The 144,179-nt window shown below is 35.2% G+C and overlaps 6 protein-coding genes across 12 annotated transcripts; 3 read left to right on the top strand and 3 right to left on the bottom strand.

Moving 5' to 3' along the window:
• Positions 1 to 4,391: 4,391 nt before the first annotated feature.
• LOC128245682 (uncharacterized) lies at positions 4,392 to 7,494 on the top strand. The gene is made up of 2 exons (XM_052963908.1): positions 4,392 to 4,804; positions 6,449 to 7,494. The coding sequence occupies exons 1-2, from the start codon at positions 4,504 to 4,506 to the stop codon at positions 6,526 to 6,528; spliced, it is 381 nt and encodes a 126-aa protein (XP_052819868.1). The 5' UTR covers positions 4,392 to 4,503; the 3' UTR covers positions 6,529 to 7,494.
• Positions 7,495 to 19,609: 12,115 nt separating this feature from the next.
• LOC128203088 (uncharacterized) lies at positions 19,610 to 21,845 on the top strand. The gene is made up of 2 exons (XM_052904357.1): positions 19,610 to 20,109; positions 21,630 to 21,845. Exons 1-2 carry the CDS (start codon positions 19,734 to 19,736, stop codon positions 21,719 to 21,721), a joined length of 468 nt encoding a protein of 155 aa, XP_052760317.1. The 5' UTR covers positions 19,610 to 19,733; the 3' UTR covers positions 21,722 to 21,845.
• A 5,342-nt stretch (positions 21,846 to 27,187) lies between these two features.
• Positions 27,188 to 30,522, bottom strand: LOC128203065 (uncharacterized PE-PGRS family protein PE_PGRS10-like). The gene is made up of 2 exons (XM_052904320.1): positions 30,153 to 30,522; positions 27,188 to 27,654 (listed from the first exon to the last, which is right to left on the bottom strand). The coding sequence occupies exons 1-2, from the start codon at positions 30,391 to 30,393 to the stop codon at positions 27,569 to 27,571; spliced, it is 327 nt and encodes a 108-aa protein (XP_052760280.1). The 5' UTR covers positions 30,394 to 30,522; the 3' UTR covers positions 27,188 to 27,568.
• Positions 30,523 to 47,877: 17,355 nt separating this feature from the next.
• Positions 47,878 to 50,969, bottom strand: LOC128203223 (PE-PGRS family protein PE_PGRS33-like). Its single transcript, XM_052904532.1, has 2 exons — positions 50,580 to 50,969; positions 47,878 to 48,325 (listed from the first exon to the last, which is right to left on the bottom strand). Exons 1-2 carry the CDS (start codon positions 50,824 to 50,826, stop codon positions 48,243 to 48,245), a joined length of 330 nt encoding a protein of 109 aa, XP_052760492.1. The 5' UTR covers positions 50,827 to 50,969; the 3' UTR covers positions 47,878 to 48,242.
• Positions 50,970 to 53,493: 2,524 nt separating this feature from the next.
• On the bottom strand, positions 53,494 to 104,749 carry LOC128202655 (segment polarity protein dishevelled homolog DVL-2-like). 5 transcript variants are annotated; one of them, XM_052903685.1, is made up of 19 exons: positions 104,354 to 104,749; positions 103,629 to 103,698; positions 102,707 to 102,837; positions 102,149 to 102,228; positions 100,187 to 100,273; positions 94,977 to 95,127; positions 90,077 to 90,173; positions 89,612 to 89,681; positions 88,161 to 88,248; positions 87,178 to 87,306; positions 86,229 to 86,449; positions 85,513 to 85,644; positions 84,231 to 84,398; positions 81,934 to 81,951; positions 75,094 to 75,256; positions 72,339 to 72,460; positions 70,266 to 70,553; positions 64,208 to 64,393; positions 53,494 to 55,357 (listed from the first exon to the last, which is right to left on the bottom strand). In XM_052903685.1, exons 1-19 carry the CDS (start codon positions 104,521 to 104,523, stop codon positions 55,332 to 55,334), a joined length of 2,397 nt encoding a protein of 798 aa, XP_052759645.1. In that variant the 5' UTR covers positions 104,524 to 104,749; the 3' UTR covers positions 53,494 to 55,331. The 5 variants fall into 5 exon arrangements, with proteins under 5 accessions (XP_052759645.1, XP_052759646.1, XP_052759648.1 ...); XM_052903686.1 differs by lacking the exon at positions 53,494 to 55,357 and adding an exon at positions 60,540 to 62,451 and having other exon boundaries at positions 104,354 to 104,748; XM_052903688.1 differs by lacking the exons at positions 53,494 to 55,357; positions 100,187 to 100,273 and having other exon boundaries at positions 60,540 to 64,393; positions 104,354 to 104,748.
• A 476-nt stretch (positions 104,750 to 105,225) lies between these two features.
• Positions 105,226 to 143,360, top strand: LOC128202654 (E3 ubiquitin-protein ligase MIB2-like). Of its 3 annotated transcripts, none has more exons than XM_052903682.1 (19): positions 105,226 to 105,306; positions 116,301 to 116,448; positions 117,064 to 117,183; positions 120,547 to 120,718; positions 121,528 to 121,634; positions 121,915 to 122,109; positions 123,447 to 123,586; positions 123,925 to 124,041; positions 124,730 to 124,834; positions 126,858 to 127,029; positions 128,882 to 129,015; positions 129,767 to 129,915; positions 130,904 to 131,060; positions 132,437 to 132,591; positions 134,321 to 134,447; positions 134,851 to 135,060; positions 136,334 to 136,506; positions 136,878 to 137,047; positions 137,995 to 143,360. In XM_052903682.1, exons 2-19 carry the CDS (start codon positions 116,322 to 116,324, stop codon positions 138,240 to 138,242), a joined length of 2,778 nt encoding a protein of 925 aa, XP_052759642.1. In that variant the 5' UTR covers positions 105,226 to 105,306; positions 116,301 to 116,321; the 3' UTR covers positions 138,243 to 143,360. The 3 variants fall into 3 exon arrangements, with proteins under 3 accessions (XP_052759642.1, XP_052759643.1, XP_052759641.1); XM_052903683.1 differs by lacking the exon at positions 105,226 to 105,306 and adding an exon at positions 105,505 to 105,647 and having other exon boundaries at positions 123,925 to 124,035; XM_052903681.1 differs by lacking the exon at positions 105,226 to 105,306 and adding an exon at positions 105,505 to 105,647.
• The last annotated feature ends 819 nt before the right edge of the window (positions 143,361 to 144,179 follow it).

Here is a 144,179-nt window from a genome sequence, read left to right as displayed (position 1 = left end):
TGATTTTTTCTTCTTCTTTAGTCGAACAATATTATCCTTAAATGGAAAATAAGCCCCGCCACTAGTTTTGATTCAACTGTTCGAATAAAAATCAAAATAATTCTATTATTTTGATATACTCAAATGCCAGAATGCTTTTTGTTCATTAATGTTACGCAAATCAACGTAAATCATGTTATAAATTTATTTGGCAATTTTGTACTTGTATTTCTGTAAATTAATGTTGGCAGCGTCATGGTAAAGCGACCGCTTTCGAAAGCACTGCGGATGGTCCTGGATGAGCTGTGGTTGTTCGTTAAATTTGTCGCTGGAAAAGCTGTACGGTATGGACTAAGAGCTGTTAAAGCTGAATGCACGTATCTTTTGAAGAGCTGTTGAAGTTGGATGCGTGTGTCCCATGAAAAGCTGATGTGCATGGGTGCTGCCTTGTAGATGAGTTAAGCCGACTTCCTCTACGAAATGCTGCGTTCCAGATTAGTAAAGCCAATTTCCTCCGGGGAATGCTGCGTTGCAGATAAGTTAAACCGACTCCCTCTAGGAATTGCTGCGTTGCAGATGAGTTAAGCCGATTTTCTTTGGGAAATGGTATGTTGCAGATGAATAAAGCCAACCTCCTCTAGTGAATATTGCGTCGCAGATGAGTTACGTCGACTTCCTCTAGGGAATGCTGCGTTGCAGATGAGTAAAGCCGACTTGCTCCAACAAATGCTGGGTCGCAGGCAAGTGAAGCCAACGAGTGAAGCCAACCTCTTTGTGAGTATGCGTTCCAGCCAAGTGAAGCCGACTTTCTTTATGGAACGCCGTGTTACAGACGAGTTAAACTAACCTCATCTAGGGTACGCTGCGATTCTGCCTAGTAATACCTTCCTCTATGGAATGTGGCAATGCAGGCGAGTGAAGCCAGCCAGTTTAGCCACTCTCGTCTACGGAATACCATGTTCCAGCCGAGTGAAGCCGACTTCCTCAAGGGAATAGTGCTGCGTGGCAAGGCAAGTGAAACAAACCTCTTCTAGTGCATCTGTGTAGCGTCGACGGAAACCGACCACTTCGAGGTAATACGTAGCGGCGAGCACTACCGACCACGTCTTGAAGATGCTGTGTAGATGCCGCGTAGCAGCAATTTATTCCGACTACTTCTTGCTTACATTTTGACCGACAGGTGAAGTTCACACTGAACACAACATTCCTGTTCCTCAGATACAAAGGAAAAAGATATTCAGTGAAACACCTTATAATTCTCATTTTTTAAGTTATAAAGGATTATTTGCATATTGAGCATTTACAAAAGGGACCTGTCCAGGTGCGGATTAGCCTTCTTAACTCAAGGTAGTTTTGAGAGCACCTTATTTCCTTACGGGTGGCTGTTCCATACCTGACTGGCCTCAAAGTGAAAAGAGTTATTAATACACAGTTTTCATATTAAAATTACATGTCTTAAAAGCTACAGGGTTTTGAACAAAATATGTTGAGATATCGTACAGACATTTTTAAGTTTCAGTAGCGATGCATCTTACCCTGATCATATGTTATAATGGCAATTCAACTCTATGAAGAAGTTTTTTGTGTTGGTTTTGGTAAAAAAAAATGCCAACAGGACAGTAGTTGAAATAGGATCTTATAAAACATTTCAAGAAAATGAGCTTAATATTGATTGTCAAAAAGTTGCTTAATCTTTGAACATTTTGGAAATCTGGGCATCAAAATTGAATAAACAATCTACCGCAGCGCCTAAAAGTTTAACTTGCTCGTCATAAACAATAGAGTGATAATGTATATTGAATTGTGTGAACAGACCTTAAGCTAACAAAAAATGCTTGAAACCTGTCAGGGTAAGCCTGCGATTGATTGAAAGTAAACCAGTTTATCAAAATGTAACTGTCTTCTTCAAGCGAGATCTGAATAACATCAGGATTTTTATCACATACAGAAAGAGTATTGGAAACTGGATATATACAAGGCTGCTACTTTATTGATAAAGTAGAAGATATCAATGAGAAAGCTGTTGAAGACTAGATGCCCTAATATTGGTCCTTGCGGCACGCCTTTCAGAATGAAGTCCAACTCACAGGTAATTTGACAAATTTTGACCTGTCTTTTTCTGTTTTTAAGATAGTTGTGCATAAGTTCACATACTGGGGCTGTGATACCAAATGCATTAAGTTTGCCTTAGATGAGATCATGGTGCGTGGTCTTCCACCAGCCTTTACAGGGAAGTTTGAAATCTAAACGTTTACCTGAAAGCTGCCAGGAAACGATTAAAAATTTAATCAAAATAAATAATCAATTGCTCACTGATGACCTGGTCATATGATTTGGACATTGGTGAAATGTTGATCGGTCCTAATGTTACTTTCTATAAAAGGGTAATCGTTCTTGAAAATTAGGATAGCTTGTGCTACTTTAAGACTATTTGTAAACGATCCTTGGACTAAGATTTAATTGATCATGTTTCAGATTGGAACTGTTAAAGTATCTTTGCCAGCAATGATGATTGGGGAAAAATCAGATATATTCCAATTGCTTTTTGTATTTGACCTATATAGTTTCCAATTTGTATCGGTTACTGGGTTGAAATGGCATTTGGCAATTCTCCTGTATTTTGTCAAGACTAGGGTGTTTATCTCTAAGCTGAGTTTCAGATATTCCTATATTTTGGGCTATATTGATATATCATTTCATTTTTAACGTCACCAGCTTTTGATCACAAACCAAATTTCCTATGTTGTCTTTGAGTAAACAGCTATAGAATCTCTTTTGACTTTGGTATTAAGATTCTTTGTGTAGCTTATCCAGTTTGCCATGTTCTGATCCCTGTTATAGGTGTTTCATGCTTGATGAACATTGTACATAAGTTTAAGGTACCTTGAGTCTATTTAAGGAGGTGAATTCCTTTTGAGGTTTCCTGTTTTACTGGGACATGTTCGTAAAAGATTTGCTTTAATAGATGTTCGTGGCCCAATATATACCATACATGTCCTCAACGATATGGGCGAGATAGAACGGTACCTGGGAAAGATGTTTATTTAAAGACTTATTGTCGAAGTTCTTGTAAGACCTAAAGGAAACGTTCTTTTTCAAAAATGGCTCACATTGTTTTCTTATACTAGTGCTTTGAGTTTGTGACATTCAAGATAACTTCCTTCAATCAGAACTATTATAAATTGCCGTTCTATAAGGAATTTTCTGAAGCTTTGGCCTTATAATCAATACTTTTACTATAAGTTATGCATACCATAATTATATCGTTTACGGAATATTGCATACGGCTTGCAGTTTACAAATTTTACATACCACTTACGTTTCCGGAATATTGCATACGGCTTACGGTTTACGGATAATCGCATACCATTTAGGCTATACGGAATATTGCATACGACTAACTGTTTAAGGAATATCTTATACGCCTTACTGTTTATGGGGTTTTGCATACAACTTACGGTTTATATTTCGGAATATTGCATACGGCTTACGGTTTACGGAATATTGAATGCGGCTAACTGTTTACCGTTAGTAAATACATCCTTTTATTGCTTGTTTCTCTTTCTTTGTTGCGTTTGGTGGTCGTAACAATACATTCAGCAAAATCAATTTCAACATAAGCATAAGTTTTCAATGAAAGAAAACTTGATGAGGTGTATAAGAACATTTAATAACTTAACGGTTTAACCATTGAGAAGATGAAACGTTATTTTAATCCAAAACGTAACTTATTTTGAGTCCTGTTTTCTTCCTTTGAAGTTTTAAGATGTTTATTTTCAGCAGCAATATTTTCGTGGTTAATATTTCAGTGGTAACCACTAGCGGATCCAACTAAATGCGTCCAAGTTTACCTCTTTTTTAAATTTAGGAGAACGAATTATAAATTACGCTCAAAATGCATCATTCCGGATTACAAATTATTTACAGTTTCATGATGGGGAACCCCCAAACCCCCATGCCAACAATTCAGGCTTGAAAAATTCGAGTCTGAGGGAAGGGCGCAGTCAAAAGCTAACGCACCAAAGTTACGCTCTCTCTTCCATCAAATCCTGAATTCGCCCCTGGTTACGAAAAAGAATTCCTTCATGAGTAAGTGTATTTCCGTGAATGCGGTTATTCACGTGTATTGTTTATTTTAACACAATACCTAGACTGAGGTCATGTTATATGAATGAGCTAATTGGCATTTGAATATTAAAGTGATGCATGACTAGTTTTGTGATGGACTTACTTTATTAGTTTACCCTAATGTTGTAAAAATGTCAATGAAACGTTTGCATGAACCGCAAATGATATTTTTTCTTAAAGATAAAGGTCCGGACAGGCCTCACGCCGCACTTTAAATTATTGATGTGCTAATTTAAATAACCACGTGACATTTGAATTCAATTTAAAGCAAAGCGTTAACCTGTCCTCAGTTGTTAGTTAGGTAGAGTTTGTCAAGGAAGCCAGGCCTGCGCTGTAGATTTCAAACAAAGGACTTTTTCTTTGTCATCTTTGGCAAAACGATTAAGTGTCGTCGTGATGAAGCTACAAGTGGTCAGTGCTCTGTTGGTTGTTTTGATGGCGGTGCAGACGAACGCCCAAGGCGACACAATGTTAAATATGCTTTTGATGCGAGCTCTTTCAGGCGGCGGCGGCGGCATGAATCAGGCTACTAGTTACGGAGGTGGAGGTGCAACTGAAACAGGCACCGGAAGTGGCGGTAGAGGCAGTGGGGCTTCAAGTGGTGGCTACGGTAGTAGCGGTAGCGGAGGTGGTGGAAGTTCGAGCATGTTTGGTGGAGGATTCGGGTCGATGATGGCTATGTCAGGCGGAATGGGAGGTTTGTTCCGTTTGTTTTTAACGGTTTAAATATACCGTATACATTTTACGAACAATTCGTTTAATGAAAGTAATGAACAAAACTAAATTTTCAACACATGTCTGACTTCTTAAATATTACTAATTACTAAGAAATGCCAAAAATATTTCACACTGGTTAAAGCAGAAATTAGTATAGTATGTTATAGGCTAAAATATATTTTTAATACCTTTCCCTCAAAAATGTTGTTTATGAATTAACGTCACTTTCTTGTTTGTTTACATCGATTATGACCAGTGTTGACTCATGTGAGAACCCCGTTGAAGTAACGTGCTTCCTCATCCTGATTTTATCAAATTTGTTTCAACTGACTTAGATTATATGGTTAACCAAACTATGACGTCATGTATGTTTAAGATGTAAAGCTGGAACTCTTAACGATAAAGCAAAGTTGAAGTCCATAGGCGATTTTATTTGATGGAAATATAGGTTATAATTGAAGTACGATTATACATTATAGTACCATAAGGCTTAATTCACCTTCGACGAAGTCATATTGTTGTACATTGTAATATCAGCAACATAAATGCTCTCCAAACTGCACCGTCTCCGGAGGTCGCAAGGTGAATGCATTTGAAATATAGCATTTATAAAGGCGCACGATAAAGGTTGGCGCAAAACAAAATGATCGAAACAAAACAAATGCATATGTTTAAGGTAGAGAAGACATTTAAGCGATGTTGTGCGCTTTTTGAACTCAGGACTTTGTGGCCACATAGTTTTTTATGAAAAAAAAACATTTATAAAATTTAACATTTTTTATCTGTACCTAATGCATACTCTTGTTCTTATTTTACCATTAAATTTAATAAAAAAAAGTTTTGTATCAATCGGTATTGTGCGCCTTTATGAGTCCAATTTATAAAAGATACCATCTTATTCAGAATTAAAGGTAACTCTAAATGAGTTCAAACAAAATGATTGTAATAAACCTGTGAATACAAGTAGACACTGGCCTTATGTAGTCAATTCGGAATTATACCGATTAAATGAACAATAAACAAAGCATCTCAGTTTCTTTAATATGTTGTACTTGTAGATGTATTTGTATTTAAAAAAAACAAAAAAAACATAATGGACCAATCAAACGCAATCAAAACGTTGACAGTTTGGAGCAACTCAAAATATTTTAATTCGACTTTTATTTCCTGTAAACAGATTTAAAAAAAAAAGTTAAATCACTCTTGTCGCGTCTGCAGCCTTTCAGCGCTTTCATTATTTAATAATTTGATTCCAATTGCCGAATATATACCTTCTGTGTGTTAATTATCATAGTACAAAATTTAAAAACATCAAAGGAAATATTTGATTATCGTCAACATTTAGTTGTATGAAGTTAGAGGGCTTCTTGTCTCTATGGGGACATAATTGTTCTATCAAAAAAAGGTGCAACATCCTTCTATAACTAATTCACTAAAGTTATATAACCTGCATGGATGTCTGATTTGTATGACGTTGCTCGACCATTTAATGTTTGCAAATAAGATGATCTTGTATAAATATATATACGAAAAAAACTACAGAAACAAGCTCAGTAGCCGAAAGCCTTTGTTAGTTTGTTCTACTGCGTACAAAGAGTTATATTGTTTTATTAATTATTTTCAGATTTCATGAGGGATACCTATTTGTGTAGAATGATGGGCGGGCAAGCAAGAATGATGTGTATGATGAGGGCCATGAATTGAGGTTCTGTTTCAACGCCATGCTTCGTTTCCATCACATAATGAAAGTGTGTGCCAATCTATGACAATACTTGTTACGTATGGTCTTGTTTTTACGAACAATCTCAACTCCAATACAAGAAACCTGTGGAATTTGATTTGTTAAATGATTAAGCGTAGTTCTTCATGTTTTGAAACATCATAAAAACTATTGTTTTACATTCTAGAGTGTCTCAAGACCGCTAGTGAAAATTAATTGATCATGTGTCTGCTTTTTATACCTCAATAGTAAATAATGAATAATTTGTGTTGCAATTATAGAACTATTTTTTGCCCAAGTATATTGTTGATGAGAAACTATATTTAATATATATATAGGTCATGTTTGACACACCCTACACGGCCTCGGGGACGTCCATGTTGTTTTTTTCTTGCCGTACTTATTTCTTGATTATGTCTCGTGATTGGTGGTTGATTCTGGTATTTTAGTTTTTATTTAATTTATTGCATATGTCTGAATCAGGTTTATATATTTATTTATTAAGTTGTGTTTGATCAAGAAACATCCATATTTAGTCTACGTTGCTGTATTATCTGTACAGGGTAGCAATTACTAATAGTAAGGTTTCAAATATGTTATATCTACAGTTAAAGTTGACCTTTTGTTTATATATATATATATATATAAGCGCAATTACCGTCTGAATAGCTATTTATTTTTACAATCAGATTTGTCTTGTGGTTGTTAGTTTTAGATCACATTTTACCACTCTTACTTTTGCGCATCTTCTAAATATGTCAATTAATATACATACATCTGAACATGACAAATTATGATATCGGCATGCAAGTTTTTAGAACGTGTTGTTAAATAATAAATAATATTACATTTGAATAGGATACCTGTTATATTTTTCAAACATTATTTTTTTTTTAATTCAGATGTGTTCCTTTAAGGTCTTCAGTTTTAAATAAAGACTCAAAACTTCATTTTTATGTCCATTTTTATCAATTTGGACAGTTATTTCCTGTCGGCATTCAACATTTCAAGTTGAAGCGACCTTTAAGTGAAATTACTGTTTTAATGTTAATGAAATACGTATTACGTTGTTGTTTTTTGTTTTGATATGATTCAAGACAAGGTTATGATTTGATACGCATGCTATTATGCGTATCTGTCAAGTAGTGTTACAAACATCATAATTGATCACAATGGCTCTATTATTCTAGAACGTCAAAAACATTTCAAATTCCATATATGTATAATGATAGATGAACGATGTTGGACTTGCATGATAATTAGCGTCTGTTTTTTGTGATCACATGCCACTTTGGTAAGGTATTATTAGCTTGAAGGGACAATAGTATTTAAAAGCAATGCATATACATGTATAACAAACATAAAACTTCAGTGATAAACCTTTAACTACTTTATAAATAATGCATTTATGAACAAAATTAATTACTGATAACAAGATTGTAACCTTGCATTTAATATTTGAAAACGCATCAATATAGAACGACTGGTGGGTCCTAAAAAATACAGTGATAAACTATCGTCTCGAAAGGTGGAAATATCTGTTTTCTGCACCTTTCTTACAAATTAAACCCGCTATCCTTCTTCATATGAACCATTGTTTTCGATATTTATTCAACCGTTTCGGTACAGTAAAACAATTGTAGTACATCTTATTTCTGAGTAAGAGTGCGTCTTTCAGGTATCTTATAACGATTTTAGCTTGTCTGGTCTACGAAGAAAACGGTCAGGGTATTGTGGCAGCCTGGTTGTTGTCGCTTGTTTTATTTTTGGCGTCGGAGTGCAAACACAATAACGTAAAGTTGGATAACTCTGGCTTTAATCGCTATTGAATAGATCCGCTTGTAAATGCAGGCAAGATAAAGTGTTATTGCTATACAGTCCAAAGTTCAACCAGGCTGAAGCTAAACGTTTGCCTCTGAGAGCCTTACATTGTATTTATGTTCATAATGGCAACCCCACATAATGCCGTTTAGTGTAGGTTAAAGGTCAAAGAAATACATTTATCTTTTTTTAGCAGTATTTAAATGTTTGGTTTTGATTTTAAATGTGTTCTACGATATAAACATTAGCAAAGAAACATATCATGTAGGTCACAGTGTAACGTGTATTCAATGGGAAAGGTTTGGAAATATACTGTTACTTTGTTACGGCTGTATCCTATTTTTGCCTTGATCATACGGAGTTTTCAGACACTTTAAATATATTTTGTTAGATGACCAAATGCAACTTTCTATATCAATCCAAGGGCCATAATTTGTATTTAGGATCATAAAGAGTTGTGTAATATAATAGTACTGTCTTAAGTATCGAGTTGATTGAACGAACGGTATCAGAAATATGAGTAAAATTACAACTTTCCGAAAAACATCAACCAAACTCCCTTATTCAATGAAGGACCATACTTGAATGCATGATCACATGGAGTTGTATTTCTCAACTGTCAAGGGCCCTGGACAAAGTGTGCGGTATCAGGTAGTTCGAATGAACGGTATTCGGGTAGGAGTAAAAAACAACAACTTGCCTTTAAAATTAGGCTGGCCTTGAAAATAAACCAGAGTCAATCAAGGACCATAATCTCAATTTATGATTATATCAATTTGCGTAATTTAACTGTCTGATGGCCATGAAAACTGTATGAATTATCAAATCAATTGTGTGAATGGTGTATGCGATATGACTAAAACTTTAACTTGTTTGAAAGGAAACGTTTTAATGTTGTCATGTTTGTGATGGTGTTTTGGCTCTTGGCTAAAATGTGCTCATAGTTTGTCATGTTTGTAGTTTTTGTATCATTAACCGCATGCCCATGTGATCATAACATATTTACTAACTTCATACAATATAAGGAACATGGCCAGGCGTGCCTTTTATCTCGTTTAATTGCGCATAAATCAAAAGTCAAACGCCAAAAGAACAGTCAACACGATTGGCACAAGACAACAAACACAATCATTAAGCAATAAGTATTGAATCTTACTTAAACAAAAACAGTTTAATGATTCCAAACAACATTTCCGTTATGATTGTTGTTACATTTTGATAGTTATTGGGCTCGAAATAACAAATATTGCTTGTTTTGAATTGCCCAAGGCCACACATTTTTTTTCACGTTAATCGTGAACTCTTTTTTTCGAAACCAAGCTACCAATCAAAAATAAAAAGCGCTTAGAAAGCTTAAAAAAAGTACACATACATATAGGAAATGTATTAAAAAAATATACACATAACATCTTCATGGCCTAATATATGTATTAACTTCCATCAAAGGGAACATATTAAAAACTTAAATATCATTTAATTTTAAAATCTTGCTGTTGGCAACTTTTTTCAATGCCGTCGGTCGAAACGAACATAGATTTTGATATTTTATTTATTTTTATTTTTTTCTTCCCACCTCGAAATCAAGACGCAGGCGAACGACAAACATGGGAACAAAATATGGCCCATATTCATTTGTAAAGGTGTGAATATAATTTTGAGTTATATGCATGTACACTTATGAACTTAAGAAAAAATATAGATTTCCGTCTGTGTACCGTCCGTCCGCAGCCATTACTATGAAACTACGAGACAAAAAATAATCTTACTGACCATGTGTTTATAACCATGGCGCCTTTGTGAACGAGCAAGATTATTCTGGATTGGACTAGTTTCACAAGAGGAATGGTCCTCTAAACAATACGCAGAAGTTACTGAAAATTATGTGACGTGTTTATAACCATAGTGCAATGGTACAAGCAGAAGATTCCTCCAGATCGAGTCAGTAACACAAAGGTTACTTCCCTTTCATTAATGGGGAAAAACTTCATTTTATAAGGCCGTTAATGAAACGTCCGTCTCTCCGTCCGTACATCCGTCCGTCTGCATAAATATCTATGTTACTACTCGACATAAATTAACGAATAGAAGGATCAAATGTATTTGTCCAGAGCCATGGTGCACGCGCATAACTCGTATAAATCGGAGACACAACAAGATAACACAAGAGTTGTTGCCTTTTGATAAATTACTGGGAGAGAGGGCTATCATGTGTACATTAGGAGCCAAAACACACCTCGACAGAAATTGATGACACTGATTTTGTGTAAAGTGTGTAAAACTATAGTGTGGAGGTGCACGCATAAGATTCGTCTAAATCGGGCCAAAATAAGAGAGTTATCGACCTACAATTCATAAGAACAGCTATATTTGTATGGACAGAGGCTTTACTACGTAACTAGTCCGGTAACATATGTGAAGTAGACATACATGGTATCTTTCATGGCCGAGGGTGTTAGCAAGTTTCATCCCAACCCCAGCGTAGGGTGTTTTGCGAAAACGAAGTTTACCGGTATGTAATTGTACCTACATGACATAATAACAACTGTCGTAATATAAGTACAAAACCACAACAAATAACGATATACTGACATAACTTACATTTGTTTGCACTTTGTACATAATGTTAAAAGGCAAAAACATAATAATAGTTTTTAGACATCGAATGACAGTACCGGCGTTTCCTAAATTACACCTGTCAAGACAAACATTATGCATCAGCTTACCTACTTAATTATATTAAATACGCATTATGGAAAAAACACTTTTTTCTTCTAATTTCGTATTTATGTTTTGCGCAACGACCCCATATTGTTTTGCAGAGTTTACGGAAAGGTTGTAACAATAGCGTCTGCCGCATTGTTCTTGAAGAACCTGCATCTGCAATGCGACAGACACTACTTTATGACACCCTACAGCAAACAAAGCAATTTGATAAACTGCAAAGGTGAAATTGTAAATGATAAATTAATTTCAACTGTGCAGCCTTAGCGTGTTAAATTCATAAGTAATGGATAAAGCGACGAACGATAGAAAACCTTCCGAGGTCATCCAGATGTGTTATTCGGAAAACAAGATGGCGAAGCAATGGGCAAAAATATCCAAATATAAAAGAAAAATAAGTGGTATTTTTTAAAGAAACCTTAATATGCATAAAAAGTTACCATTTCATGTCGGCATTACTTATTCATTTTCAAGGCCAGCCTATAAATAGGTGTTGTGTTTCATAAGCTTTGTTTCTGTATATTGAAATCTAATAAAAGTTCACATTGCCCAAAAAAATTCCTGTTTACTGTCCTTACAGCTCAGATTTGTACAACTGCATTTGTCATGACTAAATCATTGCACTGTTACATCACAATTAGTAAGACATTTGTATCTGACATCATAGTATCATCTTTCCCCAGTCTGTACAAAACTGTGTATAAGTCCGTAAAATCAATAGATCCATATGCACCGCCGTTCACCAGTGAAACATTTTCGCAAAACGTTCACTGTAATCGTAGTGAAAGGTCCACTGAAGGCGTTGGAAAACGTAAAACGTCCACTTTGGGCGCCGGAAAACCGTCGGGAAACGTAAAACGTCAACTTTGGGCGCTTGGAAATGTCAAAACGTCCACTTTGGGTGCCGGGAAACGTAAAATGTCCACTTTGGGTCCCGGGAAACGTAAAACGTCCGCTTTGGGCGCCGGGAAACGTAACTCGTCCACTTTGGGCGCCGGGAAAAGTAAAATATCACGTGGACGTGGGAAAACATTCACTGTTTTCATTGCAAAACGGACACCTAACTGTAACTTCTATTGGCCTCAATATGGTTTCTATATATATATATATATATATATATATATATATATATATATATATATATACGTATGTATGATGGAGTGAAACACAAAAGAGAATACAAAAGACAGAACAGAAATCATACCACGTACATGTGGTGACCTCAAAGATAGGGCTCGAAAACAAGCATTGCTAGTTCCCCTTACATATTCATTCAATATTTGAAACAATGAGAGGTGGTTTTCATTATAAGTCTAAACACTTTGAGGGATTTTATGACAGATATCTTTATCGTTATTTGTATCTATAATAAATTGTATAAAAAGCATAAAGTGGCACACATGGAAAACGTACATGTAATAAACACTTAATTTTAGAGTTTTGTTCTTGCATAAAGATTTATTAAAATTGTTTAAATTGTCATTCATGAGGTGTTTATTAATAATTGTTTTGCCTTCTAGTTTTGCATAAGTTTTCTTACTAAATACAAGGAATTAGGGATAAAATATCATGCTGACAAAACCCAAGCAACTTTGACAGAGTATCACACATGGAAATTAACAGCACTCAAAGCTGAAGAATCTTGTTGATATACCAACACTGTGAATGATAAATAAAACAATTACATATAAAACAAGCATTGCAAATGCAAAACGGAAATCATTGGTAGAAAGCTCTGCTTTAACAAAGTCTCCAGTGCTTTGGTGCTGTTCAGAGATAAAAGGCTCTCAATACGGTGTAATTTATTACCATTATGTACTAATTTTCTTACCAGCACTTCATATGTAAAATGGAAATCATTGAGGGTAATGAAGGTCAACAGAAGCTCTGCTGCAACAAACTCTACAGGGCACTGGTACTGTCCAGATAAAAAAGGTTCGTTATACAGAGTGATATAGTCCCATTATATACTGTGCATAACATTGAAGATAGACATAATCAACATAATCTTAGACAATTAGCATCAAATCAGCATCCGCAGCAAAGTTAACAGGGGACTGGTACTGTCCAGATAAAAAAGGTTCCTTATACAGAGTGATATAGTCCCATTATATACTGATTTGCATAACATTGAAGATAGACATAATCAACATAATCTTAGACAATTAGCATCAAATCAGCAAAAAGATAACGAAATCTCCTGAGAGGTTTGTGAATTATATAGCTATTCCTCCATAATAAAAAAATCGGGTGAAGAATGGGGCAATTTAAAAAAGGGAAAATATGTTGTCGTCCAAGTTAAAAATGACAAAGGGGTGAATTTTTTTTAGGAAGGCGAATATAAGTGGGACATTTTGTCCGCGCTGCTTGATTTGGAATATTTTGTTTACCCTGTCAAAAATTGCAAGCGGTATTTTGTGTGTGTGTGTGACAATTGATTCGACTCCCCGACTTACTATATTACATAATAAATTATAAACATTTTGTACATTTATATAGTATAACAATAGCAATGCTTTACTGTAGCGTGTTTGGTCATTTCAATGGATGGTGCGTTCTAGTTTACATCAATGAAAGAATTACTAATAATATCAATATTTAAAGCAATGGGAAGATCAATAAACATGTGTTGCAGTTCAGCATGTTTTTTGGTGTTGGGTCGTTGTCTCAACTTGTATTCATTTGTTTAAATAATGGACTCTTCTGTCTCGATTTCTTGAGAAATTCTTATCATCTCTTGATGGTCTGCATAAGGGCTGTTATTCCATTGTCAGCGAGCTGCTATGGTTTAAAGACATGCTATTTATGTGGCCATGTATTTGTGCAAATTTTAATTGACTTTGTCATCAAGCATGTCATGCATGCTCTCCATCCCGAATGGTTGGTATGAATTGCCGAACATCCCACCTTCTCACTCATCCTCTTCCCTATCTCTCCAAGAGGAATCTTTCCCATCTCACCGTTGATATACCAACACCTTCCTCTTTTTTCTAGTTGACCTAGTTTAAAGCGAACACATTGCTCTCCCTTTGATGGCTTGTTTACTTCCACCACAGCAACGTTGAATACACTTTGCCTAAGGCAAGTTTTTCAATAATAAATACGGTATTTTGAGAATATACTCGTACATTATATTGCAGTGGAATATCAACGGGATATAAACTGGATTCAGAAAACATTAGTTTTAAGAACTTACAATCGTCAAGTATGTTTGAAATACGAGTTTATACCTTTGCCAAGGCTGGTTTTCTCCCCTTGAAATGATTTGCCATTCTACAGTGAATGGGTCTTAGCGGAGTTCATGCTTCGGTTATTCCTGATCACTTATTCCATCTTGGTCAAAAATATATGGCAGACCTCCAAAACTTGCTCCCATCCACTTCTCGCCGCCTTCAGATGCTCTGGTGTCTGATGGCATTCCACGCATCTCAGGTGCAGTAATTCGTGCTCGCGGTTATAGATTTGTGGCCCGAGGTAACAGGTATGCGACCTGCCGTACCAGATTTGGGGCCCATGGAAGTAGGTTCGCGGTCTCCGGTACCAGGCACAGATTTGCGGCCCGCGGTATCAGGATGCCCCAGGGAATCAGGTTTGTTGCCCTCGGTACCTGGTTTTCGGCTCGCAGTAACACATTTACAGTCAATGGTACCAGGTTTGTCTACAGGTTTGTAGCCCAAAGTGACCCACGTTAGCAGGCTTGCTTTCCACCCTGTATCATGTAAGGTACCTGGCTATTTTGACCTACATAATGTTACTAGTTATAGTAAAACATATATTACAAACAGATATTTGTAAACCACGAATAGGATACAAGCGGATATTTGTAATCCACTCGTGTTCAGTTTAATATTTTAATATTTTAAATGACATTCATGACGGTCATTTATTCGAAATCTGACAGGAATACCCAAAGGCAGAGTGGGGAGGAGACAAATGTGTTTAGTTTATAGTTTATACTTACTACTTTTCGCTCGATTGGGACGAAAGCTGACACTTTTTTAATCAAGTTGGAGACCATTTCCTGGGTAGAAACCAGTACTGGTGTCCATTTTGAGAGGCCACGAAAAGGTACCCTTGGTATGGATCAAACAAACAGCCTCTTGAGTGAAAGGCGGACACCTATAAAAGTAGACCATTTTCACCCTTTATAAATTGAGTTTGCATTTAGGATTTTATTTCTGTACCTGTTGATCTGGATCAATGGATGCATTGATGGAAGCATGGATGGTGGATAGATTGAGGGATGTCATTGAACTACAGTGAAACTTCTAGACATTTTGAAAATAAATTTCACAGATTCATTCAATGGAAAGGCCATTTGCATTACTGTGTAGAGGAAGATTAGTCCTTTGAATTGTTGCACAGTGGGATGTTGCCAAGACTGATTGGCATAATGTTGAACTTCTCCTTTGACGCTATTGGTTTAATCGAAATGTATATTCACAATGTGTTCATTTATTATAAATCCATTATATCATGCTAACTATATACACTTTGACCCGAAAGCATCATTTTACATTGAACAATTGGTCCGGAAATCCCCCTTATACATACGTATGTGCATTAACTTTGAACTTTCGAGGACCTCATTATTATATTCGTTTAATGTGTTTTAAACATATTGCACAATATAGGTTAGGGGCGCAATATAGGTTGATAAGGGGCACAATATAGGTTGATAAGGGATACCGTTTAGGTTGATTAAGGGGACACAATAAAGATTGATAAGGGCACAAAATAGTTCATGGGGGCACAATATAGGTTGATAAGGGGCACAGTTTAGGTTGATTAAGGGGACACAATAAAGATTGATAAGGGCACAAAATAGTTCATGGGGGCACAATAAAGGTTGATAAGGGGCACAGTTTAGGTAGATTAAGGGGACACAATAAAGATTGATAAGGGCACAAAATAGTTCATGGGGGCACAATATAGGTTGATAAGGGGTACAGTTTAGGCTGATTAAGGGGACACAATAAAGATTGATAAGGGCACAAAATAGTTCATGGGGGCACAATATAGGTTGATAAGGGGCACAGTTTAGGCTGATTAAGGGGACACAATAAAGATTGATAAGGGCACAAAATAGTTCATGGGGGCACAATATAGGTTGATAAGGGGCACAGTTTAGGCTGATTAAGGGGACACAATAAAGATTGATAAGGGCACAAAATAGTTCATGGGGGCACAATATAGGTTGATAAGGGGCACAGTTTAGGTTGATTAAGGGGACACAATAAAGATTGATAAGGGCACAAAATAGTTCATGGGGGCACAATATAGGTTGATAAGGGGCACAGTTTAGGTTGATTAAGGGGACACAATAAAGATTGATAAGGGCACAAAATAGTTCATGGGGGCACAATATAGGTTGATAAGGGGTACAGTTTAGGCTGATTAAGGGGACACAATAAAGATTGATAAGGGCACAAAATAGTTCATGGGGGCACAATATAGGTTGATAAGGGGCACAGTTTAGGTTGATTAAGGGGACACAATAAAGATTGATAAGGGCACAAAATAGTTCATGGGGGCACAATAAAGGTTGATAAGGGGCACAGTTTAGGTTGATTAAGGGGACACAATAAAGATTGATAAGGGCACAAAATAGTTCATGGGGGCACAATATAGGTTGATAAGGGGTACAGTTTAGGTTGATTAAGGGGACACAATAAAGATTGATAAGGGCACAAAATAGTTCATGGGGGCACAATATAGGTTGATAAGGGGCACAGTTTAGGCTGATTAAGGGGACACAATAAAGATTGATAAGGGCACAAAATAGTTCATGGGGGCACAATATAGGTTGATAAGGGGCACAGTTTAGGCTGATTAAGGGGACACAATAAAGATTGATAAGGGCACAAAATAGTTCATGGGGGCACAATATAGGTTGATAAGGGGCACAGTTTAGGTTGATTAAGGAGACACAATAAAGATTGATAAGGGCACAAAATAGTTCATGGGGGCACAATATAGGTTGATAAGGGGCACAGTTTAGGTTGATTAAGGGGACACAATAAAGATTGATAAGGGCACAAAATAGTTCATGGGGGCACAATATAGGTTGATAAGGGGTACAGTTTAGGTTGATAGGGGCACAGTTTAGATTGATAAGGGATAGAGTCTATGCTGATAAAGGGGCACAATATAGGTTGATAAATGACTTTAATGATAGCGATATTTTGGCGTTTTTATAACTGGGGGTATTTGTGACAACGTAGCTTTAAATTAACAATTTTTTATCGTTACTTGAATAATACTTTTTTGTTATGAGAAAATAAAGGTCAAATGAGTTCAACGTGATAATGCATTAAAAAAGTTTGCATCTATGCATACTGTGCGCATTTAACTAGAAACCCTTGTTAGGGCATCATTAAGTATGACACCATGGTCCACCGAATCTCCTATTGTACGTGGTACTTACTACTAGGCTGATGAGGCCAATATGAATTAATTACTAGATTTTCATCCAAATGTTATTTTATAAAATTGGGCGGAGGGTGACATTTTTTTTTCAAGTTCACCGTTCAATATGTGTTCACGCTCTTTCTTATTGCACATGTACCATATACTTGTGTTTCTAGACGACCCACGAACACGAGAACACGATAGTAACAATTCTCCTTTTTTACATGTGAATGTTATACATTAAGGGTATGAATAAACGCCGTTCCCGGACAGTAACGGACCGATTCGCAAATACAGAACCTAGCTTGACATTTTTATTTGAGTCAATAAAATTTAATGGCGGCAGAAAAAAAGAAGGTGCGGGTGAGGATGAAAATTTAGCAATTAATTCATAGTCGCCTAAATGGGAAAAAAATGGATAAATTATATGTTTGAATGATTGGTTACATACACGCAATTAACTTTAATTTAAATATAACTGTCAATAAGGCTGCATTGAAGTATTTGTGCTCTTGATGGATCGCTCTTCCAGTCTGGGAATGCTTTTTGATCTATAATAAATCAAAAATAATTCTACCATTTTTACAATATGGCACAATTAATGGGTCTTTAATGCGAGAATTATAAACTAAACCTCCATTTTTATTCTACATGTATTCAAATATAATCTAAAAAGTACTGTTTAATTTACATAGACGTCAAGATTATCACGAAGAGGAATTGCGCCCACTGTTACATTAACCTAATTTTGACAACTAAGATAACAAATGGTGTAAAAAATGTTATTTTAAACCACATTTATGCCGGCTTAGGGCGTAATTGTCATGTGTAAAAACCTCTGCTTCATCTTATGAATGTGATGTTTGTTCCCAAAATGATAGAAGGGCACATTGCGGGAACATCTTGTCATTAACATTGGACATTCGACTAAAACGGAATAAAAATACAGTTTTTGATTTATGTCATCGTGTGATATTTTGGACAATTTGGACTTGTTTGTTTGCATATAATTTGACAAGTTATTGTCCTTGTGTATGTCAGGCGCACACCGTGAGGCCCGCCTCTCACTTTATTTAAAATTATTTAACTTGCAAATACAATGTTGCTTTGAATTGACAATAACGGGATCTAATGTTCCATTAATTAAAAATCGATAGCAACCAAAACACGTACAATGTAAAAAAATGTGTGGATTTTATAACACTAAGAACTTGTTTACCAAAATACAGAAATAAAAAGAAAAATGGCTTAGTGTTTGCCCTACATTGTCAGCCAATCAGAGGCGCTAGATTTTTAAAATGTTTCGTTTCTTATTTGTGAAGAATCGTTACTAATTTCTTCAGGATTAAGTAAAATCTATAACTGCGCATGCGCATATAGCCATGCTTACTATATGCATATGCAAAGGCACAATTTCAGTGTCAACGCTGATTTAATTGACGTCACAATATATTGAATTGATCGACAAGTCTTTTTGACAGGCGCATACCATTATTTATTGGTATTTGAAATTCAGTAACCTAATTGTAGAATAGTCTACTGTCCAAATATTTCAAGAAAAAAATGTTTAAATCAAAGAAAAATACTCATCAATCATAGAATTGCTGATTTATCTTTGCATAATGTATATGTGTTATGATTGATGATTATCTTGATATAATTGTTAGATGCTGGTATTTGTATGTTCTCTTTTTTGTCACAGTAAAAGATCACAATGTAAACAAGCTACTGCTGTGCTTTAATGCGTTATCTTCATAAAATAAAATTAGTATTATTATTATAACTATTCTTTAATTATTATTATTATTATTATTATTATTATTATTATTATTATTATTATTATTATTATTATTATTATTGTTGTTATTATTATTATTATTATTATTATTATTATTATTATTATTATTATTATTATTATTATTATTATTATTATTTTTATAATAATTATTATTATTATTATTATTATTATTATTATTATTATTATTATTATTATTATTATTATTATTATTTTATGTAAACCCACGACCGGGCCTCTGAAATGAACTAATTTACTCTTAACAAAGAAATACACTGACAAGACTGTCATTTTCAGTCGATGACGTCACTTTGGGTAAAAAAAGAGTTAACAGCGTGTTTATTTCGTTTTCAGTAGAGAGTGTTTCATTTGTAAACGAAAGATTTAAACAAGCATCCACGAGTTTGTTTATTTGTTCGTTTGTTTACAATTAAACCAAAAATGTACAAATTCGCAGTTTTCGCAATTTTTGCCGCGCTAGCATGCGGTATTCAGGCTCAAAGCAATATTATGGACTATATGGTCATGCAATCTATATTGGGTAACAAGAATCAGGCGTCTAGTGCTCCCGGACGTGGAAACCCCGCAGCTGCCGACCCCAATCCTTTTGACGCTCTTTTTGGAGGAACCTCTTCGGGCAATACTGGAGGTAGCGACCCGCTGTCTTCCTTATTCGGGGGCAATTCAATGTCGTCGGTTGGCGGCGGCAGTCCGTTGGCGGCTATTGGTGGTAGTCGTAGAGGGGCCGGAAATGCGGGAAACAACGACATGTTCTCCAGTTTGATGAGCAGCCCTATGGGACTAATGGCTGCCAGCAGTGAGTGACATAATTAACTATTACTAAATTAGTATTAATTCAAATACATGTGCTTTCCGGAGAATTATCAGTGCAATAAAATGATAGTTCACTGTTTGAAAACAATTACAGTAACAATTAGATAGTTTTCACTGTTTTGGAACTTTAGCTCGCTCTCATTTCTAAATCAAATGTCAGCGCGTACATGGCTGGGAAACAATTTCAACGACGTCATTTTTAAATGACGTTCCTTTCGTATACATTTTGGCGCGCTGTTCTGAAAAAAGCAAGATATTTCAGCTCGTAAACACCAAAAGTAAATTGTACGACGAAACACACAATTATCCTCTATTTATTAAATTGTTGTACACTGTTTTAATTTGATTTTGAATGCAGTGGTTATGAATCACGTTCAAGTCCGTTGTTCGCTAGGCCTGCAAACTTTTAAGACCGTAAATCGGAATCTACCATAGGTAGAACGACATGAAAAAAAATAACATTTCACGAATTAATGCGCGCACGGGCGTATCAACCCCAGCACTGTTGAAATTGCGGTGGTCAACCACCTAATTTACATTACCAATCTGCTCTAATAGCTACGGAGCTGCATGAGTAGCTCGCTAATGTAGCGCTGAAATGAGTATTCATAATATGTTGTTCGTTTAGAATAGTGCGAATAAGCTGCATTTTTTGCGTAATAACGCAATGTTAATCATAGAAACCGTCATTATTTTCAAATCGACGAGTAAATGCAGAACACGCAAATAGTTTCAATATAAACGCGTTCTGAATCAAAATAAATACATGTATGTATCTGTGTTTACATTTTGGAATTCTCGCGGCCGGGGATCTAGAACTTTCGGTTAAAATATAATCTTGGTCATCAGTTCGGACAGGTTTCTTCGAGAAAAACGGAATTAGTATAAATCCTATGATTAAAAAAGCCTTAAATAGTTTTTGATTAAGGTTGTTAGTATGTACTTACACAAAATAAGAGACATGCAACTGTGTTGCATCAAATCATTATTTGTGTAAGCACATACTAACAAACTTTAACCATTACTAAATACATATTATACACTTTAATAATTAAAATCAAAGCACTTAAAGCGTTAACAGGCTGTCGGCATTATGCACTTATATTGTTAAAAAGAAGAATAAGAAAAGTTTATTAAAGGATAAATTAAATTTAGAACAGCTGGAAAATATCCGTTTTGTTTATTCATTTCATGAAAAAAGTCTTTCAGTATAAGTATATACCGCTCGTTCTTTTACCAGTGTATTTATATTCCGGTCATTTGGTATCATTCGAATATTCGGATATGAAGGCATATGTATAAGGGCGTTGAAACTGTTTCCCAGCATGCTGTACGTTATCCCATCACACTGTACTTGTTTCTACCTGAAACGGGCTTTAGCGAGATTCATATCCGCTTCCGGGTGCAGCTGTTTAGCGATACCAAAGAGCTAAAACAAAAACAAAAACAGACAAATAAACTATCCTTACTCTATATTAACTGCAATTTTGTTCCGTTTTGTAGGTGGGGCCGTGGAAAACATGTTTGAGATGTACGCCTGTGGACAAATGAACATGCCTCTTAATGCGTGCCTTAGTGCTAGTTTACTTTTGTAAGCTAAGCCAGTCACCAGTTCCGGCCTTTAACGCCTCCGACGGAAAGCGGCAACCAGCACATTGACGGGATATCACGTTTTCGTGATATGTAATTCAAAACGATGAAATATACAATATAATTGTTCATGAATTTGTTTTCCGTGTTTCAAAGATGTTTTATCTCCTTGTACGAACAAAACGAAGTATTAGTTTGATATTTAAAATTCGTGTGTTCAGCAAAATGTTTATTGTTTACTAAACAGATAGGCAAGCTTTAACGGATTTGACAACATGTACTTTTAAGCACAAATCTGAAAGATTTTCAGATATAGTTCACTTCATACCTAATTTCATTTATTTGTGTCTAAACTGACAAATTAAAAATATTAAAAAAAACGCATATATTGTTATGGATTCATTATGTGTCACAGCCGCGCATGCTCCAGCCTCGCGCCAATATAATTATTGACAGACGTATTTTACAGGCCTAGTTTAAGGAATTCTGGCATGATAATCCCTGTTAATTGCACTGGTGTCACAGTAGGGACCAATTTCCTGTGTATTCGTTTATTGGCTCAGGGCCATTTAGGGTCCATTTTTATAATACAATATCGAAAACAGCACAGCAGGATACTCAGATTGGAGATCCGATAAGACAATTAGGCAATAGGATTAAGATCAATTAACAGCGGTTGTGTACAAATACACAAGTTTTTGAGGGAAAGGGTGAGGGGGTCACTTATAGAAGGCTAAAACTAGGCATTTAAGTTAATTGGTGTCAAGATCAACGTCGCCAGTTTCCATTCATTAACTTTATTTAGAATACAAACTACATTTTCAGCCAATGAAATTGCCGATAGACAATCATTAAGTTCTAGGCTTAATCATTAGGAACGTGAACTTTCGTGGGTGTTTTCCCAGGGCTTCCGTTAAAGGAAGTTTGGAAGTATATTACTCCCTAGAAATGGGTTAAAACTTCCAAAATAGATTCCTTGGAAGTACAAAAACTTCCATAATTTTGAAGAAAACTTCCAAAGTTGAAAGCTTGGAAGTACAAAAAATCAAAACCTTTTGTCAATATTACTTTTATAGTCATGCTTTCAATCAGTTTAAGTGTTTTTAAGTAAAAGGAATTATAATAATATAAGTTAAAGTGAAAATTATTTGATTTTTAATATATTTGTTGAAAATAGTTGAAAAAGATATTGTATTATGGAAACTTCCATATTTCAGTGTAAAACTTCCAAAAGTGATTCACAGGAAGTTCATACTTCCAGTTTCAAATTCTTATTTTCCTACTTCCACTCGTCCAGTAGACATTCCCTGTGTCGGATTTTGCGTTCACAATGAGGTTGTATTCAAAGTCAGTAAGATGACCTGAAATAAATTTTAATGATTAAGAAGAGCTTCATATCCATCATATTGAACTGAAACTTGAAGTATAGCTAGAGATATGAAGACGTTCCTCGGGATCGCATCTATGGTTATTGGTGATGTTAAGGTCCTACCGGTACAGGTTGTTTTTTCTACTGGTAAACATAGGCAAAAGGAGGTTTTCGCTAAATTTCTTTAGTTCGAAATTAGTTATAGCAACACAACTTTGTTTATTACAATTGCATGAAGAGCCAAAACTTGCGATTACAATTGAGGTAGGTAGGATCACGGTCGAGGGCACTGATTCTATAAATAGTAATAAAAGCGTTGAAAAGCTGTAGGCGCGTCAAGCGTGTTTTAACTATTTTTCACAATTCTGTTCACTGGCAATAATGATCGAATCCAAAAAATCGTTTGAGTTGCCACAAATTGTAACCAATAAGATCCTGTCAAGACCTAAGCATAGGCAATGTTAGTTGATGGATTGATAATACAATTTGCTAGTTTCATAACAGTAACTGATGAACCCATATGTACTTCCTCACCAAAATTTGTTTCAGATTCTTCGGCTTGCTTTCAAATTTACATTAACGTTGCTATCTTATGAACGTATTTATATAAAGTGGTATTTCAATCCGCACTATCTAAAACCGCATAACGTCCCAGTTTCGAAACAATGGTGCATTATTTTTTCAACATGTCATGTCAAAAAGTGTATCTGACGATACCTGATTTCAGAAAGCGGTACTTAAGTCTGTATGCCTGTGGCTTGTAGGTCTGACACCACTAAATAAGTTTCCTATATATTCTATAGTCAACTGACCTTGTTGCATGCAAGAAAACACTTATTTCTAGTGATTCATACCTCCAACACCATTTTAAGGGAGAAAGCTCCACTTGTGTCATAAACAAAGCTACGTTAGTAAAAATAAAATTGGTTGAATGTAACCAGTTTGTATTCGGTAAAATGACAATATCCGGTGTACGAGGACAAACAATGCGGTGAAAATGTAAACAATAAAAAGTACATCAAGTAGATCCAGCATGTTGAGCCTTTTTTAAAAAATCACAAACCATTCTGCTTCAAAACCTATATGAATGGAAGGTAACCAATGGTCTGGGATGGTATAACCATGCTTTTATTCAAGGTCATGTGTAATTTAAAACAAATACGGCATGTAACAATGAGTAGGCACTTCCGAGTTGATGTAAATTGGTCTTTTAGCCTAAACTTCAATAATATCAGTCATAATTGAAGTATAATAATGAAACCTAGTGTATAGATAGCTCATACGAGAAGCACATTGAGATTGCATTTGTGATTTGTAGTTTTGATCGCTGATGACGATTTTTACATAATATATCCTTATTGTTTATTATTAACTGGTATTTCAAAGCAATTATTTTATGAACATTCATTAATGAACTTTTTATTAAATGCAACTTTATTCCACACATATCAGTAAATTGTTGTGTAAATGTTCCGGGAAGTTTGTATTACAAAGTCATACAGTTAAAAACGATTTTTTATAGATGTGTATTTGTTATAAAATTCAATTGATGTCCTAGCAATTGTTTAAGTCTTTAATTCGTTTTGTATGAAAGCAAATGTTCGAACATTCTTCTTCAAGATTTCGTTTGAAAACAGGTTAACCATTTTTCTAATAAACGATTAACTATGCTTATTTACAAAAAAAATCTTATTCAAACATGAACCGCTACCTTTTTTTATTTTCAAATCATTATTTTGGGCAGAATTTACTGATTCAAACGTGAGGTGTTTCGTTGTGATCAAGGGAAGGTAACTATAGTTGAATTTAAAAGTTCTTAATTTGTTCACTCCTTGCATGAAACTTCATATTCCATTGAAAACATGAACGATTTATGACGATAGTACGCTTTTCTGACGTCATGGATCAAGTCGAGTTCCATGATTGTGTAAACGCGTATCCGATGAGACCGCGTAAATAGTGTTTAAAAACTTTAAATGCGACATGAGATTACCAGACAATTCAAGATATAACAAGACTTCATGAAACGTTTCTAAAAATAAATATGTTACTGAATAATTAGTAAATATTGTAAAAAAACACACACACACTTAAATAACATCAGTATGTAAAAGGTAGCACTCAACACGTGCCACTATGCTGATACTGAATTAACATCAGTATGTTAAAGGTAACACTCAACACGTGCTACTATGCTGATACTGAATTAACATCAGTATGTTAAAAGTAGCACTCAACACGTGCAACTATGCTGGTACTGAATTAACATCAGTATGTTAAAGGTAGCACTCAACACGTGCTACGATGCTGATACTGAATTAACATCAGTATGTTAAAGGTAGCACTCAACACGTGCTACTATGCTGATACTGAATTAACATCAGTATGTTAAAGGTAGCACTCAACACGTGCTACTATGCTGATACTGAATTAACATCAGTATGTTAAAGGTGGCACTCAACACGTGCTACTATGCTGATACTGAATAAACATCAGTATGTAAAAGGTGGCACTCAACACGTGCCACTATGCTGATACTAAATTAGCATCAGTATGTGAAAGGTAGCACTCAACACGTGCAGATACGAGTTTGGAAAGCAACAGTAGCGTGGATTTTCAATTCGGCGTGCTATATTTTCACTGTAAGATGTAGAAAAGCATATGATAATACATTTTATTTGACTTGAATTTGATCATGTAAATATAAAACTGAAGCGTCATATATAAAATACGCCATTTGCCTGACTAACGTTGTGTCGTATGATTTATGCGATTGTTTGTTCAGTGGAAATGTGTTGTATACAACACAATGAAACACAATGAAAACACTCAATCCGACCCCTAATCTCTCTTTGTAAATACAAAGTAAGGTTGAAAACTTTGTTGAAAATAGGCTATTGTATGGTTCAAGATCCACCTCCATCCAAAAACTTGAATAAGACAAGTTGGTGTTAGTATGTGTCGCTAAAAATACCATTCCGGCCTGACATTACGTGCAAGGATCAACCATTGTCCGGCGGGACACAGTATCGTACTGTCTCTTAAAATCTGCTGACTGGATATTAAAGTTGTATGTTTCCATCATATTGACATAAAAAGTTCGCTTGGACACTTTTAATGGGAAGGAGCGCACCCGCATGGCGATAGGGGTGCCTAGTGTCCGCCAGGAGCACACCTTCGATCCGCTATAAGATCACTTGTCTCACAATTACTTGGTATTTGGACTGCATTTTTTTGACCATTCGAGCGACTTTTGGTCGTTTATTTTTATACATTAATATTTTGAAATTTATGTCATACATTCTTTATCATTCATTGAATGATTAAGATTGTATGAAATTGTAAAATATTTAATATGTAAAAATAAACGACCAAAAGTTGATTATTTGTTAATTAATGTTATCATAGAGAACTAAAACACATTTTTTTATGATTCTCAGTCCAAGAGATCACCCTAGGGACCAATCGCTCGACTGGCGAAAGAATGCAGTCCAAATACCAAGTAACTGTGACTTGTCTCACTAAAGATATACCAAAAATCGTCTTTGATAAATCTAGTAAAAGAACTAGCATTGTGAAAACGAAAGTAAAGACTTTAAAATAAATAACCATAAACAGTTGATTTGAACTTTCCTGGTCCGTAACGTGAAAATAATTTCACCTTAAAAAACCAGGAATCTGTCATGCATGTCAATTTTGACCGTGATCGTCGGATCAGATATATAACGTCACTTCCGGCAAGAATTAGGTAGAAAACTGCGAGAACTTTAAATACAATAGAACGTTCACCCGTGAAGTGTATACAAACTCTATACTGCAACTTCACATACTCTGTGTCTAACGATATTTAATCTTTGTGATCAACTGTAGCGAATTGTTTAAACCTTTGACTCGTTGTCCACAAGTTATCTTTTGGCTAATCTGCACTTTCAAATTATTTCAATGGTTAATAGTGAATATTAGATAACTATTGACCAACCAATGAATATTTTGGCTATTTTTGCCAAAACCAATAAAAAAAACAACAGTTTTGAAGAATTGGTTGTAAAAGTATAACAAAGGGAATTCACTTATCGTATTCGATATTTGAAAAAACAACAACTAAATCTTTAGTTATTTATTTATGTTTCAATTGAGCAAAATATGTAATGTGATACTCTGGTCTACATTTTCGGGTAATGCGACTTAAATATCATCATTTTACTAAGCTTTTATTCAAAATGAAATATTCTAGGCAAAATGATTGAAGTAGGCACAGCATGATCAGGTTGTAATGTCAATGCCGACACAACCCACCCAAGTTTCATAGATCTACATGGTAGACATAAGTGTCATCAAACAAGGTATTACATCATGATCACAGGCGCATTCACAAAAACCGTACGGAAATACGAACATTCCTGCACGTGTTTTCAAGTCATTTGCGCAGTGTCCCACTTATGACGTCATCAGTGACGTCACCTTCGGTCCAAGTGTTGAATGTCTACATCATATATCTACTCATGCAGAAATACGAAATTCTAACGGTACGCATACACATAAGGTACTCCATGATGTTTCCCATGTCAACTGAAAAGAGATCATTAATTTATTATTAATCAAGTGATAATTTATGTGAATGTGAAATATACACAGTGTGTGTATACCACGTGATAAATAACGTCATAAATACTACGTCGGTATGCAACATTTTGCTTAAATAAAGACTTAAATAAAAGATAACTTTTTACAACACCATTTTAAATAAAACAAAGGGCAGTCTTTGCCGCTTAAAGAGTCCCGCCTTCGTTTTATTACCGAAGTTTGATAAGGTCATTAGTTTCATCAAACACTTCGACAAACCTGTTTACAAAATAATGTTTTGACAGTGCTTCCTCAGACGGACATATTTTGAAATGGTTTGTCGAAGTGTTTTAGAAAACTAAACTCTCAATCAAACGCTGGTAAAGAACGAAGGCGGGGCTCCGTAAGCGGCGTAGACTGCAAAAATATTGCCTTCCGATGTAGCATTTATGACGCAATTTATCACGTTGTATACACACACTGTATACAGTCATAAGACAATACATATAAAATCTATGCTATATTGGAGCAATAATAAAACATGTCACGTGTTTCCGATCCGGATATTTCCGACACGAGGGACTGAGTGTAAGCTGGTACGGTCAATATAAATCATTTGCTTGATTTACATAAAAAAAAATAATGGGGGGCGTGGGTTGGGGGTGGGGGGTGATGGGGGTAACATTTTACCTTTTTATTTTTCTAAGATGACTGTGTCACCGTTGAAAATGCGTTCATGCTATTTCTTATAGCATAAGGGACCATAAACACGTGTTTCTAGACTAACCACGAACACCATCGTAACAATTCTCTTTGTTTACATGTGAATGTTTACATCGACACCGGCTTGTATGAATAAACGCCGTTCCCGGACAGTACCGGACCGAAACGCAAATACAAACTCAATTCAACATTATTATTTGAATCAATAGAATTTAACGGGCGGTGGAAAAAGAGACGGAAATCTAGCAATTAATTTAAAGTCGTCCAACAGAGTTGGCCGTGGGCTCAGCAACGCAGCGTGCCCGAGGGTCGGAAATATGGATCTGGACCGGAAAAACGTGATTAATAATCTATGTATTGCTCTTGAAAATGGAGAGGCTAGTCATGACAAGCTCTAACTAGGATGAAGACAAGAATTAAAAACCACTTTTAAGAGAAAGGGGCGTTTAATAAATGTTAAAACTGTATACTTATAACTAGTTTGACATATATGTCATACGATAGTTTTGGGTTAATCCCAATATTTTAGCATCATTAAGCGGTTATGTCACTTTAAAACTTTGTCTGTAACATTAATTGATGAGAGAGGTTTGACCATTTATCCTCAAATTTTAACATCCTATATTTGTTTGAAGACGTTTTATATTTGATTTCTATTTCAAACGAATAATTCCAAATTTTGGGCGATCTATTTTTAGTACGATGGTATAGATGTGACAAACGTGTTACTTTTTATCTCGTTAAAACGACTTTCGTATCTCGTTTAAACGACTTAGTATCTCGTTTATCGATTTGGGATCTCGTTTAAACTACTTAGTTTCTCCCACCTCAGATAAGTAGATCCAATAATTTAACCATGCTAGAAATTCTTTTCTCCCACCTTAGGTAAGTAGCTCCAATAATTAAACCATACTAGAAATTCTTATCTTGCCCATGGGCGAAGATAAAATGCCCGTATGGAACTCCTTTTTAATGATCGCCACATTGTAATTACCTCCCTTGTTGAAGACTGTCGTCTGTAGCGCATCATGGAAACCCAGTCTTGTGGCAATATTTAGAACGCAAATTGATTATTTCTCGCTTCAATTGTCACCGTAAAACAGTTTTCACGCAACTTTCAAGAAATAATGATTCTGAATCACTGCACGCACATCCATAACAACCACGAATTATCACATATCTAAACGCAATTGTTTTCAGTAAGCACAAAAGAGTTCGAGCAAAAAAAATGCATTTTTACTTAATTTTGTTTAACTGAGGCGGGAGAAAAAAATCGTTTACCCAAAACACCCTACGCTCGGGTCGGAATGAACCTATCTTGCACTTTCGGCCATGGGAGATACTTATAATCTCGTTCAAACAACTAACATATCTCGTTCAAACGACTAACATATCTCGTTTTAACGACTAACATATCTCGTTTTAACGACTTAGTATCTCGTTTATACGACTTAATACCTCGTTAAAACGACTTAGTATCTCGTTTAATCGATGTAATTGGCCTATCAAAATCGTCTAGTAATTGCAAATAAACATTGATAAAGAACGGCTGACGGTACGTTCAATTTTTAATATTCGAGATATTAACGAGATAGTTAATCGATTGAATGAGATGTTTAGGCGTTTTAACGAGATAGTTGGCCGTTTTAAAGTTACGGTTAGTAAGCCGTTTTAATAAGGTAAAAATAACACTGTATGTCTCCCCTAGGCAACTGTATTGAAACGCTAATTAAACACTTTAACACCAAAGGAATAAAGATATAATAAAAGCAAACACTTACCTCCTCCAAAGAGTGAAGCTCCGAAAAGTCCACCCATTCCACCACCCGTGCCCCTTCCGCCGCTGCCACCTGCGCCACCGGAACCCCTGCTGCTCATCATCGAGGCCAGCAGGGCGGCGTTAGCGGAATTGCCGCCGGCTCCGCCACGGGCGCCTTGGCTGGCCGCATATGCTGTAGGGCTTTGTGCAGCCGCAGACGCCACCAGCAACGATATCAAAGCGAGGACGATGTAAGCGCGCATTTTGTACTTTCTCTGAGATAATATTCTTCTTTTTCTTAAGAACTACAAATGCGCAAATCGGATCCTAATGATGTGAGCTGTTCAAGTGACGTTCGGCCTCTAACGATAAAGTTTCGCGACTGCTTCTGTCTCATTTTTTAAAGCGATTTTAACTATGCAAACGTCATCTGCTGTCAGATAGCTGGTTGGAACAATGCTCGTCTTTATGTTATTAAATGTTGCACATTAAACTAAATTAGAATGGTTACTTGGCGTGTTAAAATTAAGGCTTCAGTCGTGTTCACTTTTTTTAAAGAGACTCTTTCATAGGTTCCATGTACATTACATAGTATGCAAACTTGGTTTAAATTGAGTCCGTTTATTATCATATTTGAATCTAGCAGTGGCATATAAAATTCGAACGTGGGAACTGAAATATCACCTTTATAAAAATATAAATCCACATAAACGGAATTGGTTTATATGAAATAAGGAACAAAATCGATACATAAGAAGAAGAAGAAGAAGAAGAAGAAGAAGAAGAAGAAGAAGAAGAAGAAGAAGAAGAAGAAGAAGAAGAAGAAAGAGTAAACCTAACTATTATAATGATGATGATGATGATGATGATGATGATGATGATGATGATGATGATGATGATGATGATGATGATGATGATGATGATGATAAACATGTGCGAGAGACCTTTTAAGCTAATATAAATACCGCTTATCTTGGCACAAGTCTAACGAAACGTAATGTAATTAATGATTGGCTGTCCGACCGAAAAACGTTATAATTACCAAGTATCACGATAAGATAAAAGGAAACGGTTTATAAGAGGTTTTAGTTTTTTATATTGAAATTTATACTTATACACTCATGACATTTTTCGTATAAAATATGTTGTTTTTTTTCTCATGGCTAGATCGTAACAGGTGTGTCACCGAGATTCAGGGATGTAGCAACTAGTGTGTGATGTTTTTACACTCGTTTTTGCATAAACGACTTGACACACTCAACTTCTATACCCCAAATCATCCCTCCTTGCATAAAAAAAATGTTGCAACGTCTGACAAGATTTGTTTTTATTTTTGCTACACCGCTGCGTATGTCCGCATCGCCTTATTGTAGATTCACATTTGGGCTATGTTTTCCAACTCGTCATGACTTAACACAGAAAAGCACGCAAAACGCCGAAAAGCACGGACACCACCGAAAAGCACAGAAAGCGCCGAACTTTAAGCACGGAAAAGCACGGACACAACCGAAAAACACAAAAACGCCGAAAAGCACGGACACCGCCGAAAAGCAAAGCGAAAGCACGGGAAAAAGCGAAAAGCACTCAAGTAATCGGAACAACTAAGTTTCTGTGCATTCTGCATTGCTTCTCGGTGTTTTGTCTGCTTTTTGGTGTTTTCCGTGATAATTTCCGTGTTTTTCCCTTATTTGCCTTTCCCTGGTGTCCGTGCCTTTTGCCTGTTCGCTTTTGTAAATAAACTTTTGCTTACGCATGATTTTGTGCTTTTTGCCTTGCTTCTCGGTGTCCTGCTTGCATTATTCGTGCTGTTCGTGCTGTTTTTAGTCGTACTTTTAGGTCCATAGCTTTATTAAGTCGTACTTTAAGGTCCACAGTTTCATTTAGGCGTACGTTTACGTCCATAGTTTCATTTAGGCGTACGTTTACGTCCATAGTTTCAATTAGGCGAACGTAAAGGTCCATAGTTTCATTTAGGCGAACGTTTACGTCCATAGTTTCATTTAAGCGTACGTTGAGCCTCGAGGTCCATAGTTTCATTTAGGCGTACGTTTACGTCCATAGTTTCATTTAGGCGTACGTTTACGTCCATAGTTTCATTTAGGCGAACGTAAAGGTCCATAGTTTCATTTAGGCGAACGTTTACGTCCATAGTTTCATTTAGGCGAACGTAAAGGTCCATAGTTTCATTTAGGCGAACGTTTACGTCCATAGTTTCATTTAAGCGTACGTTGAGCCTCGAGGTCCATAGTTTCATTTAGGCGTACGTTTACGTCCATCGTTTCATTTAGGCGTACGTTTACGTCCATAGTTTCATTTAGGCGAACGTAAAGGTCCATAGTTTCATTTAGGCGAACGTTTACGTCCATAGTTTCATTTAGGCGAACGTAAAGGTCCATAGTTTCATTTAGGCGAACGTTTACGTCCATAGTTTCATTTAAGCGTACGTTGAGCCTCGAGGTCCATAGTTTCATTTAGGCGTACGTTTACGTCCATAGTTTCATTTAGGCGAACGTTTACGTCCATAGTTTCATTTAAGCGTACGTAAAGGTCCATAGTTTCATTGAGGCGAACGTTTACGTCCATAGTTTCATTTAGGCGTACGTTTACGTCCATAGTTTCATTTAGGCGAACGTTTACGTCCATCGTTTCATTTAAGCGTACGTTGAGCCTCGAGGTCCATAGTTTCATTGAGGCGAACGTTTACGTCCATCGTTTCATTTAGGCGTACGTTTACGTCCATCGTTTCATTTAGGCGAACGTTTACGTCCATAGTTTCATTTAGGCGAACGTTTACGTCCATAGTTTCATTTAGGCGAACGTAAAGGTCCATAGTTTCATTTAGGCGAACGTTTACGTCCATAGTTTCATTTAAGCGTACGTTGAGCCTCGAGGTCCATAGTTTCATTTAGGCGTACGTTTACGTCCATCGTTTCATTTAGGCGAACGTTTACGTCCATAGTTTCATTTAAGCGTACGTAAAGGTCCATAGTTTCATTGAGGCGAACGTTTACGTCCATAGTTTCATTGAGGCGTACGTTTACGTCCATAGTTTCATTTAGGCGAACGTTTACGTCCATCGTTTCATTTAAGCGTACGTTGAGCCTCGAGGTCCATAGTTTCATTGAGGCGAACGTTTACGTCCATCGTTTCATTAAGGCGTACGTTTACGTCCATAGTTTCATTGAGGCGAACGTTTACGTCCATCGTTTCATTTAAGCGTACGTTGAGCCTCGAGGTCCATAGTTTCATTGAGGCGAACGTTTACGTCCATCGTTTCATTTAGGCGTACGTTTACGTCCATCGTTTCATTTAGGCGTACGTTTACGTCCATAGTTTCATTTAGGCGAACGTTTACGTCCATCGTTTCATTTAAGCGTACGTTGAGCCTCGAGGTCCATAGTTTCATTGAGGCGAACGTTTACGTCCATCGTTTCATTTAGGCGAACGTAAAGGTCCATAGTTTCATTTAGGCGAACGTTTACGTCCATAGTTTCATTTAAGCGTACGTTGAGCCTCGAGGTCCATAGTTTCATTGAGGCGAACGTTTACGTCCATCGTTTCATTTAGGCGTACGTTTACGTCCATAGTTTCATTGAGGCGAACGTTTACGTCCATCGTTTCATTTAAGCGTACGTTGAGCCTCGAGGTCCATAGTTTCATTGAGGCGAACGTTTACGTCCATCGTTTCATTTAGGCGTACGTTTACGTCCATAGTTTCATTGAGGCGAACGTTTACGTCCATCGTTTCATTTAAGCGTACGTTGAGCCTCCAGGTCCATAGTTTCATTGAGGCGAACGTTTACGTCCATCGTTTCATTTAGGCGTACGTTTACGTCCATAGTTTCATTTAGGCGAACGTTTACGTCCATCGTTTCATTTAAGCGTACGTTTACGTCCATAGTTTCATTGAGGCGAACGTTTACGTCCATCGTTTCATTTAAGCGTACGTTTACGTCCATCGTTTCATTTAAGCGTACGTTGAGGTCCAAAGTTTCATTTAGGCGTACTTTTTGGCCTTGTGTTCTCACAGTTTCCATATCATTTTGGTTGCGTAGTTTTCTGTAGGGATATTTATCGTGGCCATAAGTTCCTAAGCCGTGATTACTAAGTAGTGGCCACATATTGCTAAGTAGTGGCCATAAGTTGCTAAGTCGTGGCTACAAGTTACTAAGTTGGGATTACTAAGTAGTGGCCTCAGGTTGCTAAGTCGTGGCCACAAGTTACTAAGCCGTGATTACTGAGTAGTGGCCACAAGTTGCTAAGTCGTGGCCACAAGTTACTAAGCCGTGATTACTAAGTAGTGGCCTCAAGTTGCTAAGTAGTGGCTACAAGTTACTAAGCCGTGATAACTAAGTAGTGGCCACAAGTTGCTTAGTCGTGGCTTCAAATTACTAAGCCGTGATTAACTTAGTAACTTGTGGACAAGACTTAGTAACTTGTAGCAGCAACTAAGTAACATTAGACAATATTAGAATAAGAAAGGTCTTCCTGAAAGTAAACTGATATAAAACTTTTGCTAAGTCGTGGCCACAAGTTACTTAGCCGTGATTACTAAGTACTGGCCACAAGTTGATAAGTCGTGGCCACAGGTTACTAAGCCGTGATTACTAAGTTAGGGCTACAAGTTGCTAAGTCGTGGCCACAAGTTACTAAGCCGTGATTACCTAGTAGTGACTACAAGATGATAAGTCGTGGCCACACGTTACTAAGCCGTGATTACTAAGTAGTGGCCACAATTTGATAAGTAGTGGCCACATGTTGTTAAGTAGTGGCCACAAGTTGCTAAGTCGTGGCTATAAGTTACTAAGCCGTGACTACTAAGTAGTGGCCACATGTTGCTAAGTCGTGGCCACAAGTTGCTAAGTCGTGGCTTCAAGTTACTAAGTTGTGATAACTAAGTTGTGACAACAAGTTGCTAAGTCGTGGCCACAAGTTACTAAGCCGTGATTACTAAGTAGTGGCCACAAGTTGCTAAGTCGTAGCCACAAGTTACTAAGCTGTGATTACTAAGTTGTGGCCACAAGTTGCTAAGTCGTGGCCACAAGTTGCTAAGTAGTGGCCACAAGTTGCTAAGTCGTGGCTACAAGTTTCTTAGCCGTGGCTACATGCTGCTAAGAAGTGGCCACAAGTTGCTAAGAAGTGGCCACAAGTTGCTAAGTCGTGGCTACAAGTTACTAAGCCGTGATTACTAAGTAGTGGCCACAAGTTGTTAAGTCGTGGCTACAAGTTGCTAAGTCGTGGCCACAAGTTGCTAAGTAATGGCCACAAGTTGCTAAGTCGGGGCTACAAGTTTCTTAGCCGTGGCTACATGCTGCTAAGTAGTGGCCACAAGTTGCTAAGAAGTGGCCACAAGTTGCTAAGTCGTGGCTACAAGTTACTAAGCCGTGATTACTAAGTAGTGGCCACAAGTTGTTAAGTCGTGGCTACAAGTTGCTAAGTCGTGGCTACAAGTTACTAAGCCGTGATAACTAAGTAGTGGCTACAAGTTGCTAAGTCGTGGCTACAGGTTACTAAGCCGTGGCTTCAAGTTGCTAGGTAGTGGCCATAAGTTGCTAAGTCGTGGCTACAAGTTACTAAGCCGTGATAACTAAGTAGTGGCCACAAGTTGGTTGTAAAGTCGTGGCTACAAGTTGCTAAGTCGTGGCTACAAGTTACTAAGCCGTGGCTACAAGTTGCTAACCCGTGACGACAAGTTGCTAAGCCGTGGCAACAAGTTACTAAGCCGTGGCTACATGTTGCTAGGTAGTGGCCACAAGTTGCTAAGTAGTGGCCACAAGTTGCTAAGCCGTGGCTACAAGTTGCTAAGTCGTGGCTACAAATTACTAAACCGTGGCTACAAGTTGCTAAGTAGTGGCCACAAGTTGCTAAGTAGTGGCCACAAGTTGCTAAGTCGTGGCTACAAGTAACTAAGCCGTGATTACTAAGTAGTGGCCACAAGTTGTGAAGTCGTGGCTACAAGTTGCTAAGTCGTGGCTACAATTTACTAAGCCGTGATAACTAAGTAGTACCCACAAGTTGCTAAGTCGTGGCTACAAGTAACTAAGCCGTGGCAATAAGTTGTTAGGTAGTGGCCACAAGATGCTTAGTAGTGGCCACAAGTTGCTAAGTCGTGGCTACAAGTTACTAAGCCGTGATAACTAAGTAGTGGCCACAAGTTGCTAAGTCGTGGCTACAAGTAACTAAGCCGTGGCAATAAGTTGCTAGGTAGTGGCCACAAGTTGCTAAGTAGTGGCCACAAGTTGCTAAGTCGTGGCTACAAGTTACTTAGCCGTGATTACTAAGTAGTGGCCACAAGTTGGTTGTAAAGTCGTGGCTACAAGTTGCTAAGTCGTGGCTACAAGTTACTAAGCCGTGACTACAAGTTGCTAAGTCGTGACTACAAGTTACTAAGCCGTGGCTACAAGTTACTAAGCCGTGGTTACAAGTTACTTAGCCGTGGCTACAAGTTGCTAAGTAGTGGCCACAAGTTGCTAAGTAGTGGCTACAAATTACTAAGCAGTGGCTACAAGTTGCTAAGTCGTGGCTACAAGTTACTAAACCGTGGCTACAAGTTACTTAGCCGTGACTACAAGTTATTTAGCCGTGACTACAAGTTGCTATGCCGTGACTACAAGTTGCTAAGCCGTGGCTGCATGTTGCTAAGCCGTGGCTACAAGTTGCTAAGCCGTGGCTGCATCTTGCTAAGCCGTGGCTACAAGTTGCTAAGCCGTGGCTGCATGTTGCTAAGCCGTGGCTACAAGTTACTTAGCCGTGGCTACAAGTTGCTAAGTAGTGGCCACAAGTTGCTAAGTAGTGGCTACAAATTACTAAGCCGTGGCCACAAGTTGCTAAGCCGTGGCTACAAGTTACTTAGCCGTGACTACAAGTTACTAAGCCGTGGCTACAAGTTACTAAGCCGTGGCTACAAGTTACTAAGCCGTGGCTACAAGTTACTTAGCCGTGGCAACAAGTTGCTAAGTAGTGGCCACAAGTTGCTAAGTAGTGGCTACAAATTACTAAGCCGTGGCTACAAGTTGCTAAGCCGTGGCTACAAGTTACTAAGCCGTGGCTACAAGTTACTTAGCCGTGACTACAAGTTACTAAGCCGTGGCTACAAGTGACTAAGCCGTGGCTACAAGTTACTTAGCCGTGGCTACATGTTGCTATGTAGTGGCCACAAGTTGCTAAGTAGTGGCTACAAATTACTAAGCCGTGGCTACAAGTTGCTAAGTAGTGGCCACAAATTGCTAAGTCGTGGCTACAAGTTACACAGCCTTGGCTACAAGTTGCTAGGTCGTGGCTACAAGTTGCTAAGCCGGGGCTACAAGTTGCTAAGTCGTGGCTTCAAGTTGCTAAGTCGTAGCTACAAGTTGCTAAGCCGTGGCTTCAAGTTACTAAGCCGTGATAACTAAGTAGTGGCTACAAGTTGCTAAGTCGTGGCTACAGGTTACTAAGCCGTGGCTACAAGTTGCTAGGTAGTGGCCATAAGTTGCTAAGTCGTGGCTACAAGTTACTAGGCCGTGATAACTAAGTAGTGGCCACAAGTTGGTTGTAAAGTCGTGGCTACAAGTTGCTAAGTCGTGGCTACAAGTTACTAAGCCGTGGCTACAAGTTGCTAAGCCGTGACGACAAGTTGCTAAGCCGTGACTACAAGTTGCTAGGTCGTGGCTACAAGTTGCTAAGCCGGGGCTACAAGGTGCTAAGTCGTGGCTTCAAGTTGCTAAGTCGTAGCTACAAGTTGCTAAGCCGTGGCTTCAAGTTGCTAATTCGTGGTTTCAAGTTGCTAAGTAGTGGCCACAAGTTGCTAAGTTGTGGCTACAAATTGCTAAGTCGTGACAACAAGTTACTAAGCATTGGCTACAAGTTGCTAAGCCGTGGCTACAAGTTACTAAACCGTGGCTACATGTTGCTAAGTAGTGGCCACAAGTTACTAAGTCGTGACTACAAGTTGCTAAGCCGTGACTACAAGTTACTAAGCCGTGGCTACAAGTTACTAAGCCGTGGCAACAAGTTGCTAAGTCGTGGCTACAAATTACTAAGCCGTGGCTACAAGTTGCTAAGTAGTGGCCACAAATTCCTAAGTCGTGGCTACAAGTTACACAGCCTTGGCTACAAGTTGCTAGGTCGTGGCTACAAGTTGCTAAGCCGGGGCTACAAGTTGCTAAGTCGTGGCTTCAAGTTGCTAAGTCGTAGCTACAAGTTGCTAAGCCGTGGCTTCAAGTTGCTAATTCGTGGTTTCAAGTTGCTAAGTAGTGCCACAAATTGCTTAGTAGTGGCTACAAATTGCTAAGTCGTGGCTACAAGTTACTAAACCGTGGCTACATGTTGCTAAGTCGTGGCTTCAAGTTGCAAAGTCGTGGCTACAAGTTGCTAAGCCGTGGCTTCTAGTTGCTAAGTCGTGGCTTCAAGTTGCTAAGTCGTGGTTACAAGTTGCTAAGCCGTGGCATCTAGTAGCTAAGTCTTGGCTTCAAGTTGCTAAGCCGTTGCTACAAGTTACTAAGTTGTGGCCACGATATAATAAGGTGTCGCCACAAGTTGCTAAGTCCTTTCTACAAGGTTCTAAATCCTTCCTACAAGTTTCTAAGTCCTTGATTCAAGTTGTTAAGTCATTGCTATAAGTTACTAAGTCATTGCTACGAGTTACTTAGTCATTGCTACATGATGCTAAGTCCTTCCTACAAGTTTCTAAGTCCTTGCTTCAAGTTACTAAGTCATTGCTACAAGTTTCTAAGTCCTTGCTATATGTTGTTAAGTCCTTGCTACGAGTTACTAAGTCATTGCTACATGTTTTTAAGTCATTGCTACGAGTTACTAAGTCATTGCTACAAGTTACTAAGTCATTGCTACAAGTTGCTTAGTCCCTGCTACAAGTTACTAAGTTGTGGTCACGATTTAATAAGGTGTCGTGGATGTCACCTCTGTGCCACCGAAATGTTCTGAACAATTAGCCTATCATTTATAAACAAAAGACGAAAAAAGTGAGGTCATTTTGTTTGTTTGTTTTTTCTTACAAACACACTGAAAACCACTCAAAATATTTTTTTATAGAAATAAAATAAATTCGGCGATTTTTTTTGTCCGTATTGTACGTTGCTATGTAATATGTCTCGATTAGTGGTTTAATATAATCCGAGCTTGTCAAATATTTATTTGTGTTTTTTTATTATTTTTTTCACTTACGGGTACTTTTTATCTGTGAAAAAGGAAAAGGATTTCCAGCATGGCCAAATATTTGGATCTTGTAATCTGGGGTTCGAGTTGTGAAAAACTCTTTACTACAGTTGAGAAGGTGTTTCATTATAATATTTTATCTGACGTGCGAGAAAACGGATCTACCATACACAGTGTGTGTATACCACGTGATAAATTGCGTCCTAAATGCTACGTCGGAAGGCAATATTTTGCTTTGAATAAAGACTTAAATCAAAGATAACTTCACTATTTTCTTTACCATTTTCAATAAAACGTAGCGCAGTCTATGCCGCTAACCGAGCCCCGCCTTCGGTCTTTTACCAAATTTTGATTGAGAGTTAAGTTTCTTATAACACTTCGACAAACCTGTTAACAATACGGCTGTCTGACGGAGCACTGTCAAAACATTGTTTTAGAAACAGGTGTGTCGAAATGTTTGATGAAACTAACCTCCTTATCAAACTCCGGTTATAAAACAAAGGAGGGGCTCTTTAAGCGGCAAAGACTGGCCTTTTTTCATTTAAAATGGTGTAGTAAGCGAAACGTGATCTTTGATTAAAGTCTTTATTTTAAGCAAAATATTGCCTTCCGACGTAGCACATGTGACGTAATTTATCACGTGGTATACACACCACTGATACATGTAGACGCTCACACACACTGATACATGTATACGCTCGTGTAAGATAGGTTCAATCCAACCCTCGCGCAAAACTACCTACTTAACTTACACTCTCGGCCATGGAAGAGACTAGGGCTGCCACGATATACCGGTATACCGGTATATCGCGGTACGAAGCAAAAAACAAAATCGTACCGCGGTACAACATTAGCGTACCGGTTTTTTCCATTAAAATTCAATTTTCAAAACTTGTCGGTCTTTTCATTATTTGGATTATGAGAAAATTGACGTGTGCAGATTCAATAATCGATTACTTCCTGTTCCAGTCATGTAGGCGCTTGCAATATCCCTAAAGCCCGGGTCTCCGGATCGCCGTTCACCGTACCGATCAATTTGTTACCGATCAATTTTGTGTGTTCTTACAGTTTATAGTATTGTTATTAAACGTAACAGTTAATAATTTTGTTTCATTATAGTTACGTAATAATAAACAATAAGCCGAATATGTATAATAACAGATGTTTCATTTCTTTCACATTAAATTTACCACATATTTTAATATGCTATAGGTCTATCGGGCACGACGTGTTTGAGTACATAAATGAAATGACACTGTTTCACTATTTAAACCGCAGTACAGTAAATATGCAGTTTACAAAATAAAACTTAATATTTTCTGTTGGATATGGCGTTCCGCTTTTTTGCAAAAAACTGTACAGTAGCCCGGGTTTTGGACTTTTATCAAGGGAGATCAGTGCGTTGGAGATTGAATTTTAAAGCATTGCCTAGCTTCAGATATTGTAGACATGTTACTCTTTTGTAAGAAAAACTGTCAGAGATGTGACTTAGTAACGAAGGACTTTAGACAGTCTAATTACTATGTGTGGTCTTAGTGTTAATTGTTTACATATTTCTAATCCAAAGTTAAAGACTGAAATTATATAGAAGTTTTGAACTCCTTGATGGTTTTATTGTTGTGTTTGGTTCATTTGTTTTTAGTTAGATATGTTTAAGTCAACATATGATATCATCATATCTATGAATTGTTTAAGCAGTTTGCTGTTTTGAATAAAAATGTTCCAATTCGAAACAATATTATTAATACACAAAAATATCGCGGTACGTATCGCGATACGCTGCTCTTGTATCGCGATATACCAGGATACGGTGTTGGCGTATCGTGGCAGCCCTAGAAGAGACTAATAGCCCTTCTCTTGAATCAAAATAGGTCAGTCAGTGCTATTGGTTGTATAATAAATTAAAGTTAAACACATGCGATCAACGCAATGAATTGGTTGATATGGAGCGTTTACCGAGATATCGGTCATGAATCTTGTGGTTTGAGGCATAGGTTTCAATATCAGTCAGGTTGGGTGGAAAATAGTATACATAATACTTATATCATATCACCATTTTGACAAGGGGGCTGTCGACTGATTGTGAATCAATTATGCTAATTAGAATATAATGTGTGCACATTTCAATGCGTCAATGCGGGTACGACATTTTGTGTATTGTATTACGCATACAAGTGTTGTCAATTTAGGCTTTAAGTCATGCAGATTTTAGAATACTAGTATACCATCTCTGACTGAACAGCCTTTGCTTCCATCTTGTTCAACGGAATGAAGCCACTTATGTTTCAAAACTCTTTATAAAGAGAAATTAACTCAATTAATACTTAAACAAAAATAGCGACCTTGGGTTAATCCTATTATAAGAAACTTTAGATATTTCGAGAATTTAGGGCCTAAGCCCCATATCCGAAAAATACTTCAAATAACAATCTCAACTCTAACGATTTTTAATCATACTACATGTATGCTCTTATGTGGTAAAAATGATTATTGATTCTATGTATGAATTTGGTTTCCTCCATGATGTCGCCGTTTTCCCAATCATTCGAGAAAATACGACAGTTTATAAAGAAAAGTATGATCAATGCGCTTTACTCCCCCCAAAACAGCGAATAGCACGACAATAAGATGACAAGACAGCTTCTGTCCGCAGAAAAGCCTTTTTCTTCCACCTCAGATAAGTAGATCCAAAATTGTGTCCATGCTGGAAATCCTTATCTTGCCAACGAGCAAAGATAAAAACGTACCCGTATGGAACTACTTTTTTATTGTCATGACGCAATTACCTCCCTTGTTTAAGGCCGTTTTCTTTTCCGCAATGAAAACCATGTCTTGTGGCAATATTTAAATCCAAATGAATCATTTCTCACTTCAAATGGCACCATAACAAGATTCTAGAAATAATGCTGCACTCTCCTCAGAACTATTTAACTGTTCACATATTTTGAATCACTGCGTTCATGTTAATGACAACCACAAATAGTACGTACTTATACGCGAATTATTTTCACTACGCACAAAAGAGTTCCAGCGAAAAAAAATCATTTTAGCTTTATTCTGTTTAACTGAGGTGGGATAAAAAGCACCTACCATGGCCGCTCGTGTAAGATAGATCAAACTCCTCGGTAAACCTCGTTTCCGCAAAACACCGTACGCTCGAATTTGGATGAACCTATCTTACTCTCTCGGTCATGGAAGATACCTATAATCCGTAGTGTATTTGAATATTGTAAAATTTCTTGTTACACGGACCTATAATCGGTTTATAGGTCCGTACTTTATAGAAAAATACATACGCATAGTGTGTATTTGTTTGCAGGTTGGTCGAAAATATTTTAATTGAATGATGGAAATTCACAAACCCGGAAATAGACAATATTAGAATAAGAAAGGTCTTCCTGAAAGTAATCTTATACAAAAAAAAGATCGCTGTCTTCGTCAATATTATTCACTTTTGTTGAGTATAAATGGCGTTTTAGTATCAGGGGTGCTAACTGTGTTATTACAATAAAGCGGCAAAGATGAAACGGCTGTTTTGATTGACTGAACTTGTGGCCACGAGTTAATAAGTTGTGGCTTCAAGATGCTAAGTCTTGGCCACGATTTAAAAAGTTGTGGCCACAAGTTACTAAGATATGGCCTCAGGTTACTAAGTTGTGGCATTATGTAACTAAGTCGTGGCCACAAGTTGCTAAGTCGTGGCCACAAGTTACCAAGTTGTGGACACGATTAAATAAGTTGTGGCCACATGTTGCCAAGTCGTAGTCACAATTTACTAAGATGTGGCCACGGTTTAATAAGTTGTTGCCACAAGTTGCTAAGTCGTGGCCATAAGTGACTAAGTTGTGGACACGATTATAGAAGTTGTGGCCACATGTTGCTAAGTCATAGTCACAATTTACTAAGTTGTGGCCATGATATATTTAAACAGTTGTGGATGTCACCTCTGTGCCACCGCAATGTTCTAAACAATCAGCCCATTATTTATTAACAAAAGACGAAAAAGTGAGAGTGAAGTGTTTTTACAAACACACGGAAAACCACTCATAATAGTTAAATAAAGAAATAAAACACTTTTGGCGATATTGTCGTCCCTATTTTACGTTGCTATGTAAAGTTTCTCGGTTAGTGGTGTAATTAAACTAAACATATTTGAGACAAAATTTCCTAATTCACACATAATAGAGTAGTAATATGTAAATACAATCCGAGCTTGTCACATATCTACCATTTGTACTCCATTTGTTTCAGATGCTGTATACGATATTCTGAGACAACTCTCGTATAATGGAAATATCAAAACTTACACTACTCTCTCCGTGGTCACACCTTAATGTGGACAGGATTTGTATCACGCTGTTTGACGACCACACCGTCAATCCACGTCGGATGACACTGTAGGTCGCGGTATCTTCCATGACCGAGCATCCATGGTAGATGCCTTTTCTCTCACTTAGTTAAACAAATGGTGAAAATATATTTTATATTTTTTACATACGGATACTTTTATTTTTGCCCGTGGGGAAGATTATAAGTATCTTCCATGGCCGAGAGTGGACAATAGTTTCATCCCAACCCGACCGTGGGTTCTGCTGAGCCTATCTTACACTCTTGGCTATGGAAGATGCTTTTTTCTTGAATACTGCGTGAACACCTTTTTGGGTGTCATTTGAAGAGGTTATAATTCATTTAGATTTTAAATATTGCCGCAAGATAAAGGTTTCTAAGGTTTCTAAGTTTTTAAAGATGCTACAGACGACGGTCTTCAACATGGGAGGTATTTATGTGATGACAATAAACAAGTATTCCCATATGGGTTCTTGTTTTATCTTTGTCTTTGGGCAAGATAATGTTTTCCAACATGGCCCATTTTTTTTAATCTACTTAGGTGGGAGAAAGGCTCATCAAACCTCGTACAGGGTGTTCTGCGGAAATTCTATAAACCTCGTTTCCGGAAAACACTCAACCAATCTTAGACTATCGGTCGTTGAATATACTAAATGTCCTTTTATGGAATCATATTTAGGTCAGAGTGTCCATTGGTTGTAAAATAAATTAACGTTAAGCACATGTGCTCAGCGCAGTGGATTGTTTGATACGGAGTGTTTAGCAAAATATCGGTCACAAATCTTGTGGTTTGAACCATAGGTGTCAATATCCGTCAGGTAGGGTGAAAATAGTTTACATTATACTAATATCATATCACCATTTTGACAAGGGGGCTGCCGACTTATTGTGAATTAATTATGCGAATTAGAATATAATGTGTGCACATGTCAATATGTCAAAGCGGGTACGACATTTTGTGTATTGCATTACGCATACACGTGTTGTCAATTTAGGCTTCAAAAATGCAGATTTTAGAATACTAGTATACCATCTCTGACTGAAACAGCCTTAGCTTCCATCTTGCCCAACGAAATGAAACCTATTTCAAACCCCTTCGGTACGGTCAGTCGACATATGCTTTATTTTGACCCTCTATTAACTATTAACTGAGACACAAATATTATTCAAAGCTTCAAACTTGATTGACCCGAATTGCAGGAAAAAACTTAAGCGTTACTTGCTTACCAAATTAGTTACTTAAAAGTAGATGATTCTACATACAAATAACTAATCATGATTATTTTCAAAACTTGAAAAGTTTCAAAACCCTTTATAAGGAGAAATTAACACAATTTAAACCGAAACAAAAATAATGACGTTAGATTAATCCCGTCATAAGGGACTTAAGATGTTTTAAGAATTTAGGGTCTGGCCCCCCAATCCGAAAAATACTTCAAATATCAATCTGAACACAATTTAACAACCACATAACATCAGAAGTCTTATGTGTTGTATTTATTTTTTTAAACTATCCTCTTCAAATAATCGTTCTTAAAAAGAGTCAAAACATATTTTGAATCATTCTGGTTTGCTCTAATGTGATAAAAAGAAACTTATTTTCGTATTTTATTATTTAGCTTATTTTGCGGCACGGAAACATGTGTATGCTATGCAAGAAACCTCACAGGATGTACACCTCTCGTGATTTTCAACTATTTACAATTAAGTTTCACGATGTATGTTTTATCATTTATGTCATAGGGCAATAGCTTTTACCATGAATTTATTACGGAGCACTTGAAACATGAAGCAATTGTTAAATAATTGAGTCAGCTGACTGTTCATCATTTGCATCACAAAAACGGTGTTATTTTAAATACAACGGAACTGCTTTATATGTAGACGCCCAGTTCAGTTAAGGAAGAAAAAAGAGCTCGGATGTTTGACAACCTTAGATAAATGTCATATAATTATGCATTTAAAACTTACCACATTCTCTGATACAGGCATACCTTACTTTAAGCATCGGAAAACGCTCACCTGATATGAAGGAAACAACGTCGGTGTGGGAGGTGTGCGTCTAGCATGGGTGTTTGCCTTCTTTACACCGACATGATCAGTGTTGTGTCATTATTGCACTTGTTATATTTAAACTTAATTAATAATGAGGCTCCGATACACGACATGTATTTCAAACACGTACGTGTAGCTCCATGTACATGTAAATAATATGATTCTACAGCAAGGAAAGTAATTGGGGACAACTCTATTTTCATGAGCAATAACTTAAGTGTAGTTTTTGCTCCTGAATAAAGTTTCTTTGGAATGTTGACAAAGGGTCTTCATCAACACATTCTTAAAGAAAATAGCCCTTAAACATGATAGGAAACATATTTGAGTTTAAATACCTTTTGATGTTAAATGCTAAAATGAGTTGAAATTGCGATTAAGATTTTACTTGAGTTCTTTTGTGATATTGGGGCCAGGTTTACCTGGTGCCAGGAGTAGGCTGAACCTATCAGCCATGATGGATGTTTTTTTTTTCACCCAACACAGCTTAAGCTGCACTCTTACAGATTGACTGTTTTCTCAACTCTTTTATGTTTTTCTTCTTGGAATAATCCTTATTTTACGTGAATGTCTGGAAACTTTTGACTTAAGACTGCCGACAAAAGATCAGATAGCAGTCTTTAATATTTATGTTCGAAAACTGATGTTTTTTGCTGAAAGCGTTAAGTTACTAACTCTTTAAGAGAAAAAATGGCAGTATTTTCAAACAATTTAGGTTTGTCCAATTGTTAGTTATCTAACGTGGCTGTATAGAAGGTATTGATGCAAAACTTAAAGCTGATTCTGAGACAAAAAAAATGTCAAAACTTTTGATCTGTAAAAGTGCTGCTTTAAACAATATATAGTAAAAATGTATTTTAATTTATTTTATATACAAATAACTGACCAATAGACTGAATGGAATTACTAAGGCATATCTAAGGATAAGGATAATATTTATATTGAATACTGTCTCTGATCTTTTGGCGAAACGTCCTGTTCTCAGAACACTTTCTTGGCAATGAAATGACTGCGAGCCATGCTCATCCTTTAAAATATACCATTCTTACATTAGGTAAGACACAGGTTTTATCCATTATTTTAATTACAACAAGTTTAAGGACTAAAGAAATAAAACAATATTTAATAGTCAGAGCGGTGGGACCACTCTAGATGCCATTCATCGTAGGGTTCGCGGCGTTTGGGGTACAAAACTACTCGTTTGGCGAAAATCCCACAAAACAGTGGGAGCAAAACTCCCCCTTTGACTTCAAAATTATGTTAAAGTCACACTTGGGGGTGTGACGGGGTCAAGCCATAATACCGCCACTATAAGGCGCGGGCAGGCCTTTACAATCCTTTATAAACTCAACAACAATTGATCTTTTGGCGCTCTGTGCCTCGTTGAGTGGCAGTTGGTCTATGATCCATGTGCCTTTAACAAACTCATCGAACAATAAAGGGACACGTTCACATTTTAAAGTGTCAGACATAAAAAAAATCGTGTAAAACGTGAATAAATGCTTGTCTAAATTTTAAACATCCTCAAAAGTTCAAATTAAAGTGGATAAATATTTTAAAATGTGACAAAAAATGTTCTTCTTTTTACCAAGAGGGCTAGTAACGTTATAAAAAGATGTGATCTTCGGAATGAAAATGTTCAAATGAGAATATGTCGGTTGGTGTAAGGCGTTTATTTATTTGATTAAGAACTAAACCTTAATTTCAACAATCTTGTAAAAACACTGGACCGATTGTTCAGAATTTTGTTTACAACGCAATTAACAACATCGTTGTTAACTTTAAAAGGTGAAATATTTGTGATGCCAAATATATTTAAATAAAAAGAAACACAGCTCAATATGTGTCACCAAATGCAATCTGGTTAGAAATACAGCTGTATCCATCAAATTTCCATAACCGTAAAGATCTGAAATATCACAACGATGACTTTCACAACATTGTTTACTTAAACGAAGTTCAGATAACCGGCCTCTTACTGCCGACATTTAATCTGAAAATGAGTTCCTTCAAAAGCGCAGGATCAGAAGCGAACTATTTTTTTCATGTTTTCTTAGCCAATGTACACATTATGTCTCCTTTGTCCAAAGGACTGCCTGCCGGGCTTGGTGCCCCTTGTAGTTTGCAATTTGGTATCATACCATTGTGAGGAGACGCCTTAGTCACCCATACTGTAGGCCACAAAAATAACGATAACAAACTCTTTAAACTTTTTATTGAAAATCATTTTTTATTCATTTTTAGTAATTTCTTGTAAAGTTTCTTCAAATAACGAAATAAAACAATATTTTTAAATGTAATTTGATTTGTTAATCTTTTTTTTAATGTCAACACATTTCTTATTTATTTCTTGTAAAATTTCTTAAATGATTGAAATTTAACAATATTCGTTGCTGATCCGTAGTAAATATCATTTTTAATACACTGCAAAATCAATAATGAAAACAATGAGCAATTATGAGAACCACATCGGACAAGTGCCCCTTAGTCACCGCCTACGTCATCAATGATATCACAATGAGTCACGTGCTTTTTCCAAACGTCACAGGTATAATGTCATTTTTCAGTGTAAATATCGCATACAGAAAAAAGGCGACCTGTATATTTGTTGGCACATGTTGAATTCCATAAGGTTCGACATCTCCACTGAAAAAAGATTTTAATACATTCATTAATCATAATTAATTTATGAAAATATTTTTTTAACAGATTATTTAATTGAAAAAAAACAAAACATCTAGACATATAATATAAAATAAGGTTACCGGCCGCGACAAGCAATATTCATGTTTTAAAGGGACTGTACGCCAGATTGGCACCAAAAAAAGTTTTTTTCTGTAACGAATCTCAGAACAAATATTTAATAGAATGTGTTACGCTTTGATATCATAATTGTAAAAAAGTACCAAAATGTAAAAAAAAAATGTGTTGGAGACCGGATTCGAACCCGTGTCACCAAAATTGCAGTCCAGTGTTGTATCCACTGTGCTACGAAGGTTTACTCCAAAGAATGGTTTATTCAAGCTATATATCTAACTTGGTAATATCACGTGATAACATCGACTAGCCAATCACGCCTAAAGAATGAATCCTAGTAGGTAGACATACCCAGTAATCTTTTTTAATGGAAAAAATACGAAGTAACTGTTAAACTTTAATAAATTGTAAACTATGTGGTACTTCAGGTAGTAAGTTTCAATGCAGTGTACACATTAATACCAAGTTTATGTCAGTTTTCGACAATTTTCTTTTTTTCTTGCAAATTGATCAAAGTTGCTTTAATTAAGAATAAAGCCTATATTTTCAGCCAATGAGATTGCAGAAACGCCATCGTTAAGTGCCAAGCTTAATAATTAAGAATTTCAACTTTAAAGTTCCGTCCACTGCCACTCATCCGATACACACTCCCTGTGTCAGATTTTGCGTTGACAATGTTTCAGCCAATGAGGTTGTATTCTAAGTCAGTTAGATGAACTGAAGTAAAATATCTTGATGATTAAGAATGGCTTGTTTGCTACGCTCACTCCGATTAATTTTAACAAATGAGCATAAAACACGGTATTTCTACCTAATGAGACTATAGTAAACCACAGTTAATCTTTAACAATTCACAAATCATTTAATATTTTTGCGCTTTCTGTTATGAGAACCATTGTTTTTGACAAGTATTCATTATATCTGGTATATTAAAACAATGGTATAAATTGTGGTTAATCTTATTTGGGAATATTCATGAGTGCATATTTAAGCGAAAAATAATAGTATTAAATAATTATTTGGACACAAGTCACTTATAATAGATGCACTCTTAGTCCAAAATAAGATGTTCCAAAAGTAATATAGTTGTTTTAATATACCGAAAAGGATGAATAAATATCGAAAACAATACATCTTATGAAGGATACCGTGTTTAATTTGAAAGAAAGGTACCTTATCAGATGATAGTTGATCACTGTAAATATTTTAGGATCCACCAGTCATTAAACATTTGTGCGTTTTCAGCTATTTAAACACGGGTACAATCTTGTTATCAGTTACTTATATTTTCCATAAAGGCATTATTTAGTAAAAAGTTAAAGGTTTCACACTTTATGTTTGTAAGTCATGTGTATGCATTGATTTGAAATAATAATGTCACTTTAATCCAATGTATGTACTTGTCTAACACAAACTATTGTTTTTTTTATTGCCAACACAAAAAAACCTATTTGCCCTATTAACACCTCCAAAATGTACCTAGGGGCACATATGCACATATGCCCCCCTCCCTCGGGCAAATTAACCTAGGGGCAAATGTTTTTCATATAAACGGGTTATAAGTTAAAGTAAGTTAATTTGGGTTGTAAATTTTAACTCGAAAAAACTGAACCGCCCTGAAAATGAGGCGCAAATTCCTCGGAATATCTTCAGCGTAACAAGTTAAAATAAGTTCTTTTATGTGGGCAAATCGCTATTTGTTATAAAAATATGTATGGTAATTATCTGTGAAAATCTTTCCTTTAAAGTCTCATAAATCTTAAAAAAACATTAAACGATTTATATCAAATTAAAATAGTGTGCTAAGCTTGACCCTGTTATATATGAGTTTTGGGAAGTTGGGGGCAAGTAATGGTTAGAACATAATGTGTAAAAAAAACAATGAATCCGAAAGGCACAATGAAAGCGTTAGTCATTAAGATTTTACACTATATGTTCTAACTGACTTATACAATAGTTGTGTTGTCTGCAGGCAGGGAATGAACTTATAAGTTATTAAATATCACGTCTTAAAGACAGAGCGGGTTACTTACTGAGGGCCGATAGGCAATTTAATAAGAATGATCTAAACTTTTTTAAACAATATTTATTTTTGAAAATGAAAGGTTTGTTTAACTTTTACGAATTACATAAAAGTTCCTACCTCCGCCGAAGAGCGCCATCTGTCCAAGACCACCGCCCATGCCGCCGCCGCCGCCGCTTCCTCCTCCTCCGAAAAGGCTCATACCGGAATTTCCCGCTCCGCCGCGTCCCATATATTGTGCTAAGTTGGATTCAGCGCCTCCACTTCCGCTCTGACTTCCCATACCCTGCCCGAACATGGACGCACCCTGGCTGTTGACAAGAGCGACCGTCAGAACGAATACACAAACGCAGATAAAAGCACGCATCTTCTTCCGTTGACTGTTGATAACTTTGAAGGAAACAAAAATATTTGTTTCTCCTTGCGATCCTGTGGCCGGCAACTAAGGCTCACTTGTCCTCGACTAGTTATGATTGAAAAATATTTTTCAGAGCGTTTGGTTTTAAACTACAGCTAATGACTGGACATATCACCGTTGCGTAAATGTGACAGCCGTAGGTATAAAGCCTCCAGAAAGTTATTGTTTCGAGACGGTGACTGTCAAATATATTATTCAAATTACATCTGGAACTGGACAATGTTTTGCCCTCACTAAATGTTTGTTTCTTTTAATCGGTGTTAGAGTTAACGTAATTTAATTTATAAATGTCCGCAGAAAGGCACTAGTAAAACAAATTCAAGAACAAAATGCTAGGCGTTCATATGATGTTATTTGAATTTCTTTCAAAAGAATAATATTCAATCATTTTTCCTGACATAATAAAACAAACTGTTACACAAATTTTCTTTAAGCAGACCAAAATGTACTAAAAAGCATTGACTAGTTTGCATGTAACAGTATATAAGAGTAAAAACTATAGCAAAAATGATGTGAAAATAAGACTGAAATGGTTTGTCCTTTTTCCCAATTATCATCAAATCTTGCTTATGTTTTAGTACTTACCTCATGAATAATGCAAAAACTAGTGATTTAACGAGTGCACTGTACGCGTTAGTCGTGACTTATATGTAATAAATAATAATAACAAAAGATCGCATCCTTATGTTCAAAATAGGACAAATGTGTAGACAGTACTGAACAAAAGATGACGAATGTAAGAGAAGGATTTTTATTGATTTCTTTATGAAGTTTTAACCAGAACACGCTTTCTAGAAACCTAGTAATTGTATGGAAAAGATACTGAACAGCATGGAAACCCCGTCTAGCCGCTAACACAAAGAAATTACATACAAAGGTCACTTTTTCAAGCATGATGCAAGTGGAAACACATGCTGGTATAAGGCATAAGGTTTTCATAGTAATATGCTATTTGTTTTCATAGATTTTACAAAAGCTTTTGATTGTATTACACAAAGCGTTGTTCTGTATAAGTTTGCTAAGATAGATTTGAAAAGGTACAAATATCATATTATTTGAAAAACATGCTCGTATTGTACATAATTTGAAAATATTAAAAACTAGCCTTTTATAGTGATTAATTATTAGTGTCTGACAAGGAACAGCAATGGTGACGATAGTACACATAGTTATTTTATACAATTTCGATTTTGACGTAAAATCGAGTCTGCGACCGGGAGACAACCGATATGCACTCCCTGAAAAGGTCCTAGGGATCTTTGTGCTGTCAAAATGGTAAACAATATGCGGATAATTCACCAGAATGCATCACTTTAAACTGTTCATTCTTTCAAGTGGGAGGACTCTCTCGACCTAGAGCCTTTTTTGTGATCCATGATAATGGGAGGCACGTTCCAAAATGCGCCAAATTTAATTTTAGATGATGCCTGTCATTGTATGTTTCTTAACCATACTCGCTTCTTTTCCTCATGTTATTAACTGAGCTTAATCCCAAATAAGTAGAAAAGAACAGTATGCAAGAAAAACTTACTAGCTTATGTCTATAAAGAGACAACAGCACATATAATTTTAAAAAAACTTTCTCACGTTTCGAGGCAAGCATTCAAGATGTGTAAACTGAAAGAACTACTTGCAACCATCAGATCGGAAGATCGGCATTTCTGAGAAGTATGTGAACAGTTGACTAAAAATTCTTCATTTTACCGCAAAGCGTAATTTATGTTTTTGATAATTAAAATCTAAGAAAAGGTCTGAACACACGATTATCTGCATGTTTGTTGTTTATTGAAAAAGGTAAATAAAATTACTCATTTAACATTACTACTTCAGATCATCTAGCAGACAAAGAATACAACCTCATTGGCTGACACATCGCCAACGCAAAATCTGACGCACGTAGTGTGTATCGGATTCATGAGAGGCAGTAGGCGGACCTTTAAACACCCGCGAAAGTTGAAAATCTTGATGATTAAGCCAAAGAAAAGTAGATTATGATAACCTATCCGCAATTCCATTGGCTAATGATGTAGGTTGAATTCTAACACACATTCTTACCATATACACCATACAATTGAAATTAAGCAAGAGAACCTCGGAGCTAACGCCATCACTCGCCTTGGTTTTTCATTCGGACAAGGGGCATTACTCGAATTTCATTGAAGTCAGAAATATGGACGCTCCTACACGTTTGTATTTGTCTCAGTCAACATGTATACTCACAGCAGTTTGATTGAAATGAACTCTTTTTTTGGTGTCATATGACCTGTAATATTTAGTCACATTTAACCTAAAATCTTTATTTCTACAAATTTTTCAAACGGGTTACTCGTACCATGTATCTAGCATAAAATAATTATGAATAACTGCAGGCTTAAAATGTCTTAAAAATCACGATATTTTACCTAAAAGTCTGATATCGGTTTTTTACCAAAGCAGGAGTTCATTCCAATCAAACTATTGTGTGTACTAAGTCTCATTTAAATATCTTGAACGGTTTTTGAGATATGGCTAAGTTTAATATGTATGCATAACAAAACCGACGCCGACAATACCTAGGCTGAATCAGATCCCCGACCATATGCACAGAAAACAGACGAGCTAAAAATAAACACAACCAACTACTAAACCTTTATTTATATCACAAAGTGAGATACATATGGGTCAAAAGAACCGAACAACGCTGCTAAAAGAAATATCTAATTACAATAATACTTGGTGTACACAAATGTGGTAAACAATGTTAATGGGGTGAAACAATTTAAGTTCACGCTATATTTGAAGATTAAAAAATCATTGTTTGTGTTCCATATAGCAGTTCATTAAAAAATCATTGTTTGGGTTCCGTTCATAGTTTTATCATTTTGGTCATTCATTTAATATCCGGCTAGGCAAAAAAGTTTCTTTGTTTCCACTAACATCCCCAATAAAAACAGGGTAGGTAAGAGGGTATTTTTCTTCTTCTTTTCGGACCGGTATTCTGAACCAAACAGAAAATCTAAAATGAACATTTTTTTTCGGAAATAACAAAAATATCCACACTATGGCAAATAAGTGTAGGGTGGGGAAGAAAAGAAAGGGTTGTTCAGGTTAGTGGAAACAAATTGTTTTTACACCTTAGCTTCAACGAGCTGAGTCATTTATGTAGTGTTTTTTCACTATCATGTTTTCATTGACAGTGGTAAAGCACCCGTTATTAATGTTCGCCCAACCCTGCGCCACCAGAGGCGAGCATATAGGGGACTGTAAAAAGAAGGTGATTCTCGACGGGGGAGATTTAGACAAGCCCGGTGAGACCTGAGGCCATCCTGCCTGAAACACACCCAAGCCCTGAGGGAACTTGACACATTGTGTTTTCGTCAACAAGGCGCATACTAATTAAAGCCAGTGTTATGGCAGTGACAATATACTAGTATGTATCAAGTTTTGTTTGCATGATATCACTATGATGTGCTTTTATTCACTACGGCCTCACCAACGACAACAAGGCTACATCAAAGCATCATCTCCTCCCCCGCCACCCCCACCCCGACCCCCAAAGAAAAACGAGCTGATAAAGGTTCGAGCCCAGTAAGACGCATAGTTCACATTAAAACAAAAATATCAATAAATGTTCGATGTCTATGCCAGTGTTTATTTACAATAAAGTGCATTGTTGTTGCATGTGTTGTTTTTTTTCAAGCTTTTTTTTATTATTCCCTGGTAAAGATTGTACACAAAATGGTAGTCTTCAAAATCGTACAAAACGTTATAAAACCAGAAAAGGGATGTTATTTACATAGAAACTGATGGTGGAAAATAATTATGGAAATATGTCAGACTTATGAGAGAAAAAATAGTATCATTCCGTTATCATCAACTTCTTTTCTGAATGTTGTTGAACATAGATTAATGACCCATTCCAGTAAACGGAAGATTTGTTCCTCATAAATGTCCATATTCAAAGGGAATAAGTGAGTTATTCGATCTAACATCAAATGCAAATAATGCCCAACGCTACAAAAATAGTTCATTTTAATAAACATACATCAAATGTTGACGGCGTAATATAATATATACCACACTTTTAATATAAATGGTCGACTTCAAAATTAATAAAATTAAGCAATTGAAAAAATAACAAAATGGAGATTCACAAAAATGATAGAAAGTAATGACATGAGCAAGCATGAAAAAAAGGAATTATGTTGTCATATATATATATATATATATATAAACAAGAAAAGTACTTTACATGATGAACATACATATCAGATCAAATACACTGAACATATTTTATTACAATTAAATTTGTCATAGGAAACATACATTAATAATCAAAACGTCTCAATGCAACCCACGTAAACATGTAGTTCAATCCTCTCCACCTCTTGATTTCTACTTATGAGTTGAATAAATAATTGGTTCAGGCATACAGACAAACATGGCCACATATATTCCAATATCGATTTATTCCGTCATATATCTGCTATCAAATAGTTACCTGAAAAAGTAAAAACAGTTGGTTAGTTTAATTACAAGCTGTAATTGTTTAATTTATTTCATCAATATCTTTATTTCAAATATTTGGATAACTGAGATATATATTATAACATGTAAGTTAATTTTCTGAAACAAATAATTCATGTTTTGCAGAAGAAGAAACAAAATCGTAAATGGTTCCTGTTTCAAAAGCAGGTAGGGTATGTATACTTTTTATAAGGTTTAATGTCAGAACGTGATTGTCATCATTGGTGAATGGTGTTTATGTAATGTTCCGTATAAAGCTTGATTTAAAAAAAAACATATTAAAGCTGCACTCTCACAGATTTACCATTTTTACAACTTTTTTTTATTTTTTGTCTTGGAAAGAGCAATTTTTTGCGTAAATATCTGCAACCCAATGATGTAAGATTGTTTACAAAAATCGTAGACTTTCATATTTCCTTTCGAAAATTAATGTTTTATAGCTTAAACCGTTACTAACGGTTTAAGAACAAGAGGCCCAAAAGGGCCTATGCTCTACTGACATGGCTTTTGTTGTCATATCAATTCAATCCAGAGCATGTATGTATGGGTAAAAGATAACAGACATATAGTTTATGTTTTGTGTTTGGGTTACCTAAAAACGTAGCACGTTCAACATCTGAGCCCAGAAAGTATTGTAAGCAGATTAGTTGCATGAGCTATTTTAATATGTGCCAAGTAAAAGTCATCTGACAAAAAAATGCTTTCAAAACTGTACTCATAGTAAAAAATTCTGTAGTTTTAAAAGTTAAAAAAAAGTTGGTCAAAGTCAAGGGCATCCTAGGACAACATTGATCAATTTGAACAAACATTCACAATCAATTGTGCTGAGATGGAAGCACGAACACACAAAAAGATTTTCAAACCTTTCCAGATTTATGTTTACCAAACCTGTGAACCCTGGGTGTGGCCAGTAATGACACCAGGTGCATAACTTAAACATTCACAACCAATTTTGTTAAGATGAATGCGCAAACTACAGAACTTAAAGCTAAAAAATGGCCTTTGGGCTTTCAACAAGAACAAGGCAGAGTAATTCACAAAATCAGCTGCAGAAGCAAAAAGCAAATTGTCTCTCAAAATCCTTGACTTGCAAATTGTCTCCCTTAACTCTAGACTTGAATTTACATGTACATGTAAACTTGGCTAAAAATAGAATTCGCTCATGCAGACCTGGCTAAAAATAGAAAGCATTTCTCTTAAACTTTCATGGCCCATAATCTAGGTATTCATGGGCGGATCTGGCTGGTTTTCGAAAGGATCCGAGCTCTAATCTATATCTAGATACTGTACAAGTTTCATCGAGATACAATCAAAACTGAAGACTGTATCGTGTTCACAACCAATTGTTAACACAATAGCATTTTTTTATACTATCAAGGGCCATAATCTAGGCATGCATGGGCGGATCTGGCTGGTTTTCGAAAGGAACCAAGCTCTAATGGATATCTAGATACTGTACAAGTTTCATCAAGATACAATCAAAACTGAAGACTGTATCGTGTTCACAAGCAATTGTTTACAGACGCACGAACGCACGACCGCACGGACGCACGGATGCACATACTACGTACACATTACCATCGCATAAGCTCTTCTGGCCTTTGGCCAGTAGAGCTTAAAATGCATAAAACATCAATTTTTTAACTTAAATATAAAATCTGCGATCTAATTTTTGTCAGCAGTCTTATATAACTGGTTTCCATGGATTGTCTCAAAAATTGGCTCGTTCCAAGACAAAAAATAAAAAAGTTGTCAAAACGTTTAATCTGTGAGAGTGCAGCTTTAATGCACACACCTATTTTTTAGGCTTTATTTTAGAACGGTATTGTCATCATTGGGAATTGGTGTTTATAAGAAATCTTCTGTAAACAGCTTGAAATGTTTAAAAAAGTTCAATAAACATTATCTGTTAAAAGATATCTATATTAAGGAGACATGCATAAAAACAACATAATGTTCTTGCGCTTAAAAAAATACGTACCTTACAACCCATATGCATTCGATTAGAATCTTGAGTGTACGATCATTTCTTCATGACTTCAAACATACCAAGCGCATGCTTGTTATTTTGTTAAAAATGCAAACATTCAAATTCAGATGCAAAGCAAACAATCTTTGATGTTAAATATGTTAACTAAATACATGTAACTAACAGTAAACTCGCGTGTCGGAACATCGAATGCATTGCAAACTTCATTGAGTGTTAAACATTCGTTTGAAGAACAATTTCAGCATTGCCATCAATCGGAATGGTAATTTCTTGAAAACCGTAAGCACCAGTCTGATATACATGGTAACATTTGTAGCGAGTGCAAGCACACGTTGAGCAAAAGCGTAGAGCTGAACGGATATTGATTAAATGGATATTGAGTATAACAAGTTATACCATCGATCGACTGCATAAAACATAGATGTCGAATTATATAAACTGTAAATTACTAATTTATTTATTCAACTGATTCGTTATCAAAATAATGAAGATTTCGATGTGTTTCATAATCAGAAACAAATAACAATTTTTGGTTGTTGTTTTTTCACTAAATTTTGAACACTATCTTGAAAAGTATATTACTATTGAGTAGAAATTTGGCATTTTACCTGCTATATTGTATGTAGGTATGATAGAGCTCATTGACCCCATAGTTAATCAAATGCTGAGCTGAGGTCCAAGAATACTGCTACTAGGTATTTGTTGTCATGGCGTGCCCTTTTAAAATCATATCCCAGTCTTACTAGATTGTCCTCAAATTAATGATTGGCTCTGCAACATGATTGGAATTTTGATATCAGTTTGTTGGTTTCAGGAAAGTAACATAACTTTAGTTGTATCATTTTTTGCATTGCTTGTGAAATTTTGTGTTAGCGATATTGGCCTGTACGATGCGGATTCATATTAAGGTTTATTTGGATTCAGGGGAGAGATGACTGTAGCCTGACTCCATGAGTCTTGTGTTAAACCTGATATCCAGGACCGGTTAAAGAGGCCTAGCAGTGTTTGTTTTGCAGAGGTTGGTGAAGTTCATAGTGTATGACATCTCACCAGATGCGTCATTTTGGTAATTAACTAGTGCCCTGCTGAGTTCAACCCTACTGAAATCTGCATTATACTCCATATCATCAGTGGAGTTTCTGCGCGACTTACATCACTTTACTTTTATTGGTCCTGTTGTGTTTTTCATCTAAATGAAGTATTGTGTACATTCTCTATCGCTACTGATCTTTTCATAACGTTTACTAATGTCTGCATTATGTTTGGAAGTGTGTATTACCTTGTCGCCAATTTTAATTGATGGTTAATCGGACAGTAGAGTTACTTATACTTTTAAGTGCCTTAGAGTTTGTTTTGGGAGTTATTTTCGAGAATAAAGTTTGCCATCCTTGCTTTTTTGCGTTTGTACTGCTTCCTTAGCTTTAAACCTGGCGATTAGCCATTTTTATGTTTGATATTCTTTTTTTTAATTTTGCCTTCAGTTTTCTCTTCATGTTATAGCATTGTCACATTTGGTGATCAATACTTCACTTTTTTGGTTTAGATTTTGGAATGGTTTTATCGAGATTTTTTTCATAACAAGTCTTTCGACTGAACTCCTATCTTAATGGCAGAGCGGGTTAAACCTCACTAGAGAACAAGATTGCAAGGACACCTCTCAAACAGTCAAATGGTTAATGGAAGGATGCAAAAACGCGTGGTTCACCACATACCTAGAGGAGCAAGAAGTCGTCTGATGTTATTGCCAATGCGCTTTTCTCTGTACGTTCTGTTTATCATACTTTTCAGATTCGAATAAATGATAAACACTCATTTTGGTTACATGTAAAGGGAACTAAATGGCATTTTGATACAATTTATATTTAAAAAAAATACATTGCAGAGAAAAGAAATTAATCGAAATGTGTTATGCTTTCCTTTTATGAATAAACCTGAATTTTAAGAGGTAACAAAACAATCTTTCACTATCATTTTATTGCATTGTTATTCATTTGTTTCCTAAATAACATGCATATGTGAAAAAAGCTCTTTGTGAAAACTAAGATTTTTAACTTAAAAATGGTAATTTACCCGTAGTATTTCTTGTATTAATGATGGATGGCTTTAACCTTAAACAGGAACATTGTACAATATTTGCTGGGCTAGTCTATGTAGTTTCTTTTATAATAGTCACTATATTTTCGATAACATATACGGTATGTTTTGTGACTAATTATTTAAAAGATTACTCACAAAATACTGTTGCTTTATAAAAGTTTATTCTTTGTTAATTACATTTTACGTATATATTCGAAACACTTTTCCAAAACAAACACACACCATCTCACCCATTTGTGTGTTGATGTAGAAAATAAGTCCCAGATTTAATCAGGTTTGATAAACACAACGAGTTAGATGAAGTATGAACTTCTTGACATTGATGTTTTGGTAAAAGGATTTGTATTGCACGATATGCATATGTATGCCATTTATAATTGTATGAATGTACATTTTGGCAATAAAACAGTGACAACACATTTCTGTAGATATCTTCTTGTAAGGTAATATAGTAAAGCCGGAGTCTTGTTGACATGACACTTGATCACACCAGGATTTTCTGCTTTCTTGCAACGTAAGAGACTCCACAACACCCCTTGTATGCACCAAATTGATAATGTCTAGATTCTTGTTTCTTCAGTAGTATTGTTGGTTTGACCAAACTATTTTTTTATTAGTTTTTTTTTAAAAAATTGGACTGATTGGCCAAGATCGTTTTTTTTTCAGCTAAAGCTGTGTGTGAATACGATTTTCATACTAAACACCAAAGCCTTTTTGTCTGCGTCAACATTATCTACAGAGACCTATGAACACAATTTGTCCGGTTAGGGGTTAGCACACTCGTTTGGAGCAGAGCTATGGGTTTTATCTTGGATTTTAATCTTCTGATCAAAATATATAGATTGTATAAAAATACATGTATCTATAAAACTTATCAAAACATAGATGCAAATCTAAGTCAATGTGCTTAAACAATTACTGTCCAGAGGTGCTATTTCAAATGTTCCTTCTACCAACACCAAACAGCTGCATCTCTAGCACAAATAACATTCAAATGTAGCAGCATGAAGCATCGTTGAAAGGGGGGAGTGTTTAGCTGGCAGAAAGTTAATAACATGCAACACAGGTGTGAATGTTTTTTTTTAAATTTATTTTCTCTAGAATTTCCTAACACGTTAGGATTGAAGGAGCGACAAACATTGTATTACAAAATCATGCTTTTTTGGTTTTTAAAACAAATGGAGATACAGCAATTATAAATGGAAAACACTAAGTCACATACATTTTTTTCAAGTATAGTTATGATTTTCACATTTTACTGCTTAACAACTTTTTAAATCAGCTTCTTAGCATAGCCACCCTTTGTTTCAGACCTAAGGTACAGCCTAAATATTTTAAACTAAATTACTATACAAGGACATTGCACAACTAACCAGTTCCCAAAGCCATTACTGTAACTTGTCCAAATAGTTCATTTGGCAGAGATTTACCAGTTAATCCATTCATTTTATTTTTAATTCAATACAATTCAATTATCTTTAAATTGGAAAGGTATAATAAAATCCACTCAAATTACTGTGGTACATCTGACAACTGACTTAGTGTACTTTGTAAATGAATATAAAATGTTTTGTATGGTTCCGATGATACTTTTTTCCATTGTTAAAGTAGCATCAAAGTAAAATACAGTAAACAAACAAAATTACAGTCAACAAACTCAAATTCATGTTTTATATGACAAAGATTCACAGTTTTGAAAATCATAACTAGACTTGGAATTCTAACATTTTGCATCTGATAAAATCACAGGCAAGTGGTTTTCAATGATTACTAAAAACCAGTATTTCAACAAAACCTAATATTTAAGCCTTAAACATAGACATTCAGACCGTCAAAACTGCACATTACATTCAATTAGCACCATATTAAAACATTCTAACATTGACACTAAAATGTAACATTGTTTGTACCTCAAAAATAATATTGGTCCTGCTATATGGTTTTCAATAAATTGTCTATGTTAATTGTTTACTGTAAACACATACTTTATAGTAAGGAAAAAATGGTGATATTTATTAAATACCATTTTTCATAGTGAAAGTTTATGCCTAGGTTTTTTTCAATATCTTTAAAGTAGCTAAAAATAAGCTTTCTATGTTGCGAAAAAGTTTATATAAATGAAATTTTAAGTCAGAAAGCAGTGTTCTGATATATGTGTAAATTTTTAGACTGCGAAAAAATGCCAATTTCATTCAAAATGCTGTAATGCATATATCATACATGTTATACTCTCTGTAAAATGTTAGACAGCGAAAAATGTCAAATACATTCAAAAATGCTGCGGTGCATACATTTATACATGCTAAAACACATTTCGGTTTTCCATTTCATTCAAACTTTATGCTAAACAAATGAGCAACCATGAACAACATTATAATATCTGAAAATGGAACAATGGCACTCATTGGTTAATGCAATACTACTTGTTTGAATATCATTACAATCTCAGCCAATCACAAATGGTTTTACATATGGAAGCTGAATCTGTACAAAAAACTACAATACATATTAAAGTGGAGAATTAAAATCATCAGCATTTACAGAAATATGTCATACAATAATTTATAGAGCTCTAAAAGTCCATAATAATAAATAATTTATCAATACTTTTGATCTACACAACTTCGCTTAGTTTTATTCTGGTAAAAGTGACAAAAATTGAAAAAGATTCTAAAATAAACCATACAAAAAGATATGTAAAATGATATAGAATTAAAAATCAATTTTAATATGGTTTAATTTAACCACAACAAGAATGATAGACAAGAATTGCACATATGTTGACCACATATTTCACAAATATGCATGTTTTATACACGTCTATGTAAGTGTTATTCCCAAAAGGACTGGTTTCTATAATTTGGTACAAAAAAGGTCAAGGTCACATCAGCAGCCCCCAAGATCAACTAGTTGGTTGCTAAGGTACACAAGATGGTTGCTAGGGACAGGAAATTATGGTCACAAGTCCATTACGGATTCACCTGTTAAATAGAGAGAAGAACTTAGAAACTGAAGGAAGAAAAGTAGACATTTAGATTGCGTACGAAATATAGGGCTTACATTAAGTTGCCAATTAATACAAAAAATTATGAAACAAGTCCATAAAATGTTGTGTTAAACGGCAATTAATGTTAAGATTTTTCTTTTATCACATAAAACAGTTGTTGCCAACAATTTTTTCAATCAGTTTTTGGCATAAGGTTTGACAGTTAATCAGGGAGATGAAATGACATCAATGTCAAGTTATACTAAGTTACACTAGTGTTATATATGAACTTATGCAATGGTTGCATTACACAGAACAGGCAAGGTCATGTGATAAATGTATTAATGAAGACTGGGTACTACATGGCACAATATCAATTAGGATACCAAAACATCAGAAGAGCTTTTTTCCATTTTTTTTTTATATCATGATTTTAAATGTTGTTAGAAGAGTTTACTTAATAGCCAAAAATCAAACAGTCAGGATTCTTATGCTTTTTGCTTCTGGCTAAGTGTTCTAATTGGAGTAATAGTTAGTGTCCAAACCATATGTTCGTAGTCAACATAGTTTCATAAGTACCAGAAAAATTTACAGTATTATGGCGCCAAAAACAAAATGTAATTCATTGTGCTTCTTAACTTATTAAATCGAAAAATATACCCCTCCCCAACCCCAACTTTTCCTTTTTTGAAATCTTATCATGAGCATAGGTCATTTGTTTCATCCTGATAAAATAATAATCTTATAAAATATGTTCATAAACAAATCTTATAAAAGATTTACATTAATGATTGGCAAAACTCTTGAAAAAAATAATGTGTAAATACATTGATTCTGCCATATTAATTTAAGCACAGGAATTGCTCTCATTTTTTGTTAGCATGCTGATGACAGAAAAATACAAACTATATGCATGTATTAAATTTATCTAAAGTGTGGGGGGTTTAGACACAATTCATGCAATGTAAGTATTTAATTGTATTTAATACTACAATGTACATTAAGTATGATAAGAAATTACTAATTTTGTCCTTTGAGAGTGTATCAGCATAACCATGCAATCATTGGTTTGATTTTTTTTTTAAATATCGGGTTAGAGTTTAAGGTCTTCAAACCAATTGTAAGGCCAGAGAAAGCAGGTTTTCGATTCTCAACAAGATTTTCTGAAAAATTGTGGCAGATCAGCTGATTCCATTTGAGATTAAAAGAAAACAGCAAGTGGAACGTTACACTTTTTGCACCATTACCAGCATTTTATCCCATTTGACAAAAAAGCTGGAATTTTGTCAAATAAAAAATAAGTTTGAATAAAGTTGGGCTTGGATGAGAATTTTAGGATTATTTTCTCTGGTCTTACAGTGACAAAAATACAACATAAACCATGCTAGCAATTTCAACCAATGACAATCTTCTGTTTTTTCATTAATTTACGGTTTATTGTAAGACGCAGTTTTTTTTATTTTTATATATTTATTGACAAACAAAATTGGAAATTCTTTTTCTTCAAGCATGGATTCTCATTGGTTAAAACTTTACAATGATTCTGCGACAGTTACAATTACAAATTGTAATAAATTCAACCAATCAGCTACAGTTTTGTAACAACACATTTTATTGGTTGCTCAAAAACTCACAATGCTCAAATTTCATCAGTTGTTCAATAAGGTTTCAAGATGCAAGGAAGGTTCTCATTGGCTGTAAAGGGGCCACAATACAGAGATGAAATCACATGACATCGACGAAAAACTCACATGGGTTGCCCATCGCCATTCTGAACGACTGTCTACTCCCGCTCACGTCTGGCGGAACCCCAAGACCCGGGCGTGGGGGTTCGTCTAGACGGGAGCTCGCAACTGTTTCCGTGTCGCTCCCACTTCCCATTGGACTAGATTTCTTATCTTTCTTCTCCTTCCTACTGCCACCAGAAGCACTGCTACCTGAAATGTTGGAAACAAAGCTTGGTAATTACAAGTGTAATGACTGACATGCCATATTAAACCACCCTGACAGTTAAACCAAATGAAAACAATGACAACAATGAAGGAAATCAGGGACCTAATTGATGAAAACTCTTGATGAGAATTTTCTTATTTTTGACAACATTTATTTTAATTACCTTGTACTTAACCCTTTACTTCATAGATACGCAATATTACTTATCTATCCATAGCTTTACAGATACGGATCTTAACGTTTTATCCATAGCTTCATAGATACGTAATCCTACGTATTCGTAATGTAGTGGCATTTATTTTCATACCTGATGCTTGTTTATTCGCTATAAATTTGATAAGTATAAACATCGATAAATACAATGCACTAAAAAAAAACACTATGTTACTATTTAAAGAATTTCGAATAATCGTGAAATAAGGTCACTGGCATCAGTTTTTCATATGAATGTATCATTAAGACCATTTTTTTGCATATTTTTTTTGTTTTGATGTTCAAACTTACATAATTTCTTTAAATTCAGGTTAGATCAAAAAGGTGATTTTTTTATTAAGGTGAAAATTCAATCTTAATTACTTTTATAATACATCCCCTAAACGAAAAAACTCGAGTTTTCTTGGATTCGAAGGATTTATTTTGTAAAACAAATATTCTGTTACCCAATGGAGGATATAATACTTTCTTATAAGCTGCACTCTCACAGATTGATCGATTTTTTTTCATTTTTTGCCTCAGAATCAGCTGATTTTGGCATCAATGTTTTCAAATCAGTCATTTAGGATAACACACAATAGAACAGATCTCAATTGTTTGGAAAACTGCTGAATCTTCATTTTTCTTAAAGCATTAGTAAAGCTTTAAGGCCTAAAAAAAAAAATACATTTGGTTCGGGTTACCCGACCCTACCTACGGAATAGGCGCCGACCCTAACGTTTTTATAGTCAGTTTTAAAAAAAAAATAATGAAAAACTAAAAAAAACTAAAAAAAAAAAAATATTTTTTTTTTCTTTTTTTTTTTGCTTTTCAATATGTAGTTTAAAACCTTAATTGCTTATATAGAAGATAACTTTAACACCATTCTCCAATGATGAAAATGACATTCTTATATAAAGCCTAATAAAAAATAAAAATAAAAAAAAATAAAAAGCCTACCTACCCTACCTATTTTTGAAAAGGATGTAACCCTAACCAAACAATTTTTTTTTTAGGCCTAAGCCATAAAACAATTTTTGAGCCGAAATAAATGCGTTCTAATCTTTTATCAACAGTCTTATATAACCGGTTATAAAACGCATAATTAGGCTCATTCCAAGTTAAAAAAAAAAAAAAAAAATAGTTGTCATATAGGTCAATCTGTGAGAGTGCAACTTGAAGCATAATTTCTAATGATGTCTTGGCTACATTTTATTTTATTTTATTCCAGGTGGTTGATATATGTTGGGCGCAACTCAGTTCAGACAGAGAGACAGAAACGGTTCAAACAAAAATAGTTCTGATGTTGATATACACTAAAATAAATCCATATCATAATATGAGCCTTTCTTCCACATAGTAAACTTTAATACATACTCATTAATCATACTCTGTCGGGCACGAAATTTATAACAAATTTGTTTTCAAGAATATTAATAGTTATGCATATATTGTTTATATAGCAATTAATTCAAATCAAAAATATTACAGGCAACGTTAACACTGGATATTTATAGTGACTTGAATCTCATTTTATTTTTATTATGCTGACTTAATATAACATGCATTCTTCATTTGGCATAATTAGGTCATAAAAGCCGGTTTAATCCGCTTTTTGTGTTAATTAGAAATTCACAATGACAGTGTCACAATTCTTTTCTTGTTTTGTTTTCTATGCTTACATGAGCATACAACCAGCTTTTTACATAAATTATAGTAAATCTCAAATTCAATTAGTCCTGATAACCCCCCCAAGACACCTCCTAGACATAGGAATGGTTATATGTCGAGTTGTGGTATTATTGGGGAGGAAATAAGGAGTGAAATGTTAAAGGATTGGTAGGCTCACCACAGCCAATTCTGACCAATATTCCTATGAAGTTTCATGTGTGTAGTTGCGATACTTTTGGAGCTACAAGCTTTTTCATACCATTTTTCACCAATTCAAGGGCCATAACTCTTGTTAAACAAAGTGAATGCATAACAAATTTCATGAGTGTAACAACCAATACTGACCAACATTCCCATCAAGTTTCATGGTTGTGTGTATACTTCTGGAGCTACATGCCACACAAGATTTTTCAGTCAACTTATGACCATTTCAAGAGACATAACGCTTGTGCGACAAAATGAAATGCCACAAAAATTGTTGGTGCACAATTTCCTATGCTGATCATCAAGCTTGTAAAGTTTTGTGAGTGTAGATACAATACTTTTGGAGCTACAAGCGACACAATATATATTTAGTGCTGACCATTCTTTATTTAATAAAGGGCTTTTACTTTTGTAAATAAAAGTAAAATGACACAACAATTATGCGTTCACATTTCCAATGATGAATAACATTCATAAGTTTCATAAATGTAGGTGAAATACTTATTGAGCTACATGCAATGCAAGAGTTTTCAAACAAATTTGTACCAAGTCAAGGGAAGCCAAAGTGAAATGTGACAGAAATGGCAGGTACACAAAATTCCTGATGAACATACCTATGAAGTTTCATGTGTGAAAGTGCAATACTTTTCAAGCAACATAGAACACAACAGGGGAAGCAACATGCCATCAAGCATCGGAAAGCCACATAACTCCTATACATGTCCCAAATATATCTATCTGGTGGTATAATAAATAACCAGAATATTTCCCTGTACCAAGCCATCTAGCACAAGCATGTAAGCCACCAGCTAAACATAAACATAAGCTTCACTAATGAAAGAATTTCCATGCATGTGAAACAATAATTAAAGGGGCATTGTCAGCTTTGTCGAGTTAATTTGTGTATTTGATTTGTTTATGTTTAGAAGTGAACATGAGATGTCACAGTATGTGACGAATGCCCCCGAATGTGACATTGACCTATGAACAAGGTCAGTACATGAAAACGAGTCAAATACATATGGCAAGTTATTTTAAATTGCCTCTGAACATAAAAAAACACCCATATTTGAAAACCTACACTCTTATGTCCTTATATTCAGCATTCCATTGTGAATAAACACTAAGTGTATCTTTCACCTTAGAGGTAGGGACATGGGTCTTGCATGCGACACGTCGTCTTGGTATGTCGAAAACATGTGGCAAGTTATTTCAAAATCTGTCCTTACAAGAAAAAGTTACAGCCCGGACACGACAACCTATACGCTATGTCCTTATATGCAGCACTCCATTGTGAATAAACACTAAGTATGACCTTGACCTTAGGGATAGGGAAACAAGTCTTGCACGCAACACGTGGTCTTGGTATGTCGAACACATGTGGCAAGTAATTTTAAAATCTGTCCATACAAGAGAAAGTAACAGCCCGGACACAACAACCTATTCTCTAAGTCTTTATATATACAGCATTCCATTGTGAATAAACACCTAAGTGTGACCTTGACCTTAGAGGTAGTGAAACGGGTCCGGGTCTTGCACACGACACGTCATCTTGGTATGTGGAACACACGTGTCAAGTTATTTTAAAATCTGTCGATACAAGGGAAAGTTACAGCCCTGACACGACAACCTATACTCTATGTCCTTATAAGCAGCAATCCATTGTGAATAAACACTAAGTGTGACCTTGACCTTAAAGGTAGGCACACGGGTCTTGCATGCGACACGTCGTCTTGGTATGTGGAACACATGTGGCAAGTTAATTTAAAATCAGTCGATACAAGGGAAAGTTACAGCCTGGACACGACAACCTATACTCTATGGCCTTATATGCAGCAATCCATTGTGAATAAACACGCAAGTGTGACCTTGACCTTAGAGGTAGGGACACGGGTCTTGGTTGCGACACGTCGTCTTGGTATGTGGAACACATGTGGCAAGTTAATTTAAAATCAGTCGATACAAGGGAAAGTTACAGCCTGGGCACGACAACCTATACTCTATGGCCTTATATGCAGCAATCCATTGTGAATAAACACGTAAGTGTGACCTTGACCTTAGAGGTAGGGACACGGGTCTTGGTTGCGACACGTTGTCTTGGTATGTGGAACACATGTGGCAAGTTATTTTAAAATCTGTCCTTACAAGGGAAAGTTACATCCCGGACACGACAACCTATACTCTATGTCCTTATAGGCAGCACTCCATTGTGAATAAACACATATGCAGCACTCCATTGTGAATAAACACTAAGTGTGACCTTGACCTTAGAGGTAGGGACACGGGTCTTGCACTCGACACGTCATCTTGGTATGTGGAACACATGTAGCTAGTTATTTTAGAATCTGTCCATACAAGGGAAAGTTACAGCCTGGACACGACAACCTATACTTTATGTCCTTATATGCAGCACTCCATTGTGAATAAACACCTAAGTGTGACCTTGACCTTAGAGGTAGGGACACGGGTCTTGCACGCGACACGTCATTATTTTAAAATCTGTCCTGACAAGGGAAAGTTACAGCCCGGACACGAGTTATTGAGCCGGACACACGGACGGACAGAAGGACGTGCGATTTTAATATGCCCACCTTCTGGGGCATAAAAATGAACAACAGGTTGAATTTGGCCTCTTGGAGGCCTCTCATTACCCTATGACCTGACAGTAAAAAACTTCACAAAAATAATAGTTTTATTCTAAAGTCTGTTGATTATGACCAAAGCCACCCAAAGAAACATTCAAATGTTGACAACTTGCATTTCAGTGTTGAAAAATGCTGCTGTAATTGGAAGTTTTGCTAATGTTTCATGAAACTCATCAAGTGCATGGTCTACCATGGTGCAATGGACAAGGTGCATGACTGACTACATAAAGGCCATGTGTTTGATCACTTACTCAGACAAATTGTTTCTTTTTATTCTTTAATTTTCTAGTTTTGATAATTATATTTATAAACCGAACTTAGTTTTTGACTTACAATTTAGATATATTTTAAATTACAACATTTTCAGAAAAGTTTGTTTTTTGCTTACCAAGCACTTATCATTTTCCAAGATTTATAATGACATTAAATGAGGATGTGCTATAATCCACTGGGCCCAAACTCTTTTAAAACAGGATAAAAGTAAGCTCACTATTATTTTTTTTTGGTATACATTGTTTTACTTTTTCCCTTTTAAGAGTTTTGAATCATTTATATTATTAAAATGACAATTGTAAATGAAATAGAATACCTAAATTATTAAATTCATGAAAGTGGTGCCTGTAAATCATTATTTTAAGTTGAAAGTAAACAAAAACACTGCAAACAGACACCATGCTCGTCTGTTTCTCAGTTGTCAAACAGTCATAACCCAACAAATATTTTATCACTAGTTAGGCCTTATGGTACTTGGCTTCCATTTGCACTTTCTCATTTTCCCCACTGTGACAGTAAGCATGTGTTCTTAGTTTCAAGCTAGTATCTTGGGTGAGCATTTTGGCTATGAGGTCTATGTAATAGTAAGATGACATGAATTAAAATGATTTAGAATCAGCGAAGTGAGCGTAGCCAAATTTTACGCAAAGATTGTGTATCAGATGTGTGGCAGTGGGCGAACGTGTAAAAATCTGTGAAATTCATAATGATTAAGCCTAGATCTTAATGATTGCCTATCTGCAATTTTATTGGCCATAAATGTAGGTTGTATTATAAGAACATGACAACACCAAGGCTAAGACAATACCTAAACTTTTTCTTTAAAAATCAGACGGTTTAAAAAAAAAAAAAAAATGTGAGTGGTCCGTACCAGAGCAGCTTGACGATTCTCGGCCATCAGTTACTGGGATGTGGGTGGGGTAAGCCACCATGCCAAGTTGGCTGTATGTCGTACCAGCAAAGTTATTCATTGCAAACTGGTTATAATTCGGTGAAATGTTAGTACTAGAGTTTTTTGTGCTTTGATTCTGCTGCTGTTGCTGCTGCTGCTGTTGGAGTTTTTGTTTTTCGTGATATTCTTGTTTTTCCTTGTTATCCCAGAGGCGACTTATTTTACTAACAGTGCTAACAATGCATGCACAGTCATTTTTGGGAGTTACTGAAACAGGGAGAAAATAAAAATACAAAATAAAACATAAAGCACAAAATAAGACAAAAACTTTAAACTTAGAGTAAGCATTTATTCCATACGTAGGGGTTCTAACAGCACATTATTGTCATTCCTGAAAAATATCTGGGTGTCAGTTTTAGGAATTTATGCCCAAATAAGAGTAAAAGGGTTTTACCGCTTTTGAAATTGTTTTGAATTGAAGTTATTTACATAACTTCAAAGTACTCCTTTGCAATGTTTTTGGTGCAAATGACCGGGCAAAAACAATCTTTATAACTGTACAATACTTCCCATCCCGATTTTCAGGTTTAATCGGCCTCAGCCCTGTAGTCCTAATCTTTACGCTGCTTAAAAGCACACCAGTAAAGTGAAGGGCAGAATCTATACAATGTTTTTACTACATTTTTCCAGAAACACAATTTTCAACAAAAACGGGTTACCCCTTGAAATAACGATTCTTCAGCTGTACAACTCTAATTGAAATTGGACACTGAATATACATCGTCGGCACCCAAGCTTTTTCTTAACAAACATGATACCCTTTGCAAATCAGTTGTAAAAATCTCGTACTCATGAATAATTAATGCAATGTCATTGGTTGCATGAGACATACCTCATGCAGTGCAAAAATGGCCGAGAAGTTATGGATAAATTTCAGTTCTGAATAATCCCATGATATCGCAGCTTTCAAATCATTTTAACATTTTAAGCAGGACATCAATACATTTTGTTAAATTTGCTGATAGCTTTTCAAAATGGAGATTCTTTACTTTTGTTATCAGTCATTTCATTGGTCGAAAATGCTCTATATGAATATTCAAGCTTTACAAAGTTTTGCTAGCCAATTTGCCCAGGGTATCAAATATAGATGTTATGAATATGCTTGTGTGCCAAGAATGTGAATGTTAGAACCCCTGCAAACACATTGAAGCTCTCAAAAAATACTAGTAGCAAATTTTACATAAAAAAAAAAAGAAAAAAAGTTGTATTCCTTAGTCTTAATCAAAATGATATTGTCTTATTGTGAGCTAAATAAACTAAATGTAAAACAAATACTTTGGGAAACAGATGTTAATATTAGACAAATATGTATAATAGGGTGTTTCAGAAACTAGACAGGTTACAAGTTGCCAACAATTAATTATGTCTGTTATAAGAATATAGTTTGTCGTTTAAAATAATAAAACTATAAAGAAAATATGTAAGCAAGTCTCTTTATCAAATCTGACATTGTCTCTTCAAAATGTAGTTTTATGCATAATAACTCCTTTTTTAAAGCGTAAATGCATTAATTATGTTGATATGTCGCTGAAATCTTAAAATATGGCCTTGTTCTTAAATGGCTTTGAAAACCACCAGAGTGGGGATAAACTTAACTGTCACATGCATGTAAATCTTACACGGATAACAACATTCATTGCATTCTAGCATACACAACATATCAGAGAATGAAGCACATGATAAGGAGTAAATATTTACATTTTTATTTCATATTTTGAAAAATTTATTAATTTGTTTTCCGAACTAGATGGGCTGAAATAAAACTTTGCTATCTGCTCTATTCTGCAAAAAGTAGCAGCAATACAACATCATTATTCCAGGCTATTGTTAAAATCTAGACATAACAATTATTCTATTCTACCAAAACCCAAACCCTACTAAATGTCTTTCATACATAAATATCTTAAACTCAACATTCTACATTCCTAATCCACAAAGCCCATACCCTACATTACTATTCACAAAATCCACGCTCTATAGTATAACACTAACCTCCAGAGCCGCTGTGTACAGATCCCGCACTATTATTCCCTCCCGGTCCCACTCCTGCAAACCCACCAACTCGACTGTCCGCACCATCTACGAAGCTACCGACAAAACTCTGTGAGTCAGTGCTGAAAATAAAATAACGCTTATAAAATGTGACAAAACAAATATTGATATCACGCTTATTAAACCTGACATAACAAATGAACAATACTTGGTATCACGCTTATAAAATGTGACAAAACCTTTATATCACGCTTATAAAATGTGACAAAACAAATATTGATATCACGCTTATTAAACCTGACATAACAAATGAACAATACTTGGTATCACGCTTATAAAATGTGACAAAACAAATCTTGATGTCGCGATTGTATAATGTGACAAAACAAATCTGGATATAACTCTTAGAACATGTGACAAAACAAATCTTGATATCATTCAAGATTATAACATGTGACAAAACCAATCTTGATATCACTCTTATAACATGTGACAAAACAAATCTTGATATCACACTTATAACATGTCACAAAACAAATCTTGATATCTCATTTATAACATGTGCAGGGTTTCCGCCAGGAATTTCCTAAGGCCTGTCGGAAGGGGAGGGTTTGGGAGGGGTGTCCCCTCCAGACGTCGATTTTTTTATATTTTCGTATCCAAAATGGTGCAATTCCTGCATTTTAAACAAGTTTACAGTTATGTTCCTATGATTTAGAATTACCAACTAAAGTCCGATTAACATTAAAATTATTTGTGAAAAGGTTTAATGGTTTCTCTTCCTTAATTATTGGTATTTCTCAAGTTTTCCGACAATACAATATCGACGATATTCATCGAATCATGTTTCGTTTAGTGCGGGTATTATTTATATTGACACCGTTGACGTCACATCAAAACGTGTAAAGCACGCTGCATGCTGGAACACAAAAGAGCCTGGAGCAAAGCGACTGCTCGTGTATTCGTATTTAAAGCTGCAACAGCTAATATTTTTAAGGCCGGGTTGGCTAAATAATAACTAAATGTGTAATGTGTATTTTCAGATTTATTTATCTTTTTTCTAAATAAATTAAAAGAACGATGAAATAATCAAAGTTTAATAATAAGCAACACAAAATATAACTTTACACATTTAAACTAAAGACGGGAACGCGACTCAATTAATTACGACGACATAGCATAACCCTTGTTTATATTAACACAGATATCTTAACACGGTTCTTAATTATAATTTAATAATTGGTTAACAAACGGACTCGGAATTAAGAAACAAAATAAAACGACACATGATTTATGTTACCGAAATCAATTAACACTTATTGTTTACTTTGCGGTCATAGATGATTATAGGGATGAAGGTCGCAATTACGACGGTGGTGTTTTTCACACATTCCCATTCTGATAAAGAATAGGAGGAGTTTGGTTAATTGGCATTGTTGAACCTCACCGACACGCCTTCATGCTGTCGTCGATCCTGAATGGCTGATATAAATGTCCCGACACGCCTTCTGGCTCTCAGTCAACCGTTGCAACCGTTGTAATCGCAACAAAATCGTGTATTGTCAAAACTGATGATTGTTTTGATAAGGATTGCGCTGCGCGGATTAAAGCATGTCGGCATAATTAACGCGTGTCGGTAATAGGCCTTGCCAGCGGAAGGCACGTCGGGCCCGACAAGCCATAAAGGGCTGGCAGAAACCCTGATGTGACAAAACAAATCTTGATATCACACTTATAACATGTCACAAAACAAATCTTGATATCACATTTATAACATGTGACCAAGCATATCTTGATATCACATTTATAACATTTGACAAAACATATCTTGATATCACATACAACATCACTATGAGACCATTTTTCCCCAACATGAAATCCTACATGCAATTTTGATTGGAGTATGGAACAATCAATGAATTTGACATTCTGCCTAAATCTAGTTTTTCCAATGATAGAACTCCCAAATGTTACATTTCTACATTTCCCTTTAGAAAAAAAAGAACTCTGATCAATTCACCATTGAACAACAAGCATTACAATTTAAAAAAAAATAATGAGAGAATTAAACTTTCAATTTAGCATTTTCAACTTTAGAATTAGAGCTAATTTTTTCTATTTCAATTAAAATTTCTTGTTTCAATTGAAAGAATAACCCGATATAATTTGGTGAAAATAATGATCACATTTTGCATTTCCATTGTTTGTGCAATTTCAATTTCCAAAACTAGAATTCAATGAATCAGATGTATAGCCTGGTGGAAGCGTCCATCAATTTTCCTAGTAAAGCTCACCATGACCTACTGACCCAAAAATTAATATGAGTCATGTTCAGACCATTACGAGTTTGAAGATCTTAAACAAGACATTTAAAAGTTATTGATCTGAAAGGAAAATGTGACGCCAATGATGACAAAAACGTGGACGAATACACCACACAAAGTTATCCCTGTGTGTTTTGCAATGCTTCCCTGGCGAACCAATCAATATGCATCAGCGGGTTGTCTGGTAAGCGCAGTGGTTAGCGCACTCTCTTATCACCAAGGCAGTCCGGGTTTGATTCCCAGCCTGGGCGCATGTGGGTTTGGTTAGTGATCCCCAAGCGGGACAAGTGGGTACACCGGTCCAAAACACAAGAGCACACTCTCGCACAACATCAAGCTGACAAGAGTGACTTAGTTTGAGTAATAACTTTCTTCAAAATGTTGTAAAATATATAATGTTTTAACCAATATGCATCAGCAGATGGTTATACCTTGTGTAGCTGTATGGAGGCCCATAACTGATGTTTTGTGGCAGGTAGGAGGAGCTATTGTAGGGGAACTGATTGTTCCACTGGGGAGGGGGAAGGGGGGCTAGGGTGTCTCTGTCTGCCTCTGAGACGGAGTCCACATCTTCAAGGCTCAGCGTTGAGAAATCTGAAATGGAAATATTCTAGATGGACATTTGGAAATACATGTTTGAAATCTGTAGATATTTCTCAAGCTGAAACCATCTGAGAAGAAGAATTTTTTACTTACAAAAGTATGCACAAATCATTGTTTAGCCCTATCTTAGGGTGGCAAAATTAATTGATATACTGTTGATAATTCTAAGATGAGAATTTAAAGGAAATCCCTATCCCTGCATTTAATTGTTTACAAAATTATATTGGTGCCAAATCAGGCAAGGTTTACTACAAAATCTCCTGCACTGAACAATCAGACATAACTCAAATCTAAGACATCAAAGTTAGTCTAAATCACCTGAATGTGTCTGGCACCCTAGGATGGGGCTACTACCATTGGTAAGTGCATTAAAACCAGTGTTTTCCCCTGGCCATTTTGGGTGTCAGTGCCAACAAAAAATCAGGTAGTCTGAAACATTTAATGTGTCTCAGACTTTCAGAATCCAATTAACTCCAAGCACTTATTTCTGAAATTGGGAGGGAATCCTTCCCCTAACCCACCCAGTGGTAGACTGACATCCTTCTGGGGAAAATACTGATTAAATATAATACCTATGGTGATATATTAAACACACACAGACAACAGTATTCTAGAATAAGTCATAACAAAGCTGATGTGATCTGCAAACTATCAGTTATATGATAAGAAAATATTAAATGATCTGAAACAGCTACCACTTTCTTACAATTTCTTGAAAATTATGTGTTATTGTTAGCTCTATACAAACAACTATAACACAAATTACTATTGGATAAATTCATTTCATATCATGGTAACAAGACAATCTTTGGTTTTCTATTTCATATACTAACAAGGGCGTGATGGTGTGATGGAATGAAGGCCAACAATCATCTGCGTTTTTCAGTCAAACTATGGGCATAAGTTAAATACAATAATTAAAGACAAGAATTATGGACCTTGCTCTACAAGTGCATACTTTTTTTTTTACATCATTATAATGTTGTTAAGTACAGTTATAAATCATGTTATAGAAACAACACAAATCAATTAGGCGTTATTAACTAACTACTAGTTAGAAGAAAAAAAAACATCAAAAAGGCTGGCAAAGGGTCTGTGCACTGCTTGTCCTGAGTTATAAGGGTTCTGCCTTTTCCCCCCAAGGGGTCCAAAAACCAAGCCAAAGAGGGGGCACAGTTTTTTTCCTAGAACAAAGACATGATCAAGATTCACGTCCTAAAGCTGTCTTCAAATAAAGCTAAGATTAATTAGTATTTACTTAAAATGCCTGCAGTTGATTGTACCAATTACGGTAAGTTACAAAATCCCTGCGAAATATTGGACCGTATGCAATACATCAGCTTAAAGGCCGTGGAGGACAGCTGAGACAGCACCTGTCAGCGATGATACAACTAACCATGACGCTGATTAATTTATAAGACCAGTTGTTGGTGTGACGAACTTACGAAATGTACTTAAGAAGGTAATAATTATTCGAGCGTTAGATGCAACACTGTAATATCTCCTCGATTTGACACACCAAGTAACAACAGTGTTGCTATCGCCTTAATTATTGTTAATTACGTTAATGCTCTGTATTGTTTCAGCCATTAACTATCAGTAACGGTGTCCGTGATGTTTTCTTACATTTCGTAGTGTAAATAGTTTGTATTTGTGTTTGAAATAGAGAAAATCTAGGTCACTTGCACATGACTTCTTGGCATTGTTATTTTTTCCTACAGATCGTGCCTAAATAACATGATGAGATCAAAGAGTCAAAAAAACATCACGTTACTCAGTGGAAAACATGACTGAAATAACATAAATCATATTCGGTAGGTTAGAAAATTATGTCTTAAAACAAGTACAAAAACATTTACATTAATTAATGACATTCGTATCATTGTTTTTAACATATATTTGCCAGACCAAACATGCCTGTGGTCAACAATGAGAAACTCCTTCAATTAAAAGTTATAATTTACTCTCAATTATAAGGTATTCTAGCTAGAACGACCTGCTTTTTCTATTTCTCTCCATATGAATTGTCTTTACTTGTAATTTTACTGTACTTTGTACTTACACAACCATCATGTCATTGATTGGTAATAAAAACAGGTAGTTTAGGAGACTATAAATTAATTGCAAGATTTTCATCCCCACCCGCCCCCTCTTTTTCCGCCACCCTTTAAATTTTATTAACTCAAATAAATAGAATGGAACGGCATTAATTCATACTTATGGTGTCAATGTATAACATTCACATGTAAAAAGGGAGAATTGTTACCATAGTGATTATGGTTTGTCTTGAAACACATAAATATGATCCCTTAAGCAATTAGAAAGAGCATAAACACATATTCAACTGTAAAACAGTGATCTGAGAAAAATGCCCCCCACTCACACCCCATTAAAAAAAAAATTGGATGAAAATCTAGCAACTAATTTATATTGGTGGTGTCAGTCTCTCCCTTTTACCCAGGCCATTGCAGGTTCAATCCTCACCAGGGGAACTTTATCTAGCCCTTACAAAAAAGATACCAATACTGGGTTCTACCCATGATAAACAGACATGTAAATGTTTCAAATAAGCTTGTTGATGTCTCCACAATCCAGCTAAACAAATAAGTATTAACTTCTATAATTATATTTTTAAGCAAACTGGAGGATATGGAGCAGGATATTCATTTGAAAAACATCGAACGATTTGGCAGTTTACCGCATATGTACAAGCCATAATACATGTACCAAAAATCATGATTCCCCCTAGGACACAACATTTGGGTAAAATAAGGCAATCTAATACATACAGTGAGACAATTCTTCATGATGATTACTCTATATTTCAAAGTCAGTCAGACCCCGCATGACCAATTCATTAACACTGTACGAAGAAGGCTTTTGATGAGGAATAAGATCATTTTTCAGAATGATTAAAGACCAAATGCGGTCAGGGAACTCATGACAAGTTTGATAACACTCCTGAGCGCCTTTGGTGAGAATTTTTTAATGTTTCATCGTGAGCATGACCAGTTTGTTGACACTCTTCTCTGTAAAACCACAATAACAATTTTGCGTAATTTGCCAAATTAATTAATCTAATTACCTCAATCTTTGACAAAGAAAAAAGGAATTGTCCATCTTTAACGACATACTTAAGTAATGAATGTTTACTAGTTTTTTCATAGGTCAAGCGCAACATCGTCACATCATTCTATGATAACAAAGAATAAATAAATCATTCTGTTTTATATAAATAAATAGAATTTTATACAATTAATGTTTTTAGTAATAAAATACTGACAATCTATTTATTTATAATATGAATTTTCCACTGTTGAGTTACCCCGTGAAAATGACACATTATTATTCAAAAAATTTGTAACACCCTTAACATAATCCTCCTTAATGCTGTTTTATGGGGCATGATAATTGTTTCTTTTACGACATAATTAATGTCATAAGCCATCAATTCATTTTTTATTTGCCTTAACAGGAAACAATAAAACTTAACCCAGACTTTGACAGTAAAGCACAGACATCGATGATTTAATAAAAATATTTTTTGGCAAAAAAAAATATGCTTAATTTGATAAAATAAACAATATTTGATAAATATTCTAAATGCCTTTTTTATTTCCTATTTTAATTATTACACTCTATTGAATAAAATTGGAGTCTGAATTTAATAAAATTGGAGTCTGAATTTAATAAAATTGGAGTCTGAATTTAATTCACTCATAAGTAATGAACTATGGTTCCAACAGTTAAATTCATGGAAATAACAGCAGATGCATAATACATGAGCTTTATCAAATTTGTTTATGATTTATGCCTAATTAAAATTATATTTGAACATTATCATTACGAGGTGACAATGAAGTAGAAATCAGGAGCGCTGTGAGGCCAATGCCAGGGCTTTTAAATAAGGGACATAATTCAATGACTATTAAAGCTAGAGTTATGGGCTTTGCTGAACCTTTGCATATTGGCTATGGGAACATGTGTACCAAGTTTTGGTTGAATATCTTGAACAGTATTAGAATTATGGACAAAGTTAAACTATTAGCTGATGCCCAAGTGACAACACCATGACTATCACAATTCTCCAAATTGTTTCCTTAACCCTTTGCATGCTGGGTAAATTGTCGTCTGCTCAAAAATGTCGTCTGGTTTATTCTAAATTTCTTTCAATTTACTTAAAACTTTGGGGATATATTGACTGAGTGGCAAACAGCTTGGAACCTGACCAGGCGCCGAGTTACTCGGCGTCTGGTCTGGTTCCAAGCTGTTTGCAAAGCTTTTAAAATCGCCATCAGCAGCTTAAGGGTTAAAAGAAAGACAAGCTTAAAAACCAGGAAGCAATTAATCGTGATCATCTGATTATATTATCAACTCAATTTTAAGGCCTCAATGGAAGATTGCAGTAACCTCCTAAAGGTAACACAAGAATATAGATCAGTTTTACAATCCACTCAAAAATATGTCACTTAAACGTCAATCAGTTTTGAAAAATACATGATTAATAATTCCGGAAATAAAATACACAGGTTGAATTTAATTTTTAGGGCCTCAATGGAAGATTGAAGTAACTACCTTAAGATAACACAAGAACTTAGATCAGTTTTACAATCCACTCTAAAATAAATGTCATTAGAACCTCAATCAATTCTGAAAACAAATCTTGGTTAATGAAATCTTGGTTAATGATTCCGGAAACATAATACAGGGGTTGATTTTAATTTTCAAAATAAGGAGAACATTTTTTTCTTCATAATAGGGTTAACGGCAGAGGGTAACAAAACCTAATACATCCCAATGCAAGATAATTCCTTATAGCATTTATCCCACAAATTCTAATCCTTCCTTGTTCCTTCTATGCAAAGTTCTCACTCGTTGACATGTGTCCAACAGCTGACGGCTGGCACCATAAACGAGCAATTAAGTTCGCTTAAAACAAGAAACAAGAAATATCATGACTTAGTGTTTTTTCTTATGTATGTTTATTTAAACAGTCCAGTATGAACTAGAGGCTTCCTCATATTTGTAGGGAATATTTGACTTTAGTTATAGCTAACCTGGGAAATACACAATAACAGAAATAAGATTTAAATAAGAAGTTCAAAACATGTGCATTTTTGCTAAAGAATTTTACCTCTGAAAAAAAGTGATGTTTTTAAAATGAAATAAAAAGAAAAACATCTTAAGGAATAGTTTTAAAGAGCAGCCAACTTTAATCTCGTTCCAAGAACATGGCCTGCAAAGCACTGCAAAAATGCTAACAACGAATATTCCATGACAATATCAAATAAATATCAAAGTAATAGATACATCATTTTGCATAATATCTTCTGAAAATATCATAAAGTCTGCTAAGAACAACTACCACACATTTTTATGGCCTATTGGATAGTATTATTTTTTAAATTACATGCAAAAAGGGATGAACATTTATTTAGGTGTTAGTTAATGTGTGAGGTTAAAGACATTTTTTGATACTTAAGAGGTTATTTGTTAATGTAGGTCTGTTATACAGGTGCAGAGTGCCTATGGCACATGTGTACCAAGTTTGATTTCAATATCGTGAATGACTTTAAAGTGATGGCCAAGATTAATGATTTTTAACAATGGCCATACTGATGACTACAACACCAAGGCTATGACACTACCTTGACATTTTTTCTTCATAACAACACACTAGCCAAAAACTTTAAGGTCAATAAAACATCTTGGTTACTTTAATAGTATCACAAATTTCTTTTTATAGATAAAAACAAGACCTGTCATTTTTTTGGGGGGTAAATATAAGTCATCACTTCCAAGAATTATAGATACGAAACTACAAACCAACAATACACTTCTTGATAAGATAGTGACTAAAAACAGTTATCTAAACTACAATATAGCTTCAAGACATTTAATTAACAGATCAATTTATCTTTGTCTATGTGAAATGTAATTGTTTCTAATTGAAATATTCTGGAATACCCTATTAAAGCACAGTAAACTTGCCTCAATGGTTCAATCTCGGCCAGCGGCATAGCTCGGCCAAGTTTATAACGTCTGCACCAATTATGATATTGAGTCTTGTTTTCACCAGTTTAGCAAATTTCAGCAATTTCATTCAATTTTTGCAACTGATTTTAAGTACATGCATATGTTCATACCGCTGAAACTGCACCCTTGACTGTGTTGTTACCTTATGAACGGGGGATTTACTTCCAGAATACTGAATACAACTAACTAACGCCACCCCAAGCAAGCCTCATAAGACATTTGGTACCTCAGGTGTTGGTCTTTCTTACATTTTTTTTTTAAATGCCATATAGATAAAACTGAAATTCATTTGACAAAATAACTAAAACTGAGCATAATTTGTATAATTATGAATATACTAACTTAAAATTCCGACAGCAAATTGTATATTAAATTAACATTATGCCAAGGGCATGTGACAGCAAAACATTAACAGTCAGATTTTGCAAAGTCAATAATGGCAAATTGATTGAATAACTGGTGGAGTTTAGGAAGCAAATGACCAACAACATGTTTATAGCCAAACGGCTATTGGGCATTTCAACCGAAAAAAATGTTCCAAATGTTTCCAATTTTCAAATGTTCCAAATTCTTGCTGGGTGCGGCCTTTCAAACAAGGTTAAAAATGAGTACATGATGCAACGGACACTCACCTGGGTAAATCATGCCACCTGAAACATGGAAATGAAATATGGATATGATTATCATGGGAATGAAATATGGATATGATTACCATGGGAATGAAATATGGAAATGAAATATGGATATTGTTACCATTGGAATGAAAAATGGATATTGTTACCATGTGAATGAAATATGAATATGATTATCATGGAAATGAAATATGGAAATGATTATCATGGAAATGAAAAATGGATATTATTATCATGGAAATGAAATATGGATATGATTATCATGGAAATGAAAAATGGATATGATTCTCATGGAAATGAAAAATGGATATGATTCTCGTGTAAATGAGATATGGATACAGTTACCATGGGAACAAAAAATAGGTATATGATAAATGAGAAAAATGGATTTTACTTCCATGGAAATGAGAAGCATGGATATGATTACTATGGAAATGATTACCATGGAAACAAGAAATATGGATTTATTTCCATGGCAACGAGAACTAAAAACATGATTACCATGGAAACAAGAAATATGATAATGATTACCATTGGAATTTGATTGCCAAAAAAATAAAATATGAACAAAATTACCATGGCAACAAAATATGAATATGATGGACATGATATATGGATATCTTTGAAATAAGATATGGATATGACTATATGAATATTAACATGATAACCATGAATGAAAAAATGGCATAAATTGTTATTATGATTAAAAATAAAGACAATATTTTCATAAAACAACAATTCATGTAACAATTATAGATGGTACAATAAATTCACATAGTGACTATCATACAAAAAACATGATACTTTTATGTGACTGCAAATTCTTTTCCTAAAATATCTATCATTATTATTAAATTCCAAATTCCAAATGAAATTATATTTAGTTTTATAATTGAGTTCTATACATTTAAATCTATTTCTAACATTTCTTAAAATCGGTAAAAGCAAATAGTCAGTCCCCAAAATATTTCTTTTTTAGACAAATTGAAAATATTCTTGCATGAACTACATGACACGGGAACAAAAACTTTCCAGCTCATGTGGATCAACAGCTGATGGATTTACTATGACTTACATAGGACAAAACACAGTCAATAAAAACACTTTATCACTAAACAGTCATAAAACAGTAGTAGTTTATGAGTAAATGCAAATATTTATTAAATAATGGGTGATTACTGTCCTAACTTGTCAATTATATACAAAAAATGTGATGTACAACACGTTGACCCACTGACTGGATATGTTAATTTACTGAAAGCTGAGTTTTTTGGAAAAATTTCCATCATATATTCCATATTTAAGAACCACACCAGTCAAAACCTACATTTCATAATAGATTTTGATGGCATTTAATTTCAAATATAGGTCATAAAAACAAATAAATTTGACAGGGTACACATTAACGTAATCATTTATCATTAGAGTAAATAAAAACTTTCAGTAGTATTGTAATTTTTTACTAGTCAATTCATACATCAAATTGGCTATAAAAATAGGTAACTTGGTCGGAATTTGACATTTAACATGTTAGTTGAACTATTTTAACTTTAGAAATCATGCTTATTTGCATAATTCATTAATCAAATATGAAAGTATTCTTGCTGTCAAATGAAAAATGTGGTTCAATGAATAAAAACAATCTTTAACAATCATAATAATTATGACTTATTTAAAAAAATTAACTCATTACAAAACAAATTTATTTTAATTTGACAGCCCCTTCATGTTGATGATGTCGTTGACCTATAGACCTTGTTTAGTAAGGAAACAACAATATTTTGAGAATGTCCGTCGTAATAGATTCTTCACATGGAAATGTTGAGTAGTTCACTACAACAATAGCTATTATAATTATCTTAGTGCATAAAATATAATGTTGTAAGCATAGTTGATCATGGGGAAACACAGTTTTAAATGGTAATCCCTTAACATATTAAGTCCATAATAACAATAGTCACATACATGTGCTTACAATAAGTAATATTCATGTTCTTAAATATTTTAAACACCCTTTAATGCTGGTATTTAGTATCTCCAAAATATTTTACAGATGATTAAAACACTTGTTTGACATACTACGGTCATTTTGATCTTGACCTTCGACCTACTGAGCCCAAAATCAATAGACGTCATCTAGTGACCAATGTGTATACCAGTTCTCAAAATTAAATATATCCCTAATTATAGAAAAACAAAAGTTGTGCTTAGCTTAATCCTATAATAAAGAACTAACGTTTCGAAAAATTGGGGCGCGGAAAAGAGAAAATTATTTCCACAAAAATCCTTTATCTTACCTCCACTCAAGTCCCCAAAGACGTAATAGCACTGTTCCGAAAAGGTGATTTTGTTGACCGTGTGTCGAATGAACCCAGCTTTCAGCAGATTACACGCATACTTTCGAGCGTCCCTCCGATCAGCGAACCCCTCTACATGAGTGAACAACCATTCCACCAGATCTGAACCTATGGGAGAGAATTAATTGCATTTTAAAGAAAGTAAATAAATAATTGGCCTTTCAATTGGCCAGCTTTTGACTCAACACTTCCAAAAAGACTATCCACTTGAGTAAATTCAAATCCAGATTTCATAGTTTTGAACCAGGAGCAGAACTAGTAAGGCAAAACTAAGCAGTGTGAAACATGCAGTATTCAAGAAAGAGACTATACCATGGACTCTAAAGGAGCAAACCAGCATCATACAAAATTAAGCCATGATGTGGTCTAAACACACATGGCCTAACAGACACTCAATTGGAGACAGACAACATTGCAAAGCAGCAAACACGAGTTATGAATATGTCAAATTTTTAAGAAATTCTTTAAATGCAAATAAGTTTGATAATATAAAATGAAACAAGAATATTTTCAGTTCTGTAACTTAATCAGTTTTGTGTTTCTAAGAAATGCTAAATTTTCCAACTGATGAGTACTTTTCATCAGTCAGCACAGACTTTCATGAAAAACCAATGAAGTCAGAGTATGGTCAAGGGGAGGTAACAATCACAAAACAATTGAAACTAGATATAACAAACAGACATATTCTCAGTTAAGGGGAGAAAACCTCATCAATGAAGTACATATTGGAATTAGCCGGTAAAAAGATGACTTTTTTGCTCAATTCTTTGCTTGTTTGAAAAATTTCGTAGAGGAGGAATTTATTGGATGACTTTTTCTCAATACATTTAAAAGAGGAGCTATAATTCTGAGAGTGCAATACAATCAATACTGAACAGTCAAATAGTTGATATAACTTACATTTCCAGCCAATGGAATCACCTATCAACTTTAAATAAGTACGATACCATGTTAAAATGAAAGATTAAAGAACATGACCCTTTACAACTAGATTTCTCTAGACTCTAAACAAAATCACGCTTTTGGATTATTATTTACTACCTTATTTATTTTATTTTGGTAAACAAGGTACAAATAATTTTATGAATGCAGTATAACTGTTGTCGTCAAAAATCTGAATTAAAAGCAAGAAATGGAGGAGGCCAAAGCATTTATATCTATCACAATAAACATTGATTTTTGACAACAAGCTACATATTTCAAAGCCTGACCCCTTCCTTACCTATGAAAGCATTAGGTATGGTAATTTTGAGCCACATCCTGTCACGAATCTCAAGGCCGGAATCTGGCGATGCCATCGCTTTGACGACAGTGGCCATGTCCGTGTTGATTGTCAGGTTAAGGTCGTCAAACCCTGGAAATAAAATTTAGTGTTATTTTTATTTTATACATTATTCGTTTTTGTGTATTTCTATGTTTTGAAACACATTTCAGAACCCTTATCTATGGGACGCAATTCATGCCATGGTCAACAAATAGGCTTGAAGTGAAATAAACTATTCTGACATCCTTCCAAGATTCTATACATTAATAAATATATATATATATATATATATATATATATATATATATATATATATATATGCAGTGTTTTTTCGGCCCTTTTTGTTGACCAAATTTCCCCTCCTGAAAAAGTGTATATTTTTCCCAGGAAAAAAATCCCCTTGAAAAATAAAATAAATAAAAATAAATTGACCTCTAAACGATAAGCAATTGTGCCAGTGAGCTAACGCCAATGGTCATCAGGTTATTTTCTAGTCAACCAAGAGGCTACTGCTTCATTATTAAAACCAGAGTTACAACGGTCCTAGCTGTACACGTTTCTTTTGTCTCTTGCAACATGTGTATCTTGAACAGTTGTCAAGTGCTTGCAAAGGTTAAAGTGATTGCTCACTGCCGATGCCGACAACTATGATTTCCCATTTGCCATTTACTTACTCTCAGACTCTGGTATTGAACTAGATATTGATGAACTTGTCGACGTCATGTTGCTGAGCGACGGACTCGGCACTCCCCGTTGCAGGTACTCTTGTTTTAGCGCTGTCGTATGTGCCACCCATGCGGAGGGGTCAATGGGCCGTACTGGTTCCTGTCGAGGGACGGTGAAGTAGCCTTTGGGGTTTGGGTCCCAGCATTTGGCTACAACTAGGGTGATAGGCCTGGAATAGAACAAGAAATTTGGTTTAAATAATTTTTTATACAGATAACAGATAAAAAAAAATGGACTTAAAGAAAAACTTGTGAATGCCCGGTGTTCAGTTCAAGTAGGGGGCTTTCATTTAACTGGTTGGAAAACATTATTTCACTGTCTGGAACAAGTGCTTGGACAACTAGTCGGACCAGGATGAATTACTGGAATAAGAAATAGAGTATATTTTCTTATTTCAGTGTAAAATTGCAATATATTCCACATAGTAAACACGAAAAGCTATATTTCACCTGTGTGTGTGCATACAGCTTGATCATTTTTAAAACTGACCGTGTTCTCAAAAATACTACCTCCTCTTGATCTACCCAACAATCTTGGCAACATATGCAAAGGAATATCACATCTTTCCTACACACAGCCTCATAGCTTCTTTGCATATTTTTACAAAATTGTAAAAAAAAATACAAGCCAAGTAGGAATCATGTATTGTTTTCTATGGTGAGAGTGGTCTTGTGTTATGGGTGTCAGACTTTAAACAAAGATGTTACTACCTCCTGGGATACTAGATCAGACACTTAAAATGATTTATATAATTTCTCAGCTGTCTTCAAAATCAAGCTATTATAACAACATACAAACTATAAACCTTGATTGCCAGTTTAACACAACCCCCCCCCCCCCCCCCCCACAAGACTGTACCTCAATAACTGGAGCGACTATTTCACATATTTTACCTACCCAGGTTTCTGTACAGCCTCACGTAGTGTGCGTACAGCGTCATCATTGCTCATATTCTCAAAGCTGACACCATTGACCTCCAGAATCATATCTCCTGGTTCAACCCGACCATCTTGTGCCACTGCTCCCCTGAAAAGTGGGACGTAAGTTTGCAAAAAACCTTTTTCATGAAACTTTTTCATTGAATATTTATAAGGCCTAAAAAAAAAAATTGTTTGGTTAGGGTTACATCCTTTTCAAAAATAGGTAGGGTAGGTAGGCTTTTTATTTTATTTATTTTTTTTTTTTTATTAGGCTTTATATAAGAATGTCATTTTCATCATTGGAGAATAGTGTTAAAGTTATCTTCTATATAAGCAATTAAGGTTTTAAACTAAATATTGAAAAGAAAAAAAAAAGATTTTTTTTTTTTTTTTTTTTTAGTTTTTCATTTTATTTTTTTCAAACTGACTATAAAAACGTTAGGGTCGGCGCCTATTCCGTAGGTAGGGTCGGGTAACCCGAACCAAATGTATTTTTTTTTTAGGCCTAAATATTATTTTCTTCAACCACACACTGATTGTCATTTGGTTATATTATTTTTCATCCACACATCAGATACCCTTTTAATGTGAATTTTACATGAGTACCAATCAATATTATATCAAATTTTAAGGTCAATCTTGTTATTTCTATAAAGGGGGGTGGGCAATTTGAAAGCTCTCATTCTTCATTTCACAATTATTTATGATCACAATTATATCTGAATTATATAATACCTGAACATAATCATTCCTGTTCATGATCATGACTGAACGTTAACATTCCTCTACATACGCCTTAAAATTTCTGTATAATATCAGTACCTTTTCATTTCAGTATGTTTTCAATCCTGTACCTTATTATTCTAAACTTTGTTGTCATTGTGTTACATATTTCACCAACAATCCTGATAAGCAAGAAAGCCTAGAATTCATTGTTTTGCTAAATAAAGACATTAATACCCTTTCATTATGGATCCAACGTAGATGCCCCCATCACCTCCCTTGTTGCTCTGACCAACAATACTGATACCCAAGAAGTTCACAGTGTCTGAAACAAAAAAGGATAATTTTGACATCACCTTCCAGTTCTCCAGCTTGGCCTGAAAAGCAGGGTTGGGCACTCCGCTGCCCTTTTCCAGCACCCTGCTAACTTTTTTACTACACCCTGCTATGCCCTTTTGTTTGAGTCAATTATCAGAAATAAGTATAAAAATAATAAATATACCTTATTTTGAAACTTAAGTAAAGATAACAGATAAGGTATTTATTACAAACTCTAAGTATTGAAAATACAAAATGTAGTAACAACAGATAAACAATAAGAATTAAACATTGGCCCTTGCAAGTGCCCCATTAAGGCTCATTCAGTACGCATCAAATGTGCCCTCTCTGAACTGGCTGGAGCATTGCCTTCTATGCAAACTTTCATGCAGGAAAACATTGTTGAATCAATAAAATTAAGAGACATGTCATTTTTCTTGAAACTATAAAAATCATCCTAATTAAAAAGCATACTAAGGATCAAGAATTTCAGTCCACTGATGTAAAGTAATGAAGTTCATGGCTGCACTTGCAAGTTCAAATAAATTTGTTTAAGCAAGCAGTAAAACAATCTTTTATTCAAATAAAATTTATTAAATTCATTTACTCAGAATGGTCTATTTCAAACAGTGATATAATATAAATATTGACTTCCTCAAGGCGGACAGTGCATATCATCAACAGAAAGGAATATTGTTGACCAAAGCATTAGGATACAATCTACTTTCTCGAGAAGATTAGTGTCAAACTAAATTGGATAAATTCAAAAGAAATCCAAAACAAATTGGACTATGTTCTAGGGACTCAAAATGGTTAAACCAGTCTAAAATTATCACTGAGTAATGGAAATAATTTGTCAAGCCATTTCCATCATTTTTTGTATTTTATTTTATTTTATTTTATTGTAATTGCAATTGACCATTTATAAATGTTACTTAACATACTTAAAAATGAACTTATCAATGAATCAGACATAGAGTGACTTATCATGTTGTTGTTTTGTTATTTACAAGTAATTCTTCAATGAAAAGAGAAAATGTAATACAAAATAATTTCGACCATATTTTTAGAGAATAAAATAGCAATAATCGATTGCTTGATTACGCATTCAATTATTGCAGACTTCAATCGTGAACAACATTGATTTTCAAATTTCAGTACTCGATCAACGTTTTATTTGTACTACAAACTCATGTTGAAGGTTACAATGTTAAGAAAACATACTAAACAAGACAGAATGCAGTATTTACCCATGTTGAAGGTTACAATGTTAAGAAAACATACTAAACAAGACAGAATGCAGTATTTACCCATGTTGAAGGTTACAATGTTAAGAAAACATACTAAACAAGACAGAATGCAGTATTTACCCATGTTGAGGGTGACGGTGATGATGTTGAGTGACATGGTGGAGTCTGTGATACTGGAGAAAGACGACGCCTGAAACACAAGAACACCATATATTTTACATGTAGATTCACATTAATCAAATCACATTAAACATAAGGGATGCAGCTGGACCAATTTTGATGCATGTTGAGTGACATATTCTTTCATTTTTTTTAAAGGATATTCGGTTGATTGTTTATAACTTTGTTAAAGTAAACAAGATTCTTGTTAACTTTCAATTATTTGATAATGTGCTCATGTATTTAAATAAAACAAGAACAGCTGAAACAGTTGTCTTAAAATTTGTTAGAAACATTGCAGATAACAAATGTATTCATTTAACTTCCAGAGCAGTAGTTTCAAGGTCAACAATGAGCACGTTAAAAAAGTTCTTAACACTCGGCCCATTGTTTAATTAAGATACTCTGCATTTAGCCTTGACTAACCCGACTGATGGGAGGCAGCCTATGTTTCCGTCGTCGCTTCTTGAGGCGGCCATATCGACTGGATGACCTAGCTGTTGTCTCTGTGTTTGTGGTATATCTGAAAATTAAAAAAAAAGTGAACATTTTTAATATGCATTTTGAAAATATCAAACAACCATGTTGACTGAACTATCAAGTTGGTGTCTGTGTGCTTGTAGAAAATCTGAAATACAAACAACTTAATTTGTCTATATTTATTCATTTTGGCTTAATTGCGTGAACAGCTGTTTGATTATAATTGGATCACTCTGGATTCTATTTTCTGGGTAAATACCAGTATTTGTATTGATTTTGAGAGGCCATGAATGACAATGTTTTTTTCACTGGCAGTTTTCAAACTCACAACCTTTTTAAGCAGGAGTCAAACACAACTCTTAACCTCAATATTATTCCTTAACTTATTTTTTATTTGATGGACAAATCCGGATTTATACATTTTTTCTAAATCATTTTATGTCAACATTGCCACCAGATTTGTTAGTTTTTACGCATATTTCTTTTATTATTTATTGAATCTTTTTTTTTTAAAGAAAAACTTCACTGTCATACTGACAAGATATAATTTATGAATTATGCTTTTACAATTAGTAAAGGAAATCGCTCATGTTTTTGGACCAAAAATAAGTTTTCCTTGTAACGCATCTAAAAACACTTATTTCATAATTATTTTACTCTATATTGTAATTGCAGAAAAAATACAATTATAGTATAAACTAGAACTCCGCGAGTCGGATGTGTCGCCTGACGAATTATTTACTGTCGACATTATAGCTGTTAGATTGGCATTTTATTCATTTATAGACAATGATGTTGCCATTTAACTTTCAAGTGTAGGTGGCATTTGAACCCTCAATCAAATATACCTACGGAATAAGTTTCAGGTTGAAACCTCCTATAGTTTACGAGATATGCCACGGACAAAACCTAAGCAAGAAAATTAACAAAGGGCAATAACTCTAAAAATATGGCAGCAAGAGTAACGGTTCTTGTGCACTGCACTTGCCCTCAATGAGATCTATCTAGCTATGAAGTTTCAAGTTGATACCTCTTATATTCTTCAAGATATGCCCCGGACAAAACTTTAAGCATGAAAATTAACAAAGGGCAATAACTTTAAAACTAAGAAAGCAAGAGTTACTGTTATTGTGCACTGCACTTGCCCTCAATGAGATATATCTAGCTATGAAGTTTCAAGTTGATACCTCTTATATTCTTCAAGATATGCCCCGGACAAAACTTTAAGCATGAAAATTAACAAAGGGCAATAACTTTAAAACTAAGAAAGCAAGAGTTACTGTTATTGTGCACTGCACTTGCCCTCAATGAGATCTGTCTAGCTATGAAGTTTCAAGTTGATACCTCTTATATTCTTCAAGATATGCCCCGGACAAAACTTTAAGCATGAAAATTAACAAAGGGCAATAATTTTAAAACTAAGAAAGCAAGAGTTACTGTTATTGTGCACTGCACTTGCCCTCCATGAGATCTATCTACATATGAAGTTTCAAGTTGATACCTCTTATATTCTACAAGATATGCCCCGGACAAAACTTTAAGCATGAAAAATAACAAAGGGCAAAACTCTAAAAATATGGAAGCAAGAGCAAGAGTAACAGTTCTTGTGCACTGCACTTGCCCTCAATTAGATCTATGTACATATGAAGTTTCAAGTTGATACCACTAAAAGTTTAGGAGATATACCCCGGACAAGCGAAAATGGGACGCGGACGCCGCCGCTGCCGACACCGCCGCCGCCGCCGACAAAAGTAACCCCTATATGTCGTCTTTTCAGGCGACACAAAAAGTATGTTGGTTTTAGTGGGGTGTGAAACCTTGTCAGTCGAGTCAAGAAAAAAATAGAAAACAGGCGCCCTCACAATCAGGCCACCAGGAGCGATGGATATTTTGATGTTTTAACAATACATTGATAACATCACATAATAATGTCAATCAATTTATTACACAACAACAAAGGTGATATCCAATAAAAATTGTGGTCTTCAAAGATTTGAGCAAATATCAACATTTGCTGAAGGGTTCCAGCTTTTAGTATCTTAGTTTTTACTCTTCTAATAATTTGCCATACTTTATTTAGCCATACAAATAAAAAGTGTTTTTTTTTTACAAAAACAGGAGCAAGTCCCTTTAAATATCAACAATGGAATTGTCATAAATTAAATGTGCCCAAAGAGACGTAAACATATTTTCAATCAATTGTAAATATGACTTTATTTGTCTTAAGTCTGGACGCTGGAATATTTTAAAAACAAGAAAAATAGCTTCCTATGATTTATCCCCACCAAGTCCATTATAAATCATGCTTTGTCATACAGAATATGTGCGGTTTTACAATTCACTCTCAGACTGAATCAATATTGTACTTACAAAGAATGAAAAAAAAATACGAAAGCCCTCATCAGAATCAACAGACTGTGATCAATCACTCGATGCAGACAATCAAACGGCCTCTTGAGCAGACGGAAAAAATAAATGTTTGCTAGATTTGAGGATATAACGGACATAGAATGATTAAAATATGAAGACAATATGTATAAATAACCATTTTGAAAGAATCTCAAGTTGATATGAAGCACGGACAATAAATATTTGCCAGGTTTGAATTTCAGACATGGAATAATTAGAACATAAAGACAAAGACGAAATTACCATGCAGGAAATATTTTTCACAAAGTTATAAAACAAAAATCTTCAAAAATAACCAGAAAACAACACTATCAATAACAGAACATCCCGATTTTCAGGAAACTTTTCTGATTTTCAGGAAACTTTTCTTCGACATTAGCTAATGATCAATTATCACACTTCTCACAAACTGATATAATGCTTTCCATTAAGATGTTTTCTAATTGAATTTATCAACATGCTAGACTTTGATTTCAGATGTTTTTCTCATAATTACTTACAGCTCAATGCAAAAGATTCAGATGTTATTTTCATATGATAAAAATGTAAATTTTGTTTTTATAATACCATTCTTTTAACAAGAAATAGGCAAACACTTGCAAAACTCCTCATAAATGCCAAAAATGTGGCACAAACTGAATTTTACAGGGCCTATTTTTTTTTTTAAATGTTGAAAGCTCAAAGTAAACATAATCAAAGCATTGGAATTCTGAATATGACTTAAATCTTGTTTAAAAATGCAGTTATGAGGCAAAAATGCATACTGGTTATACAAATTATCTAAATACCAAAGAAAAATCCTGCAGAAAAATGATTCAGTTCTTAGCCAAATGTTCTATTTCAAATTCATCTTCAAAGTTAATGCAAACTGTCAGTACCTCCAAAAAGGTTTTATGTTAAAAGCTTCAACTAAGTTGGCAATGAAATCTAACATGATAGAGACTTCAAAGGGACGATTATCCCAGGTTATCAATACTTATCAGTTGTCTGAACATGATCAATAAACATTGGAAATGGACACTACCAAATCCTTCAAAGAATATGATTTTGATTTTACTTCAGGCATAAAAATAAAATAAAAATGTTTTTATTTATGTATTTTTTTGTTGTTATGCTTTATAAATAAATATTGGAAATGGACACTGCCAAATCCTTCAAAGAATATGATTTGATTTTACTTCAGGCCAAAACAATTTTTTTTTAATTTTTTTTTGTCATTTTTTTTTATGTATTTTTTTGGTAATTTGGCTTTATGTAAGAACGTTATTGTAATCTTTGGAGTATTGTGGTAAATTTTTCTTCTGTTTATAGCTCTAAGGTTTTTAATTTTTAAATTGCAACACACACATAAAAAAATACCACCTGACTATTTGAACGGAAGGGTTGCGCCTAATTCGTAGGAAGGGTCGGGTAACCTGAACCAAATGTATTTTTTTTAGGCCTCATAATTATAGATAAATGCTTTCCAGTTATTTATTTTTGGAACTATTTCAACCACAGAATTGGGAAATAGGGAATATTTCCAGACATTGGGAGAATTTAAAATCATGCAAAATAAATTTGACTCTTTTTTTATATACAATATTCTGAACAATTCACTGTTTAAGCTCTTTTGAGAAAATCTTGTTTATTTTTCAAAAAAAAAATCATAATTCTTTTACAGAAGCAGTCTTTTGCACATTGGGAAAAATTTAATTTTGGTGTGAAATTTGGCACTTTTTCAACGGAAATTGCGATATTATAAGCGCATGAAAGTCTGATGAACTTATTTCATTATTTAACTTTAAGTAGTCTTTATGGTTGTTGTTGAAGAGATAGCAGGTGGGAAAAGATAATGCGAGAGGCAAATAAGGGCAAGGGTCATTTACTCTTGCTGTTATTTCGACCAAACACCGTGTTTCTTCCAAGTGCCCTTTCATGGGTTTGACAAGTACTGAGTATTCCAAGCTTCCTAGTGCAACTACTGAGCACTAGGTGAGAGAGCTACTCTGGTACTGTTAACCACCTTTGGTAATATGCACTCAGTGATTGAACCCAGGTCTTCTAGCACCAGGCACTTAACAATAGAGCCGTCATGGAGGTCATGTAAAATACCTTGCTATATGTAACTTGTAAACAAATTAGACTGAAAGAACCAAGATTATTTTCAGACATAAATAAAAGTTGTTTTATCAATTGAAAATTCTTGAAATGAATTTAATGATATGAGGCAGTTAAAACTATTTTAACATCATGTTTTTCTTATTCCATGACTGTGGTTCATAACCATATGGACAATTTCTTTTGAGACAATTCCATCACTTTAAAATCTAGCTATATTTATACCTGTTGAGTGCTTTTGATATGGAGAAGCTTTTAGATTCCAGATCACTGTTCAATATTGTGGAATGGTTTTCGCAATTTATTTTTTATAGACTGGTTATCCTTTTTATCTCACCTGCTCATTGTATCATCTTCTGAATCGAAGAAACTTGTGGTTTCTAGATCACTGCTCATCATCGTGGAGGATTCATATGAGTGTCCATGTGGCCGTCGTCCCGGGTGACGCATGTCCAGTTTCGCATGACCGTTCAACCTTGGTGGGTGGGCTGGAAAAAAAGGAGCAGTCATGGGTTTTAGTTCATGTGCAAGATTGGGCAGTGTTGAAAAAGATGAAGCAGTCATAGTTTGTTGTTATAAGATTGAAGAGTAATCAGTTCATTGTCTTAAGATATGGCAGTCCAAAGATGCATGTTTAAAGATGAAGCAGTCAATAGTTTGGTGTTTAAAAAAGGAGCAGTGAACAGTTATTGGTTTAAAGATGAAGCAGTCAACAGTTAATTCTATAAAGATGGAGCAGTCAATAAAATTTTGTCAGATGTATTAACCTTAGCTTTCTTCTATTTTAAAATATTTTCAATTTATTTAACAGAAAAAAATTATATATAACTAATGTTGTGATTCATTCCGTTTCTACGAATTTTTAATGTTTCAATTCAAAGCTCGAAAAACTAGCCAGAGAGATGGGATCAAACAACCCTGAAAACACAATATGCAGCATTAAGTCAGAGAAAAGCTGTTTAGTATTCTAACTGCTGGCACCTTCTCAAGGGCTGTGCAAATTTCATTACGAACTTCAGGAGCTAATATTTCAAGACAATTTCTAACAATATTTGGTAAGACCGCCTACGTTTTGAGACAGTGGTTTTTTTTTCCATCATTATATTTCTGTTTCAAGTGTACATGAATTTTGCGGGGGTTTTTTCTCCATCATTATATTTCTGATTCAAGTGTACATGAATTTTGCGGGTTTTTTTTTCTGAGTTTGAAGAATGCACAATAAAATGCAAGTTTGCAAAATAATTGTATTTTCTAATATTTCCATAAATAAGACTTTTAAAAACCACTGTGAATACATTGCCCAGAAACCTGTGTTATGATTAAACAAACACTATCATTAAGCCGACACAAAAAAAGCTTTCTCTCCTGATATTCCAATTACGTTTCCTGGTCCTAACCTTGGGGGAAAAACAGTAGGAAAATGCAGAAAACAAATCATGGAATCAGCAGGACAGCTCGCAATGGTTTGTGATTCATAAAGAATTAGCTAACTTCATACGCAGGGGTTAAATACTTCGTGTATTCTTTGATCTTAAATAGGATATTATATAGGCAGCCAGCAATATTCACATGTATCCATTACCTTACCTAAAAAATTGTTAAGTCCAATTATGATGTAATAAATGTGTGACCTTCAGTGCTCAAAAAAGTGATTAATTTCGTAAAAATGCACTGAAAATTATGAAAAATGCACCAATTTCAAACCTATGCATATATATTTTTTTTTTATTGCATTGGATTTAGTCAAAGAATCTTTCTAATCAACTTTAGAGTATATTCAAATATAACCATTCAAAAGAGATTTGACAACCATCAAACATCAAAATGTAACAAAAACAACCGCGAAATTTCGATTTAGTCATTAATTGGTTTTATTGAGAGAGTGATTCAGAAGGTCACCATGTGCTTTGGCGAATTAAAAGGCTTTTACACAGCATTTTACACTGAACTCTTACAAAGTAAGCATTTATTTTCCTCCAACTACTCTGCTGACTTAATATACTCTCTAGTCATTCTGAGCAAAAAAAACACAACAGCATCCCAATGGTATAAAATGTTTAAATTTAGTTGATTCAAAGTGCAAAAACATTTCATATATAAGATGCATTTAGAGCGAGCATGAAAACCCAACCCCTTGAAAATCTTATTCTTGAACAGATGCATTTTGTCATTTGATATCTTTTAAATCATGAGAGCCAAAACAACGAACTTTGCATATTTTTATTTGTATCATCTAACTTTCTTTTTTTAGACTCAGGTCCTATGTTCATATTTATTACAATACCATTCATCTGTCAGTATCATATTTGTACTTGTAGTGAAATATTTAATTTCTCACTTCAAACAAAACGTAAAACACATTAGAAGGTTGTAAATGAATGTTTGTTTACTTTTTACCCATAAAATCCACATGGCTGTATCAATATCACAATGCCACTATCACTTATAAACCATTGAACTTGTCACATAAAAAACGACAATTTATTGTTAGCATTCAAATTCTACAGGCTGTATTGCATAATCGTTGATAACTGAATAACTAACACCTTGAGCCCCTGGCTCAGAAAATTGAAATCTTAAATGTTTTATAATATCTATAATATAGCTTATTTTGACAAAAGACGTTGTAGAACACGCAGATTCTTTTGTAACGGATACAGCACTTTTGACCGTATTTACTCCTGTAATAGCATTTTTACAACAAAATTAAAATTTCGCTTTTAAGACTGCTGCCTGAGTGTCAAACTCAAACTCAGGACCTTTTGAATATGGAGCCAGGTCATCCATAAATGAACGCAGAAATAATTGTACATATTACCGCTTAATATTGCAATGAAAAATTTAATCAGTTTATTTCAATCTATCCTTTTTGTCTTTAATTTTTAAATCACATACTTGTTCTTTCAATGCACAAATTTTATTTGTATATTTGAAGATTATATTCTAGGACAATATATTGTTACTATACGAATGACAATATAAACTATCCTTTATATACTATAGTTTTCATATATTAAAGTGAAATTAATATAGTGTACGCCAAGGCTTCTAAAACTTTGGAACCTCAATCGGTCTGGACCAGGCTACGACCCCCCCCCCAAAAAATCCCCCCCTCAAAAAAAGAAAGACCTGTTCAATAGTCCGATTTTATAGAAATGTCATACATTTTCGCGACATCTTTTCTGTCAATATTTTTTGCGATGTGGCAATACGTAAGAGGGCTCTAGAGCCAGAATAGCCGATTCGGATAGTAATTGATACAAGTTTAATTCAAATGAGATTCTCATCGAGTTCTGCGGCGTTTCTAACAAGAAAGACTGCGATCGTAATTAACTGTGGCTGTCGGGAGCCGGTCAGACGACAAAAAGTGAAACAGTATTATGATTTATTTGCTTAATGCTTCTTTAGTGGGTCAACATTCAACTGATAATCTTGAATAGTAGTATATATCTAGATTTATAATCGGGGCAACAAGCTTAAAGTGTGATATCAACAACGATTTTTTCATTACTGCGAATAAATATGACGTAAGCGGCGGACTCAGCTGTCAGACTGTGTAGTTAATCAAGCATATCGCTGTTGATATCCTATATATTATTACGTTAATTAATTCGGTATTTTAATGCTTTCACGGATTAACAATGACATGCATTTATCTTTATGGACCGATTTTAACACTTAATCAGGAAAGCTGCAAGCAGATAATTAACACATAGTTTGTTTAATTGTGTCTTCTGCTTATACCAAAACACGTGATTGAACAAGCGTCTGCTAATTAACAGATAGGCTATAGAGTGATCAGCGTAGTGGAAAAAGCAGCTGGTCGCATCGGTCTCATGGTAACCAAGACACTTTATGACCTATTGGATGTAGTTTTGAATGTGTGATGACCAATGAATGTTTGTGTATTACAATTTCTACATCTTTTACTGACTTTGTCGTTTTTGACCGAAATTACAATTTTTTTTAGAAAATTTCAGACAGATTTTTTTTACACTTTTTGAAACTGAAATCGGTCTGGCTTGGTCAAAAACGGTCCAGACTGGCAAATTGCCGGTTTTTAGAAGCCCTGGTGTACGCTGATAAGCCAATATGTAACTTACAACTATCCTCTATATATTATGCCACTGTGGCGATTAGACCCACCTAATTCTGCATACAAATCACTTCCCTGACCATGAAATATCACTACCTAGTCAATTATGATTATTTATTTTTTACTTAATCATTGTTGTGTATGAAAAGGTCACCATAATCATAGCACCAAGCTGAATTAAGGCATTTGCAAAGAGCAATTTCTGAAATTCATATATCAATAGTGCAAAAAAAAAAAATTCACTGCACACATAATCTGTACAAAATATTACAATAAATATAAGCAACACAATGAATTGATATGACGCCGCCCCCTGATAATTGCCTAATTCGTTCAATGAAAGATTGCATTGAATCTTAGTCAAAGTGCATTTGTTAGTCCACGGTTATCATGTGACTAGTAAATCTCCCAATTAGTTTAGCAGTTTGGTTTGGTATATCAGGGTGGTCGTCATGGCAATTCATTGCTTAAAGCGCGCGCTGCTGAAGCACAGGCAGTGATACAAAGGCTAAAATATGTCATGCTCATTCTCTTTTTTTAGTGCAAGGTGTGCACCCAGCAGGCTTTGTTAGTATACAAGCAAACACATTTGGATGATTAATTAATACTTTAAACAAAGTATAAAGAAACTATAACTGTACAATTTATACATAGACTATGTATCTTAATTAACCTCAACATTAAATTGATTAGTTGGGCCGATTGTTCAGAATTTTGTTAACATCACCGTTAATAAAATAAAAATATTTACTGCTTTTATACTGCTTTTGAAGTGTATTGAATAAACATTGCTCCTAACAAAATATAAGACAACTGTTTTATCTGTATTTGCTTCATTTAAATGAGTTAGCACATCAAAAAATAGTTTAAAAGTTAACAATGTCAGTAATCATATAGTTAAATTTGATAAAGTTCTGATCAATTTACCCATTAGTTCCCTCTTCTCTTTAAATAAACCCATTTTACCAACCAGAAACACTTACTCTTTCAACACCCAGTTGTGCAATCTGGGGTAACAATTGTTTATCAGGAAGGCTAGAGGTGGTGCATGTAGCAGGGTTTGTTAGTTCAGGGATCAAGCTAAAGGGAGACAGGAGGCCAATAAGCCTAACCATAAGCAGTCAATTGTCTATTTTGAGGGGGGGGGAGTTTATTTAAATAGATCATAGAAGAAAACAAGTTATGATTGCTGTCTCTTCCTAATTTTAGTAAAATTTCTTCCTGAGCCAAAATAAATGAATTGGTTACAGTAACTCCCTTTTCAAAAACAGGTAGGGAAGGTAGGGTTGGGTTAACTGTTTACGTGGTTTAGCATGATCCCTGTTAATGCATCATTAGTAAAACCAAATTAAGTTCCCTTTCTGATCTTTAATCACCAATTTAATCAATAAGAAACACTTGACCTGACACCACCACACTCGGTTGTGAACTCTGGGGTTATGAATGCTTACCAGAAAGACTAGAGGTTGTGCTATCTCTACAACAGCTATGATTGCACATTTTATGTGAGCTGTGACGCGAGCTTCGATGCCGTCCATCTAAGATAAAATATCTACATGTTAGAAGCTTCACTAGTTTTTTTTAAAGATTATATTTGGTGGGAACAAAAGCTAAACATTCACTGAAATTAAAATAATATCTGTCAGCAACATTTCAGTTACTTTTTCTACTGACTTTCATGCATTCTAAACAAATATCTGAGCTTTGTAAGACAAGTTTTAACATATGTGACAACAAGCAATGCTAAAAAGATAGGTCCTTTTATACTTACAACAAATTGTGTTCATTTATTTTTGTATTTTCCAGTAATGGTTCTTTTATGGTGTCAATCATACTTAAGAGAAACAAACTAATTAAATGCTCAAACATTCTGCGATGGACAACCTATTTCTAACAGATAATAGAGCTTTTTACACAGAAACTATATTAGAGAAATGAAACATATCGTATAACAAAATGTATCTGAAAGGCTCTATTTTTTATATAGGATTTTTCCAAATCAAAAATGAATAGTAAAACTAAATGTAAAACAAAAACTTTCAAACGTAAGAGCTTTGGTAAATACTCACACTTAAAAAACACGATATAATATTTGATAAAATACAATCTGTGCAAGATTACAAGCAATATTTACATTGTTAGTTGGGCATCCAAAAATAACTTTTATTACGCTTTATAACAATAGAAAATAAATGCACGCAGCAACATTTCTTAGAGTGGTTCTGAAATACTTCAGGTTTAATTGAACAGAATATTGGATAGTATCCCAATACATTTTGATATCACTGCTTCTATTAAGAATTTGGAAAAGAAAGTTTGAACCTCATTGCCACAACTTTTGACAGTATTTCTCCCAGATATAAAATGTTTTGTAACGAAAACATGCCAACACAAAAGTGTATTCAAACTCTAAATTAAATTAAACACTCATTGAAAAGGTGGTCTTTAATGTGACATAGACATCAGCTTTCGATTTCTTAAAAATTACAACATTTCGCATTTGGAAGTCTTATCCAAACTGTTCACTCAATTTTTAATCTTTTAGCCTATTTTCTGGGAGAAGCGATGATTTTCTGGTAGTTCGACAGAAACAATGAGAAATGGTGTTGCATACATTGTTTTTCTACAGTTAACTTCTTACAGCACCAAACTAAGAAATCTGAATCAGTTCATTTTGAGTTTGAAATTGAAACATAATCATGACATTATTAATTTCATGAATGAATATTTTCAAATAATTCAGATTTCTTAGTGTGTAGTGTTTGATTAATTCACAATATTACAGACTAACAAACAACATTTAAAGCTTTCTATTTCAACTAACTTGCAACAGTCTATTTAGGGAGTAAAACATGTTACATGAACATGGATCAAACTAGATCGAAATGTAACTTCATCTAGGATTTTAGCCAGGATTTAAAAAGAGCAGGGTGCTGCAGAAAATAGAAAGGATGCTAAGGTTAAAAGGGCACATTGAATTGGACCATGAAGAACTTGAACATTATGAATTTGGCAGGAAAATGTTAGAAATTGTGTTAACAACTGCCAGGTATGTCAGGAGTGTATGTACTTATAATCGAATTATAAGTTTTAGACAATACAAAAGCAATAGTTGTTTTGAGCAGTTAATTCTTTGAAGGCAGAAGGGTACCCATGCTGATCTTCATGGGGGCAGAATGGAGCTACTGATAAAGTACAGGGTGCAGCACCCTTCCACAAACCTTCAGCTAAAACCCTACTTCATTATAGGAAGACATACGGCAACAGTAGACATGTACATCATCCAAGTCTGAGCTCAAACATTTGTCTAGTTTGATCCCTAAGATACACTGCATAGAATGATCCAATAACTGATGCACTCTAGCACAATCAGTATTGCCACATTTTGACCAACAATACACAGCTGCCCTTACCTCTTCGTGAACTAATCACTGAGTCTGTTTCTGTACATGTGTCACAATGGTCATCTCGACTTGCTACAGACGCATTGGCACTGAAATAAGATGAGCACATATTGTTTATTCTAATTTAGATCATACATCCATTAACAATAATGATGGCTCCAGAAGTGTTCAATATCGAATAGAAAAAGGCTGTGCACCATAGAGCTCCCATTCTGATTCTTAGGAATTACATTGCACTTTAAAGTTTAGATACATTGCACTTTAAAGTTTAGATAAGATTATCATATGTAAGCACAGACACAGGTATCAGCTTTTCCTCCTCCTCCCAAAATCTATTGAGTTTATGCTTATTTCTTTTAGCTGTATTGCGACTATAACTGATGGCTGCAAGACTCTTGTTTGCATCTCCATTTATTGTCAGCATAATCTAATTCTAGTTCTAATGAAAATAGTGACAAAATTATTCCAAAAGTTTGATGTAATATGGATTTTAATCTTAAAATCATATGCAAACACAAGTAGAATCATGGTATAAATCAATTAATAATCCCATGCCCGGACACTTACTGGAAGGAAGGTGGTCTGCTATCCCCGATCCCTCCCACTCGCTCAGTTGGCATCACATGGAGATCCCCTGCCTGTGAGTCTGTACATTGTGACTGCGTATCAGACGCATTGCTGCTCTCTGCCGCCACCAACTGGAAATGTTGTCAATAAATTAACATTAAATAGAACACACATGCAATTATGAATATAGATCATGCATTTTAGGTGCATAAATTATATAATTTTAAATATTATCGCTCATTCTGCAAATTCTTAAATGTTAAACATGAACTTAAAAGGCACACAAGCTTGTTTTGAAAAAATATATCAAAAAGAAACGTATGCGACAGGAAATGTATGACAAAATACAAAACTCAACTTGTAAATCGACCAATTGTTATGTTATCAACAAGTAAATTAATGAGTGTTTTCAATCTGAAAATAATTTATTTCTAGATATATTTGGTGCTTGAAAGTGCAGTGTTCTCAATAAGAACCGGCTGCCGGCCAAAATGGAGGGTTCAAATGACAATTGGGCCAGTTCAAATTTGGAAAACTAAATGAATTTTAAATAGAATAAGTAGTAGCTGGTCGGTTACTTTACTATTTGAGACGGTTCAACTGAAACTTATTGAGAACCCTGAAAGTGCATATAGTTTTTGTAGTATTTCTTAAATAGAGCTCAGCATTCCATAAGGATTTAATCTTTTCAAAATGTGTTCCATTTTTTAATTTATTTCCTTTCGACTTTAGCACATATTATTTTATCAAACATATAGCACACGATGTGCATCACATACATGTAATTTATTCAGTTTATAGAAGCATATTTGCTTGGGTGCCATTCAGTTATTGTGATATTGTAATATGTTCGTTAATTTAATTCTTTCATTGATTCAATCATAGCTTACATTTAAAAAATATATGCTAGGCAATTTCTTACCCAAGAAACAACTCTCCCATTGAAGCATGGCAACCTCTGTTCTTCATCTATGATTTCTTCTTTGACGACACTGTTAAATATGAATGAAAGAGACATGAACTAATGGTGTTCAAGAAAAAGCACTTCTCAAGTCACAATTGATTTGATTGCCATTGAACTGTGAATTACCATAGATGAAATAAGGGTGACCGCCATCCCCCTTTTACCCCTGCATACTGAATTCTCAATTATTGTGTACCATTAATAATCTTGTGTAACATATAAGTATAGTAATGATTTTAGTCTGGATGCCAAATGCTTTAATTTTTTTAAGTTTGTGCGTAACACATACTACCTTTGCAAGTATTAAATACTTCTTTAAAACCCTTCAATGCTGCTTACCATTAAGGAAAGTTTCAGGCTCACAGAAAGACACAGAACATTGTTTTTGTTATTTAATACTATTATGATTCTGGCAAAATTCAGAGTGCAATGTTAATATGATAACACTTCAATGATATCTTGAATGATGGTTTGCTGATCTACCTGAGAAACCAAAAAATATTCAATTTCTGAAATGCACACCATGTTTATTTTTTGGGGTATTTTTTGTTATTTCTTTGACCCAATTATTAAATATGAAGTGTGATGCAAAACTATGCAATATTCGATGAAGACACCAGGTAAACATGTTAGAGTACGCATATGTTATACATATAGACCGCATAAATATACTATGAACTTACCCAAAATCATCGTCCATGGACTTGAAAAAGAACTTGTAATTTGGTCGATTGAGGGCATTTTTAAAGTCTCCAAGAGTAACACGATCTGCAGGAATATTGAGCTTAATCAGGTATGGAGTGTCTTCGTCATCGATGTGATAGATAATTTTAGTTTCCTTAATTTCCTCCATCCCGGAGGAAAGGCGCAAACTTCACTATATTTGACAATGGTCCTGTTTTCTGTATCAAAATGGCGTCTAGTTTACTTTCCAATGTACCTCTTTCCGTTGCGCTTAAGGAGTTCGATTGTCAGATCCGATAAGATAAATGACATACCATTTGACAACAAAATAAGAAGCGTTTTTGCCTTTTAATAAAAACAAATATTAGAAACACAAAGTATTGCCTATTTCACGATTGTATGCCACAATAAGGCAAATAATTCATTTTTCGGAAATGACATTAGCTTACTGGCACTTTCCCTGTAAAGTTTCAATTTACTCATCTGCAGGTGCCCCGATTTTTTCAATTATACAGTTTTGCCTGATATGTCTTGAACATTTATTTATTTATATCGAAGGAGAATATTTTATTTTAATTCATTGACAATGCATTCATTCCAAAGTAATTTAAAACTCAGAAGTAATGGACCTTTTATTGATTATCCTAAATAAGTGGGAGGAGATTTGAACAGCTGAAATGTCAATTAGGTGCAGCCCTGATATTTACATTTTTGGTAGACAGAATAAATGAATACTTATAATTTTTCTACGTACTGGTATATCTTTGACAAACACATTAAAACTTTTTTTAAACATCCTTGTAGTTTTTAGTTGATTTCATAAAATATACTCTGATTTAATCACTCCTCAAATGCAGCAAATTATTCACCCCTGACTGTTCAGTTTACAAAATACTTCCTGTTTCAAAGTTCCATTAAGACTTTTTGCTTTTGTTTCTGTTTTACATCAGTGGTAAGCGAAATTTGGTAAACTTGTATATTCTGTTTATAAAAAATACTGATTTAAACAGGATGTAATATACAAGTTAATGTAACCAAGCATGTCTGTAACTGATTGAACTGTATTTTTTGTTGTTGACCCTACACAGTCTGGCGTTTTATTGGTTGTTCACAAGTTTTAGTTTGGCCAATTATAAGGGTATAAATCATAATTACCTAAGTGTGTCATTTATATTCGAACTATTAAAGAGTGAATACGTACATCAAATAAGAGGATTGACAGGACTTGTTAAATTGCTTGGATTTGACATCTTAGTTTTAAGGAAGAGCTTAATTTACCAAAGCTTCAAACAGGTAAGTTATAACTTTAACCCAAAACAATGTAGTATTGACTCAGGCCCTGGACTGTACATTTCGGGGTAAAAACTGAAAGTCATGGGACATTTTGGGTAGTTTTATGTCATGAAAATTGCCAGTTTGGGACAAAAAGGATTTCGCACCTCACTCATTTTTTTTCAATTTGAATAGTTAAAAAACACCTTTCTCTTTGCAACCCCTTTCTCTATGTCCTGTATCAAGTAAATGGTTGAGAAATAGATGTTTTTACTGGATGTGATAGCCATTTTATATGTCCAGGCGCGTAGGAGCTTGGGCTGCAGGGGCAGCGGCTAGTAAAGGCAATGGGGCCGCGAATATTTGATTCCGTTTTTCTTAATAATCGTATTTTAAATAAAGCCACACCTGGGTTTAGAGTGCTGTGCCCGACTAGATGGACTGTTAGGGCGGAGTGTTTGAAAAGTGTTTTAGATAATTATTCTGTTCTCTAGAAATTGTGGGATACCACCTTTGAGACCACAAAAGACACTGAGACCAGAGCGCGCATTGTTGGTGTGTTGGTGTGAAGAGTCAGATGGCCTCATTCCACTTTCTCTTTAGTGTGACACTTGGGTATGAACTGTTAAAGCACAGTGACAACCTAAGCAGGGCTCTGACAAAGACATGATAGCCTCTGAAGATCATGATCTTGCCCATGTGTCAGTGTCTAAATGTCGTAGTGAATAAATGTTACTAAACAATAATAGTTTTATATCTATCAACTATTTTAACGGATAAAGGTTTAGAACAAAACATGAAAATAAAACCTGAACTCACTGGAAATCGAGTCTTTCAATGCTTAAAATTGAATAAATCTCGAATGGAGGGGACACCCCTCCCGAGCCCACCCCTTCAGTGGCCCCAGTGTCAATTTCCTTCCTACGCGCCTGACGTCTTTATTTACCTGAATTCGTTGAAATACATATTTATGAAACAAAACATGATGAAGAATAGATATGTTGCTTTTTTTAAACTGTTCAAGTAGAAACCTTGGCTTTTAAAGTTAAGGTAAGAACATTAACAGGAAACTTATTTAAACATGTTACCACTGACTGTGAAGCCAATAATTCTGCCTTTAATAATAGTCATTCCCCTTGACATACTTAGTAATGGATGGAGTATTGTTTGGGTGTTAGTTAGCATTGGTCAGAAAATAGTTCAATGAGGTAATGTTTCTTGTTTGCATATACAGGACAAGTAGATTCTTTTATCTTGTTTACTCTTTTTTCACTACAGCCTCCTGTCCTAGAAAAAATGGCATTCATTTTATATTTCATTTTATATATGACCATTCAAAACTTAAACATTTGAAAAAGTCAAAATATTGGTGATGGGATTCTTGTTCTAGTGTGTGTGCTTGTTGTTGTGTTTTCGCTTCATTATTTGTTTTTTATTGTGTTGTTATTCTTTTTTGAACAAACTATGGCCCCATCCTTTAGCCTATGTTCAGTACCTCATTTCATTTGTTTGAATGGTCAAAATTTGACCAAGCCAAATTTTTCTTCTTTTTTACTTAAGGATAATCAAGGTCTTACCTTAACCTGCTATCACATAACGCAATCTCAATGTGTATGTGCATTATATACTCAGAATAAGATATTTCAGGGTTTTGGCCATTTAATTTCAAAATGTTTGGCAAATTAGCACAATTGGTTCTAGGGCCATATTCAATATCAAACTATGATTTTACTAAAACTTACGTTTAGAATCCAAGTGGATTGATTGGTCAATGAAAATAGTTGACCAATAGACTGAATGTTCGCAATGAGGCATTGTCTAAGGATAAAAACTATATTGAATATTGAAACTATATAGATGGGCCCCGGCCCTTTCATGTTGGACAATTTTATTGCAGATTGAATTTAAATCTGATTGTTCGGACAGGCAAATATTTTTTCGGATAGGCAAAAACTTCCGGTGGACAGGCAGAATTTTTATAATTTCGGGAAGTGGTGTTGTGCTTGGAAACTGGTGTACTCAGTAATTGATTAACCCAGAAAAGTTGTACCCCGTCTTAAGGTGATTTATGCCAAGCATGTTAAAGAACCAAGGGGTCTCTTCAAAGAGAGCTAGGGTATTGCAACGGCACTTGCTCTTATTCCACTGTCTTTTGCTTGCTGTCCCTTCAGCGCTAACGAAAGCACCCTGTTAGAAATAAGTGATTGCCTTTTACTGGTTATCCTTGACCGCAAGGTCTTAAGAAATGCATACATACAAGGGTGAATAAGAAAATTTTGCATATCAAGTAAAATTACTGTTTCTATGCCGTAAACCAAGTAGGGGGAAATTACACTGGCATGATGTTGTAACAAACCTGAAGTGGACAGTCATGTTCTAGACAGCAGTACCAGTAATTAATCTTATCAGACTGTGTCTCACCAAAGTAATAGAACATTAGGCTAACAGTATAAAATACAGTCTAGACAGTTAATTGGCATTACAAAAGTACAATTATTTGGGGGAATTTTCTGTACAAAGATAATGGGTCATTCTTACTGATATAAAATTGACTTATTTTCTTAGCAAATCACTGTCATTTGGCTATTTTGTTCGTAAGAGAATAAGGTATGTTTTTAGCGTGACTATTCGAAGAATAAGGAAAGCTAGCGTTGGAGTCATGCCTTGGTTTAGGTTTTGGTACAAATTGGATGTAAGCACCAGTCCTTTAAGTCATTATCTCAGCAAATACTTCATGAATTGCATTGAAACTTTAGACATGTGTTGCCAAAACATAGAAATTCTGGTTAAGGTTTTGCATTAAGCATACACAGGTTAATATCTCAGCAACTACTGATGGTAAGGTAACTGTATTTTGCATCAATAGCAAACAATGGTAAGGGCTCCAAACTTTCCAACCTTCTTAAATAACCAAGTTAGATAACTCTATCTTTCCCCTTCATTTTTGGACTTAGAAATTCTGGTTAGATTTTGCATGTAATCCGATTTAAGTCAATAACTCAACAACAACTTCATTTATTGCATTGTGAAACTATATACTATCAAGTTTGATAACTCTGTCTTGCATATAGTGCAAGTTTTGCCCCTTAATTATTTGAATTAGAAATTCTGGTTAAGGTTTTGCATGTAAACAAATTTTAGTGATCCATGCATGTTTCACCTTCACCTTTTAACCTTGCAATCCTTAAACTTAAAAGCAGCAGAATAGTCAAGTGCACTGTGTCTGTGGCAGCTATAATTGTTTCTATGGCACTTGGTTCTATGGGGGTTTTTTGCTGGTGGTTTGGTAGATTTTAGAATTGGAACCGGACGCTAAACATAAAATCAGTTTGGTTTCGTCTTAGTAATGGTGGTTCCCTTCAAAGATAAGATACATTGTCCATTACTGGTAAAGCCAACAGGTCATTTCATTGGCTTCACAAATCAATATATTTTACAAAGTCTTTTATTACGGAACTGGCCTAAATCTCTGTAATTTGGTTAAGTATACTATGTGTCTGACTGGTCATTGACTCCTTCAAATGGATGAGGTCTATGTTTGGTAATTTCATTTGTTGATTTTTCATATGTATATATACCGTAAATGTCCTGATAAATGATAAAGAGAATTCTGACCACTATTAAAAAAATGTTAAATAGAATAGTTCTTTTAAGTGAAATAATCAATGTATTTATATTATTTCCATGTGTTTTTCTTGTTTTTATCACTGCCCTGCAAAGAACTTCAGGTAATTTAGTCTAGCTTGCCAACATGCTCCCTAAATTTTCTCTTGTGATCTTGTTTCTCCACTGACAACAATTGACAGATATATTGTATCAACTTGATATCTTTGAGTTAATTGGCTGGCTCTTATTCGGGTAATGGCTAGAATATTTATGTGTGGACAAGGTTTTTTCGCTCTCCCTGGGGATAGTTTGGATATTCTTTGGCTTGTTTTCATTTGTGTTAATGTTCTTTTTACACTTAATCAATGTTGATGGATGGCTTTTTTTTTCGTAGGAGCTTACATTGTACTATCCTGTTGTGATTTTGTGTATTGTGACTGTCTGAAACAGTTTACTGGATAACAAATGAAGACAAACATTTGATTAGAGCTTATGGTTTATAATGGTCAGACAAGTGTTTGGAAGCGTGCATGATCTGAGGTCTATCATCATCGGCACCCAGATTTCCATTATTGCCGGCACCAAGATTTCTATCTCTGTAGACACCAAGATTTCTGTAATTGTTGGCACACAGGTTTGTATTATCATTTGCACCAAGATTTCTGTCATTTTTGGCACTAAGATTTTTGTCATTGCCAGCACCCTGGTTTCTATTGTTTTGGGCACTCACATTTCTATCATCTTTTATTGTCAGCACAGGGACTTCTATCGTCATCGTCACCAAGATTTCTATCATTGTCGGCATCCAGATTTCCGTCATTGTCGGCACCAAGATTTCTATCATTGTTGGCATCCAGATTTCGGCCACTTTCGGCACCAAGATTTCTATCATTGTCGGCATCCAGATTTCTGTCATTGTCGACACCAAGATTTTTAACATTGTTGGCATCCAGATTTCCGTCATTATCTGCACCAAGATTTCTATCATTGTCGGCATCAAGATTTCTATCATTGTCAGCATCCAGATTTCCGCCACTTTCGGCATCAAGATTTCTATCATTGTTGGCATCTAGATTTCCGTCATTGTCGGCACCAAGATTTCTATCATTGTTAGCATCCAGATTTCCGCCACTTTCTGCACCAAGATTTCTATCATTGTCGGCATCAAGATTTCCGTCATTGTCTGCACCAAGATTTATATCATTGTCGGCATAAAGATTTCCGTCAATGTACGCACCAAGATTTCTATCATTGTTGGCATCCAGATTTCCGTCATTGTCGGCACCAAGATTTCTATCTTTGTTGGCATCCAGATTTCGGTCATTGTCGGCACCAAGATTTCTATCATTGTCAGCATCCAGATTTCGGTCATTGTCGGCACCAAGATTTCTATCATCGTCGGCACCAAGATTTCTATCATTGTCAGCATCCAGACTTCCGTCATTGTGTGCACCAAGAATTCTATCATTGATGGCAACCAGATTTCGATAAATTTCCCCTTTTAATTAGTTTAATGGTTTAATTAAAAAAAAACAGAATTGATATTTTTTTGTGGTGGGACTCCATCCTATGTTGCACCATATTTTACAATCTACAGTCAGGACTCAGGAGAACTACTGACTCAGATCTATCAAAGATTACTTAATTAATCTTAAATAATTTCCTTGAATTTCTGTCACTAAATCTCTACATTAATTTGCTTGCAGAGAAATGAGATTTTGTCAGTTGATTGTCCCACAGTACTTGGTCATAGTTGTGAAGAGCAGAAATTACTATATAAATACAAAGAATATTTTTTCAGGGCTTCTGAGCCTGAGGAAGTTTGGAAGTATATTACTCCCCAGAAATGGGTTAAAACTTCTGAACTTAATTCCTTGGAAGTACAGAAACTTCCATAGTTTTGAAGAAAACTTCTAAAGTCAAAAGCTTGGAAGCTCAAAATATCAAAACCTTGTGTCTGAATATTACTTTTATGCTTGTAATTTTAATCAGTCTTGTAGTAAAATGACTTATTATGCCCCCTTTTGAAAAAAGTGGGGTATATTGTTTTGCACATGTCGGTCGGTCGGTCGGTCGGTCTGTCTGTCTGTCGGTCGGTCGGTCGGAATACCAAATGGTTTCCGATCAATAACTTGAGAACGCTTTGACCGAGGGACCTCATACTTGGTATGTGTATTGGTCATCACCAGCAGATGAACCCTATTGATTTTGAGGTCAGTGGGTCAAAGGTCAAGGTCAGTGTGACCTTTACATGAAAAACGGTTTCCGATCAATAACTTGAGAACGCTTTGACCCAGGAACCTCATACTTGGTAGGTGTATTGGTCATGACCAGCAGATGAACCCTATTGATTTTGAGGTCAGTGGGTCAAAGGTCAAGGTCAGTGTGACCTTAACATGAAAAACGGTTTCCGATCAATAACTTGAGAACGCTTTGACCCAGGGACCTCATACTAGGTAGGCTTATTGGTCATGACCAGCAGATGAACCCTATTGATTTTGAGGTCAGTGGGTCAAAGGTCAAGGTCAGTGTGACCTTTACATGAAAAACGGTTTCCGATCAATAACTTGAGAACGCTTTGACCCAGGAACCTCATACTTGGTAGGTGTATTGGTCATGACCAGCAGATGAACCCTATTGATTTTGAGGTCAAAGGTCAAGGTCAGTGTGACCTTAACATGAAAAACGGTTTCCGATCAATAACTTGAGAACGCTTTGACCCAGGGACCTCATACTAGGTAGGCTTATTGGTCATGACCAGCAGATGAACCCTATTGATTTTGAGGTCAGTGGGTCAAAGGTCAAGGTCAGTGTGACTGTAAGCTGAAAAAAGGTTTTCTGATTGTCCATATTTTATTTTCTTATATAGTAGACAGTAGAAATTTATATGTCACTAAATGCATGAGTTGAAGTATCAGTTTTCAGTGAACATCTAGTTTAATTATGCCCCCCTTCGAAGCAGAGGGGTTATATAATTGCTTTGCACATGTCGGTCGGTCTGTTGGAAGACCAAAGCTTGTCCGAGTGATAACTCAACAATTCCCGGACCTATGGTCATCAAACTTGTTATAATATAAATCTGTTTATTTAGCAAGATATAGTTTCAAATTATGTGATTTTTAACATATATACTATTTTAAAAATGCTGGAAAAAAATTGTATTCAGGAAACTTAAACTTCGAAATTTCAGTTAATGTGTATTTCACTATCAAAGTTTCTGTTTGGTTTAAAACAGAAAAAAGTAAAATTTAAATGGTTTTTAAACGGGAAAAAAAATCTTTATACAATGAATGTTTTAATATGACTAATGTATTTCCTTAAACTGATTTCCAAGAATGTAATGAATACCCAAATAAGTAGTATTGAAATATAACCTTTTCTTCCTAAAAATGAGCATTTTGGATATTATAAGCTTGTCTATCTTTCAAAGAGAATAAGATGATTTATTGTTATTGTCTTTAAACCTTTCAAGATATTTTAATGAACCTTAGTTTACACATGTTGCCAGACTGTATGCCACTTTTGGACTGGAAAATTACAGGCAAGCATTTGTAGGGTTTATTTAATGCGGGTTTTAAAAAGGGCAGAGTACTGCTGCCTATGGACAACTGTCAAATGGAGATGCGGAAAAGGGACAGGATGCTTAGGGTGAAAAGGGCTCATTTTATCCGGCCGAATAGAATTTGGAATATTATGAATTTAACAGTAAATGATAGGAATAGTGTTTAATTGTAGTCTCAATGTTAGATTTCAACTGCCAATTATGTAAAGTTTGTATGTTATAATAATGTATAATCATATCATAAGTTTTAATCCAACAAAAGAAATATTAAAAGCTGCACTCTCAAAGATTTACCGTTTTGACAACTTTTTTATTTTTTGTCTTGGAATGAGCCAATTTTTGCGTAAATATCTGCAAACCAGATCAGATCCCAGATTTTCATATTTCCGTTTGATAATAAATGTTTTATGGCTAAAAGCTTTATTAACGGTTTAAGAAAAATGCATTAAGCATCAATTTTTGAACTTAAATATGAAAATCTGTGGTCTGATTTTTTTTGTCAGCAGTCTTATATGACTGGTTTGCAGATATTTACGCAAAAATTGGCTCGTTCCATAACAATAAATAAACAAGTTGTCAATACGTTCAGTCCCTGAGAATGCAGCTTTAATAATCTAAGGATTAAATTCTTTGACGGCAAAAGTGTAAACATTGATGTTGGTCTTTATTAGGACAGAAGGATGCTACCAGAAAAGAACACCCTTCCATAACTCTTTTACCCAAACCTTGACTTTGTCACAATTGTCTTTTCCTTAAAGCTGATTCCGGATGATATTGACCACAAAAAATGATTGTTGTGCAGATCACAAGATGGTAACACGAATTTTCAATGTCAAATTTCCTCGAACATTATCTCTGTCAGGCATGTAATGTTCTGATGAATGCAACATTGATTAATGAGTTTTTCCTTTCCTAGAACAGACTTACATAGTTTACATACATTAATTTGGAAGGCCATCCTTAATAAAAATTTGTTTGCGGTAACTGGAACTGACTCATTAAAGTCGGCCCAACTACAAAAAAGGTTTGACAGTCTGTTGTGGCAATTTTTTTCAGTCTGTTTTCTACAGAGGAGTGTTTGTAGCCAAAAGATGCATACTACAGGGGAAAAAGTACTAAGAAAACTAAATATCCCTACCTACCTGTAGATGCACTCCCAAATTTCTTGTTATGGTAACCACAAACAAATATTTTTTTATTTGTGGCCTATTTTCATTTTTCACTGTCTATTGTTGGTTAAATTTCAATGTGAAAAATTTGTGATGGAAAATTAAGTCACTGTATTTGTATTATTCAAAGTTATATTTCAAGGATAGCGAAATATTGCCGGTAATAGTGTAAACAAATAAGAACTTGTCTGGAATGTATTTGGAGTTTGTTCAACCCAACACGTCAAGCTTATGACACTTATAAAATAATAAAATTGCCCGTACTGAATCTAAATTTGAATATTTAAGGATACATTTCTTTGCAATATATCTGAAAAACTGTCGAATTTTGAAATTTGTATCATTCTTTTTTTGAGAGAATTTTGGAACTGCTTATCTACCAAAGGTATACTTGATTGTATGTCTGTATTTATGGCTTTTATATTTGTCTGTTTTTGAAAGATTTATGTTTAAGGTATTGTTAAATCCATGTGTTGTTGTCGCGGTTCTGTAAATCTTTTACTTGGCCGATACCTCAATAAAACTGTTCCAGTTATTTTGAAACTAAGCATGTTTGTTGCAGTAGACAATGCGCACATGTGAAGCATGAACCCAATAATCGGGCTTTCATAATTTTTGAGTCATCCCCTTGTATTGACTGGGTAGAAAAACAGATGGGTGTTGGAGTTTACTCAGAAGACCTCTTGTTGGGTCTCATTAAGGCTGAACAAATAGAATAATGTGAAATATGTTTGTTCTCTGATAAACCTTTGGCTTACATGTTAGGTTGAGGGTGCTATATCTATTGGCGAAGGAGTCGAGCCTTACCTGGGTCCAGGGCTGTTTCATCATGTTTCATAGGTGTAATTTTGTACATTTTCAAACAGTAGTACTGCTAAAATACTAAAAAATTGATTCATAAGCACTTCCAAGATTTGTGATGAAACGCTGTACTACCATTGAAAATCCCTTCTAGGTTCATAATGGCTTCCAAGATTTGTGATGAAACGCTGTACTACCATTGAAATTCCTTCTAGGTTCATAATGGCTGCTAAGATTTGTGATGAAACGCTGTACTACCATTGAAAAACCCTTCTAGGTTCATAATGGCTGCTAAGATTTGTGATGAAACGTTGTACTACCATTGAAAATCCCTTCTAGGTTCATAATGGCTGCTAAGATTTGTGATGAAATGCTGTACTACCATTGAAAATCCCTTCTAGGTTCATAATGGCTGATAAGATTTGTGATGAAACGCTGTACTACCATTGAAAATCCCTTCTAGGTTCATAATGGCTGTTAAGATTTGTGATGAAATGCTGTACTACCATCGAAAATCCCTTCTAGGTTCATAATGGCTGCTAAGATTTGTGATGAAACGCTGTACTACCATCGAAAATCCCTTCTAGGTTCATAATGGCTGCTAAGATTTGTGATGAAACGCTGTACTACCACCAAAAATTCCTTCTAGGTTCATAATGGCTGCTAAGATTTGTGATGAAATGCTGTACTACCATTGAAAATCCCTTCTAGGTTCATAATGGCTGTTAAGATTTGTGATGAAATTCTGTACTACCATCGAAAATCCCTTCTAGGTTCATAATGGCTGCTAAGATTTGTGATGAAACGCTGTACTACCATCGAAAATCCCTTCTTGGTTCATAATGGCTGCTAAGATTTGTGATGAAACGCTGTACTACCACCAAAAATTCCTTCTAGGTTCATAATGGCTGCTAAGATTTGTGATGAAATGCTGTACTACCATTGAAAATCCCTTCTAGGTTCATAATGGCTGCTAAGATTTGTGATGAAACGCTGTACTACCATTGAAAATCCCTTCTAGGTTCATAATGGCTGCTAAGATTTGTGATGAAACGCTGTACTACCATTGAAAATCCCTTCTAGGTTCATAATGGCTTCCAAGATTTGTGATGAAACGCTGTACTACCATTGAAAATCCCTTCTAGGTTCATAATGGCTGCTAAGATTTGTGATGAAACGCTGTACTACCATTGAAAATCCCTTCTAGGTTCATAATGGCTGCTAAGATTTGTGATGAAACGCTGTACTACCATTGAAAAACCCTTCTAGGTTCATAATGGCTGCTAAGATTTGTGATGAAACGCTGTACTACCATTGAAAATCCCTTCTAGGTTCATAATGGCTGCTAAGATTTGTGATGAAACGCTGTACTACCATTGAAAAACCCTTCTAGGTTCATAATGGCTGCTAAGATTTGTGATGAAACGCTATACTACCATTGAAAATCTCTTCTAGGTTCAAAATGGTTGCTAAGATTCCTGATAAAACTGCCCTTTGTTTCATAAAAGTGCTAACAGTATATTATTATAATTCCAGATCCTACAATGAGCCTGCTTCATGACTGAGACAACTTCTACTGGTATTGAGGTTGGGCTGAGATGCGTACGGGGACCCGATTGGAAATGGGGGAACCAGGATGATGGGGAGGGGCATGTCGGAACAGTCGTCGAGATTGGGAAACAGGGTAAGTGTATGGCGCTGTTGGGGAAAGAGTATGGTGGCATTAATGATCCCTGATGGTATTGTGATGCAGTTCAGGTGTGTCCCAAGCCCTGCTTTAAAGATTTGAAAACAGGTCTTATGTAAAATGTAGACATTAGTGTGATTTAATATCATGTGTTACCTTATACCATACTGAAATGTTTGCCTAATGCCTTTTTATTTTAAAGAACCATTCAGTGAGGCAAGGCTGCATTAGTCTAGTGTTAAAAAAGTAAAAGCTAGAGTTGGAAATAATGTGACATCTGTCACATACTAACTTGATCAGTATGTTTACATTATTCCATACTATTTTAAGGGAGTACAACCTCCTAAGAGAAGACAGTAATGGCATATTTGGAATCTAGCTCAAACTAGTGAAACTACAGAGTTTATTGTAGGGAAAATTGTTTTATTGGTTACATCATACTCAAACAAAATGGTTACATTATACCATATTATTTTATGGAAGTTTGAACTCCCTAGACAAGACAGTGGTTGTACAGTGGGATGCATGCTGCCAGAAAAGTTATAGTGTGGGAGTAATGTACCTTTGGTTGTACTTTACCATAAATGGTTACATTATACTATTCTGTTTCAGGGAGCACAACCTCCCCTGACAAGACAGTGGTGGTTCAGTGGGACACCGGATCTCGGACAAACTACAGAGTTGGATACCAGGGGGCATATGACCTGAGGATCTTGGATAACGCCCCTGTTGGTAAGAAGTTTGGAGTGTGCTAGTATGAAGGAATGTTTTAGGAAATCCCTGATATGCCATGTTAATTGTGATGTTGTTACTTCATAAAAGCACAATGAAATCATAGTCATGCCATTCACAAAAAAATTATATGTAGGATGTAAAGTAAACATGGGGTCATTTACCAACCCTTTACTGTTTTGCTGCTTCAGTGTGTGTAAACCACATGCTAAATTACGTCATGTGCTACGTCGGAAGGCAACATTTTGCTTAAAATGAAGACTTAAATCAAAGATAACTTTTCTTTTACACCACCATTTTAAATGAAACAAAGGGCAGTATATGCCCTGCATTTGTTTAATTACCAACATTTGATAAAGTCATTTGTTTCATCAAACACATTGACAAACCTGTTTCCAAATTCATGTTTTGACAGTGCTCCGTCAGACGGTCGTATTGTGAAAAGGTTTTTTGAAGTGTTTAAAGAAAATAGGATCCTTTGAGGCAGGGTCCTCAGCAGCGTAGACCGCGCTTTGTTTCATTTAAAATGGTGAAGAAATAGTACGGTTATCTTTGTTTTAAGTCTTTTTTCAAATCAAAATATTGCCTTCCGACGTACCATTAATGACACAATTTATCACGTGGTATACACACACTGTTCTTATTCATTGCTTTCTTTAACAAAAATAATTGAAAATTATTCATTTTTATTTAGAGAGAGAAAAACTTTGTTCATGTTTTAATATCCCACAAATTTGTTGTTAAACTGTAATGAAGTTTTCAGGGTTTTCTAAATTTAAAGGTATATCAAGTAGCATAATAATTATTTGTAGAAATTAAATGTGTTGTCGTGGAATAGGAGGGAAGCTTGGAAGCTTGGCGCATTAATTTGCGCTGTGATATGGGAAGTCAAACATTTGACAGAATTTTTTGTAGGCAGTTATCTATGCATATTGCACATAACATATTCAGTTTTATCAATGTTTACTTACGTACCCAAAACTTAACAACTTAAGAATTTTTTACAAAGATTTACATAGAAAGTCCTTTTAAGTAATCAAACTAATAACAACTCCTTTAAAATTCAAATTTATTCTTCCACCTACAGATATAAAGCACCAGAACATCATCTGTGATGGCTGTAAGGGGCAGGGTATACAAGGAATGCGGTGGAAATATCTTAAGTGTTAAAAATGTTCTTCCACCTACAGGTATAAAGCACCAGAACATCATCTGTGATGGCTGTAAGGGGCAGGGTATACAAGGAATGCGGTGGAAATGTCTTAAGTGTTAAAAATGTTCTTCCACCTACAGGTATAAAGCACCAGAACATCATCTGTGATGGCTGTAAGGGGCAGGGTATACAAGGAATGCGGTGGAAATGTCTTAAGTGTTAAAAATGTTCTTCCACCTACAGATATAAAGCACCAGAACATTATCTGTGATGGCTGTAAGGGGCAGGGTATACAAGGAATGCGGTGGAAATGTCTTAAGTGTTAAAAATGTTCTTCCACCTACAGATATAAAGCACCAGAACATCATCTGTGATGGCTGTAAGGGGCAGGGTATACAAGGAATGCGGTTGTAATGTCTTAAGTGTTAAAAATGTTCTTCCATCTACAGGTATAAAGCACCAGAACATCATCTGTGATGGCTGTAAGGGGCAGGGTATACAAGGAATGCGGTGGAAATATCTTAAGTGTTAAAAATGTTCTTCCACCTACAGATATAAAGCACCAGAACATCATCTGTGATGGCTGTAAGGGGCAGGGTATACAAGGAATGTGGTGGAAATGTCTTAAGTGTTAAAAATGTTCTTCCATCTACAGATATAAAGCACCAGAACATTATCTGTGATGGCTGTAAGGGGCAGGGTATACAAGGAATGCGGTGGAAATGTCTTAAGTGTTAAAAATGTTCTTCCACCTGCAGGTATAAAGCACCAGAACATTATCTGTGATGCTGTAAGGGGCAGGGTATACAAGGAATGCGGTGGAAATGTCTTAAGTGTTAAAAATGTTCTTCCACCTACAGATATAAAGCACCAGAACATTATCTGTGATGGCTGTAAGGGGCAGGGTATACAAGGAATGCGGTGGAAATGTCTTAAGTGTTAAAAATGTTCTTCCATCTACAGGTATAAAGCACCAGAACATTATCTGTGATGGCTGTAAGGGGCAGGGTATACAAGGAATGCGGTGGAAATGTCTTAAGTGTTAAAAATGTTCTTCCACCTACAGGTACATGTATAAAGCACCAGAACATTATCTGTGATGGTTGTAAGGGGCAGGGTATACAAGGAATGCGGTGGAAATGTCTCAAGTGTTAAAAATGTTCTTCCACCTACAGGTATAAAGCACCAGAACATTATCTGTGATGGCTGTAAGGGGCAGGGTATACAAGGAATGCGGTTGAAATGTCTTAAGTGTTAAAAATGTTCTTCCACCTACAGGTATAAAGCACCAGAACATTATCTGTGATGGCTGTAAGGGGCAGGGTATACAAGGAATGCGGTGGAAATGTCTTAAGTGTTAAAAATGTTCTTCCACCTACAGGTATAAAGCACCAGAACATTATCTGTGATGCTGTAAGGGGCAGGGTATACAAGGAATGCGGTGGAAATGTCTTAAGTGTTAAAAATGTTCTTCCACCTACAGATATAAAGCACCAGAACATTATCTGTGATGGCTGTAAGGGGCAGGGTATACAAGGAATGCGGTGGAAATGTCTTAAGTGTTAAAAATGTTCTTCCATCTACAGGTATAAAGCACCAGAACATTATCTGTGATGGCTGTAAGGGGCAGGGTATACAAGGAATGCGGTGGAAATGTCTTAAGTGTTAAAAATGTTCTTCCACCTACAGGTACATGTATAAAGCACCAGAACATTATCTGTGATGGTTGTAAGGGGCAGGGTATACAAGGAATGCGGTGGAAATGTCTCAAGTGTTAAAAATGTTCTTCCACCTACAGGTATAAAGCACCAGAACATTATCTGTGATGGCTGTAAGGGGCAGGGTATACAAGGAATGCGGTTGAAATGTCTTAAGTGTTAAAAATGTTCTTCCACCTACAGGTATAAAGCACCAGAACATTATCTGTGATGGCTGTAAGGGGCAGGGTATACAAGGAATGCGGTGGAAATGTCTTAAGTGTTAAAAATGTTCTTCCACCTACAGGTATAAAGCACCAGAACATTATCTGTGATGGCTGTAAGGGGCAGGGTATACAAGGAATGTGGTGGAAATGTCTCAAGTGTTAAAAATGTTCTTCCACCTACAGGTATAAAGCACCAGAACATTATCTGTGATGGCTGTAAGGGGCAAGGTATACAAGGAATGCGGTGGAAATGTCTCAAGTGTTAAAAATGATCTTCCACCTGCAGGTATAAAGCACCAGAACATTATCTGTGATGGCTGTAAGGGGCAGGGTATACAAGGAATGCGGTGGAAATGTCTCAAGTGCCACGATTACGATCTCTGCACGACGTGTTATATGGCCGATAAACATGACCTGGCCCACTCCTTTCAGAGGTTTGATACGGCCTCGTCCAAGGGGTAAGTAATAATTATTGCACGCATAATAAGAGTTATTAAAATTATACATGAACGCTTTCAACATTGCAAGTGTATAATTTTAAACTCTGGCGTAGTTGGTGGCTTAACTGTTTTGAATCATGTTGTCAAGGAGAACATTCAATAACGTGTATGCGGTTTAAGTGAATACTGTTGTAATATATACTCACATGCTAATTATTGAACAGTTAAGCTCCGACTTTTTGTTACCATGTTGTGAAGGACAACATTCAATAACAAGTGAGTGGTTTAAATGAAAAGTGTTGTAATTTATATTTGCATACTTATTATTGAACTGTAAATGAACGGTTCAGTTCTGCCTTCTTGTTACCATTCCAACAAATAACGAAAACCCTCTTAAACATGGTGTAGGTATTATTGAGCTTTAGTCAAATTTGAATATCATTGTGCAAATAAATGTTATTGCTGATAATTTGCAGATGTTTTAGGTTTCATTTTTTTCAAATAAATCTTTTAAAACTGGTATGAATGCAAACATTTGATAAATGGGTTGAGATTTGTCCGCAGCAAGGTTAAGTGGTTGAATCTGGTTGTTACTTTATTTGTCGTTAGTATTGACACCCCAGTTTCCTTCAATTTTTAATCCAGGAGAGCCCTCAAAACAGCTTTTAAAAAGCTTATGTTGCTTCTGGGCTGGGTACTTGACGCCTTAAGCAGCACCCACAACTCGCTGAATTGGTTTTAGCTCTTCAGCTGCCTGGTCATTCACATCTCTGTTGATGCAATTATACATTAGGCAGTAACCTTATTTTAATTTACATCTTTTAAAGCATCAAAGTACCGAAGAGACGTGACAGTGTGAAGGCTGAGGCAAAGGGCACCTTCGCTCATGCACGAGTTATTCGAGGCCCAGACTGGGACTGGGGAAACCAGGATGGTAAGTGAAATATAAAAAGCCTTTTGCTTTCCTAGCTGATTTGAAGAAAGGTGATATATGGGTAACATTTTGCTTGAAAAATCTTTGTAAAGGAGTAAGTATTGAACACAGTTTTGCAATAAACACCATGTTTATTTATAACGAATTTTATGTGGAGGCAGGAGCACATCCCATCTTTCTATCTAGTATATCAGTTGAGTTGTGCTCTTAGTCAACTTATCAAAAATCTACCATACATTTGTGGTGCTCTTTTAACCATCACTGCTTTTATTTTCCACAGGTGGTGAAGGGAAGATCGGAAAAGTCACAGATGTGCGGGGTTGGGACAGTGAATCAGGTCGGAGTGTAGCGGCCGTCACCTGGTCCTCTGGGTCCACGAACGTGTATCGTGTGGGCCATAAAGGAAAAGTGGACCTAAAATACATGCAGGCTGCCAGCGGAGGATTCTATTATAAGGACCATCTGCCTGTACTGGGTAAGTTTAAATGACTTAATACGTGATATGAAGACCGATAAACTATGAACCTGTAAATATATTTGTACCTGTTTAACATGGAGGTTTGCAATTTAATGCCATGAACAATGGTTCTTTGCAATTTTTATCCATACTGGTTGAGAAGCAGTTTCCGACGGAAAGCAGTTTCCGACAAATCGCTTTTTCGCGTACTTTCTTTAAATCTTCATAAAGAAGGTACTGTAATTCAACAATGTGATAACTAGGCAATCAAAAGTTGAAATTCTTACCGAGACACGTAAGTAACTTTTATTAGTATTTAATGTTTAATGTTTATTTTTCATTTTGTACACAAACTTGCACGTGGGGGATCGGCACGCGCCGTGTATTGCGCATGCGTGTGAACCTAATTTGCATATCTATGAATAGCTACAAGGTGTTCCTTAATTGACTTATACAAACGATGATCATTGTGTACATATTTGTGAACACTGGTGTCATGCTTGTTTCGCACCCACATTCACTTAAATGTATACAAACAAAAGTTTCTATCAGAAATGAATCAAAATATCATTGATATTCAGTGTCTGCCTGATTTCGCGTATGAATTGACTGTCGTAAATTTTAAGGTTTTAATTTTTCGTAAATGCTGAAAAATTAAATAATATTTCTCTTATTGAAGTATTATATTTAGTATATTAAATAAACGGATAATAAAAACACACAATAGGCACCTAAATCCGCCCCGCATTCGATTTGTCGGAAACTGCTTCTCATCACAAGCTAATCAGAACAGTATAAGTACCCTTTTTGCGCCCCTATTAGATACACTATGTGTGACGTCACACATGTAAAAAATATATCGACAATAGCAGCTTGAGCTGTAGTTATCTAAAATGTGAACAATTTTAGTAGGTATTCAAACATGTATAAATAATTCAATAAAAACGTATCAAAACTGTCGGAAACTGCTTCTCAACCAGTAAATCTTGAAAGCTTCCTTTGCTTACCCAAACACATGGAAAGTTTGAAATTTAAACCTTGGATGATTGGGAAGTTTGAAATTTAAACCTTGGATGATTGGGAAGTTTGAAATTTAAACTTATGAAACGTGGAATGTGGCAATTATAATTAATGAACAGTGGAAGGTGGCAATTTTAACCTATGAACGTTGGGAAATGGCAATGTTAATGCATGGACTTTACTCAGCTGTTATTCAAGTGAAATATCGGAGATGGTGACCTTGCTCAGCATTTATTATCATGTCAAAGACGGATAGAAATTCAAGGTCAGAATCAATGTCGTTTAAATCTTGTGAGAGGAAATACATTAAAACAATGACCCTTGTCTTCTTTCAGGTGAAATATCGGAGATGGTGACACACCCAGGAATTTCTCACCATTTCAAGGTTGGGGACAAAGTCAGGGTCGGCCTGGAGGTGGACATATTGAGGATGATGCAGGAGGGGCATGGAGGATGGAACCCTCGAATGGCTGATGTGAGTAAATAGATATGTATCTTAACATCTTCCGACAAGGTACATGTACTTTGAAACACATAATTATAATATAGGCTTCTGCTTTGATATGTGTTTAGTAATATTTAAACATCTCTGCCTTTTTAAATTAATTATTCTATATGTTTACTTTCCACATGATCAGTTCTTATGTTGTAAGTAATATCAATGTAAAGCCTAAATCATGAGTCTGTTGTTAAAATGAAAAATCTGGCAAACTTTACCAACATTTCATCCATATGTTTACCTGGAAATATTGCAGACTGTGACTGTATTTTGAGAACAAAAGAAATATAAATAATTAAATGGGGCTATTCCAGTATGTGGGTAAGGTGGGAACAGTCCACCGGATCACAGAGCGAGGGGATGTCAGGGTGCAATATGAGGGATGTCAAAATAGATGGACGTTTCACCCTGGTGCACTCACCAAGGTACATGTAAGACAATATTACATATTATTTCATACAAAACTACATATTATTTCATACAGTATTAGGTACATATTATTTCATTGATATTATTTCATACAGTATTACATATTATGTTATACAGTATTACATATTATTTCATACATATTATTTCATACAAAATTGCATATTATATCATACAAAGTAACATATTATTTCATACAAAATTGCATATTATTTCATGCAAAACTACATTTTATTTCATACGAAATTGCATATTATTTCACACATAACTACATATTATTTCATACAAAATTTAATTTTATTTCATACGAAATTGCATATTATTTCATTATAATTTTAGCCTTTTCTAGACTTGAAAAAATGTTTTTGTGATAAATATATGGGTTTTTTTTATTATTAAATTGTTTTGTTTCTTTTAACTGTCTTCATTGACATCCTTGGGGCAACCTCTTACATAAACTTTTTAATGTTAGCAATAACCTAGAAACAAATAGAGATATTCTCATGAAAGTTGTTTATTTTGTTAACAATTGTTGTTATACACATTTCAGTTACAAATCCATCTGTATTAATAATTTTCATGAGAAATGAGCTAGATAAAGTGAGTAAAAGTGGGGAATACATTTTACTTGTAAAGATTTTGATCAATGTCCATCCACGCAAACCTAATTAATAACCTGCCTCGTATCTATAGGTACAAATGTTATCAGTGGGAGACGCAGTGCGTGTGCTCGACAATCTACCACGTGTGAAGGAGCTACAGAAGGGACATGGGGAGTGGAATGATTCCATGAAGGCGGTAAGTTTAACACTTGATTAAGACATATTTCACAAGTTTGAGTGTGAAATAAGATGATAACTTATAGAATCACTCTTAGTCTGTTTTCTAGTCTATAAACTAGTATTGATGTACATAGTAGTCATGATAGCTTTCTCAAGCCAAAAGTATATCATTAGTATAGGCATGAAAGCTTTCACAAGGCAAAAGTGTACGAGAAGTAGTCATGCAAGTCTGCACAAGGCAGAAGTGTATGAGAAGTAGAGTGGTGCAAGTCTGCACAAGGCAGAAGTGTATGAGAAGTAGAGTGGTGCAAGTCTGCACAAGGCAGAAGTGTATGAGAAGTAGAGTGGTGCAAGTCTGCACAAGGCAGAAGTGTACGAGAAGTAGAGTGGTGCAAGTCTGCACAAGGCAGAAGTGTACGAGAAGTAGAGTGGTGCAAGTCTGCACAAGGCAGAAGTGTACGAGAAGTAGAGTCGTGCAATTCTGCACAAGGCAGAAGTGTACGAGAAGTAGAGTCGTGCAAGTCTGCACAAGGCAGAAGTGTACGAGAAGTAGAGTCGTGCAAGTCTGCACAAGGCAGAAGTGTACGAGAAGTAGAGTCGTGCAATTCTGCACAAGGCAGAAGTGTACGAGAAGTAGAGTCGTGCAAGTCTGCACAAGGCAGAAGTGTGTGAGAAGTAGAGTCGTGCAAGTCTGCACAAGGCAGAAGTGTGTGAGAAGTAGAGTCGTGCAAGTCTGCACAAGGCAGAAGTGTACGAGAAGTAGAGTCGTGCAAGTCTGCACAAGGCAGAAGTGTACGAGAAGTAGAGTCGTGCAAGTCTGCACAAGGCAGAAGTGTACGAGAAGTAGAGTCGTGCAAGTCTGCACAAGGCAGAAGTGTACGAGAAGTAGAGTCGTGCAAGTCTGCACAAGGCAGAAGTGTACGAGAAGTAGTCATGCAAGTCTGCACAAGGCAGAAGTGTACGAGAAGTAGAGTCGTGCAAGTCTGCACAAGGCAGAAGTGTGTGAGAAGTAGAGTCGTGCAAGTCTGCACAAGGCAGAAGTGTACGAGAAGTAGAGTCGTGCAAGTATGCACAAGGCAGAAGTGTACGAGAAGTAGAGTCGTGCAAGTCTGCACAAGGCAGAAGTGTACGATAAGTAGAGTCGTGCAAGTCTGCACAAGGCAGAAGTATACGATAAGTAGAGTCGTGCAAGTCTGCACAAGGCAGAAGTGTACGATAAGTAGAGTCGTGCAAGTCTGCACAAGGCAGAAGTGTACGAGAAGTAGAGTGGTGCAAGTCTGCACAAGGCAGAAGTGTACGAGAAGTAGAGTGGTGCAAGTCTGCACAAGGCAGAAGTGTACGAGAAGTAGAGTGGTGCAAGTCTGCACAAGGCAGAAGTGTACGAGAAGTAGAGTGGTGCAAGTCTGCACAAGGCAGAAGTGTACGAGAAGTAAAGTCGTGCAAGTCTGCACAAGGCAGAAGTGTACGAGAAGTAGAGTCGTGCAAGTCTGCACAAGGCAGAAGTGTACGAGAAGTAGAGTCGTGCAAGTCTGCACAAGGCAGAAGTGTACGAGAAGTAGAGTCGTGCAAGTCTGCACAAGGCAGAAGTGTACGAGAAGTAGAGTCGTGCAATTCTGCACAAGGCAGAAGTGTACGAGAAGTAGAGTCGTGCAAGTCTGCACAAGGCAGAAGTGTACGAGAAGTAGAGTGGTGCAAGTCTGCACAAGGCAGAAGTGTACGAGAAGTAGAGTCGTGCAAGTCTGCACAAGGCAGAAGTGTACGAGAAGTAGAGTCGTGCAAGTCTGCACAAGGCAGAAGTGTACGAGAAGTAGAGTCGTGCAAGTCTGCACAAGGCAGAAGTATACGAGAAGTAGACTCATGCAAGTCTGCACAAGGCAAAAGTTTAAATTTGTAGAATCATGATAGTCTTTAGAAGGCAAAAGTGTATGATAAGTAGAGTAATGCACAAATTACATGTGTATGATTTGGAGAGTCATGAAAGTAGTCATAAAGGTTAAAACATCTTATATAAGAGTGCAATTTGTTCTATGTTTTCACAGACCCTCGGAAAGAATGGCCGAGTCCTCAAAGTCTACACAGATGGAGATCTCCGCGTTGCCATCGGAAACTCAACATGGACATTCAACCCCTTGTGCGTTAGCCAGATACCACCCAACGAGCTGACAGCATTAAATAACACCATGGGGCACAATGAACGAGAGGAAATGCAGAGTAAGATAACCTATTTTAGAAAAAATATTATTTCACAGACTAATGTGATTTTTTCAAGAAAAAAAAATCATGGTTATGATTTAGCTGCTTTTTGAAAAAAGGGGAATATAGGTTTGTAAATGTCTGAAGGTTGGATTGGTCATTAGATATAAGGTCATGTTCAACATGGTCAACAGCCTTATGAACATTTTGTCTGCAGTTCAAAGTTCAAAATGTTTGTAATCGAGTTCCTGAAAACTATTTGCAACCATTATAAATAGATGTATTTCTTCTTAATACACCTTTATTTAAATATCCACATGTGTCTGACAAAGCAACGATTAGAAGGCATAATGTTTGTGAAATATCTCGTTTTATTTTGCTGAAAATTAATGTAAATTGTTAACATATTGTCAATTGGTTGCGTAAAGCTGAGCCTATAAAATGTATAAAATCAAAAGGCAGTGATAAGCCAATTTGGGGTTTTAATAGTCATTAGATCGAAAACAGATAGTGATAAAGTACTTGTTAACCACTTATATCCACTTGACGTATAATGTACATTGGTGTTTAAATCAGGATGTGTTTCTCTTGTGTTGCTTATACAGGATCTAACTTGAGTTGCCAAAAAGACAAACTTATGAAACATGTTTAGGAAAAGTTATTAAGTGATCCTTGAGTTTTAAAGTTTACTAATTTCTTTTAGCTTTATTGTGATGAAAGCTGATAGATTCCAGAACAATTTTCTAGTCTGCTTTCTGGGTAGTTACCAGTGATGGTATTCATTTTGGGAGTCAATGAAAAAGTACCCCTTGTGGGGATGGAACCCACAACCTCTGGAGTGGAAGGCAGACACCTATACCACTAGACCACTCTCACCCTCCAAGCCCATAACTTTTCTTTAACCAGTTTCATAATTTTTTTATGAAAGTGCAACAAAAAGTGCAAAAAAATTCTTATCATGACAGCACACATTTGTTGCCAAAAATGAAAGATTTTATAAGAAAAAAAAACGTAAAAAGTTTGACACCAAATTTGTAGGGCAAAGGATTGTCAATGTCAAGTTATGTTACCATAATTAGGGATTCCATGAAGAATTTTAAACTGGAAGTATGAAATTTTTGTCAATCAATTTTGGAAGTTTTACACTGAAATGTGGAAGTTTAAGTCTCCTGACTTTGATACAATATCTTTTTCAACTATTTTTCAACAAGTATATTAAAATCAAATAATTTAACTTCTCAGACTTATATTATAATAATTCATTTTACTTAAAAACAGTTGAACTGATTGAAATTTTGATCATCAAAGTAATACTGACGAAAGGTTTTGATATTTTGAACTTCCAAGCTTTCAACTTTGGAAGTTTTCTTCAAAACTATGGAAGTTTTTGTACTTCCAAAGAATCAATTTTGGAAGTTTTATCCCATTTCTAGAGAGTAATATACTTCCAAACTTCTTTTAAGGGAAGCCCTGCATAATGTTATAGAAAACAAAAATTTTAATGGTTGTATTACACCGGAAAGAAGCCACATCATGTGATTAAACTTCAGGGATGCGATTTGTCCGGGGATTCGCAGAATTCCGCGAATCTAATGCCCCAGGGGACCCCCCCCCCCCCCCCCCCCCCCTCCCAAAAGAAAAGTTACTAGAGTGCTTTTGGTTGTTAGAGTTGATATTCCAGTTTGCTTTAAATTTAGAGTAAGAAGAACCCTCAAAATAGCTTCTAAAAAGCCAGTTTTGCTTCTACGGCAGAGTACTTTTGACCCCAAAAGTGCCATAAGAACCCATGGGCAAAATGGTTTCAGCCCTCCAGCTGCCAGGTCAATCACATCCCTGAAGTTCAAAATAGTTCAAAAATTGTCAATTTCAGATTCCCTGGCCAACCTTCTTGACCAGCTGGCAGAGCTACATCAGACTGAGGCTGGTCCTGAAAGGTTGTGTAGGGAAGCCGCCCAGGGTCATATTGAAGTGGTCAAAGACATTATTAATAAATTCCCTGACAAGGTAAGAACTATTGTAAATCATTTAAATTTGGTAAACACAAAATGTAGGATTTCTTGTATCGAACATAAAAATTGGATATTTTCATTTTTAGTTTGTCTGCATTGTGATAGCCCAGATGTTATTGTTGGCGTGCTAAAATTTGGCTATAACTCTAAAATCCTTCCAAGATATTTATATGAAATGGTATAGTACTGTTTACATGTTGCCAGAGTCATCTTATCAATGCATGTATCATACGGTCCCTTTTTCAAATAAATGTGCTTTTTCGAAACTATGATCGTCATTGGTCATGTTTTGGAATGTTTATTTGATTTTGCTATTAAAAAGTTCAATTAAATTGATAACACTGACATAATACTGAACTGAAAATCCTGATCTTATGGTTTTTTGTCGTTAGTCAGATGACCCGTATATGCACATGTGTAAAAAGTCCCATAACTCTGGTTTGAATTAAGTATTTAGTTGTGCTCTTTTTTTACTGTTCAGTGATATCAATTAGAACCAGCTGCCAGCCAAAATGGATGGTTCAATCAGCAATTGGGTCGGTTCAAATTTGGAAAAATACGTGAATTTTAAAAAGAATAAGTAGTAGCTGGTTGGTTACTTAACTATTTGAGACGGTTCAACCAAAACTTATTGAGAACCCTTTTGTTGAAACAACCAATGAGTGTTGACAATGCTCTTGTTTAAGTGCAAGATTTGGTTAATTTTGCTTGGTAGACTTACTGGACTCTTATTCTTCTCATAACAGGTCGATCTGAAGAATGGTCAAAAGACGGCCTTGCAGGTGGCTAGTCATCAAGGTCACAAGGACATTGTCCAGTTACTTCTGAATGCAGGAGCTAACCTTGAAATGCAAGACGAAGATGGTGACACTGCTTTGCATTATTCTGCTTTCGGGTAAGTCTTGATTGGTGTAGATGTACATTTGTATTTGTATTAAAAATTGTGGGCGATGAGATTTGGCCATTAATGTGTGATGTTACCTGCAGGTCATTGCCACAATGGTCAAGGTCATACTTGTCAACCTTTTGAACAGAAGGACATGGGTTTGGATTACACTAAGGGCTCTTTCCCTGGGTCTGTCAAAACGAACACAGCAGCCCTTGTGTAAAAACTGGTTTAGTCTTTGATTTGATCAAAGTTAGCCAACATGTTCTATCTTGATTGGCCGATTTATCTGATGGTATTAACCAATCCGATAACTTATCAAGTTTTATCCAATTGGCTATGGAAGCCATAGTGCAAAACTGGTCAATTATGTTCTATCTTGATTGGCCGATTTTTCTGATGGTATTAACCAATCGGATAACTTATCAAGTTTTATCCAATTGGCTATGGAAGCCATAGTACAAAACTGGTCAATTATTTGGTTTGGTGAATGTTAGCTAACATGTTTATTTATTGACAAATATTTATCTAATAGTTAACCAAAAAATTATTCAAATTTGCAAACTAGCCAAATAATAACATGTGGAAAACATATTCAGTTTGATACAATCTGCTGCTGTGTGACCAGGAAATAGACTTGTGAATGATTCATCTCATATAACAGCTTTCCTCATAATGGAAAAATAGAAATGCTCCTGAATTTGTTCCGTTCGGCCATGCCAAATTGGAATCATAAAAAAAAATTCAGGTCAAGGCAAATAGTGTTTACGTTGAAACATTCAATTTCTTGTAAAAAATAGGCCTTAAAAAGTTTACGACTGACTGTAGTTTTCATGGTAGAATCCCCTTTACGCTTGTTGTCTAAGATATTTATTTTTTTAAGGACCTTGTATGGATTGATTTTTTCATGCAGGGTTTGGTTTAAAATAAGAACCTACCGCTTAACAAAGAATCATTTTGGTATAGATTTCCTGGAGTTTCTAAATTTCTATTTCAGAAACCAGGCTGAAGTTATGGAACTTCTGTTACAATGGAAGGCAAAAATGAACGCATTGAATAATGGAGAATGTTCAACGCTGCATGTAGCAGTCAACAAGCAACATATTGACTGTGTTAGAGTCTTATTGGCTCATCGTGCAGATGTTAATATACAGGTACGTGGTTGAGCGAAATCTCTAATGGTAATTACTACAAGTGTTAGGTGTAAAATCAATGTCTTTAATAGTGAGGATGTTCCAACGCTGCACCGAGTCCTATTGGCTCAATGGTTGATGTTAATATACAGGTATGTGGTTAAGGCAGTGTTAGGTGTAAAATCAATGTCTTTAATAGTGAGGATGTTCCAACGCTGCACCGAGTCCTATTGGCTCAATGGTTGATGTTAATATACAGGTATGTGGTTAAGGCAGTGTTAGGTGTAAAATCAATGTCTTTAATTGTGAGGATGTTCCAACGCTGCACCGAGTCCTATTGGCTCAATGGTTGATGTTAATTTACAGGTATGTGGTTAAGGCCGTGTTAGGTGTAAAATCAATGTCTTTAATAGTGAGGATGTTCCAACGCTGCACCGAGTCCTATTGGCTCAATGGTTGATGTTAATTTACAGGTATGTGGTTAAGGTAAATCTCTGGGAATTACTACAAGTGTTAGGTGTAAAATCGATGTCTTTAATGATAATGATTATGATTATAATGGTGAATGTTTAATGCTGCATATAACGGTTATCAAGCAACAAATTGACAAATTGAGTTCTAATGGGTCAACGGGCCGATGTTAATATCGAGGTATGTGGTTCACAGACAACTCTGATGGTAATTTATAAAAGTGTCAGCTGTAAATTAACTTCTATAACAATGATGAATGTTCAACGCTGCATGTAGCAGTCAACAATCAGTAGTGGTAGGGTCCCATTGAGTCATTGGGCAGACGTTAATATCAAGATATGTGGTTAAGGACATTGATGATGATTATGTGCTAAACCTCCGAAGAACGATAAATGTGAAGGTTGAATGTTATAAGTTCCAGGGTTAGTTGATGACCTGATATGTAATATACAGGGGGCAGGAAACCATATTCGCTCTTGCCCGATATGGTTTCCTGCCCCCTGTATATTACATGTCAAGTCAGCTACTAACCCTGTAACATATTTATCATGTTGACAACCAGTTTACATTGATCAAGACGCCAACAATATCTGAGAAATGTTTAATGTATTCATTGGAATTGGAAAAAAGATGCCATTTTGGTATAATATAAAGATAAGTAACCCAAAATGGCAAAATATGGGGTCACCGCGCTGACCAGGCCTGGACCAGTGGCATTGATTCATTCATTGTAGATTTGTGAAATACTTAAATACTCTTTCTAAACCATCAACAATAATAAACAACTTTTTTGCAAATAGAACTTCTTCAAATTAATAATTTGGAAAACATAACCAAGTATTGTGTAGGAAAATTGACCCACAAAAAGGCTTTAATATCAAGACAGGTTATAAAAGCATTCAATGTTTGTATTTTCTCACTCCTAGGATGCCTATGGTGACACAGCTCTACACGATGCTATCGGAAAGGAGAACATGGACATTCTCGATCTGCTGGTGAACTACCATGGCATTGACTTTAACCTGAGAAACAAGCGGGGATTTAACGTCCTGCATCATGCTGCGCTGAAGGGGAATAACTAGTAAGCTATTTACAATGACTTTCCTTTGCATCACTTCTCCTAATCCTTAATTAAAGATAAATAAACAACTAATAGTAGGGAAGGTATGTCATGAATTGCAGCGCAAATGCATGGAACAGAACAATATATTTGTTTGTTAACGTTTTGAGGCCACTGATTTCCATGATGCTTGCTATAAATTTGTCTGTTTTTCAAAGAGCCTTACCTCAAAAGTTGACATCAGACGTCATTAAAAGATTTTATTTAGGAAAAATGCATTGACAGGAAGCTGTAATTCATTTATTGCCTTTTGTTCATTTTCATTTTTAAACATTAGAACAAAAGCCAATTTCTGTATTCTTTTATTGCCCTTTGTTCCATTCCTATCCTTTGTCAAAATGCGGTGAAGATACTTAACTAAATTTGGCAAGAAAAATCAACCTGTGACTCCTCTTGTTGCAATTGTTTAGCTTTCCAAATGTTGACGTTATTTTCAATGACGTAGGCCAAAAAATTCAAACACCATAGCATGGAGCTTGGACGGTGCAGTATTTATTAATCTTCTTAGGCCATTTCTTAACTTAAGTTATTTCCTAAGATTTTTAAGCCATATCAAAGGAAAAGTGTAACAGTAAGTGTTTTAAACATAAAAGTTAACATACTGTGAAATCATTAATGTTCGTGGGGCATTAATGTTCATGGTTTTCGTGGGTCGGGTGATCCACGAACTTAAGATCCCACAAAATATAGACCCTTTATTCACTTTTTCAACTGCCATGTTATGTACATACTATTTTATTCATTACAGAAGTCGCAGTATACAGCGTTTATTCCTGTATATTTTACTATTGATCATTGTTTTGTTGATATAGTATATCTGTCTTGAACAAATAATAAACCAAATCAATTAAATGTGTTTTTATGAACCAAATGACAGAAGCACGTGTTTAAACGTGTGCTGTTAATAAAAATCTCCAGGTTTACAAGATGTCCGTGATGAGTGTCGGTACTCGATTTTTTTTATTTAATGAAATAATTAATCGATTACATTGGAGGTTACTTAGTACAAAGTACAAAACAACGCGTTCAGTATATTTATTAAACAAAAACGTGTGAATAAATATTGAAATGATCTTGTTTACTCAAATATACGTACCTTTTCGGTGCAAAATTCTTAATTGGTATTCGATCAGGGTACATCTTCTTTTATGACCTTAATTCCCAATCAAATCGATAATTGACATGGGTATATGCACTAATTGGCATCTCGTACCACTTTCGTGAGTGTCATAAACCGTGTGACGTAGAAGACGGAAATCGAGGGCCAGCGCGTGGAGATTATGCAGACGATCGCATATTCAAAAAAAAAAATCAAAAATGAAAAACCACGAATTCCCACGAAAATGTATTTTTCGGCAAACCACGAAATTTCATGCCAACGAATATAAATGATTTCACAGTATTCAATAAAATCAATGAAATAAGGTATTTCTGATATTATTTGGTTAGTATAGAATATGACCAGTAGGATACTTAACTTAAAAAATTGACTTCAGTTCGGAAATAACTAATAATGTTTTAAGAATACCAACCCTGGGCTTTTTTTCACAGTACAGCATAGCATGCTGAAATCTCATCAGATTGTAGACATGATAAATGATAATTGGTTCTCTCCCTTTGATTTCTTCTTCCTTTGAAATAAATGCTTTAACAATAATATACTTATATGATGGCTTATTTTCCCCATCAGTGCAACAGAGCGTATCCTACAGAAAAGCCGGCAGATCGTAGATAGAAAGAAAGATGATGGCTTTGCTCCGCTTCATTTGGCATCTCTGAATGGACATAGGGATGTCAGCAATACCCTCCTCACTGTTGTGAGTATTCCTGTATCATTTAAAGAAACCCTTATTATCATTTGGGCTCGCAAAAAAATGTGGGTGCCCTACAGTAATTACCTCGTCTGTCTGTCCATCTGTTTAAGTATCTGATATTTAATTTTAATCTCAGTCCTTAGCAAGTATATCTTTGTTCAAAATTCCCATCCAGTTAAGATTCTTAAATTGCTGTCAATGTCATGTCAAAATTTATCTGTTATGAGAGGAACAATCAAAAATGGAAAATATTGCAATTCTTCTGAGGGTCATGCTAGTTTAGATATCTGTTGCAATCGTCAGTAGACCCCCCTTCTGTTGGCCTGAAGTCTAGGTCATTTGAACCATGGTAGCGCTTTGTGCTTACATACGTGTACATGATAATAATATACACAATACTTTTCAGGGCCATGCTAGTATAGACATCCGTAACAATCGTCAGCAGACACCACTGCTACTAGCTGTAAGTCAAGGCCACATTGGGCTTATGGATCTACTCGTATCACAAGGTGCGGACGTAAACGTCGAAGATGAAGATGGTGACACATGTTTACACCTTGGCCTGATACGCACCTCGGTCACTGCAGAACAGGAGGATAACCCTATACTGGAACATGTGAGTTCAGAGGGTTTGGGAAACAGGCTCACAATTAATAAATAGTTTGTTTGTTGTTTTCCGACTGACTAACAAAAATACATGTGAACCAAAACTTTTTTTGGCCTTCCTGTGAGTAATTTTTTATTTTTTTGTTTTCCGTTACTGAATTAAGTGGTAAGGAAGTAAAAATTAACCCAGCTTGCCTACCTTTTCACATCTAAAATGTGGGAGGGAAACACCATACAAGCTATTATTTGTGGTACAATGGTAGATTTTCAGAAATAATTGTCAACTACATACTTACTTCTAAAATAGGGTCGAAATGAATTCAAAATTGCTCTGGTCGTTCAACAGTCATGAAAAATTGCACAGATTAAATACTAAAAAAACTGTTACACTTCAATGATTTATAAGGGAATTTGTTCTGAATCAATACGAAACTAAATCTGAAACCACATTTGATAATCATTTTAACTTGTACTCGATAACTATATTGATGACTTGTTAAGTCTAAGGGCAACTGTTTGTCCAGGGTTACTAAGTGACTAGTAAATCTATCCCCTGGCTCAACAGTTAAGAAATTTTATAATATGGTGGTTCCATATCATGTTAACTAAAATTAAGTTTTTTTTATTAAAGGTTTGATTATGGATAACTGGTGCCTCCTGTATATGTAAAATAATACCTACAGGGTATGCTATAGTGATGTTGATGTTCCGATGATCGATTATAATCGAAAATCGATTGGTTGGGCCTGAAATCGGCGACAATTGATAGTATTTAATTAAAATCGATTATCAAAAATATATATATATATATATATATATATATATATATATATATATATATATTAGTAAGTGTTCAGATGTTATATTTAACAAAATGGCTGATGAAAGCCACAAGGAGCAAGAAATGAACTATTTTTTATATAACAACACTTCAATCATAGACATAAAGGTATATGCATATAATAATTAAGAGTTTGATACTGTACATGAATAAAACTACAACTCAGGTACTATCTAGTATTTTAAAAACCGATTATACTATCGATAATCGGTTACTTGAGTGGAACCGATCATCAATAGTTAATTTGCAACTGATTCCCAACACTAGTATGCTATACTTTCTACACAAATGATGCACTGTGATTAAGAACATTCACATCAAAAATATTCCTGAAAATGGCAGAAATGCAAAATGTGGTTTGGATTCACTGAGGGTTTATATCCAATAATCTCTCAGCTACTATACAGTGTAATTTATAATACCATAACTTCTCATGTTGCAGATCCGTGTGCAGCTGGACCCTGAGGTCCGTGACATGCCTGGAGTCCTGATTGCCTGCTACCTCGCGCAGAAAGGGGCTAACCTGAACAAGAAAAATCATATGGGCAAGGCGCCACTAGATTTGATAACTGACCCTCGTATTGAAGAGGCCATCAAACATTTCGCAACTGCTAAGTAAGTATTGGCTGCTACTTGATTTGTAAACTGTTGCCTGCTACCTTGCACAAAAAGGGGCCAACCTTAACATAAAATCGTATGAACCTGAATTATAGGAGACTGTTAACACCTTGTAATTTCCAACTAAGTGTTGACAGCTACTTGTTATGTAAACTCTTGCCTGCTGCTTTGCACTAAAAAGGTGGTAACTTTAGCTTAAAGAAATAAAAGGGCAAAATCGTGATTGATAAAGATGATGAAACATTGTGCAATAACAATAACAATATTTTCATATTGATTTGTTGTATATTTTTATTCGTAGTTATCTGCGATCTGCATCTGTGTGTAACTGAACAGGTTTTTATTTCTAAACTTATTTTATATTCCAGTCGCCGTACCGAGTTTCCACGTACAGATGTTATGTGTGAGATCTGTATGGATCAACGAGCGTCTGTGATGTTCAAACCATGTCAGCACGTTGTTGTGTGCAAGGACTGCTGTGTGAAGATCAAGAAATGTATCGAGTGTAAATCAACTGTCAAGGAGAAGATTGATCAAGGTAGTGTGCTTGTTACCACCTTGTTGTACATATGACGATATTTTATGAATGGAATAAGATATTTTATGAGTGGTTATTCCGTACACAGTTTATCAAACAAGTTTTCTGAAATCGATCAAACCGATAAATTTTATCAATTCAGGAAACAAGTTAAATAAATTTTGTATTCAATGACCATTTGTGTGATATTTTATTGGTGTCATAAATAATAATTTGATGATTTATACAGCTGAATACATAAAAGATGTCCCTATATAATATGTATTCTTTACAGTGTGTCACAAACGAGAGTTATTACACTAGTTATTTATGAAAAATATATATAAATGTTTATGATATATTGGGCCAATTGTTATGAACTTTATTAAAGTTGACAACATGATTAACAGCATCATTTTGACTTTTAAACAAGAGAAATGAGATGATGTACTCATATATCTAAATAAAACAAGACTGACTGACACAGTTGTCTATAATCTTGTTAAAAAAATTCAAATTCTGCATACAGGGCTTTTTTTCTATGTTTTTGTATATTTTTTTAAAATAACATTAGAATTAGCTTTAAATTTGCTTTAAAAAGAGTTACCAGTTTTATACATCTTGTTATGATAGAAACATAAGGCCTCTCTTTTCCTCAAAACAAAGCAACCTTGAGAAAGACAATAAATATTTTCATTGCTCAGACACACATGTTTTCAAGAGGTGCAAAGCAGATTTTATGTTGAGGTCATATACATTTGCTAGTCCATATCTGACAAGAAATTCAATCTTTAATTTCTTGACTCAATTTTATCATTTGCAGCTTTTAAATACGTATATTTGAGCTCAATTTTGAGAATAGTGTTTTTTAATGACCCATTGAAAGGTCAGAAACCTGTCTGCTGCTAAACCACTTTATAATAACATAAAAATCAATTTGGCAATTCTTAATTGAATTCTCTTTTCAGACGGTAACCCAGTAGTAGGGACAGAGCCCCCTATTCCACCAAGCAGTAAACCCGAGCCCAATGGGTCAACGCTCGAGAGACGCCTTAATGAGATGGAAGAAAACATCATGTGTTCGATCTGCATGGAGCGTAAACGGAACATGGCGTTCCTGTGTGGACACACCGTGTGTAGCGAGTGCGGGGATGAGCTGAGGGTGTGTCACATGTGTAGAAAACCAATACAGAAAAAGATTCAGCTGTATTCATGAGTGATTAGTGATTAGATTTTGTTGGATTTGTGGAAATACATGATTGATAGACTCTTTCTGAGCTGTTAGTTTGATACATTACAACGTGTTGGATTGTAATGTGAAAAAGGATTTCTGTTTGAAATGGGTTTGGCTTAAACAAATGAAAACTGATACATTTGTGAGCAAAGAAATAGTGGTTTGAAGATCTTGAAGTCCTGGAAACGGCATTTCATAAATGCTATTAAGACTGTTCAAGTTTGATCAGCTGTATTGGATTGTTGTTTTGTGCTTGTTATTGGGTATTTTGTCTCTTGCAACATGTGCACCAAGTTAACAGTGCAAAGAATGATCTTGTTAGTTTATTAGTTTTTGAAGGATGAAGTTCAGTTATTGTCATAGCCTTCATGACGTTGCCTCAATCTTGGCAATAATAAAAACAAATTCATTGCATTTACATGAAACTTGGCCCACACGTTGCATTAGACATCACACAGCTAAGCAAGAAAAAACAACAACAATTAACAAGCTTTGGTGTTCCACAGTGCTTTTGTCTATGATATTGTGTAAAGTAAGAATGGAGTTAGAAATATATAGTGTGGTGGAGTTGGAAACTTGAAAAGAAAGCATTCAAATCAAAGTTGATGTGAAAGAGACACATTTTTGATGAGAAAGTTGTTTACCAAAACATTGTTTGAGCGTATGAACCTTAATGAAGAATCTGGAGAAAAGTTATTTATTTTGTTACACAGAACATTATGGGGTTCAGCTACCGGGAACTGTTTTGTAAAAGCTTTTCTACATGTTATTGACAGTGGTATGAACTACTGATGTTATTGCTGTTATTTCGTTGATTTCAATTTTCCGGTGTTTTCTTAACTGCATTTACAAGAGTTTAACAGTGCATCGTTACAACAACAGATGTATATATATTATGACGCATTCAGCTTTTGCTTTGGGAGACTGTATCAAAAATTGAAAAAGAAACAAGTTAATTATGTAATGTGAAATTTATGTATATTTTGTAAAAATAATGATGTCAAGTAGATGAAATCTAGTTTAAACATTGCATACATTCACACTGTTTGTACGAAGGTTTCTGACCCACATGTATGTTAATTTTGGATGCCTAGCGACCCAATATTATTTTGATATTATTTAAAAGGGTTCTATTTGCAGGAAAAGGATATGTATAAAATAGACACAGAATAATATATAATGAACAAGATTTTATTTTTGTCTCAAAAGGTTGCAAGATGTCCGAATTCAGTTTGTTTTTAATTAAATAGCAAATATTTAAACTGCTGTAACTTTATTTAGAATACAACCTACATTTACAGCCAATGAAATTGCAGATTAAGGCATATTCGCGTTGCAAATTTTCCCAAAATATCTAGGGTCTTTTTCCCAAAATGAGCAGAAAAAGCCCGACTTTTCAAATTATAACAACATGACATGGGTTCACCAGGGATCTAAATATAACATGTATGGTTGATGGAGCTTACAGTGAACTAGCTTATTTGCGTGTCGGATTCCGTGAAACAAGACTGTTTCATGTAACCAGTATATTAATAACTATGATATACCTCTCCATATTTCATGAATATTATTATATTAGTTACATTTTTGTTACGTAATTTACCCACCCACTAAACTCAGAGGCATTTTATTGTTTTAGGGCAACTTTGCTTTAAACAAGGAATTTATAGCTTGTCAACTTTTCAGAAGGAAAACTATTAAATAGTGATGTCAAATTTACTGCTCAAGATATTAAAAAACGCTTGATACAATGTTTTTTTTTATGTATGTTAAGCATTTGGAATGGGGCCAAATTCCGGACCCAAATTGGTCAGAACAAACAAACTGTTCTTCCTTTTAAGTATTTGTTATTGTTTATTTTTGCTTTTTCTAAACCATGGATGTTAGCCGGGCGCAGTCAGGCTGCCGATTTAATTGTTTGGTATCGTAAAAATAAATAATGATTAACTTAGTGTTGGCAGGAGTGTCTCTGAATATAGCTGAATAACTGCCTTTATTAAACCAATTAATGACAAGATGGAATGTTGCTGTCGCTTTCGTCTGAAGCTTTTTATACGATTACATCAGAAACCTTCCGGCAAACTCATGGGCAGAAACATAAGCATAAACACCAAGTCAGTCATCATTATTATTGCGTGTTGACATTTATTTCTTAAACAGGCTGTTTATTTGACATTAATTATGTCTTCTTTTAATTCAGGATGTTTTTCGGACAGATTGTTTTTAAATGGCATCCTTCTTTCCCAGTATTACCTATTTTCATAAATGTTCCTGTCTTTTTCCCGTTTAATATTGATTCATTATTGTTTTGTTTTGCAGTGCTATGTGTTTCTAAGACCCCATGTTTTATTTATACCCTGACATGTGCTAACATTGTACATTTTATTTATAGACTATATGGAATAAAACGTTGTTATAACTTTTGTAAGCTATAAATAGATGTAGGGGGAAATGGTGTAAGGGTCTTGAGGACATTAAAAATAGAATTAATTTTGTACAGTTATTGCAGTCTACTTACTTATGTTGCATATACCATTCGTAGGCTTCAAATGCTAGGGTTTAATCCTGAACTCAGAATTGAGTGATTTTAACTTCAGACACAGTTGTAAGGATTGTTTTTTGCTAGGTCATTTGAATCAAAAGCAGTATCAGGCGCGTTGCTGACTGTATGCAAATACCCAGTTGCGTAATGAAATTTTGACAGGTCGTAGGTTTTTGTCAAAACAAAAACCCTGAATTTGAAATAAAAACCGAAGGGGGGTCGGGGGTGAAGGGGTTAATATATATGCTGTCTGTCATCAGTCTGCGTCATCCCAAATTGGCCCTAGCTATGCGCCTGAGTATGAAGTACCTTGAAATGAATATAAATGATTTTGGAAACAATTTCAAAAGGGGCCAAAGGCCAAAACCCCTTCACCCTGCTTTGGTACGATTGTCTCATTCTCGAACAAACCTCTGGCTATTTTTCAGGATTTGCAATTATCGGTTGTCAGAACCCCTGGGGCTGTATTTATAAAGCATCTTAAGTCATTTTCTAACTTAAGTCAATTTTTTAAAACTTTCATGGTCAAATTAAAAGAAATGTTGAAGTATTTTTAACGCAAGTACGTCTTTTTCAAAAAGGTCAATGAAAATAATGTATTTTGGAAATTCAGAAAGTTTGGGAAATTTGTAAAGTTTTTATTTCATATGACTAAAGAGATACTAAAATTAGAGAAGTCACTTAATATAAGAAGTTACCCTAAGAAGTTTTATGAATATAGCCCCTGACCATTGAACATGGCCTATATAACAATAGATTGTTATTATTTTGTTACAAGGATTTTATTTTTTCATTATGAGTCATGATATTTAAAAATGCACAAAATAATGTATGAAAAGCTGATCATTATCATGTTGTCGCTAAAACATTTTGTCGGAAAAAGAGAAGGAAAATGGCAAAAAATGGAATCTCCCAAATTGTATGGAATGTACAGCACTTAAGTAAATCTGTGATCTGTTAAGTTTTTCTGCGTTTTTTTCAACATTTGGTGTGCTGATTGTTTTGCAACACTTAGTTTTTCTTGTTTCGTAAAACAATTTAGAATTTGACGGTGTAATTAACTAAATTCTCATCTGTATTGTAATGTAATGAAAATGATAATTTTATTTTGCCTGTTCGGTACATTTTTGTTTGCCAAAATTAGAGAAACTAGAATATAATTTGGTGTGACCTTAGATCAATGCTGTAAAGTGTTCACTTGTTTAACTTCTTGTGTGGTTTCTAGAATGATGTGTGTTTTGTGCCCGTTTTCATTCAAGTATGTTTAAGATGTTCAATACAAGTTATTGGAACGTTAATCTTCAGAATTTCAAAATACATGTGACATCATTAGCTGAAAGGAGCCCTAGGGATGCAGTTACAATATAGAAATGAACCAAAGGTGTATCAACATTATCGGATAGAGAAAATTGATCTTATGACAATGTGTAAAATTTAATAAGGGGTAATATTTAAGGTAGTTCACTATTCAGAGGTTTCCATGAGAAAGAGGTGTTGAAACATTGAGGCTCATCAACACTGTCTGCAAATAAGATTTTAGAGCAATTATAACATAATGCTAGGTAGGCTTTCAAGATTTCCACATGTTTGGAAGATATCTTGTAAACTTCTTGATCTTATCATAAACTAGAGTCCGTAACATACCTTTGGGGCTTGCCATTTGAATAAATGAGATCAAAAGAAGAAGAAATAACCTAGATTTAGGACAAGCTCTCAGTAGTAAGTTACATTAAATGAAGTTCGCAATAACAATGATTATCTGGTATGGGCCGGTTATGTGTATTTATAAATGAGGGTGTAACCCCAATATTGGAATGCAGTATTTGGGGGCTTATATCTTGAACACTTCAGTCTAAGAGGATGGTATGCAGAACGCAGAAACTCCAAATTGATATTATTCGTTATGCAGACTCATAAAAATATTTCAATTTCATTTGTTAGTTGTCATATTATGGTAGAAGTGAAAAAATATTGGGTACGCGTAAAAAAGTATTTGGTACACAGGCGATGAAGGGGTTTACACCCATTGTACACAGGGGAGAAGGGGTGAGGGTGGACAAGGGGGTTTACACCCTCATAAATGTACTAGTCTGTGATATATATATATATATTAATATACGTATAAGAAATGTACATATTACTAACTACAGTAAACAGTGCTATGAATAAAATGCTGCTAGAAAAATATTGTCAAAATGTTGCTGACACAAATGAATTGTTGAATGGATGTTTAAAAATTACTATTTTGAATATAACATTACCTGTTTAAATGATCAATTTCGGGTTCTTGGAAAATTATAATTAATATTGTGAAGTTAATGGTTGATACCTGTCAGTTATTGACTGGCTTTACAAATGTCTAAGTTATTATTGATTTTTATGTAAATTTTATTGTATAGTTTCATAGGAATTTTTGTACTTCGATATCATACAATTTGCATGCAAAAATCATACTTATAAACTTCAAGCGTTTATCTGTACAGTGTGTTAAGATAACAATGTATTTTGTAGGTCACATTCATGAGTTTGAATGCTTACTGAAATAAATGTTTACAGCATTTAATATTGTTCCTCAATTCTTCCCTATTGAGCAGATGTGATTTTCAAAGAAAGAAAATGAAAGATGGTAACAGGCCTCACAGCACAGACCCCAATATAGGGAAAATACTTAGTTATTTCTTTTTTACCACTTAACAGTTTGATATAATTCAAAACTATATATGAAACATTTTTCAAACTTTTCAAAAACGGCATCCTCTAATAAAATATATATTGAAAAAACATCATTGTTCAATAAATTATAAAAATAATTGGAGCATAAACATTTTCTGGATTAAAATCTTGTACTAAATAATAATTATCAATTTTATGTCAACGTTGTAGCCATACTTAAATATCACATGCAATAATTATTGCTTTGAACATACAAACCTTGGTAACAATTTGAAACAACCAGAATTCATTTTTAACATACAATATCAGAATAATGTTCCAAGCCAAGTGTCACCATGGAGTGATGTCCCTTGTTTGACTAAGAAGAAATGATGAGCACTGGCATTGGGAAATAACAGTGTTTTGAAGATATTGGCATAGCCATGGTATCTTTGAGGTTTGTCACTTGGTAGTTTAAAAAATATACTGAGGAGCGGTAGTTTTAAAAAATGAAGATACTGTTATAGCCATTGTGTCATTGTCGAATTCTGTCCCTTAATAGACTGAAAAAGACGAGGAGCGCTGAAGTATGGTTTTAGCCTTTGAGTCATCGTAGAGTTATGTCCCTTGATATACTACGAAAACCAAAAGGCGCGTCGGACTTGAGAAATTGAACCTGTATTGTTATAACCACGGTGTCCTCGTAGAGTTATGTCCCTTGATAG

Source organism: Mya arenaria, chromosome 9 (genome assembly GCF_026914265.1).
Source record: "Mya arenaria isolate MELC-2E11 chromosome 9, ASM2691426v1".
Classification (NCBI taxonomy): Eukaryota; Metazoa; Mollusca; class Bivalvia; order Myida; family Myidae; genus Mya; species Mya arenaria.
This window is presented reverse-complemented; position numbering and strand designations above follow the sequence as displayed.

Excerpts from the sequence above, each read along its gene's own strand:
- LOC128245682 (XM_052963908.1), top strand. The coding sequence starts at position 4,504 with ATGAAGCTACAAGTGGTCAGTGCTCTGTTGGTTGTTTTGATGGCGGTG. Across the intron at positions 4,805-6,448 it reads TATGTCAGGCGGAATGGGAG|ATTTCATGAGGGATACCTAT; the intron begins GTTTGTTCCGTT and ends AATTATTTTCAG.
- LOC128203088 (XM_052904357.1), top strand. The coding sequence starts at position 19,734 with ATGTACAAATTCGCAGTTTTCGCAATTTTTGCCGCGCTAGCATGCGGT. Across the intron at positions 20,110-21,629 it reads GGGACTAATGGCTGCCAGCA|GTGGGGCCGTGGAAAACATG; the intron begins GTGAGTGACATA and ends TCCGTTTTGTAG.
- LOC128203065 (XM_052904320.1), bottom strand. The coding sequence starts at position 30,393 with ATGCGCGCTTACATCGTCCTCGCTTTGATATCGTTGCTGGTGGCGTCT. Across the intron at positions 27,655-30,152 it reads AGCTTCACTCTTTGGAGGAG|TTGACATGGGAAACATCATG; the intron begins GTAAGTGTTTGC and ends ATCTCTTTTCAG.
- LOC128203223 (XM_052904532.1), bottom strand. The coding sequence starts at position 50,826 with ATGCGTGCTTTTATCTGCGTTTGTGTATTCGTTCTGACGGTCGCTCTT. Across the intron at positions 48,326-50,579 it reads GATGGCGCTCTTCGGCGGAG|TGGAGATGTCGAACCTTATG; the intron begins GTAGGAACTTTT and ends ATCTTTTTTCAG.
- LOC128202655 (XM_052903685.1), bottom strand. The coding sequence starts at position 104,523 with ATGGAGGAAATTAAGGAAACTAAAATTATCTATCACATCGATGACGAA. Across the intron at positions 88,249-89,611 it reads CACCGTCACCCTCAACATGG|ACACTGTGAACTTCTTGGGT; the intron begins GTAAATACTGCA and ends TTTTTGTTTCAG. Across the intron at positions 55,358-64,207 it reads AATGGCGATGGGCAACCCAT|GTAACTATTTGATAGCAGAT; the intron begins GTGAGTTTTTCG and ends TTACTTTTTCAG.
- LOC128202654 (XM_052903682.1), top strand. The coding sequence starts at position 116,322 with ATGACTGAGACAACTTCTACTGGTATTGAGGTTGGGCTGAGATGCGTA. Across the intron at positions 127,030-128,881 it reads TGAACGAGAGGAAATGCAGA|ATTCCCTGGCCAACCTTCTT; the intron begins GTAAGATAACCT and ends TGTCAATTTCAG. Across the intron at positions 129,016-129,766 it reads TTAATAAATTCCCTGACAAG|GTCGATCTGAAGAATGGTCA; the intron begins GTAAGAACTATT and ends TTCTCATAACAG.